Genomic DNA, 123,002 nt, shown 5'->3' with positions numbered 1-123,002 from the left:
TGTGTTTAACTGCTCACTACCTATAATATGTCTGTGTGTTTAACTGCTCACTACCTATAATATGTCTATGTGTTTAACTGCTCACTACCTATAATATGTCTGTGTGTTTAACTGCTCACTACCTATAATATGTCTATGTGTTTAACTGCTCACTACCTATAATATGTCTGTGTGTTTAACTGCTCACTACCTATAATATGTCTATGTGTTTAACTGCTCAGCTTTCACCTGCCTCCAGGTTAATGTCGGAGGTTAAAAACTTTATTTAAACACGTCACATTGACAGAACAATGACTCAAAAGTAAACAGTTTGTGTTTTCTTAAACTTCACATATTCACACCTCCTCATATAGTACAAATTAAAGAAAATAAATGATTGTAGTGTGGGCTATCTGTTATAGAAAAATAAACATTGAAAGATCTTAGATGAAAAAAAGGGATAGTAAATACTAAATAATAAAAAAACAAGGAGAAAAGGTCCATTCTAAAGGGTTAGCACAGGTTAACTATGAGTGTGTATAATTTATCTGCCTGGGGATTATTTATATGTTTCATTATTATTTTATATTTTATATGACATATATATTTTTTTTATATGACATTTTTGTACGAGGATTTATTATTTTTTAATGCGAGCCATGAAGGTGGGATTTGGCATATGGACACTTGTGAATATAATATTTAGTGATGATGATGAGGTTATTTACCAAGAACTCTGTTTTTTTTTATCTTTGAGGGTTAAACCTACTCGGATGTTTTGAAAAGACCAGAAATCAGTGTTTATGAAGCCGGACAAATTTTGGACAGTCTCACATTCATAAAATAGCTGTTCTGTTGTTTCCAAATTTATTTAGCAATTATAACAGTTTTCTACAACAAATTTAAACTAAAAAATTCATTTGAGGGATAAATGTTGTTTATATTTTTTAAATTAACTTCTTTGCAAACTTAGATCTTTTATTTATTTATTTTTATTTAAACATGTCACATTGACAGAACAGTGACTCAAAAGTAAACATTTTGAACCAAACTTAGACCTTCAGATCAGCCAACACTGCTTCCTCGAGGTCTTTGAACCTGGAAAACAAACTTTGAGCTGAAGCTCGTAAATCAGTTCAGAACATTTCTGAAAGATTCACTTCATCAAAATATTACGACACAAAAACATCAAATTGGACCCAATTCTATAAAACATTTTTTAAGCTCAGCTGGAGAAAAGATGTTCCCGAGTTTCTTTCTCTGCTGTCCAATTTAAACTTTAATCTCAAATACTGAATATTGTTCAGTTATTTTATTTTAGGGAACAAAGAAAATTACAAATATCAAGTTCAAACTTTAATGAAATCCAGCTTTGAACAAACAGGAAGAGGAAAATATTATATTAAAAAGTGGTTGTTCCATTTATAGTTTATAAAGAAACAGAGTTATAATAGAATGCTATAATAATAATAATAATAACAATAATAATAAATAGAATACTGTCGTGTTCAGGAAAAGCTTCGATTACATTCATTTTTAGAGTAACTTTGTATGTTTAAAGTTAAAAGCTTAAAGTTTAAAGACTGAGAAACTCTCTAAATACTTTATAATCCAAAAGAAGTTGCTGCTCTTAAATGATTAAAATGATCCGTCTCTTTGATCCTGTTTCTGATGCAGACGCCTGTATGTCAGACAGGAAGTGATGTCATCTTTGTGGTCCCTGTCACCACTTCTCTCTCATCTGATTGGAGACTCTAGTCATGTGACCTCGTGTGATTTTAGGCAAAGAGCACCTGAACAAGAGAAGTTCACTCTGCTGACTTATTATTGATCACCGTTATTACTGATCACTTATTATTGATCCCTGTTTTTACTGATCACTGTTATTAAATCTCATGAATCCCGACATTTACATCAGCACCAAAGTAAAAACAAGAACTTTTAAGTGAGTGCTTCAGAGCAGCTGCACGGTGGTGTGGTGGTTAGCACCGTCGCCTCACAGTTTCCACACTTTCTGTGTGGAGTCTGCATGTTCTCCCCGTGTATGTGTGGGTTCTCTCCAGGTACTCCGGCTTCCTCCCACCACCCAAAATCATGCATGTTAGGTTCATTTGGTGTCTCTAAATTGTCCTTAGAGTGGTTGTATGTCTCGTTTGTCTCTATGTGGCCCTGTGATGAACTGGCGGCCTGTCCAGGGTGTACCCCGCCTCTCGCACTTTGACTGCTGGGATAGGCTCCAGCCCCCCCGCGACCCGACTGACGGATTCAGCGGGATGGATGGACTGTTATTATTGATCACTGTTTTTACTGATCAATAGGTTCAGATTAATCTGAGGAAGCAGCAAAGTTTCAACATCACAGAAACACAAAATCACACCAAGAAGAATCAAAAACTTTTAATCCAAAACCATGAGTGAGCGTGTGTGTGTGTGTGCACGTGTGCACGTGTGTGAGTGAGTGTGCACGTGTCACAGCAGTGCGGTCTTGGTGTACGACAGCAGACACAGTGATTGGTTGAACGATGCTCGTAGCTCCGCCCACCCCGCCTCCAGCCGCGATGAGAGGCGGAGTAGCGTTGCCATGGCGGCGGCGTCCTGCGACAGCGCCCTGAGGTGGAGCTGAAAGCAAACAGAGCTGATGGTAAACAGGAAGCTGACTTTCACAGTAAAAGACTGCAGCTGCCTTCTGATTGGCTGACCTTTAAGAAAAGCGCCAAGTAGGCGTGAGCAAGGTCGAAGTCCCGCCCACCGACCAGCATGCTGTCAATCATCTGAATGAAAGCAAACAGGAGGCTACTGGCTCCGCCCCCCTCCGACGTCAGGCTGGCGAGCTCCACGGAGAGCGCCGCCGGCCCACAATCCTTCAGGAGACGCAGAGGCCGATCGACTGCGGAAGGGATACACAGTTTAACAGACTCACCTGAACGCACCGTCGGAGCGTCTGAGACTGAAAACCACTTCCTGAAGTTTGAACTTAATTTATCAGCAAAGATCAAATTAAATCAGTTTAAAAGCTTTGATGATGTCATAATAACTTAAGTATATAATAATATATATATTATATATAATATATATTATAATATTAATTCTAATTAACGCAGGTTAATTATTAACTTATAACGTAATAATTAATCATGCTAACTCACATGATCCGGAACGCAGAGCCGACTCCAGAGCAGAACCAAACTCGGACCTCTGAGTCAGCCAATCACAGGCCAGAACCTTCGACTGACACACAGGAAGCACGACCATATTTAGACGCTCAACTTAAACTGACATAAAACACTGCAGGGGGTCCTGGGCTCCGATTGGCTGTACCTGAGGGTCCTGTTTTGCCGTGGGCAAGGTGAATCGAGGCGTGAGACCAGGAACTGTTGGCAGGAAGAAGGGAGCAGTGGGCGGGGCAGTGGGGGGCGCCACTGGTTTGTTCCTCCTCTGTAAACAACAACAACAACAAAACGTGTCACGCGGGGCTCCGCCTCCGCCTCCACCTCGCAGGGCACACCTGTCCGCCGGCCGCTCACCTTGATGTCGTCCAGGTGGAGCAGACTCTTCCATCGAGACTCCGGCAGCAGAGACAGCGTCACAAGCTCCGCCCCCAGCTGCTCAGCTGACTGGTACACGTCCTCAGCTTCCTCTGAGGTCACTTCCTGTTCCTCCTCCTCCACGGTGACGCCGGGCAGCATCTCCTCAGCTGGTTGGTAATCAGCCGGGAGGGGGCGGAGCCCCACAGGCCCACACAGGCTCTTATTGGTCCTGAGGGAGGAGAGCCGCACTGTTATTGGCCGATGGGACTCAAACACTCAAACACACATCGGTGATGTCATCGCTAACTACGGGCCGTCCTGACCAGAGGTAAACGCCCAGACTGTCCACGTGGGCCGTCGCCAGGAAGTCTCCCGTCGGTGACATGGACACGCACACCGGCGCCGTGGCAACCAGGAAGCAATCAACCAGGCTGAGGAGAGAAGAAGAAAACGATCTCAGATTAGCTGCTAGCTTTAGCTGCCGGCTTTAGCTGCCGGCTTTAGCTGCTAGCTTTAGCTGCCGGCTTCAGCTGCTAGCTTTAGCTGCTAGCTTTAGCTGCCAGCTTCAGCTGCCGGCTTTAGCTGCAGGCTTCAGCTGCTAGCTTTAGCTGCCAGCTTCAGCTGCCGGCTTTAGCTGCTAGCTTTAGCTGCTGGTTTTAGCTACTAGCTTTATGGCTTTAGCTGCTAGCTTTATAGCTTTAGCTACTAGCTTTATGGCTTTAGCTGCTAGCTTTATGGCTTTAGCTGCCGGCTTCAGCTGCCGGCTTTAGCTGCTGGCTTTAGCTGCAGGCTTCAGCTGCTAGCTTTAGCTGCTAGCTTCAGCTGCCAGCTTCAGCTGCCGGCTTCAGCTGCCGGCTTTAGCTGCTGGCTTTAGCTGCTAGCTTTAGCTGCTGGTTTTAGCTGCTGGCTTTAGCTGCTAGCTTTAGCTGCTGGCTTTAGCTACTAGCTTTATGGCTTTAGCTACTAGCTTTATGGCTTTAGCTGCTAGCTTTATGGCTTTAGCTGCCGGCTTCAGCTGCTGGCTTTAGCTGCTGGCTTTAGCCGTTTTATTCCCTGTTCATCGAACACAGTGATGTCATCAGGTTATTCTGGAGCGGACGCCATGTTGCCGGTGTTTTCTAACTTTATTCATTTTAATTTTCCTGTTGGCTCTCACCTTCCGGCGGGGAGGTCCCAGGTACGCACAGTGCAGTCCATCGCCACGGTAACCAGCCAGCGGCCGTCAGGGCTGAAAGTCTGAGTCAGAAACAGACAATAATTTCTCTCTGATCAGGAACCCCAAACCAACGTGCACATTACCAACGTGCACAAAGTATGGTGCAATGTGGAGCGTGTAACAGAGTTCTTAATGTTTTGACCTCAGGTTTCTTTTTCCAAATCAGATTCTTTGTGTCTGATGATGATGATGATCAATCCTTCATCAGTTAAATGTTCCCCTTTTCGATAAATATAATTAACTGTTTAAGATTTAAACATCTGGCTTGAAAATAAACAAACATGTCCTTCACGTCCAGATTATCGACGGCACCGATTGATCGTCTATAAATCTGCAGAACAACAAATCGGCACCATTAGCAGCTTCTTGTCAACTCACCATATTATTGATGTTGCCATGGTGACCCGCAAACTTCCTGACGACTCTCCTCGTTTCTATGTCAACTATCACCAACGTGAAGTCGTCCAGCGCTAAAGCTAGCATTCCACTAACAAGGCAAAAACAAAAGAACATGATAGCATCGTGCTGACTGCTAGCCACCTGTCTGTAGCTTCATACTAATAGTTAGCCACCTGTCTGTAGCTTCATACTAATAGTTAGCCACCTGTCTGTAGCTTCATGCTAACAGTTAGCTACCTGTCTCTGTGTAGCTTCATGCTAACAGTTAGCTAGCTGTCTCTGTGTAGCTTCATGCTAACAGTTAGCTACCTGTCTCTGTGTAGCTTCATGCTAATAGTTAGCTACCTGTCTCTATGGAGCTTCATGCTAACAGTTAGCTACCTGTCTCTGTGGAGCTTCATGCTAACAGTTAGCTACCTGTCTCTGTGTAGCTTCATGCTAGCTGGTGCAGCATTCAGCTTCAGCTCTGCTTCCTGTTTCCTCGTCTTGAAACGCCAGAATTTCAGCAGCATACTACGTAGTATGCAGTATGCAGTATGCAGTATGTAGTCTGTAGTATGCAGTATGCAGTATGTAGTATGCAGTATACAGTATGTAGTATGCAGTATGTAGTATGCAGTATGCAGTATGTAGTCTGTAGTATGCAGTATGCAGTATGCAGTATTTAGTATGCAGTATGCAGTATGCAGTATGTAGTATGCAGTATGTAGTATGCAGTCTGTAGTATGCAGTATGTAGTATGCAGTATTTAGTATGTAGTATTTAGTATGTAGTATGCAGTATGTAGTATGCAGTATGCAGTATGCAGTATTTAGTATGTAGTATGCAGTATGCAGTATGCAGTATTTAGTATGTAGTATGCAGTATGCAGTATGCAGTATTTAGTATGTAGTATGCAGTATGTAGTATGTAGTATGTAGTGTGTAGTATGCAGTATGTAGTATGCAGTCTGTAGTATGCAGTATGCAGTATGCAGTATTTAGTATGTAGTATTTAGTATGTAGTATGCAGTATGTAGTATGCAGTATGCAGTATGTAGTCTGTAGTATGCAGTATGCAGTATGCAGTATTTAGTATGCAGTATGCAGTATGCAGTATGTAGTATGCAGTATGTAGTATGCAGTCTGTAGTATGCAGTATGCAGTATGCAGTATTTAGTATGTAGTATTTAGTATGTAGTATGCAGTATGTAGTATGCAGTATGCAGTATGCAGTATTTAGTATGCAGTATGCAGTATGCAGTATGCAGTATTTAGTATGCAGTATGCAGTATGCAGTATGCAGTATGTAGTATGCAGTATGTAGTATGTAGTATGCAGTATGTAGTGTGCCATGGTGACCCGCAAACTTCCTGACGACTCTCCTCGTTTCTATGTCAGCTATCACCAACGTGAAGTCGTCCAGCGCTAAAGCTAGCATTCCGCTAACAAGGCAAAAACAAAAGAACATGATAGCATCGTGCTGACTGCTAGCCACCTGTCTGTAGCTTCATACTAATAGTTAGCCACCTGTCTGTAGCTTCATGCTAACAGTTAGCTACCTGTCTCTGTGTAGCTTCATGCTAACAGTTAGCTAGCTGTCTCTGTGTAGCTTCATGCTAATAGTTAGCTACCTGTCTCTGTGTAGCTTCATGCTAATAGTTAGCTACCTGTCTCTATGGAGCTTCATGCTAACAGTTAGCTACCTGTCTCTGTGTAGCTTCATGCTAGCTGGTGCAGCATTCAGCTTCAGCTCTGCTTCCTGTTTCCTCGTCTTGAAACGCCAGAATTTCAGCAGCATATCAGAGCCAGCGGTGAGTGTCAGCTGGTTCAGTGCGTCCGTGGCAACGCCTCGCACCACGCCACCGTGAGCTGGAGCAGAGGAGGCGGGATTTATGAGGATGATGAACCAATCACTGACAACGGGTGACAGGTGTGTACTAAAACAAACAAACAGGTGAACACACCTTTCTCATTGTCACCATAGCAACCGCGGTGCAGGCCAGACTGCAGGTTGTAGACGTCCACGTGGCCACAGGATAAGCCAATCACAGCGAAGTTACCACAGGAAGTGATGTCAACGGCCTGCGAACAGAGACAGGACGTCATGTGACCGAGCAACAAGGGGGCGGGGCTTAGGGAGCCAACAGTGTAAAGAAACCGTTACCGTAGCGATGGCATCTCTTTTGGCACCTGGCGGCTGCAGGTGATGAGCTCCCATGGTGCACCTCTGGTAGTTCCATGTGGTTGTTGCTAGGCGACCGCGATGACAAGCAACGATGCCGTCCCAGTCTGACTGACGAGTGACAGCTGTCAATCAAAAAGGAGGTGCGGTTTAGACGTGGCCATGGACCTGGCGGCGCTCTGTGGGACGGCGTGTCGGACGCTCACCTGAGCAGAACGCCGTGATGGCCGGCAGACGCAGCTCCTCGTACGACAGCCCTTTCTTCTTCTTCTTCTCCTTCTTCTTATTTACAGAACCTGACAAAAACAAACGTCCCATTCCCACCAGACTCCATTCAAATAATCCAGGTTTTAAGGCCCGATGGAACACGGCGTGATGCCGAGCCGGATACTTACCACGGCCCAGGTTCTTGTTGAACCGCTCGTGCACGGTGGAGAAGGACTGGAGGGTCCCGTCCTGACCTGCAGACACAGCTGTGAGTCACGGGGAAACACCTGAGACCACCTATGTGACGGGTACATATGCAGTGGACTTTACCAGCGCTGAGGATGTTCTTTCCATCGTTGCCGTGGTGATGGATGGTGGTGGGAGGGGCGCTGTGGCCTTGACGACTCCGCAGTAGCCTGGCTCCGCCCCCTTCTTGGTCAAATATCCACACCTGAGGTTAAGGAGACGTTTAGAGAAATCTGGAGATCTGTTTCAGGGGTCCGAACGATCGTTTGTTGCTCTCACCTTGATGGCGTTATCGGCGCCGTTGGTGACCAATAACGGCTCTCTGTGGAGGAATGTTGCTGCGGCAACAGCTGTTCTGTGGGCGTGTCTGTGTTGGGCAACAAGCTGACGGCGTTCCAAATCCCAGAATGCAATGTGGCCCTGAGAGCTGCCAGACGCCAAAATGGGAGGACCATCTAATATAAGAACAGGTGAGGAACATGTGAGGAACATGAACAGGAACTTATTGGCTGTGTTCGAAACCGCCTAGTACTCATACTAACTTTAACTTTTTTAAGTTCCCGGATGCATTCTAGATTCTCCTAAATGTTGAGTATGCATCATGAGGTTACTACTCATACTCAAACTACCCAAGATGCAACGTAACGTGACGTCGCCGATCGCCATTTCCTGTCAAAACAGCAGTTTCAAGCTAGCTACAACGAGGGTAGGTTCACTTCCTATTTTCAAAACAAAAGCACCAATTGTATCGTAATGGCTTTCCCTATGATAAAAGGCAACGGGTATTTTATTTTGTGAAAATAACAGGAAGTGCGTTGCTCACTGCGGCTAGCTTTAGTAGCGCCGAATTCGTGGGAACAAAACTGTAAACAGCCGGTATTTTGTCAGGTTTTCAACACGTTGGGGATCTAAACGACTACTTTCTCTCCTGAAAATGTTTCAAATGTTGCTAAAGTTTACAGAGTTTAGAGCTTAAGGGAAATCAGCTTCAGGCCGGCTGATTTCGGCTCAGGCAGGAGCGCAATGCATTGTGGGTAAACGCTCTGCACACTCTGCAGATCGATGAGTATGCAGTATGCAGTATGCAGTATGTTGTATGTAGTATGCAGTATGCAGTATGTAGTACGCAGTACGTAGTATGCAGTATGCAGTACGTAGTATGCAGTATGTAGTACGCAGTACGTAGTATGCAGTATGCAGTATGTAGTATGTAGTACGTAATATGCAGTAGGTAGTACGCAGTATGTAGTACGTAGTACGCAGTATGTAGTACGCAGTATGTAGTCTGTAGTATGCAGTACGTAATATCCAGTATATAGTATGCAGTATGCAATATGTAGTATGCAGTATGAAGTATTTAGTATGCAGTATGTAGTATGCAGTATGCAGTATGCAGTATGTAGTATGAAGTATGTAGTATGCAGTATGTAGTATGCAGTATGCAGTATGCAGTATGTAGTATGAAGTATGTAGTATGCAGTATGGAGTATGCAGTATGCAGTATGTAGTATGGAGTATGCAGTATGCAGTATGAAGTATTTAGTATGTAGTATGCAGTACGCAGTATGTAGTATGAAGTATTTAGTATGCAGTATGCAGTATGCAGTATGCAGTATGTAGTATGAAGTATTTAGTATGCAGTATGGAGTATGCAGTATGTAGTATGCAGTACGTAGTAAGCAGTATGGAGTATGCAGTATGCAGTACGCAGTATGTAGTATGCAGTATGCAGTATGTAGTATGCAGTATGTAGTATGCAGTATGAAGTATGCAGTATGTAGTATGCAGTACGTAATATGCAGTATGTAGTATGCAGTATGTAGTACATAGTAAGTAGTACGCAGTATGTAGTATGTAGTACGCAGTACGTAGTATGCAGTATGTAGTACGCAGTACGTAGTATGCAGTATGCAGTACGTAGTATTCAGTATGCAGTACGTAGTATGCAGTATGTAGTATGCAGTATGCAGTACGTAGTATGCAGTATGCAGTATGTAGTATGTAGTATGCAGTATGCAGTATGTAGTATGTAGTATGCAGTATGCAGTACGTAGTATGTAGTATGCAGTATGTAGTATGTAGCATGCAGTATGTAGTGTGTAGTGTGCAGTATGTATTATGCAGTATGTAGTGTGTAGCATGCAGTATGTAGTGTGTAGTGTGCAGTATGTATTATGCAGTTTGCAGTATGTAGTAGGCAGTATGTAGTATGTAGTATGTAGTATGCAGTATGTAGTATGCAGTATGTAGTATGCAGTATGCAGTATGTAGTATGTAGTATGCAGTATGTAGTATGTAGTATGCAGTATGCAGTATGTAGTATGCAGTATGCAGTATGCAGTATGTAGTATGTAGTATGCAGTATGTAGTATGTAGTAGGCAGTTTCGAACACAGCCATTTTTCTGACACACAGTGGCACCACATGATGAGTATCGCACCTGTCCTGAAAGCGAGTGTGCTGATTGGTCCCCAGTCCTGCATGAAGGTCATCAGCGTCTCATCCAAACGGATGTTGTGAATGATGATGCGGCCTGTTGCCGTGCCAACACCAACCACGTCCACAGCAGGACTCTGGGAGATGAAGTCTTTATCAGCAGGTTTCATTAGCAGGACTGATCACCTATACACCTGTTCTAGATCAATGATTCTGAAAGCATCTTCAGTCATGGAAGGTCCAACCCTGATCACTGATTGGTCCAACCCTGATCACTGATTGGTCCAACCCTGATCACTGATTGGTCCTGATCACTGATTGGTCCAACCCTGATCACTGATTGGTCCAACCCTGATCACTGATTGGTCCTGATCACTGATTGGTCCAACCCTGATCACTGATTGGTCCAACCCTGATCACTGATTGGTCCTGATCACTGATTGGTCCAACCCTGATCACTGATTGGTCCTGATCACTGATTGGTCCAACCCTGATCACTGATTGGTCCAACCCTGATCACTGATTGGTCCTGATCACTGATTGGTCCAACCCTGATCACTGATTGGTCCAACCCTGATCACTGATTGGTCCTGATCACTGATTGGTCCAACCCTGATCACTGATTGGTCCAACCCTGATCACTGATTGGTCCAACCCTGATCACTGATTGGTCCAACCCTGATCACTGATTGGTCCAAACCTGATCACTGATTGGTCCAAACCTGATCACTGATTGGTCCAACCCTGATCACTGATTGGTCCAAACCTGATCACTGATTGGTCCAACCCTGATCACTGATTGGTCCTGATCACTGATTGGTCCTGATCACTGATTGGTCCAAACCTGATCACTGATTGGTCCAACCCTGATCACTGATTGGTCCTGATCACTGATTGGTCCTGATCACTGATTGGTCCAACCCTGATCACTGATTGGTCCAAACCTGATCACTGATTGGTCCAACCCTGATCACTGATTGGTCCAAACCTGATCACTGATTGGTCCAACCCTGATCACTGATTGGTCCTGATCACTGATTGGTCCTGATCACTGATTGGTCCAACCCTGATCACTGATTGGTCCAAACCTGATCACTGATTGGTCCAACCCTGATCACTGATTGGTCCAAACCTGATCACTGATTGGTCCAAAGCTGATGACTGACCTGCTGCAGGACGGTGACTCCTGCCGACCAGCCGGGGAAGGTGAAGAGCAGCTTACTGAGGATCAAACACACATTTATTATCTCCAGATGTCATCACCAACCTCATGACATCACCAGCCTCATGACATCACCAACCCCATGACATCACCACAGGCTCACCTGGTCTTGATGTTCCACAGCTGCAGTGCACCCTGGGAGCTGCCCAGCAGCACCTTGTTCAGGTAGGTGCTCGGGTGCATCATGGCGGACACGTGGAAGACACTCGGGTCAAACTGCAGCCGCAGGTAGACGTCTGAGATACACAGAGAGCAAAGCATGATGGGTAACCGCTCGGTTAGTCAGCCTGAAGCCCCGCCCCTTCTTCCTGCTCACCTCCCCCCTGCACGTCCCACACGATGACATCACCGCCGCTGTCAGCAGAGATCAGCTGATCGCCCAGAGGAAGCAGCAGGCGCACTTCCTGTTGGTGTCCATGGTAACGCATCACCACCTGTACGGCGAGCCAACAGGATCAACATTCCAAACAGGATGGAACATTCCAAACAGGATCAACATTCCAAACAGGTTGGAACATTCCAAACAGGATCGAACATTCCAAACAGGATCAACATTCCAAAAAGGATGGAACATTCCAAACAGGTTGGAACATTCCAAACAGGATGGAACATTCCAAACAGGTTGGAACATTCCAAACAGGTTGGAACATTCCAAACAGGTTGGAACATTCCAAACAGGATGGAACATTCCAAAGAGGATCGAACATTCCAAACAGGATGGAACATTCCAAAGAGGATCGAACATTCCAAACAGGTTGGAACATTCCAAACAGGTTGGAACATTCCAAACAGGATGGAACATTCCAAACAGGTTGGAACATTCCAAACAGGTTGGAACATTCCAAACAGGTTGGAACATTCCAAACAGGATGGAACATTCCAAACAGGTTGGAACATTCCAAACAGGTTGGAACATTCCAAACAGGTTGGAACATTCCAAACAGGATGGAACATTCCAAAGAGGATCGAACATTCCAAACAGGATCAACATTCCAAACAGGTTGGAACATTCCAAACAGGTTGGAACATTCCAAACAGGATGGAACATTCCAAACAGGTTGGAACATTCCAAACAGGTTGGAACATTCCAAACAGGTTGGAACATTCCAAACAGGATGGAACATTCCAAACAGGTTGGAACATTCCAAACAGGTTGGAACATTCCAAACAGGATGGAACATTCCAAAGAGGATCGAACATTCCAAAGAGGATCAACATTCCAAACAGGTTGGAACATTCCAAACATTCCAAACAGGATGGAACATTCCAAACAGGATGGAACATTCCAAACAGGTTGGAACATTCCAAACAGGTTGGAACATTCCAAACAGGATGGAACATTCCAAACAGGATCGAACATTCCAAACAGGAACAACATTCCAAACAGGTTGGAACATTCCAAACAGGATCGAACATTCCAAACAGGATGGAACATTCCAAACAGGTTGGAACATTCCAAACAGGATCAACATTCCAAACAGGTTGGAACATTCCAAACAGGGTGGAACATTCCAAACCGGATCAACATTCCAAACAGGATCGAACATTCCAAACAGGATGGAACATTCCAAACAGGAACAACATTCCAAACAGGATGGAACATTCCAAACAGGTTGGAACATTCCAAACAGGTTGGAACATTCCAAACAGGATGGAACATTCCAAACAGGATCGAACATTCCAAACAGGAACAACATTCCAAACAGGTTGGAACATTCCAAACAGGATCGAACATTCCAAACAGGATCGAACATTCCAAACAGGTTGGAACATTCCAAACAGGTTGGAACATTCCAAACAGGATCAACATTCCAAACAGGATGGAACATTCCAAAGAGGATCGAACATTCCAAACAGGTTGGAACATTCCCAACAGGATGGAACATTCCCAACAGGTTGGAACATTCCCAACAGGTTGGAACATTCCAAACAGGATGGAACATTCCAAACAGGATCAACATTCCAAACAGGATCGAACATTCCAAACAGGAACAACATTCCAAACAGGATGGAACATTCCAAACAGGTTGGAACATTCCAAACAGGATCAACATTCCAAACAGGATCGAACATTCCAAACAGGAACAACATTCCAAACAGGATCAACATTCCAAACAGGATCGAACATTCCAAACAGGAACAACATTCCAAACAGGATGGAACATTCCAAACAGGATGGAACATTCCAAACAGGTTGGAACATTCCAAACAGGATCGAACATTCCAAACAGGATCAACATTCCAAACAGGTTGGAACATTCCAAACAGGGTGGAACATTCCAAACCGGATCAACATTCCAAACAGGATGGAACATTCCAAACAGGATGGAACATTCCAAACAGGATCAACATTCCAAACAGGAACAACATTCCAAACAGGCTGGAACATTCCAAACAGGATGGAACATTCCAAACAGGATCAACATTCCAAACAGGATGGAACATTCCAAACAGGAACAACATTCCAAACAGGATGGAACATTCCAAACAGGTTGGAACATTCCAAACAGGATCGAACATTCCAAACAGGATCAACATTCCAAACAGGTTGGAACATTCCAAACAGGATCAACATTCCAAACAGGTTGGAACATTCCAAACAGGATCAACATTCCAAACAGGATGGAACATTCCAAACAGGATGGAACATTCCAAACAGGATGGAACATTCCAAACAGGATCGAACATTCAATTCAATTCAATTCAATTCAATTCATTTTTATTTATATAGCGCCAAATACAACAAATGTCATCTCAAGGCACTTAGATAGTAAGTCCAATTCAAGCCAATTGGAATTCAATTAATTAATAATAATCATAATTCATAAAATAATCCAATTCGTTCATATAGAGCCAATTCAAAAACAATTTCCTAGCTAAGAAAACCAACAGATTGCACTGAAAACTTTTTGTTTTTCGGTCCAATCTCCCGGCCTGAGCGGCGTGCCTGAGGCGACTGTGGAGAGAAACGACTCCCTTTTAACAGGAAGAAACCTCTGGCAGAACCAGACTCAGGAAGGGTGGCCATCCGCCTCCACCAGCTGGGGTTTGAGAAGACAGAAAGGGGGGGGGGGGGGGGGGCACCGCGACGGCGGCACTGTAACAACATTCCAAACAGGTTGGAACATTCCAAACAGGATCAACATTCCAAACAGGATCAAACATTCCAAACAGGATGGAACATTCCAAACCGGATCAACATTCCAAACAGGATGGAACATTCCAAACAGGTTGGAGAAATCTGAAAAGCTTCATTTAAAGTTTTACCTCTTTATTCCGGGCGAAGGCGCAGATGAGCCGACCCGTGGCGGCAAACACCAACATCCTGTCGGCCGCCAAGCAGGTGATGTCATCCGAGAGGCTGTTACCTAGGCAACCGCAGCAAGTTACATCACAGCACAGCATGGGCATGAAGAAAGTTAAAAAGTAAAATAAGGAATCAGACTACTTACTGATAGCAACGATGCCCAACCGGTTAACCTGCAGGTAACCAATACAGTCAATCAATAGTTAGTTTCACACATTACATCCACCCCAAAGACAGGAACAGAGACAACAAACATTCAGGTGTAGAATGGTGAAAGGCTGACAAAATCATGATGAGTCAAAGAGGAGACGTCTAGGATGCAGAGCAGCAACAAAATGGAGGAAAAGGAGGAAGTTTGATAATCAATGTGAGATCTCTGTTGGATAAAATGGATGAGCTTAGAGTCCTGATGAGGACACAGCAGGAACATCAGGCAGAGACCTGGCTGCAGGAACAGCTGTAACAGCTCTCTGCTCAGCTTTAAGACTATCCGGGCAGACAGAGACTGCAGACAGAGACTGCAGACAGAGCGCTAACAGGAAAGGAGAAGGATCACAGAGCTGGTTAACAACAGATGCTGTAATCCTGGACCTGGCTGCAGGAACAGCTCTAACAGCTCTCTGCTCAGCTTTAAGACTATCCGGGCAGACAGAGACTGCAGACAGAGCGGTAACAGGAAAGGAGGAGGATCACAGAGCTGGTTAACAACAGATGCTGTAATCCTGGAGTAGCATCAGCGGATCATGGATCACAGGAAAGCTGGTCTTACGTTGAACGTGTGGAAGCTTCTCCCCACCGCCGTCACCACGTAGAACTCGCGGTGCTTCAGGTGGTACCGGAGCGCGTGCGGCACGTGGTTGGAGTAGAGGCCCAGAACCCGGAACCCGGAGAACAAAGAGCTGCCGCCACCCGGCATGTTTACCGGCACAGCCCGATCAACAAACAAACAAACAAACACACAAATGGAGCCGAGAGTCGGAGCCGATCAGGGGAGGTGAAACACATGGAGGAGCAGCGGGGAAATGAGTCCGGCCGGGAACAGGGGCCGCACAAAGGTTCCGCTCAGAGGAAACTTTCATTCCGGCTTCCGTTCTTCTGCTTCTTCTTCTTCTTCTTCTAAAAGCAAACATCAGGAGGGGTGTGATGAAGCGGGTTCATTTAATTCAATTCATTTTTATTTATATAGCGCCAAATACAACAAATGTCATCTCAAGGCACTTAGATAATAAAGTCCAATTCAAGCCAATTGAAATTCAATTAATTGTAATCATATTAGTCCGCTTCGTCTGTTTTTACCGGAGTTAAACAGTTTGACCCTAAAAACATGTTTAAAGATAAAAACGATCCAATCAAACGGACGGAACCACCAGAGATCCACCAGAACCAAAACAGGTTTCTGATCAAAGAACCAAACAACTAAAGAAAAACAGCAGCTGAAGCTTTTTATTTGACTTCATCAGAATCAAAACAAACTGAATAAAGTTTTCTGATAAATGATCACATGACACCTCTGATGAGTCAGCAGTTTATTTCAGAAACTTTATGTTAATGAGTCAGAAATAATTTAAGATTTTCTCATTTTTACACATTTATACAGAAATCTGACGGATTCATGCCGAGACACAGGAAGTGATGCGGTTTCCATGGTGACAGACGACAGGGTGTGTGGTTGCTATAGAGATCAAAGAGTCACTTGATCACTTCCAGCCCGTCATCAGCCAATCAGACGGCATCTGGCCGGGTCTCATTATAAGAAACGTCCCAAAGGAAGCGAGGCGGCGTCTCCGTGGCAACGCCCTAGCTGGCCTTGGAGTCCAGCAGCAGCACCCTCAGCAGCGTCCTGGCGGCGGCGAGCAGCGCCCCGTGCAGCGCGTACTGAGTCACCAGCGCCCCGAAGCCGCGGTAGAACCCGGCGCTGCCCTCCTTGCGGCGGATGGCGTGCAGGCAGTCGGAGAAGCCGTCGTACTGCGTGTTGACGGGCAGCACCAGCGGGCTGCCGCCGCTCCCCGCGGCCAGCACGCCGTCGGTGGCATCGATGATGGTGCGCGTGCCCTGCAGGCTGAGGCGGTGCAGCGCAGTCTCCAGGGGGAACAACGCCACGTCCGCCACCAGAGACCCCACCCACGCCGCCGCCAGCTCAGGGAAGTAGGCGTCCAGAGGGTTGGAGGGGTCCGGCCGCTGCTTCCTGCCCCGCTGGTGCAGCCACAGCGCCACCCGCTGCACGGAGGCGCTGATGGCGTAGCGCAGGACGGCGTGCAGGGCGACGGGAAGCAGCAGGCAGCTCAGAGGAAGCAGGCGGCGGCTGTGAGGGGCGCCGACGCCCAGAAGGCGAGTCACGCCCTCACGCACGCAGTCCAGCAGGCCGGAGGCCGACTCGTCCCGCACGATCTCGCTCTGAGAACAAAGAAGACGGGCGATCAGATCGGCGCCTCCGGCAGGGCGGGAGCAATCAATAATCAATAATCAATAATCAGTCACCTGGACCGTCTCTATGAGGCTGGCACAGTAGAACGGGAGCGCCACCACCGCCGTCAACCTGCGGAGAGACGGGCCGTCAGAGGGGGCGGGGCTTCAAAAAAGGCACACACAGGGGAGGGGGCGGGGCTTCAGAAACACACACAGGGGAGGGGGCGGGACTTCAGAAACACACACAGGGGAGGGGGCGGGACTTCAGAAACACACACACAGGGGAGGAGGCGGGGCTTCAGAAACACACACACAGGGGAGGAGGCGGGGCTTCAGAAACACACACAGGGGAGGGGGCGGGACTTCAGAAACACACACACAGGGGAGGAGGCGGGGCTTCAGAAACACACACACAGGGGAGGGGGCGGGACTTCAGAAACACACACAGAGGAGGGGGCGGGACTTCAGAAACACACACACAGGGGAGGAGGCGGGGCTTCAGAAACACACACAGGGGAGGGGGCGGGACTTCAGAAACACACACAGGGGAGGGGGCGGGACTTCAGAAACACACACACAGGGGAGGGGGCGGGACTTCAGAAACACACACACAGGGGAGGAGGCGGGGCTTCAGAAACACACACACAGGGGAGGGGGCGGGACTTCAGAAACACACACAGGGGAGGGGGCGGGACTTCAGAAACACACACAAGGGGGGGGCGGGACTTCAGAAACACACACACAGGGGAGGAGGCGGGGCTTCAGAAACACACACACAGGGGAGGGGGCGGGACTTCAGAAACACACACAGAGGAGGGGGCGGGACTTCAGAAACACACACACAGGAGGGGGCGGGACTTCAGAAACACACACAGGGGAGGGGGCGGGGCTTCAGAAACACACACAGGGGAGGGGGCGGGGCTTCAGAAACACACACAGGGGAGGGGGCGGGGCTTCAGAAACACACACAGGGGAGGGGCGGGGCTTCAGAAAGGCACGCACAGGAGAGGGGGCGGGGCTTCAGAAAGGCACGCACAGGGGAGGGGGCGGGGCTTCAGAAAGGCATGCAAAGGGGAGGGGGCGGGCTTCAGGGCAGGAGAAACACCTGTACAGGTGAAACAGCTGACCTGGCCACGCCCCCTCAGGTGTAACAGTAAAGAAGAAGAAGGTAACTGACCCTTTGAGCAGTAAATGTCCTGCCAGCTGTTTCCAGCTCCACCTGTGAGGAAGCTCCCTGCACGCACGCACGCACGCACACGCACACACACAGTTATAGAACACGTATCAGACTGGACGACTCAGACTGGGTTCCACTGCTGCTCCTGAACCGGTTTAACTGAATCGGTTTAATTGAACCGGTTTAACTGAACTGGTTTAACTGAACCGGTTTAACTGAACCGGTTTAACTGAATCAGTTTAAATGGACGGTTTAAATGGCCGGTTTAACTGAACCGGTTTAACTGACCCGGTTTAACTGACCCTGTTTAACTGAACCGGTTTAAAGCTATGGTAGGTAATCCTAGAGAGCTAGCAAGAGAGCTAGCAAGATTCGAAAGTGTCCACTCCTCTAAGCTCCACCCCCCCCTCCCCGTTCCGTCAGTGCTTCATCCAAAGCCGGTGGAACCGCATGCGCACATGGAGCAGGGAGCCGGCAGAGGGGGGCGTAGGCAGAAAGCAGAGGCATCTGATTGGTTTTTTGTAGGCGACCAATCCGAGATCAGCGGGACGCTGATCTCGGATTGGTCAGCTTTTTCTCAGTCCTGCAGCTGCCACAGAGGTCTGATTATTTTCGTCCCTTTTTCTAAATACATCTTGTATAGATTTCTCTCAGGATAGACGGACCATTTCACCCAGTATTACAAAATGTGTTTCTGAACAGGATTACCTACCATGTCTTTAACTGAATCGGTTTAACTGGACGGTTTAACTGAACCGGTTTAACTGACCCGGTTTAACTGAACCGGTTGGTTTAACTGGTCGGTTTAACTGAACCGGTTTAACGGACCCTGTTTAACTGAATCGGTTAAACTGAACCGCTTTAACTGAATCGGTTTAAATGGCCGGTTTAACTGAATCGGTTTAAATGGCCGGTTTAACTGAACCGGTTTAAATGGTCGGTTTAACTGAATCAGTTATACCGGTTCAGTTAAACCGGCTCTGACCACGGTGTTCTTCTTCTGCAGATTAAAGGCGTTCGGGGCAGCGGTGGAACCGTTTCTGGTTGCTGTGGTTACCGTGGCAGCGGCGTCAGCTCGCTGATGATGCCCTCTGCTCCCAGCGTGACGCCGTGGACGATGAAGGTGCCGCCCATCCCCTTCCACAGAGCCTTCACCCCCTGTGGGCCAATCACAGCACCCGTTAGCCACCTGTTAGCCACCCGTTAGCCCCCTGTTAGCCCCCTGTAAGCCACCTGTTAGCCACCTGTTAGCCACCCGTTAGCCACCCGTTAGCCACCCGTTAGCCACCCGTTAGCCACCCGTTAGCCACCTGTGGGCCAATCACAGCACCCGTTAGCCACCCGTTAGCCACCCGTTAGCCACCTGTGGGCCAATCACAGCACCCGTTAGCCACCCGTTAGCCCCCTGTGGGCCAATCACAGCACCCGTTAGCCACCCGTTAGCCACCCGTTAGCCACCCGTTAGCCACCCGTTAGCCCCCTGTGGGCCAATCACAGCACCCGTTAGCCACCCGTTAGCCACCCGTTAGCCACCCGTTAGCCACCCGTTAGCCCCCTGTGGGCCAATCACAGCACCCGTTAGCCACCCGTTAGCCACCCGTTAGCCACCCGTTAGCCACCCGTTAGCCACCCGTTAGCCACCCGTTAGCCACCCGTTAGGGTCAGATCCAGTTATTGATCTCTGAGCAGCCATTACCTGAGCCTTGGTGATGGAGGACATGACGCTGACGGCGCTGAACGGGGTCAGGTGGTAGCAGCGGGCGTGGTAGTTCACCTGAGAGCCAATCAGAGAGCAGCAGAGCGTCACTTCATCAGGAACAGACAGGAGGGGTTATTGATCAGTTATTGATTGGCTATTGATCAGTTATTGATCAGTTATTGATCGGCTATTTATCAGAAGGCTGCTGGTACCTGACACTGTCTGCGGAAGACGATGCACGGGTGAGCGAGGACGTTCTCTGTGAACAGACTGCAAACACACACACACACACACACACACACACACAGAGACACACACACAGGTTAATTCCCTCTGTATCGTCTCACAGAAACAGAACCCATATTGATCATCAACATTATTGATTCTGCTCAGGTTCTGCTCTACTCAGACCCAAACATAAACGCTGTTCCTTATGGAACCTTGTAGGTGTTTGACATAATCAACCAATCAGGATCAATAATGCTGATCAGGAAGGTTTCCAACCTGACGAGTCCGATCCCAAAGCCGGCGAATCTGTTCAGCTGCTCTGCAACAGGAACAAAGAGAAGGAGGTTAGTGAGGAGCAGCCTGTGACATCATCAGTGTGTGACATCATCAGCCTGTGACATCATCAGTGTGTGACATCATCAGCCTGTGACATCATCAGTGTGTGACATCAGCCTGTGACATCATCAGTGTGTGACATCAGTGTGTGACATCATCAGTGTGTGACATCAGTGTGTGACATCATCAGCCTGTGACTTCATCAGTGTGTGACATCAGCCTGTGACATCATCAGTGTGTGACATCATCAGCCTGTGACATCATCAGTGTGTGACATCATCAGCCTGTGACATCAGTGTGTGACATCAGCCTGTGACATCAGTGTGTGACATCATCAGTGTGTGACATCATCAGCCTGTGACATCATCAGTGTGTGACATCAGCCTGTGACTTCATCAGCGTGTGACATCAGCGTGTGACATCAGCCTGTGACATCAGTGTGTGACATCATCAGCGTGACATCATCAGTGTGTGACTTCATCAGCCTGCGACATCATCAGCCTGTGACATCATCAGCGTGTGACATCAGCCTGTGACATCATCAGTGTGTGACTTCATCAGCCTGCGACATCATCAGCCTGTGACATCATCAGTGTGTGACATCAGCCTGTGACTTCATCAGCGTGTGACATCAGCGTGTGACATCAGTGTGTGACATCAGTGTGTGACATCATCAGCCTGTGACATCATCAGCGTGTGACATCATCAGCGTGACATCATCAGTGTGTGACTTCATCAGCCTGCGACATCATCAGCCTGTGACATCATCAGCGTGTGACATCATCAGCCTGTGACATCAGTGTGTGACATCATCAGCCTGTGACATCATCAGCCTGTGACATCATCAGTCTGTGACATCATCAGTCTGTGACATCATCAGCGTGCGACAGATCAGCTGCACACCATGGCAGCTCAGTTAAATCGTGAGCCAAACACAGAGTTCTGTGGAGGAACCCATCAGATCCATCAGAGCAGCCAATCAGATTAACTACAGTTAGAGAACACGATGCTGAAACCCTTTCTGAAGGCTGGAACATTTAAAAGGGACAGAAACATAACTAACTAACTAATAACATAACTAAATGCAGTTTCTGTGATGGCCTTCCAGAAACTGTGACGCATCTATTTTGGCTCCGCCCCTTTAACACGAAGGTTTGGGATGGAGTTTAGCCTGTTTATTAATGACAATATTTTAAGGAATTTTTCCTCATGCTGGGAAAATGTTTTATTTTGTTTCTATAGATTCCCCATAGAGGATGCTAAATGTTTTTTTTATAATAAACTTGCTTATTCTTTTTGCTAATTTTTCAATTCATAATGGAAATTTGCTGATAAAACGCCATTTTATTAAAGATGTAGAACTATATTTTAAATCAATAACAGACTCTACTAATGAAAAGGCTCTAAGGACTATTTCTATATGTACATATTTGCATGTTTCCATCTGACACCCCTGGTTGTTTGTTTGTTTACATCACTGTAGCACAGCGTTAGCTCCTCTGACAGCCAACAAACGTGGTCCCAAACCTCACCGAGGGGTCCTTCACCCACACCGAAGTGTTCAGTTAAACTCTGAGAACGGGATTCAGACCGACGCCTTTAATGCCTCAGCCTCCAGATGCTGATTTATCCTCCAGACTTTCACATCTGGATTCCTACAATAACTCAGAATCCCACCCAGCTGCCTGAGGGTTGCTATGGAAACATCAGGGGAAACGTTCTGCATATCTCATGTTAAACTATCTTTGTTTAAACTATCTCTGCTTACAGACATCTTTAAGCATAAATAAATACGTGTAATACCAGAGAAATATTTCCTTCAGTTTCTACACTGACATGGAAAATAAAAATAATAATCAGTTTGACTTTATTCACTTTACCTACGGAACAACTCAACTAACAAAGATAGTTTCCTGTAGCTGTGTTAGTGTTAATTTAATGTGACAGAAGGAGCTTCTACACCTTTTTACGGTTAAAGTCAACCTGCTGACGTCACATAAACTGAAGCTGGAAAAAGGTCAAAGGTCACAACGTAGTTATAACGATGTTTTATTGTTCATTAGCCAGCAGGCTAACCATTAGCCCGGTGAGCTAACACCAAAACAAACACACTTAGAATTAGCCCCGTTAGCCCGGTGAGCTAACCGTTAGCCTGCGAGCTAACACCGTTTTACATTCAGAAGGACACATTTCTCAGACCACTGGCTCTGATGGCTAACACCCGCTAACACCGACCTACCGGCAGGCGGGACTCCGGGCTGCGGAGCGTCCCAGCCGGCTGCGGCTCCTCCGTGTTCCCCCAGCGGGTCCTCGTAGAGCGGAGTCCGCTCCCCGGGGTACAGGTTGCGGCTGCCCGGGATGTCCGGCGGGGTGGTGACCCAGTGGTGGTGCTGCAGCTCGGCAGGGGCTCCGGCGCTGCGGACCGGGTATCCAGCCCCGTACAGCGGGTCGTCACGGCCCCGATAGCCGAGCCCGTCGAAGCTGTCCGGCCGTCTGGAGGCCATCACGGGGTCGGTGCGAGGACGGAGGGCGGCGGGGCCGACAGTGAGATCCGGTTAGCGGGCAGCAGAGCAGGGCATGAAACTGGGCCGATGGGACCCGGAGACACCGCGCAGAACTTCTTCAGAAGCAGGAATCTGTCCGAAAGTATCTGACCTGCAGCAAAAACACCTGCTACCCGGAAACGCTGCTCTTCTTCTGCACTTCCGGCAGCTGTGGAGGCTCCGTGCTGCCGCCTGGCGGCGAGAGGGGAACAACAGGGAGGAGCCACCAAACAGCGGGCTGAGGGAGCCACTGCTGGAGGCCCCAAGAGGGCCCCCAGAGGACCCCCAGAGGACCCCCAGAGGGTCCCAGAGGAACCCAGAGGGCCCCCAGAGGATCCCAGAGGGCCCCCGGAGAGCCCCAGAGGGTCCCAGAGGGCCCCCAGAGGGTCCCAGAGGAACCCAGAGGGCCCCCGGAGAGTCCCAGAGGGCCCCCAGAGGACCCCCAGAGGACCCCCAGAGGGTCCCAGAGGGCCCCCAGAGAGTCCCAGAGGATCCTAGAGGGCCCCCGGAGAGCCCCAGAGGGTCCCCAGAGGGCCCCCAGAGGGCCCCCGGAGAGCACTAGAGAGTCCCAGAGGAACCCAGAGTGCCCCCAGGGAGTCCCAGAGGGTCCCCAGAGAGCCCCAGAGGGCCCCTCTTACAAATTTTATCACAGTTATGTGATAAAACCTGTAGTAATAATAATAATAATAATAATACATTTTATTTATAACGCACTTATTTATAACACTGTAAACCAAATCATTCGTCAGTCTTACCCCTCTTTACCACACAAACGATGTAAATGAGCCCTCTGAGTTTTCACTAAACCTGCTTTGTGAAACGGACTTCAGGTAATCTGCAGCTGCTGTTGTTCTTCCTTTTATTCTAATCAAGAGACGAGCAGACACTCATCTTCTACATATACTTTATTTTTCTTTACGATTCCAGCATTTGTGACATTTCAAACATCCAGATAAAACAGTTTCCTTCACAACATGAAACATCAACAGTTCACACCAAGACCAAACCTGAAACCAGACACCGACCTGCTGTGGCCCAGCGCAGCCTAAAGTCTTGACACCCGGCTGCAGTTCGCTGTGTTCTCAAAGCTTTGTTTCACTTTAATCTGAGATTATCGTTTATTCATCTGATGAACATTAAACGTGATTTATTCCAAGATCAGTTTACAATGTTCTTTTAAATGAGTTAACCGGAGTTGTGCTGTCTGCTACTGATTCCGATATATAGAAGGTTCTCGTGGGTCAAATACAACTAATCAGTGACACCGAGGTCGTCCAAATCCGGTGGTTTTAGAAACCTAATCGGATTTCTTTGAGAGCAAAGAGAAGAAACTCTGATTGTCTGAAATATTCATAGAAATGCAGCAGCTTGTTTTTTAGTGTTAAGTTTATCAAGTTTTTCATCAGGTTGTTGGGGGCTCGTCCGGGATCCAAATGGGTGCAAAGCAGACGACCCCTGAGCAGAGGTGATGCCTGGTTTCGGTAAGTGTATGATCAAAAGTCTGTGGACACGCCTGGTCAGTAAAAAGTTACAAACGTTACATACGTGTGATCGTACTACATAAACACGTGTGAACAAGGCTGTCCTCATACTTTTGGCCACACAGGACAGCTGTACATTGAATGTAGAGAAATCCAGTAACTGGTCTGTCCCCTCAAATCTCATTGGTCCACCATCCAAACTCCGCCCACCTCAGTGTGAATCAATTAAATGAATAAAAAAAAAAAATCACAACACCAACTTCCTAATAAATTATCTATCACTGGCTGAAGCTTCAACACAAAAAGACAAACACCGAAGCACCAAAGAGACCTCGGTTTCCATGACGACAGCAGCCGTCTCCAGTCAGAGGGATGTTTGGCAGTCGGTCACAGTAAGGCAGCAGGCGGCGTTAAGGCCGGTGGTGGTGACCCACGAACAAACAAAATGGCTGATCAAATTCTGTTGAATGAAAACTGCTCAGACCTGAACGTGTTTGTTTACATCATGGTCAGCTGATGTGTTTGTTTACATCATGGTCAGCTGATGTGTTTGTTTACGTAGTGATCAGCTGACTTGTTTGTTTACATGATGGTCAGCTGACGTGTTTGTTTACATGATGGTCAGCTGACGTGTTTGTTTACATCATGGTCAGCTGACATGTTTGTTTACATCATGGTCAGCTGACTTGTTTGTTTACATAACAGAACAATCAGAATAATGTTTTTTATGCGTTTTATATTTTTGTTAAAATTTCGATTTTTCTTTTCCTTCAAAGTATAAACGAGTTCATCAACAAAAGAAAAGAAAGAAAGAAGCAAACAGGAGAAACAAATTTACTGTAAAAGATGCAGAGTCATTTTTCTGTTACGAGTCAGCTGATAAAACCTGTAAACCAAATCATTCGTCTAATCACTTTATGATGAAAAAATGATTAAATGCTGTTCTCTGAAGGCTCTACAGAGCCGCTAACAATGCTAACTAACAAAGCTACGTATGCTAATGTTGCCTTGGCACTAAAAAGAAGATGAATGAAATTAGGGGATTCAGCCAGGAACTTTTCGGGGGAATCTGAGCTGTGATTGGCCAGAAGGAAGTTCAAGTTTACGGTAGAAAACACGCCGATAAGAGCTCGCCGTTTTTCAGGGTCGCTAACCTACAGTGTTTCGTGCCATTACCATGGTAGCATTTGTGATTAAGTGTCTTTTACAAACTAATTTGGCTTTAGTTTCATTAGCACGCCAATAACAGAGTGCAGGTGTGTGTTACAGTTAATTATGATGCTAACTAAAGTGCTAGCTAGTGGCAGTGCTCTGTGATGTCAACGACCACCGCCCTGCGCCAGCTGAACAGGAAGTAGCCCATGCCGGCACCGGCTGCCACGGCGATGCACAGGTAGCCGTTGTAGGTCATGAAGACGAGCATCAGGAAGTAGCTGACCACCACCTGGACGATGTGCAGCAGCGTCTGTAGAAAGTGGCTCGGGCTCAGCATCCGCTGCCTGAGGACGAGAGAGGATGGTGAACATGTGTTGTAGCATTAGCATTTTAGCTTCTCACAGGATGTCAGCACAGTCACTACCATTTCTGTTAGCCAAACATAAACAGCTAAAAACAGATAATGCTAACAGTAAACATGTGGATTATACAAATAATGAAGCTTTAGTTTAGCTGACAAGCTTTTAGCTTTGTTAGCGCTACACGAACATGTTTGTTAATATCAATGTCACTGTTAGCATTAGCCTTAGCATTCAGAATAGGGCGCCATGTGCAGGCTCAAACAGGAAGTCCTCCAGCGCCACCAGAGTTCTGACTTTAACTACCACTGCAGAAGAAGAAGAAGAAGAAGAAGAAGAAAGGAACTCTGTGATGAGATTCTCTAATCAGAAGCTTCTGATCAATAATTTACCGATCAGAGCATCTCAGGACAGAACCAGAACCAGAACAAGAACCAGGATCAGAACCAGGATCAGAACCAGGATCAGAACCAGGTTCAGAACCAAAACCAGGATCAGAACCAGAACCAGGCTCAGAACCAGAACCAGAACCAGGCTCAGAACCAGGCTCAGAACCAGGATCAGAACCAGAACCAGAACCAGAACCAGGATCAGAACCAGGATCAGAACCAGGCTCAGAACCAGAACCACTTGGGTTACCTGAGAGATACTCCTAATGGGCGGGGCTTTTCTCCAGTGAGAGGCTCCGCCCCCTCCAAACAGTGTCTGTCAATCACTGAGCTGACAGTAAACAGCGAGTCAGTTTCATTGGTTATTAACATGCCGCCGACGCCTCTGATGTGTGTGTGTGTGTGTGTGTGTGTGTGTGTGTGTGTGTGTGTGTGCACGTGCCACGTACCCGACCGTCTTGTGCGTCTCCGTCAGCACCGTCCCGTCGCTGCCCGGCAGCGGCATGGAGTTGTAGCGCACATTGACCTGACTGCGGCGCAGAAGCACCTCGCGGCCGATCTTCAGGCCCTCGTACAGGACAGCCAATAGGAAGACTCCTATACAGGCCCCGACCATCTCTGATTGGACGATAAATATAAACGTTTAAAACGTGAACGAATCACAAATATATATAAAAACTTGAATTTGATGTAAAACTGGATAAAGAAAACATTAAATAAAGAAAGAAATAAAACATTATTTAAATAAATAAAGCATTATTTAAATAAAGAAAGAAAACATTAAATAAATAAAGAGATAAATAAAGAAAGAAAGAAAACATTATTTAAATAAATAAAGAAAACATTAAATAAATAAAACATTAAATAAATAAATAAAACATTAAATAAAACATTAAATAAATAAATAAAGTGAAACGTGAAAGAGGAGCCCTAATGGTGGCGGGTCATGTGACACTGACCTCCAGGGGAGTTGATGAGCAGCCCCGTGAACAGCAGCTCCACATTGTTGCACCCAAAGTAGAAGGTCATCACCTAGGCAACCACAGCACGAGTTTATGACATCCCACAAATATGTGGTCATATTAGCATGTAGCATGTAGCTGTGCTGCTCACCATTCCCCCGTGGCCCCCGCCGTCCCCGCCTCCGTGGCCCCCGCCGTCACCGCCTCCGTGGTCGTGTCCAGCTGTGGTGTGATGATGGCTGTGGTCCATCTCCGTGGAGCTGTGGTTCATGTGCTCCATGTGCTCCATGTGGTTCATGGCTGCGGAAACAACAAATGTTGTTATGAGCGATGAGCTGCTCCGACTGTTGGAACTACAACTCCCATAATGCACTGGGGCTGTCCCCGAGCTGCTCAGAGCTGCAGCACCTCAGTGGACGAGCAGTCTGGAGCCAGAATCTAATGCTGCTGTACAACCTGGTTATTACAGACTTTGGAGTTCCTCAGGGTTTAATGCTGGGCCCTCATTCCTTTCCTGGAACCTTTAAAGAGTCCTGATCAGGATGAGCTTTGGAGTTCCTCAGGGTTTAATGCTGGGCCCTCATTCCTTTCCTGGAACCTTTAAAGTGTCCTGATCAGGATGAGCTTTGGAGTTCCTTAGGGCAGTGGCGACTCCTGACATTTGTTTTAGGTAGTGCAACTTCCCCCCCTTTATGTCCATAAGTACCATAAAAGTCCACAGGACTGAGGTATATTTGTCTTGGTAGCGAGACCATTTCCCTAACTTGTTTGTGCCTATAAATTCAGATATCAGATATCAATTTTAGGCAATATCTCTTTTGTCCACCAGATGGCAACACTGAACCAGTTAAAAGTGTCAAACTTGGGAAGTTACATTGTAAAACCTTCAAAGCAAAACATTAGCCAGTTAATAATTTGCCAATCAGTTAATATTACACCTTAACCATTATTTATTTATTTTCCTCATATTGTTCCAGGATTCTATGAAATAAGTAAACACATAAGCTCTTAATGATAAGATTCATTAAATTTTCATTCTAAAGAATGTCATTAAAATGACAGCATATAAATTCAAGTCAAGTGTTTATTGAAGTTTTGGAAAATATGACTTAGAAAAGCATAACCAGTTGTCAAACATGGTTAAGTGCAGCTTACTTATGTGAGATTTCTCTCTTTTTTAAATATAATACTGCACCATTAACAATGAATGTGTCATTATACATTCTGCTATTATTGTCAACATTATATAAAAGATTTCAATCATTACAAGTCAATGACTGAGCACAAAAGGGTAAGTTATTTAGCTACATCAAATACGACCTGGAAAAATAGCAGGGTTGGTGGAGCCCTGGGTTTCATCTTTGCCTCGCAAGGCGAGCTCGAAAATCCCGCAAAATCCTTCCAAACTTCCTTCTCCGCATTAGTACGACGCCTAAAGGGAACTTCTGTCAGAAACACTACCGTATTGTTGCACTCCACACTCGCCATCTTCTTCGTAGAATGTTCATGGTCCCGCACAACAGACGTATGAGGAAAGCACGTCGTTTGTGCGAGCACATAAACCCGAATAGAAAATGTGTTGGGAGCAGGATTTTTGAAAAAAAACTGACGTACCATTCATGTCAACGGGAGCTTCCTGGTGCAAATTCGACCCTGACAGAAATCGCCCCAAATGGGTGTGGCAACACCAGGCGCGACCTTAATCTGATTGGACAATGACATATACAACCAGTTTGCCTACAGTAGATCAGTCCCGCCTTAGCAACTTCAGAGGAATGTGAATTTTAAACCGGATCTTTAGGCACTTTGTTCCCAGCAGCCTGTCACAGAGACACATCATTTGTTCCCATTTCTTTAGCTGCATCTGTGAAAAACAGCTTCAAAGCTCAACTTTTTTGTACATTTACGTTAAAACTGCTTTCAGTTACCAAAAGAGTCAAATTAATATATGAAATTCAGTTTAAAAAAAAATCCTAATCCCAAAATAATGAATGTTATCACGTCTAAAAGTAGAAAAGTAGGAAAAAAACAGACAATAATAAGAATTATATGTTATTCAACATCAAGAAAAAGTAAATAAGATTCAATTTCATGACAGAAAAGCTTAAAAAAGGAATAAAAGATATAATCTAATGACTAATTATGGAACAATTAATATAAATGAAATGATTAAACTGTTTTAAGCCACCAGAAATGAATAATCTAGAAGCTCTTTGTGGGTTTTAGACTGGAATTAAGATTTGTTCCCATTTCTTTAGCTGCATGTGTGAAAAACAGCAAAGATAACACAGTGTGACAGACAGAAAACAGGATTTCTGCAGCAACAAGGTGATTCCCAAAGAGCGGTTAGCTGAAAACTCTGCATATCTCAGCATGGTGTGCAGTGTGTCCTTAAAACATCTGAGGAAACCGGACAAAAGAAGAAGTGTCAGGCCTAAAGAAGTGTCTCCAGCAGATAAACAGCCGATAGCCTCATCATCGACAACATCATTTATGTTCATGTTGGAACATGTTTCAGTGAGTCTCTGCAGCTGTTACCATGGAAACATCTGCAGATATTCACTTTAAAGCTGCTCAGAACTGAGCTAACTCTGGTTCTGCCTCAGATTCTGGGTTTATGTTCATGTTGGAACACGTTTCAGTGAATCTCTGCAGCTGTTACCATGGAAACATCTGCAGATATTCACTTTAAAGCTGCTCAGAACTGAACTAACTCTGGTTCTGCCTCAGATTCTGGGTTTATGTTCATGTTGGAACATGTTTCAGTGAATCTCTGCAGCTGTTACCATGGAAACATCTGCAGATATTCACTTTAAAGCTGCTCAGAACTGAACTAACTCTGGTTCTGCCTCAGATTCTGGGTTTATGTTCATGTTGGAACATGTTTCAGTGCATCTCTGCAGCTGTTACCATGGAAACATCTGCAGATATTCACTTTAAAGCTGCTCAGAACTGAACTAACTCTGGTTCTGTCTCAGATTCTGGGTTTATGTTCATGTTGGAACATGTTTCAGTGAATCTCTGCAGCTGTTACCATGGAAACATCTGCAGATATTCACTTTAAAGCTGCTCAGAGCTGAACTAACTCTGGTTCTGCCTCAGATTCTGGGTTTATGTTCATGTTGGAACATGTTTCAGTGCATCTCTGCAGCTGTTACCATGGAAACATCTGCAGATATTCACTTTAAAGCTGCTCAGAACTGAACTAACTCTGGTTCTGCCTCAGATTCTGGGTTTATGTTCATGTTGGAACATGTTTCAGTGCATCTCTGCAGCTGTTACCATGGAAACATCTGCAGATATTCACTTTAAAGCTGCTCAGAACTGAACTAACTCTGGTTCTGCCTCAGATTCTGGGTTTATGTTCATGTTGGAACCACAGAACCAGAACACACCGGCTGTGTTCCACACCGCATACTTCTCCTACTACTCCTACTAACTTTCTGAGTTAGTATGCGAGTTTGAGTAAGCAGAAGTTCCCGGATGCATACTAGATTCTCCTAAATGTTGGGTATGCATCATGAGGTTACTACTCATACTCAAACTACCCAAGATGCAACGTAACGTGACGTCGCCGATCGTCATTTCCTGTCAAAACGGCAGTTTCAAGCTAGCTACAACGAGGGTAGGTTCACTTCCTGTTTTCAAAACAAAAGCACCAATTGTATGGTAATGGCTTTCCCTCTGATAAAAGGCAACGGGTATTTTATTTTGTGAAAATAACCGGAAGTGCGTTGCTCACTGCGGCTAGCTTTAGCAGCGCCGAATTCGTGGGAACAAAATTGTAAACAGCCGGTATTTTGTCAGGTTTTCAACACGTTGGGGATCTAAACGACTACTTTCTCACCTGAAAATGTTTCAAATGTTGCTAAAGTTTACAGAGTTTAGAGCTTAACAAAGCCATTCTCTCTTACCTGCCTCGCTCAGAGACGCCGACTCTCCCACAGACAGAAGAAGACTGACCGCTGGTGACATCACAGCAGCTAATAACACCCTCCATGAGTCGAAACCATGGCAACGGGCTGACATCAGCGAGCAGATCCTTGGCGGTAATCCGATTGGCCGCCAGCCCCCGAGGCTACACGAGGCAGAACTGACCAATCGGAGCTCCACCAGGTCCCTCTGCCATCAGCCAATTAGATCACAGAACCATTACCACCAGGCTGAATGTCAGCCATCGCCGTCGGCAACAACAACTGCATTTCCTGTCAGAACAATATGTCTCCAGAACCATCAGCTGGAACCACTTTCTGCCCAAAAGAGGCGGAGCCTAACGGGGCGGAGTCTAAAGAGGCGGAGCTTACAGTCAGCTCACACAGAGACCAGAACCAGAACCAGCGGGTCCAGTTGGTTCTGGCAGATAAAGCCCAGTCAGCTGAGCTCTGTGCCAGAAATCAATCAGATACTGATTAAAGGTTCTGATCAAAGGTTCTGATCAAAGGTTCAGATCAAAGGTTCAGATCACAGGTTCTGATCAAAGGTTCAGATCAAAGGTTCAGATCAAAGGTTCTGATCAAAGCTTCTGATCACTCACACTGACAGGGTCCACTGTTCAACGGCTGATGTGATCAATCATAGAGCTAATCAGAGATAACAGCACCCTGTCAGGTGGACCTGCTCACCTGTCAGACTTTACACCATCTGTCGGCTTCTCTGAGAAGCAGGACCAGGACCAGGACCAGAACCAGGACCAGAACCACCCACTAATTCTGTCCTGAGAGGCAGCAGGAGGCGGAGCTTCACCACAAATTGAGTCAGCTCGCCACAGCGATGGCCATCAAATATTTAATGATGATTACATCGTTTAATATTCTGATGATGACCAAACCTCAGCCCGCTTCCTCAGTGGGTCGGATCAGATCAAACAGGTTCCTTCCTTCCTCAGAAGCTTCAGGAACTCTGCAGCTGATCTGTGAGTTCCAGTTCTGAACATTCAGATAGCTACATGCTGTAAATGTTCAGTACATCCAAATGTTTTCGTCTCCTTTTATCTGGGCCCGTCTCCTTTTATCTGGGCCCGTTTCCCATCAGACACACGGTGTTCAGATGTTCCGGACTGAAACCCTCAGATTGTGTTCCAGGCTCTGCTTCCTGCAGGCCGACCCTCCCACAGGAACGTAAACAGCTCACGGTTTGATCCATTGTCTGAGCTTTCCTGTGGGACGCAGCTCACCTGGAGACACCTTTACAGTCCCTGTGGTTCTGACCCCTGAAGGTGAGCTTATCAGGACCCCTCAGCTTTGGACCGACCCGCCCAAAGACTCAGAATCCCTGCTCAGAACCTCACAACCCGTTTTTATAGGCCGGCATCCATCTGACTTCAGCTTCATTTATCCAGATTATTTATTAAGATTTCAACCTTTGATCCCCAACCTGCTCTGTCTTATAACGGCTTTATCAATAAAGTTATGCTAAAACAGCACTTTATAAATAAAGTTGTTCTGAAACAGCACTTTATAAATAAAGTTGTTCTGAAACAGCACTTTATAAATAAAGTTGTTCTGAAACAGCACTTTATAAATAAAGTTGTTCTGAAACAGCACTTTATAAATAAAGTTGTTCTGAAACAGCACTTTATAAATAAAGTTGTTCTAAAACAGCACTTTGTAAATAAAGTTATTATTTGTATATACCAAATGTTTATTCATTATTTTTATTTTATTTTATTTGCTTGTTTCTACTTTAATTGTTTACATATATTTTACTGTATGCTGCTGCAACAACAATTTCCCAAATTGGGATGAATAAAGTATTTATCTATCCATCTATCTATCTAAAACGGCACTTTATAAATAAAGTTATTCTAAAACAGCACTTTGTAAATAAAGTTATTTTAAGACAGCACTTTATAAATAAAGTTATTTTAAAACAGCACTTTATAAATAAAGTTATTGTAAAACATTCTCAATAATCTCAGACTTGTATCAGCAGAGAGGACAGAAAGTGATGAAAGTGTCTGTGAGCTCAGAGTGAACCTCGGTCCTCCTCCTGTGTACGTGTCCTGCTCTGAATAAAGCCTGACCTCAGGTCACACTCAGCTGGATCTCCCAACAAACACACCGGCCCCCACAGAACCACACCGGCCCTCAGGCTGCCGGCTCAGGTCACACGTCACAACATGACGCTCTGCTCGCGTGCACGGCGCACTTTAAATTTTACACCTTTTTCTGAGAGCGCACGAGCTGAGCTACAATTCGGCGGCGTGCGCCGCACCAACCGCCATGTGTGAATGTCCCTTTCAGGCCAACCTTCCGTTAAATTGCGTCAGTTTCTTGGAGCAAGACAGACTGACACGGCGGCAGTGATGGCCACACTCCGGGCCATTTAAAGTCGGGATTTACAGGTATATTAAGTCCGCAGGTGAATTCTATCACACGGATGTTACAGCGGGAACTAACTGCTTCAGAAACGGTCACAATGTGCCGCCTCAGCCGCGTCCATCCGAAGAAAATAAGATAACATCTTAAATAGCGATTTTCTTCAATGGGGTTTGGCGTGGCGGCGGAGAGTGTGTTAGCGTGTAGCAGCAGAGGTCACTGACACCGTTAAAGAGACACGGAACAGGTGACGCGCTCACCTGGAACTGACGCGGAAATTCTTCTTCAGGAAGTCTGTCCTCCGCTCTGACTCCGGGGAGCGAAAACAGAACCGAACCGAGATAATTCAAAAGGAAAAACAGCAGAAAGTCCTTCTTCTTCTTCTCCTCAACTCTCCTCCGTACGCGCCGCTTCCGTCCACTGCGTCATGACGTCTATACCAGGGAGGAGGGGCTATGGGGAGACGGAGAAATGGAGAGGCATGGTTTGGACCAATGAAATGGCGAGTTGAGGTGCCGGGGCGGAGCTTAAATGGAGCCACGTAGGTGGTGTTTTCAAAAGGGAGTCACGTAATCCGAATGGCTGCACGAGACGAGCGCGTGTAAACAAGAGATTAAAGTTCAAAATGGCCATAAATGAACTGATTTAATTAAAGTGGACGTAATTAGTTACTATTTAGAAAAAAAACATTACATTTTAAATGTTTTGAACAACTTTATATTTTTTCTGAATAAAATACAAAAAAAATGAAAAAATTCATATTCTGAAATCTAAGTTAAATTAAACAAAAATAAGAAAAAACAGTGAGTAAAAAAATCTTTTAAATGTTACTATTTTGTAAAGTGATGAAAATTAAATTATTTATAGAATGACATTAAATTAATTTGAATAAACTTTATTCTGATTTGATTAAACTTCAGTATGTTAATATTAAATAAATGACTAATTAAAGTGGCTGTGATGACCCCGAACACCTGCTGATGTATGGAGGTTTTAACAAGGCCGTCCGGGCTCACGTGGCGCCGCTCCAGAACATTTCCAGGACTCCAATCTGAAGGGATCTCAGTGTTCTCCTGATAAACTGCACTTATCTATCACAGATCTTATCGGAGGTTTTACTGCCGACCACCCTCGTGCAGGTCCACATGTGGCGCGCAGCAGCAGAGATATTAACTAATTTATTCTGCATCCAGGTGGAAAATATTAATTTAATGAAGTCAGAACCAACACTGGTTCATCCCTTGAGTTAGGAGCCTTTTTCCTGCCTGAATGGTTCAGAGCTCAGAGTTAAGTTAACAAAGAGAAAACACATTCCTCTGAAGATGCTCAGGTACAAGGACTGTGGAGTATGTAGTATGGAAGTATGCAGTATGTAGTATGTAGAATGTAGTATGTAGAATGCAGTATGCAGTTTGCAGTATGTAGTATGTAGTATGTAATATGCAGTATTCAAGGATTCAAAGGTTTATTGTCATATGTGCAGTTAGAAACGTGTTTCCCTGAACAATGAAATTCTTTTCTTTGTTGCCCGCACTGGATGTCCAAATATATAATAATAAAAGATAAGATAAAGATATGTAGTATGCAATATGTAGAATGTAGTATGCAGTATGTAGTATGTAGTATGCAGCATGTAGTATGTAGTATGTAGAATGCAGTATGAAGTATGTAGTATCTAGTATGTAGTATGAAGTATGCAGTATGTAGTATGAAGTATGCAGTATGTAGTATGCAGTATGTAGTATGTAGTATGTAGTATGAAGTATGCAGTATGCAGTATGTAGTATGTAGAATGCAGTATGAAGTATGTAGTATCTAGTATGTAGTATGAAGTATGCAGTATGTAGTATGAAGTATGCAGTATGTAGTATGCAGTATGTAGTATGTAGTATGTAGTATGAAGTATGTAGTATGCAGTATGTAGTATGTAGTATGCAGTATGTAGTATGTAGTATGTAATATGTAGTATGCAGTATGTAATATGCAATATGTAGAATGTAGTATGCAGTATGAAGTATGCAGTTTGTAGTATGTAGTATGCAGCATGTAGTATGTAGAATGCAGTATGAAGTATGTAGTATATAGTATGTAGTATGAAGTATGCAGTATGTAGTATGTAATATGCAGTATGAAGTATGTAATATGCAGTATGTAGTATGCAGTATGTAATATGCAGTATGCAGTATGTAGTATGCAGTATGCAGTATGAAGTATGTAGTATGTAGTATGTAGTATGTAATATGCAGTATGCAGTATGCAGTATGCAGTATGTAGTATGCAGTATGTAATATGCAGTATGCAGTATGTAGTATGTAATATGCAGTATGTAATATGTAGTATGCAGTATGTAATATGCAGTATGCAGTATGTAGTATGCAGCATGTAGTATGCAGTATGTAATATGCAGTATGTAGTATGCAGTATGTAGTATGCAGCATGCAGTATGTAGTATGCAGTATGTAGTATGAAGTATACAGTATGCAGTATGAAGTATGTAGTATACAGTATGCAGTATGTAGTATGCAGTATGTAATATGCAGTATGTAGTATGCAGTATGAACTATGTAGTATGCAGTATGAAGTATGCAGTATGCAGTATGCAGTATGAAATATACAGTATGTAGTATGTAGTATGTAATATGCAGTATGCAGTATGTAGTATGCAGTATGTAATATGCAGTATGTAGTATGCAGTATGAACTATGTAGTATGCAGTATGAAGTATGCAGTATGCAGTATGAAATATACAGTATGTAGTATGTAGTATGAACTATGTAGTATGCAGTATGAAGTATGCAGTATGCAGTATGCAGTATGAAATATGCAGCATGTAGTATGCAGTATGTAATATGCAGTATGTAGTATGCAGTATGAACTATGTAGTATGCAGTATGAAGTATGCAGTATATAGTATGCAGTATGAAGTATCCAGTATGCAGTATGCAGTATGAAATATACAGTATGTAGTATGTAGTATGAAGTATGAAGTATGCAGTATGCAGTATGTAGTATGCAGTATGTAATATGCAGTATGCAGTATGCAGTATTCGGTTTCGAACACAGCTCTGGACTCCTTCTCTCAGGTGGAAGGAGACGAGGTGAGGAAAGGAATCAGGAAGGCATTTCAGCCAATCAACGTTTAATATTTCATCTTCACAAACAACAGAAAGTCACATGATCACAAACAACACAGCTCCCTACAGCCAATCAGCAGCTGACCGTCAGGTTCCAGGTGAAACACCGGCTGCTGATCTGCCTTCTGATTGGCTGACAGAGGAAGACTTTTATTCTGAAGGACTCAGAAGGAAATGAAAGATTTACTGTGAAATATAAATACTCTGTAAACAACAACAATAACAACGACTCAGCAGAGCAGGAACACATCGGCTGCTGAACAAGCTAACCAAGCTAACCCTGCTAACGACTACGCCGCCCATGTTGGCCCCGCCCCTCTGGTCCAGACGATGGCCCCGCCCCTCTGGTTGGCCCCGCCCCTCAGCCGGCCACGCGATAGTTGGCGTGAAACTCCGGCTGAATGTCGCAGACACGCCGCAGCAGCTCGCCCAGCACCGCCTCCCGGTTACCGCGGTAACTGTCCTGGATCTTACCCATCCGCTCAACTGTGTCGCGATCCACCTCCACGGCGCTGTTACCATGGGAACCAAGAGCCTGGGGGAGGGGGGGGGCACAGAGAGCAGGAAGTGAGCAGGTTAAGAGGAAGATGATAAACATTGTAAATACAAATAAGATTTAAAAAAAATACAATCATTGTAAATATTTTTAAAAATTTTGATCTACTAGAGCTATTTCCCCCATTGGGGAATGAATAAAGTATTTTTCTATTTCTATTCTAAACAGCAGGAGGAAGATAAACAGGAAGAAGAAGAAGAAGAGGAGGACTCACGGCTGCCTCTTTGGTCTTAAACTCCTTCTCCCTCTGCAGCCGGTACTGCTCGATCTCAGCCTGGGCCTCCTCCTTCGCCTGCTTCAGGCGCCGGTTCTTCCCTGGAAGGAGACACACGGTGTGACATCATCACCTCTGACCTCTGACCTCAGCAAACAGTAAACACACTTTAGGTTTTTTTGTTTGTTTATTTTGTTAAACGGTGTCATACACCAAAAAGGTGCCCGGCCCGCATGGGCCTACAAGGACACGCCATCAGTAATAAAAAGCAACAGTCAAAAGAACATCTCCATCATGGCTAATCCAACATGTACGGTCCTCAGGAAACAACAACCCCACTCAGACATAAAGTTGGTGAGCTTCCAACACATATTGGGCTAAATAAAACACTTTTTCGGGAAACAAATATGTTAGTCTGCACTCATCGGACATAAACAAATCGTGACATTCCAAGGTCAATTTAAGGAAGAGCTTAAGTCTAACTTCATGGTGAAAAGGACAGTAAAAACCCAAAATGCATCTTATTTTCCACCTCATTTAAGTCACACAGGTGACACTTTCTGTTCTCCTCTGGGATTAACAATAATAATAATACCATTTTAATTTATTTTAATTATTAAAATATTTTTAATTTAGAAAAAAGGTTTTCAGGCCTGTTTTAAAGTGTTTAAAACATGAAAACGTCCAGTTTCAACTTCTCAACTGGGCCCAAACAGACAATCATTGTAAATATGTAAAAATGTTGAGCTACTTGACTAATTTGAATTTCCCCCATTGGGGGATGAAAAAAGTATTTTTCTATTTCTATTTCCTCTGAATCAGGTGTGTTGAAGCAGGGCCCTCCAGGACCGGGGCCCTCCAGGACCGGGGCCCTCCAGGACCGGGGCCCTCCAGGACCGGGGCCCTCCAGGACCGGGGCCCTCCAGGACCGGGGCCCTCCAGGACCGGGGCCCTCCAGGACCGGGACCCTCCAGGACCCTCCAGGACCGGGGCCCTCCGGTAGGACCGGATGTGGACCTCCCTGGTCCAGACTTCCGGGTGCTGATCTCACTCAAAGACCCAGACATCGGCGCCTGTTTGTTTCGGTGGTTTTTCCCACCTGATTCCCGGTGTTATCGGGGCGGATGGTCTGAGGAGCAGCGGACACTGCTGCCCCTCCCTCCCCCCGTTAGAGTCGCAGTGCTGCGGTTAAAGCAGCGGACTGTGAGCCGATGAGCAGACAGAACCGTGTCGCCCCCCCGGCCCCAGTTGGTTCCGTCCCCCCGGTCAGCGAACACCCAGCAGCGGCTCACAATCTCTGAATCCACCGATTTCTGGGCGGAGTTCGGTGTCTGCCAGACAGCCGACCCCCGCCGCCCTGCCTGCTCATTTACCCCGGACTCTACCACCTCCAGCGGCTCCCCGTCCCGGTCTCAGCCGCTCTATCGGGTCCCGGACGGCCCAGGACCGGGAGTCACGGAGGTTTCTACCGTTTAACGGGCCGCGGCGGCTCGAAGGCCGCCCATCATACTCACGTTTGCGGGCCTCGGCCACCTTCTCGGCGGCTCTCTTCTCGGCCTGCAGCAGCTGCTGGATGCCCTGAGACTGACTGGCCATGCCGGGCAGAGGAGATGCGGACACACGGGACCTGGGACCGGAGCGAGAACCGGAGAATCACGGCGAAATAAACGAAGGTCGGCGGAGGATTGACGGAGTTCCTCTGCGGGCAGCTGACGTCGCGTCACGATGCAGAATATCACGTGACTGTGTCACATGAACTCTTTTTTTCCCTCTCATCTTTATTGACAAAGAACGCGTTAACAATGTTGTTAATAAGCAAAACAAAACAGAAAAACATGCAGATGTATTTCTTTAACAGACAATCAGGGATTTATCTCGTGTTTTTATTTGTTTTATATAAACATGTTTATCAGCTGAGCCTCAGAAACACGTCACAACCACCTGACCTTTTTTTTAATTTTTTTAATACAACTTTATTTTGCTTTACAAGCTACAAAAACAGTGCAAAAACATGACAAGTATCATTATTAATAAATTATGTACAAATAAGCATACCAAAATAAATACATACATAAGTAGTTTAAATAATAAATAAAGAGAGAGAGAGAGAGAGAGAGAGAGAGAGAGAGAGAGAGAGAGAATACCAGGGGACATGAACAATGAGGATTACACTGAGTTGAAGATTTCAAAGTGGGAGACTAGATTTATAGTTTTGATAGCTTTCTTGTTACTAGAGGAGGAAATTGACTTGAAATACATCTGGAGTTCTATCATGAAAGCACAAAAATTGGGTTTCACTTTGGCAAATTTACATTTGTGGATGTAATACTTAGCAAGAATTAAAATGAGATTAATTAAAAAATATTATTTTTCAGTGGGAGCATCACTCTTTATAAAACATTTTGCAGAAGGAGCTTAAAATCACAGCATATATGATCTAAAATATTCACATTTCCAGAACAGATGAATAATGGTCTCAGTGTGACTGTCACAAAAGGCCCACTTCAGATCAAGATCAACAAAATTGAATTTGATAAAGAATGATTTAACCGGGTAACATCTATGAATAATTTTGAATGACACTTCTTTAACATTATTTCACGAGCCGCTTTCTGCCTCAGACATTTCCTCCTTTATAGATATGGTTCTCGCTACCTTCTCTGGTTTTTAACAAAGTTGGAGGTATTGATTTTCTATTAGTATGTAATTTTGAAATTTCAAAACTGCCCATAAAACAATCCAAATTTCATCAACAGCTTTTGTTAAATTGGAAGCTGATGTTCAGGCATAATTTCAGCCCTCAGAATGTACCATTGTGGAATAATCGGGTAATATTGAGGGGAAGGAAGTCTGTGTTTATGGAAGACTGGATGACTCAACAATGTCTGTTAGACTCATGATGGATGATAAAGGAAACATGAATTATTTAAATGCTAAATTTAGCATGAGTTGTTCCAGTGAGACTTATAAGAAAGTCCAACAGATTATCCCACAAGTCCTTATCCGATCAATAAAGAACAATATCTTAAACATTCCAACTCCAAATTTACATAAAATAAAGTTAGATGATTTGGACCTAGTAAGTGAAAAATGTAACAATAAATGTTTAAGACAGTATTCAGCAAACACCTTATATCCAGGGGTTCATTCTTAGAGATTATAACAAATCTGAAAAATCAACTATTCGGACAAAATTCTTAAAATTCCCCCAAAATGTAAAGAAGTTAATTTAAAAAATATAAACAACATTTATCCCTCAAATGAATTTTTAAAAAGAAGATTTAAATTTGTTGTAGAAAACTGTTATAATTGCTAAATAAATCTGGAAATAACAGAACACCTATTTTATGAATGTGAGACTGTCATAATTTGTGGAAATCTCTCCATGACTTTTATTATTGTCCGGCTCCATAAACACTGATTTCTGCTCTTTTCAAAACATCCAAGTATGTTTAATCCTCAAAGATAAAAAAAAAAAAAACAGAGTTCTTGGTAAATAACCTCATCATCATAACTAAATATTATATTCACAAGTGTCGATATGCCAAATCCCACCTTCATGGCTCGCATTAAAAAATGATAAATCCTCGTTACAAAAATGTCATGTAAAAAAAATTTATGTCATATAAAATATAAAATAATAATGAAACATATAAATAATCCCCATGCAGATAAATTATACACACTCATAGTTAACCTGGCCTAACCCCTGTAACTGTTTAGAATGGACTTACCTTTTATTTTCTCCTTGTTTTTATTATTATTTATTTTTTATTATTTATTATCCCCTTTTTTATCTTGTGTATTTAAGATCCTTCAATTTTTTTTTCTATATGTGGTGGTGTGAATATGTAAAGTTAAAAAAACACAAACTGTTTACTTCATTTCCTTCCTTATGTTTCGGTCTCTCCCAGCCAATCAAACACCTGCCTGTGGGGTCTGCTATCTGATTGGTGGAGGTGAGACTCTACCTGTTGCCACTGAGGCGTTGGGAGAGTTTTTAATGAGCTGCTGTTAGAGCTCCCCTAGTGTCCGACAGCGGCATCACACTTTATATTTTCTGTTCTTCTTCTTCATGGACTTTGGCTTCCACCTTTTTTTTCCCCATAACTTTATTGCACCATTCAACATTTACATAAACATGGCAGTTTCAACTGTCAGTGCACACAAATAACAGCTTCAGAAGGAAGATTTCAAATAAAATACGAGTAATAACAATAAAATAGCACAAAATAAATCCATAGATTAAGGCAGTCGTTTCTATGGTTACTCATAACATCATTTCTGGGCTTTGGATCCATTGACAAATTTGAAAGATTTTAAGTCCAAATTAAATGAATTTTTAAAGGAAACAAACATTTCTGTTTTCTGTTTGTGTTTTAATATTAAGCCAAATATTAAATATTGTATCATCTTCTGAGAAAGGAGCTGAGGGAGGCGGGAATAGTACTGGTCAGAGTGGTGTAAAAAGAGAGTGGCGACACTCCCATAGACTTCTATTGAAAGAAAGGAATGCGGAAGTCACGTGGGTCACGGAGACGCCACAGTTCCAAACAACGGACGCAGCTCCGTTAACCTCAATTGCTCGTCAAGAACAATTACTGGTAAGTTAATAAAATAACAGCATTTTAAACGTTTTTTTACATTTTTAAGCATTATCTATCAGAAGTATACTCTTAGACATCGTTATTTTTACATTTGGTTAGCATGAAATGTCGATGTTGATGTTAAAAATGGAATGGATTTAGGGACCTAGCTTAAAGCTTGGTAACGGAGGCTAACGTGAGGTAATTAACGTGATCATTTCACTAAAGTCCGTTAACTTTTTATTGTCAGGTGACATTGTGTAAAGTTGTTTTGATTGTTAGGTTTTAAAACATTACCAAAATACTATATATTTAATACATTTTTGGTATTTCTGACGTATTTTCTCCGGTAAATTGATTAAATTACTACATTTTTGGCATAGTGAGGCATTAGCTGACTGTTCTTTAATTAAGTAAGTTTTTTTCAGCATGACTTTGCAGCTGTGATAATAAATTTATTAATTTCTCTGTTGTTGTCAGGGAGGTCAGCAGATGTGGTGCTCGCTGCTGCCATGGATCAACCCTCATTAGGACTTCAGAACTTTTCTACAATGTCCAAACCCTTGAATTTGATCAAATACAGTTCATTGTTGCAGATTAATCTACCCAACAGTAGAGATAGCAGTAAAATAACTTCTTTATTAAGGCTTGTTTTACATGTTCTATGATGACATTTTATAATAAAATGTTTGGTTTAAATCTGTTTTGTTTATTTTTTTCACAACTGACACATTTATTTTGTCATTAATATGGTTTTAACCAGAAAAAAAGTTAAATTCATATTTTAATCCATCCATTCATTATACCCGCTGAATCCGTCGATCGGGTCGCGGGAGGGGGGGGCTCATTGTCCATCTGACACCAGAGAGAACAGACAGACTGAATGACATCTTCTACAGATGGAGTGTTTGGGACAACAGGAGTAGATCCTGGGAACAGACAGTAACATCAGGCTCTGTTGAAGGATGTAGATCTGAAGGTAAGCTGGACCACTGGCATGATTCAGTATAAAGGAGGACGAGGTAGCTGCCCCCTGCTAGCATGCAGGTGTACCCTCTACGATTTAAAATGGTGATAAATGTGTCTCTGTGCTCCAAAAAAGAAAAACGTTGATTAAAATACATAGTCGGTGAAGTGATCAATGCACATTATGGGTCAATATTTACCGAAAATTGCGTCGTAAATGTTAAAGTTATCGTTTTTGTGCTCCGTCCCGCTAAAACCCGTTCAAACTGACTGACAGCGCTGTGATGTTTGGAACTCCGGAGGCTCACATGAACCACGTGACAGCCCTAGCGGCGACTTCAAAGCGTGTCGCAACTCTGTATTACTCTATAGCTCTGGTACTGGTCAGCTGCCTCAGGGAATTGTGGGTAATGGGCCAGAGATGTCAGCTGCCTCAGGGAATTGTGGGTAATGGGCCCAGAGATGTCAGCTGCCATGGTAACAGGAAGAGGCGGAACCATCTCCATCGTCCAACTGAAACACGAACATAAATATAAAAATAAAAGTGTTTATTTATGCTCCTGATCAGGTGGTACGTTCCTGATGACATCACTGACTAACACCTACTGCGGGTGAGAAGCCGACGCCCACCGCTGGCATCGCCTTGGAGACCGACGCGTTCTGATTGGCTCCTTCGAAACTCTGCCGCACAAAAGAAGAGTCCTTTTTCCCTTCCTTCCTTCCTTCCTTCCTTCCTTCCTTCCTTATTCCTTTCCTTCCTTCCTTCCTTCCTTCCTTCCTTCCTTCCTTATTCCTTCCTTCCTTCCTTCCTTCCTTCCTTCCTTCCTTCCTTCCTTCCTTCCTTCCCTTCCTTATTCCTTTCCTTCCTTCCTTCCTTCCTTCCTTCTTTCCTTCCTTCCTTCCTTCCTTCCTTCCTTCCTTCCTTATTCCCTTCCTTCCTTCCTTCCCTTCCTTATTCCCTTCCTTCCTTCCTTCCTTCCTTCCTTCCTTCCTTCCTTCCTTCCTTATTCCCTTATTCCCTTCCTTCCTTCCTTCCTTCCTTCCTTCCTTCCTTCCTCCCTTATTCCCTTCCTTCCTTCCTTCCTTCCCTTCCTTATTCCCTTCCTTCCTTCCTTCTTTCCTTCCTTCCTTCCTTATTCCCTTATTCCCTTATTCCCTTCCTTCCTTCCTTCCTTCCCTTCCTTATTCCCTTCCTTCCTTCCTTATTCCCTTATTCCCTTCCTTCCTTCCTTCCTTCCCTTCCTTATTCCCTTCCTCCCTCCCTCCCTTCCTTCCTCCCTCCCTTCCTTCCTTCCTTATTCCCTTATTCCCTTCCTTCCTTCCTTCCTTTCCTTCCTTATTCCCTCCCTTCCTTCCTTCCTTATTCCCTTATTCCCTTCCTTCCTTCCTTATTCCCTTATTCCCTTCCTTCCTCCCTTCCTTCCTTCCTTCCTTATTCCCTTATTCCCTTCCTTCCTTCCCTTCCTTATTCCCTTCCTTCCTTCCTTCCTTCCTTCCTTATTCCCTTATTCCCTTCCTTCCTTCCTTCCCTTCCTTATTCCCTTCCTTCCTTCCTTCCTTCCCTTACTTATTCCCTTCCTCCCTCCCTCCCTTCCTTCCTTCTTCCCTCCCTTCCTTATTCCCTTCCTTCCTCCCTTCCTTCCTTCCTTCCTTATTCCCTTCCTTCCTCCTTCCTTCCTTCCTTCCTTCCTTCCTTCCTTCCTTCCTTCCTTCCTCCCTCCCTTCCTTCCTTAATTCCCTTCCTTCTTTCCTTCCTTATTCCCTTCCTTCCTTCCTTCTTTCCTTCCTTCCTTCCTTATTCCCTTCCTTCCTTCCTTCCTTCCTTCCTTATTCCCTTATTCCCTTCCTTCCTTCCTTCCTTCCTTCCCTTCCTTATTCCCTTCCTTCCTTCCTTACTTATTCCCTTATTCCCTTCCTTCCTTCCTTCCCTTCCTTATTCCCTTCCTTCCTTCCTTACTTATTCCCTTCCTCCCTCCCTTCCTTCCTTCCTCCCTCCCTTCCTTATGCCCTTCCTTTCTTCCTTCCTCTCTTCCTTCCTTTTTCCCTTCCTTTCTTCCTTCCTCCCTCCCTCCCTTCCTTCCTTCCTTCCTTCCTTCCTTCCTTCCTTATTCCCTTCCTTCCTCCCTCCCTTCCTTCCTTCCTTCCTTCCTTCCTTCCTTCCTTCCTTCCTCCCTCCCTTCCTTCCTTCCTTCCTTCCTTCCTTCCTTCCTTATTCCCTTCCTTCCTCCCTTCCTTCCTTCCTTCCTTCCTTCCTCCCTTCCTTTCTTCCTTCCTTCCTCCCTCCCTCCCTTCCTTCCTTCCTTCCTTCCTTCCTTATTCCCTTCCTTCCTCCCTTCCTTCCTTCCTTCCTTCCTTCCTTCCTTCCTCCCTCCTTCCTTCCTTCCTCCCTCCCTTCCTTCCTTATTCCCTTCCTTATTCCCTTCCTTCTTTCCTTCCTTATTCCCTTCCTTCCTTCCTTCTTTCCTTCCTTCCTTCCTTATTCCCTTCCTTCCTTCCTTCCTCCCTTCCTTCCTTCCTTCCTTATTCCCTTATTCCCTTCCTTCCTTCCTTCCTTCCTTCCCTTCCTTATTCCCTTCCTTCCTTCCTTACTTATTCCCTTATTCCCTTCCTTCCTTCCTTCCTTCCCTTCCTTATTCCCTTCCTTCCTTCCTTACTTATTCCCTTCCTCCCTCCCTTCCTTCCTTCCTCCCTCCCTTCCTTATGCCCTTCCTTTCTTCCTTCCTCTCTTCCTTCCTTTTTCCCTTCCTTTCTTCCTTCCTCCCTCCCTCCCTCCCTCCCTCCCTCCCTCCCTTCCTTCCTTCCTTCCTTCCTTATTCCCTTCCTTCCTCCCTCCCTCCCTTCCTTCCTTCCTTTCTTCCTTCCTTGTTCCCTTCCTTTCTTCCTTCCTTCCTTCTTCCCTCCCTTCCTTATTCCCTTCCTTCCTCCCTTCCTTCCTTCCTTATTCCCTTCCTTCCTCCCTCCCTCCCTTCCTTATGCCCTTCCTTTCTTCCTTCCTCTCTTCCTTCCTTTTTCCCTTCCTTTCTTCCTTCCTCCCTCCCTCCCTTATGCCCTTCCTTTCTTCCTTCCTCTCTTCCTTCCTTTTTCCCTTCCTTCCTTCCTCCCTCCCTTCCTTATGCCCTTCCTTTCTTCCTTCCTCTCTTCCTTCCTTTTTCCCTTCCTTTCTTCCTTCCTCCCTCCCTCCCTCCCTCCCTCCCTCCCTTCCTTCCTTCCTTCCTTCCTTCCTTCCTTCCTTCCTCCTTCTCTTCCTTCCTTCCTCCCTCCCTCCCTCCCTCCCTCCCTTCCTTCCTCCCTTCCTTCCTTATTCCCTTCCTTCCTCCCTCCCTCCCTCCCTTCCTTCCTTCCTTTCTTCCTTCCTTGTTCCCTTCCTTTTCTTCCTCCTTCCTTCCTCCCTCCCTTCCTTATGCCCTTCCTTTCTTCTTCCTCTCTTCCTTCCTTTTTCCCTTCCTTTCTTCCTTCCTCCCTCCCTCCCTTCCTTCCTTCCTTCCTTCCTTCCTTCCTTCCTTCCTCCCTCCCTCCCTCCCTCCCTCCCTCCCTCCCTCCCTCCCTTCCTTCCTTCCTTCCTTATTCCCTTCCTTCCTTCCTCCCTCCCTTCCTTCCTTCCTTTCTTCCTTCCTTGTTCCCTTCCTTTCTTCCTTCCTTCCTTCTTCCCTCCCTTCCTTATTCCCTTCCTTCCTTCCTCCCTTCCTTCCTTCCTTATTCCCTTCCTTCCTCCCTCCCTCCCTCCCTTCCTTCCTTTCTTCCTTCCTTGTTCCCTTCCTTTCTTCCTTCCTTCCTTCCTTCTTCCCTCCCTCCCTCCCTCCCTTCCTTATTCCCTTCCTTCCTTCCTTCCTTCCTCCCTCCCTTCCTTATTCCCTCCCTCCCTCCCTCCCTCCCTCCCTCCCTTATTCCCTTCCTTCCTTCCTTCCTTCCTCCCTCCCTTCCTTATTCCCTCCCTCCCTCCCTCCCTCCCTCCCTCCCTCCCTCCCTCCCTTCCTGTCCACATTCCTTACCTCACTTCCTTATAAGGTATTTCCTCTGTCTGCCTGTTAATCAGGCCCTCGGGCTCCACCAGCTGCTTCCTGTAAACATTGAACCCGTTTTAGTTCCCAGTTCTGTGCACCGTAACTCTGCACTCTGAGTGTGACACGTACTCCATGTGTTTCCATATTTGGTCGTCGGGGCTGCGTCTACAAAGAAACACAGTTAGCATTAGCATTAGCCGCGGCGGAGCTAACACATTAGCAGGGTTAGCTTTGACTTACGACCAATTTCGGTGGCGGGAGCTGCAGTCAGGATGCTGGTTACCATGGCGACCTCTGATTGTAAACAAGTGGATTAGATCTCAGACTGGAATGTGTTGTTACTTATATTAATATTTATATTAATATTACCGGCTCCCTCTCGGGCTGTGGCGCCTCGCCGCCCTCTCCGAGTCGCTGCCGCTAGAGGCGTTGCCATGGGAACGGGGCCTGTGGACCACAGTTCAGAGGGGACTTAAAAACATTGGTTCCTGCTGGAACCAAAGTGAACTGGTTAATGTTTCAGATAAAGTTGAATCATCACCTCCTCCTCTGCCGTCTGATTGGTCGATCTCCATCCAGACTTCTGCTCCGCCTGAAACACCAACAGAAGACCCATCACTCTGCTTCTACTAATTGTTTGTTTGTTTGTTTGTTTGTTGTGCTCTAACCTCTGTGGGCCTCGTTCTTCTTTGATGTGCTGAGGAAACTTTGGGTTGAACAAGCCGCTGGAATCAGACCGGAGCAGTAATCAGATTACACTGTGGCAGTAATCAGATTACACTGGAGCAGTAATCAGATTACAATGTGGGAGTAATCAGATTACACTGGGGGCAGTAATCAGATTACACTGTGGCAGTAATAAGATTACAATGTGGGAGTAATCAGATTACACTGTCGCAGTAATCGGATTACACTGGAGCAGTAATCAGATTACACTGTGCCAGCAATCAGATTACACTGGAGCAGTAATCAGATTACACTGGGGCAGTAATCAGATTACACCGGGGCAGTATTCAGATTACACTGGGGCAGTATTCAGATTACACCGGGGCAGTAATCAGATTACACTGTGGGAGTAATCAGATTACACTGGGGGGCAGTAATCAGATTACACCGGGGCAGTATTCAGATTACACTGGGGCAGTATTCAGATTACACCGGGGCAGTAATCAGATTACACTCGGGCAGTAATCAGATTACACTGTGGCAGTATTCAGATTACACCGGGGCAGTAATCAGATTACACTGGAGCAGTAATCAGATTACACTGGGGGCAGTAATCAGATTACACTGTGGCAGTAATCAGATTACACTGGAGCAGTAATCAGATTACAATGTGGGAGTAATCAGATTACACTGGGGGCAGTAATCAGATTACACTGTGGGAGTATTCAGATTACACTGGGGGGCAGTAATCAGATTACAATGTGGGAGTAATCAGATTACACTGTGGCAGTAATCAGATTACACTGTGGGAGTAATCAGATTACACTGGGGGGCAGTAATCAGATTACACTGTGGCAGTATTCAGATTACACCGGGGCAGTATTCAGATTACACCGGGGCAGTATTCAGATTACACCGGGGCAGTATTCAGATTACACTCGGGCAGTAATCAGATTACACTGTGGCAGTATTCAGATTACACCGGGGCAGTATTCAGATTACACCGGGGCAGTATTCAGATTACACCGGGGCAGTATTCAGATTACACCGGGGCAGTATTCAGATTACACTCGGGCAGTAATCAGATTACACTGTGGCAGTATTCAGATTACACCGGGGCAGTAATCAGATTACACCGAGGCAGTATTCAGATTACACCGGGGCAGTAATCAGATTACACCGGGGCAGTAATCAGATTACAAAATGCATTCAGCATCTCTATAAAAGCAGAAATGTTTCTGCTCCTTTACCTCACAGAGCCGCCGGTTTCCCATGGTGCACTGGGCTTAACCAGGTCCACATGAGCTGCACCCTCTGACCTGCAGGTACAAGAAAAGCTCACATGACCTCATCACATGACCTCATCACATGACCTCATCACGTGACCTCATCACGTGACCTCATCCCGTGACCTCATCCCGTGACCTCATCCCGTGACCTCATCACATGACCTCATCACATGACCTCATCCCGTGACCTCATCTCACTGACCTCTGAGCAGCAGGAGGCACCGTCTGCTTCCTGATTGGTTCACTGAGGATGCTCGTTGTGTGATTGGCTGGTGAGACAGAGCGGAGTCGGTAATATGTTTACAAACAACGAGTCAGAGACATGATGAAATGAATTAATAATAAAGTTAAAATAAACTTTCACTTTTAACTGAGACCTTTAACCAAATGCTTGAGAAATGTTTGTGTGATTATTATTATTTACTAAAATCCCCACGCTGCCGAGGTTTCACATCTGTTGTTGTTCTGTTGTTGACGGGTTTGGTTCTCAGCATACCGGCATTCAGCCGAGGAAAAGCCAGAGAGGAACCAGGAGCGCTGCTAACAGAGACGGAACAGATTCACGGACTGATTAAAACCGTAAATATATCATGTTACAGCGAAGAATTAAACAAACTCAATGATGGAACCAAAGAAGCTAACTGTGCTAACCTGCTCCGTCTGTGTGAGTTCCACTCTGACATCCTGAAAACAGAAGACGTGTTTTATGTTTTTCCACTGCTGTCTCAGCTGTGGTGCTCATGAGCACCTACGTCACCTGAAGAAGTTGTGGTGCTCAACACAGCAGCTCCACAGACGTTTACAGTCACATGGATCCGACGTCTGAAAGAAGAACGACGTCTCTGAGCCCTGAAACACACGAAGCTATGGTTAGCTTTAGCTTCAGCTTTAGCTCAGCTTCAGCTTCAGCTTCAGCTTAGCTTAGCTTAGCTTAGCTTAGCTTCGGCTTCAGCTTTAGCTTTAGCTCAGCTTCAGCTTAGCTTCGGCTTCAGCTTCAGCTTCAGCTTCAGCTTTAGCTTTAGCTTCAGCTTTAGCTCAGCTTCAGCTTCAGCTTAGCTTAGCTTAGCTTCGGCTTCGGCTTCGGCTTCAGCTTCAGCTTTAGCTTTAGCTTTAGCTTCAGCTTTAGCTCAGCTTCAGCTTCAGCTTAGCTTAGCTTCGGCTTCGGCTTCGGCTTCAGCTTCAGCTTTAGCTTTAGCTTCAGCTTTAGCTCAGCTTCAGCTTCAGTTTAGCTTAGCTTAGCTTCGGCTTCGGCTTCAGCTTCAGCTTCAGCTTCAGCTTTAGCTTTAGCTTTAGCTTCAGCTTTAGCTCAGCTTCAGCTTCAGCTTCAGCTTAGCTTAGCTTAGCTTAGCTTCGGCTTCAGCTTTAGCTTTAGCTCAGCTTCAGCTTAGCTTCGGCTTCAGCTTCAGCTTCAGCTTTAGCTTTAGCTTCAGCTTTAGCTCAGCTTCAGCTTCAGCTTAGCTTAGCTTAGCTTCGGCTTCGGCTTCAGCTTCAGCTTTAGCTTTAGCTTCAGCTTTAGCTCAGCTTCAGCTTCAGCTTAGCTTAGCTTCGGCTTCGGCTTCGGCTTCGGCTTCAGCTTCAGCTTTAGCTTTAGCTTCAGCTTTAGCTCAGCTTCAGCTTCAGCTTAGCTTAGCTTAGCTTCGGCTTCGGCTTCAGCTTCAGCTTTAGCTCCGGCTTCGGCTTCAGCTTCAGCTTTAGCTTCAGCTTCAGCTTCAGCTTTAGCTTTAGCTTCAGCTTTAGCTCAGCTTCAGCTTCAGCTTAGCTTAGCTTAGCTTCGGCTTCGGCTTCAGCTTCAGCTTTAGCTTTAGCTCAGCTTCAGCTTCAGCTTCAGCTTAGCTTAGCTTAGCTTCGGCTTCGGCTTCGGCTTCGGCTTCAGCTTCAGCTTTAGCTTTAGCTTCAGCTTCAGCGTTAGCTTCAGCTGGAGTCAGCCAGGAACAGCTTACGTTTCTGCTGCAGACTCCGATTTCAAACATCTTGTCTTTGAAGTGGAGCTTTGAGATTCTCTGCCTGGTGAACAGAGTTAAGGATTAGTACATGATGTGAAACACCGGCTGACAGTTGATTAACAGGTCAAGCCAAATCTTAACTGTTTTCGTTTCATCAGAAGGAACCTGTCTCACCAAGCTGCAAAACTGTACGTGCATGCTATGATTCTTTCTCATTTATCATACTGCGTCACATCATGGTCACAGGCTTCCACAACCACTATGAAACCTATAGTCTCCATATACAAGCAAGCAATAAAAATCATGGACCAAAAACCAATGAAATGGCATCACTGCCGGATCTTAAGGAAACACAACCTTTTAACTTTTGAAATTGTTATCAATTTCAGTACTCTAAGATTCTTTTTTAAATGTTTAAATAATCATATGTCTACACTGTTTTCTGAAGTGGCCATCAGATGTCAGAGCTCTCACAGAGCGGCCACACGAGCATCCACTGGTGGTAATTGTCTCATCCCACAATGCAAGACCTCTTTCTGCCAGTCTGCTCTCTCTGTAAAAGGGGCCAAACTTTGGAACTCTCTACCCACTGAATTGAAATTAGAGACCAATAGTAAAATTTTTAACAAAGGTCTCAAACAGTGGCTAAAATCTAATCAACAGTGCACACATGAATAGCTCTTAACTGGTTACTGTTTGCTCATACTGCCTTTGCTCTGTTGCCTTTTTATATGCCTTATTGTGAATTGCTTGTATTTCTTTGACTTATTTCCTTATTGTCTTGTTGCTATTTTTTGTTGTTGTTGTTGTTGTTGTTGTTGTTGTTGTGGTTGTTGTTGTTGTTGTTGCTGTTTTTTTGTTGTTTTTTCTTCATATTTCTGTCTGTTTTTTCCTTTTTTATTTTTATTGTCCTATATCTTAACTGTCCTATCCTCTAAAAGCTGCCTATGGACAAGTGTTGAGAATTAGCACTTGTGCTAAAACATTTAAACAATGCATCTGGTACGTCCAATGTAATTGCTGTCCATATCAAATAAATAGAGAAAAAAAAAAATCTGATGGCTCCACAGTGTGATGCTTAAAGTTTGTGATTGTGTGAATTGAAAGGTTTAGGCCTTCAGTTTGTGGAGTGATTTTAACGTGATGATGGAACTGATAAATGGTAAAAGTCGAGACCTGCAAGAGGCCTGAACCTCACATTTTCAGGTTCTATGCTCACAGAGACATGAACATTTATGTATGATTCAAAAAGCACAAAGTATTCTGTTGAAGAAAGGACATTCTGTTAGAGATACATCCTGAAGTCGCATGACCAAAGAGAAACAGCATGACACCAAACATACCTCGTTTCCTGAACGTTTCCTGAAAGTTCCCAGGGATGTTCTAGGAATGTTGAGGGGGATGTTCAACGTTCCCAGAACATTCCCAGAACGTTCCCAGAACATCCCCCTAAACGTTCCCAGAACATCCCCCTGAACGTTCCCAGAACATCCCCCTGAACGTTCCCAGAACATCCCCCTAAACGTTGCCAGAACATCCCCCTAAACGTTCCCAGAACATCCCCCTAAACGTTCCCAGAACATCCCCCTGAACGTTCCCAGAACATCCCCCTGAACGTTCCCAGAACATCCCCCTGAACGTTCCCAGAACATCCCCCTGAACGTTCCCAGAACATCCCTCTGAGCATTCCCAGAACATCCCCCTGAGCGTTCCCAGAACATCCCCCTGAACACGTTCCCAGAACATCCCTCTGAGCGTTCCCAGAACATTGCCCTGAGCGTTCCCAGAACATCCCCCTAAACGTTCCCAGAACATCCCTCTGAACGTTCCCAGAACATCCCCCTGAATGTTCCCAGAACATCCCTCTGAACGTTCCCAGAACATTGCCCTGAGCATTCCCAGAACATCCCTCTGAGTGTTCCCAGAACATCCCCCTGAGCGTTCCCAGAACATCCCCCTGAACGTTCCCAGAACATCCCTCTGAGTGTTCCCAGAACATCCCCCTGAGCGTTCCCAGAACATCCCTCTGAACGTTCCCAGAACATCCACCTGAACGTTCCCAGAACATCCCCCTGAACACGTTCCCAGAACATCCCCCTGAACGTTCCCAGAACATCCCCCTGAACGTTCCCAGAACATCCCTCTGAGCGTTCCCAGAACATCCCCTGAACGTTCCCAGAACATCCCTCTGAGCGTTCCCAGAACATCCCCCTGAGCGTTCCCAGAACATCCCTCTGAGCGTTCCCAGAAGATCCCTCTGAACGTTCCCAGAACATCCCCCTGAACGTTCCCAGAACATCCCTCTGAGCGTTCCCAGAACATCCCTCTGAACGTTCCCAGAACATCCCTCTGAGCGTTCCCAGAAGATCCCTCTGAACGTTCCCAGAACATCCCTCTGAACGTTCCCAGAACATCCCTCTGAGCATTCCCAGAACATCCCCCTGAGCGTTCCCAGAACATCCCCCTGAACACGTTCCCAGAACATCCCTCTGAGCGTTCCCAGAACATTGCCCTGAGCGTTCCCAGAACATCCCCCTAAACGTTCCCAGAACATCCCTCTGAACGTTCCCAGAACATCCCCCTGAACGTTCCCAGAACATCCCTCTGAACGTTCCCAGAACATCCCCCTAAACGTTCCCAGAACATCCCTCTGAACGTTCCCAGAACATCCCCCTGAACGTTCCCAGAACATCCCCCTGAACGTTCCCAGAACATCCCTCTGAGCGTTCCCAGAACATCCCCCTGAACGTTCCCAGAACATCCCTCTGAGCGTTCCCAGAACATCCCCCTAAACGTTCCCAGAACATCCCTCTGAACGTTCCCAGAACATCCCCCTGAACGTTCCCAGAACATTGCCCTGAGCGTTCCCAGAACATCCCTCTGAGTGTTCCCAGAACATCCCCCTGAACACGTTCCCAGAACATCCCCCTGAACGTTCCCAGAACATCCCTCTGAGCGTTCCCAGAACATCCTCTGAACGTTCCCAGAACATCCCCCTAAACGTATCCAGAACATCCCCCTAAACGTTCCCAGAACATCCCCCTGAACGTTCCCAGAACATCCCCCTGAACGTTCCCAGAACATCCCTCTGAGCGTTCCCAGAACATCCCCCTGAACGTTCCCAGAACATCCCTCTGAGCGTTCCCAGAACATCCCCCTGAACGTTCCCAGAACATCCCTCTGAGCGTTCCCAGAACATCCCCCTGAGCGTTCCCAGAACATCCCTCTGAACGTTCCCAGAACATCCCCCTGAACGTTCCCAGAACATCCCTCTGAGCGTTCCCAGAACATCCCCCCTCAACGTTCCAAGAACATCCCTCTGAACGTTCCCAGAACATCCCCCTAAACGTTCCCAGAACATCCCCCTGAACGTTCCCAGAACATCCCCCTGAACGTTCCCAGAACATCCCCCTGAACGTTCCCAGAACATCCCCCTGAGCGTTCCCAGAACATCCCTCTGAGCGTTCCCAGAACATCCCCCTAAACGTTCCCAGAACATCCCCCTGAACGTTCCCAGAACATTGCCCTGAGCGTTCCCAGAACATCCCCCTAAACGTTCCCAGAACATCCCTCTGAACGTTCCCAGAACATCCCCCTGAACGTTCCCAGAACATCCCTCTGAACGTTCCCAGAACATTGCCCTGAGCGTTCCCAGAACATCCCTCTGAGTGTTCCCAGAACATCCCCCTGAACACGTTCCCAGAACATCCCCCTGAACGTTCCCAGAACATCCCTCTGAGCGTTCCCAGAACATCCCCTGAACGTTCCCAGAACATCCCTCTGAGCGTTCCCAGAACATCCCCCTGAGCGTTCCTAGAACATCCCTCTGAGCGTTCTCAGAACATCCCTCTGAGCATTCCCAGAACATCCCCCTGAACGTTCCCAGAACATCCCCCTGAACGTTCCCAGAACATCCCCCTGAGCGTTCCCAGAACATCCCCCTGAGCGTTCCCAGAACATCCCCCTGAACACGTTCCCAGAACATCCCTCTGAGCGTTCCCAGAACATTGCCCTGAGCGTTCCCAGAACATCCCCCTAAACGTTCCCAGAACATCCCTCTGAACGTTCCCAGAACATCCCCCTGAACGTTCCCAGAACATCCCTCTGAACGTTCCCAGAACATCCCCCTAAACGTTCCCAGAACATCCCTCTGAACGTTCCCAGAACATCCCCCTGAACGTTCCCAGAACATCCCCCTGAACGTTCCCAGAACATCCCTCTGAGCGTTCCCAGAACATCCCCCTGAACGTTCCCAGAACATCCCTCTGAGCGTTCCCAGAACATCCCCCTAAACGTTCCCAGAACATCCCTCTGAACGTTCCCAGAACATCCCCCTGAACGTTCCCAGAACATTGCCCTGAGCGTTCCCAGAACATCCCTCTGAGTGTTCCCAGAACATCCCCCTGAACACGTTCCCAGAACATCCCCCTGAACGTTCCCAGAACATCCCTCTGAGCGTTCCCAGAACATCCTCTGAACGTTCCCAGAACATCCCCCTAAACGTATCCAGAACATCCCCCTAAACGTTCCCAGAACATCCCCCTGAACGTTCCCAGAACATCCCCCTGAACGTTCCCAGAACATCCCTCTGAGCGTTCCCAGAACATCCCCCTGAACGTTCCCAGAACATCCCTCTGAGCGTTCCCAGAACATCCCCCTGAACGTTCCCAGAACATCCCCCTAAACGTTCCCAGAACATCCCCCTGAACGTTCCCAGAACATCCCTCTGAGCATTCCCAGAACATCCCCCTGAGCGTTCCCAGAACATCCCCCTAAACGTTCCCAGAACATCCCTCTGAACGTTCCCAGAACATCCCCCTGAACGTTCCCAGAACATCCCTCTGAACGTTCCCAGAACATCCCCCTAAACGTTCCCAGAACATCCCTCTGAACGTTCCCAGAACATCCCCCTGAACGTTCCCAGAACATTGCCCTGAGCGTTCCCAGAACATCCCTCTGAGTGTTCCCAGAACATCCCCCTGAACACGTTCCCAGAACATCCCCCTGAACGTTCCCAGAACATCCCTCTGAGCGTTCCCAGAACATCCCCTGAACGTTCCCAGAACATCCCCCTAAACGTATCCAGAACATCCCCCTAAACGTTCCCAGAACATCCCCCTGAACGTTCCCAGAACATCCCCCTGAACGTTCCCAGAACATCCCTCTGAGCGTTCCCAGAACATCCCCCTGAACGTTCCCAGAACATCCCTCTGAGCGTTCCCAGAACATCCCCCTGAACGTTCCCAGAACATCCCCCTAAACGTTCCCAGAACATCCCCCTGAACGTTCCCAGAACATCCCTCTGAGCATTCCCAGAACATCCCCCTGAGCGTTCCCAGAACATCCCCCCTCAACGTTCCAAGAACATCCCTCTGAACGTTCCCAGAACATCCCCCTAAACGTTCCCAGAACATCCCCCTGAACGTTCCCAGAACATCCCCCTGAACGTTCCCAGAACATCCCCCTGAACGTTCCCAGAACATCCCCCTGAGCGTTCCCAGAACATCCCTCTGAGCGTTCCCAGAACATCCCCCTAAACGTTCCCAGAACATCCCCCTGAACGTTCCCAGAACATTGCCCTGAGCGTTCCCAGAACATCCCCCTAAACGTTCCCAGAACATCCCTCTGAACGTTCCCAGAACATCCCCCTGAACGTTCCCAGAACATCCCTCTGAACGTTCCCAGAACATTGCCCTGAGCGTTCCCAGAACATCCCTCTGAGTGTTCCCAGAACATCCCCCTGAACACGTTCCCAGAACATCCCCCTGAACGTTCCCAGAACATCCCTCTGAGCGTTCCCAGAACATCCCCTGAACGTTCCCAGAACATCCCTCTGAGCGTTCCCAGAACATCCCCCTGAGCGTTCCTAGAACATCCCTCTGAGCGTTCTCAGAACATCCCTCTGAGCATTCCCAGAACATCCCCCTGAACGTTCCCAGAACATCCCCCTGAACGTTCCCAGAACATCCCCCTGAGCGTTCCCAGAACATCCCCCTGAACGTTCCCAGAACATCCCTCTGAGCATTCCCAGAACATCCCCCTGAGCGTTCCCAGAACATCCCCCTGAACACGTTCCCAGAACATCCCTCTGAGCATTCCCAGAACATCCCCCTGAGCGTTCCCAGAACATCCCCCTGAACACGTTCCCAGAACATCCCTCTGAGCGTTCCCAGAACATTGCCCTGAGCGTTCCCAGAACATCCCCCTAAACGTTCCCAGAACATCCCTCTGAACGTTCCCAGAACATCCCCCTGAACGTTCCCAGAACATCCCTCTGAACGTTCCCAGAACATCCCCCTAAACGTTCCCAGAACATCCCTCTGAACGTTCCCAGAACATCCCCCTGAACGTTCCCAGAACATCCCCCTGAACGTTCCCAGAACATCCCTCTGAGCGTTCCCAGAACATCCCCCTGAACGTTCCCAGAACATCCCTCTGAGCGTTCCCAGAACATCCCCCTAAACGTTCCCAGAACATCCCTCTGAACGTTCCCAGAACATCCCCCTGAACGTTCCCAGAACATTGCCCTGAGCGTTCCCAGAACATCCCTCTGAGTGTTCCCAGAACATCCCCCTGAACACGTTCCCAGAACATCCCCCTGAACGTTCCCAGAACATCCCTCTGAGCGTTCCCAGAACATCCTCTGAACGTTCCCAGAACATCCCCCTAAACGTATCCAGAACATCCCCCTAAACGTTCCCAGAACATCCCCCTGAACGTTCCCAGAACATCCCCCTGAACGTTCCCAGAACATCCCTCTGAGCGTTCCCAGAACATCCCCCTGAACGTTCCCAGAACATCCCTCTGAGCGTTCCCAGAACATCCCCCTGAACGTTCCCAGAACATCCCCCTAAACGTTCCCAGAACATCCCCCTGAACGTTCCCAGAACATCCCTCTGAGCATTCCCAGAACATCCCCCTGAGCGTTCCCAGAACATCCCCCTAAACGTTCCCAGAACATCCCTCTGAACGTTCCCAGAACATCCCCCTGAACGTTCCCAGAACATCCCTCTGAACGTTCCCAGAACATCCCCCTAAACGTTCCCAGAACATCCCTCTGAACGTTCCCAGAACATCCCCCTGAACGTTCCCAGAACATTGCCCTGAGCGTTCCCAGAACATCCCTCTGAGTGTTCCCAGAACATCCCCCTGAACACGTTCCCAGAACATCCCCCTGAACGTTCCCAGAACATCCCTCTGAGCGTTCCCAGAACATCCCCTGAACGTTCCCAGAACATCCCCCTAAACGTATCCAGAACATCCCCCTAAACGTTCCCAGAACATCCCCCTGAACGTTCCCAGAACATCCCTCTGAGCGTTCCCAGAACATCCCCCTGAACGTTCCCAGAACATCCCCCTAAACGTTCCCAGAACATCCCCCTGAACGTTCCCAGAACATCCCTCTGAGCATTCCCAGAACATCCCCCTGAGCGTTCCCAGAACATCCCCCCTCAACGTTCCAAGAACATCCCTCTGAACGTTCCCAGAACATCCCCCTAAACGTTCCCAGAACATCCCCCTGAACGTTCCCAGAACATCCCCCTGAACGTTCCCAGAACATCCCCCTGAACGTTCCCAGAACATTGCCCTGAGCGTTCCCAGAACATCCCCCTAAACGTTCCCAGAACATCCCTCTGAACGTTCCCAGAACATCCCCCTGAACGTTCCCAGAACATCCCTCTGAACGTTCCCAGAACATTGCCCTGAGCGTTCCCAGAACATCCCTCTGAGTGTTCCCAGAACATCCCCCTGAACACGTTCCCAGAACATCCCCCTGAACGTTCCCAGAACATCCCTCTGAGCGTTCCCAGAACATCCCCTGAACGTTCCCAGAACATCCCTCTGAGCGTTCCCAGAACATCCCCCTGAGCGTTCCTAGAACATCCCTCTGAGCGTTCTCAGAACATCCCTCTGAGCATTCCCAGAACATCCCCCTGAACGTTCCCAGAACATCCCCCTGAACGTTCCCAGAACATCCCCCTGAGCGTTCCCAGAACATCCCCCTGAACGTTCCCAGAACATCCCCCTGAGCGTTCCCAGAACATCCCCCTGAACGTTCCCAGAACATCCCTCTGAGCGTTCCCAGAACATCCCCCTGAGCGTTCCCAGAACATCCCTCTGAGCGTTCCCAGAACATCCCCCTAAACGTTCCCAGAACATCCCCCTGAACGTTCCCAGAACATCCCCCTGAACGTTCCCAGAACATCCCTCTGAGCGTTCCCAGAACATCCCCCTGAGCGTTCCCAGAACATCCCTCTGAGCGTTCCCAGAACATCCCTCTGAGCGTTCCCAGAACATCCCTCTGAGCGTTCCCAGAACATCCCTCTGAGCGTTCCCAGAACATCCCTCTGAGCGTTCACAGAACATCCCTCTGAGCGTTCCCAGAACATCCCTCTGAGCGTTCCCAGAACATCCCCCTGAGCGTTCCCAGAACATCCCCCTGAGCGTTCCCAGAACATCCCTCTGAGCATTCCCAGAACATCCCCCTGAACGTTCCCAGAACATCCCCCTGAACACGTTCCCAGAACATCCCCCTGAACGTTCCCAGAACATCCCCCTGAACACGTTCCCAGAACATCCCCCTGAGCGTTCCCAGAACATCCCCCTGAACACGTTCCCAGAACATCCCCCTGAGCTTTCCCAGAACATCCCTCTGAGCGTTCCCAGAACATCCCTCTGAGCGTTCCCAGAACATCCCCCTGAGCGTTCCCAGAACATCCCCCTGAGCGTTCCCAGAACATCCCTCTGAGCGTTCCCAGAACATCCCCCTGAGCGTTCCCAGAACATCCCTCTGAGCGTTCCCAGAACATCCCCCTGAACACGTTCCCAGAACATCCCCCTGAGCGTTCCCAGAACATCCCCCTGAACACGTTCCCAGAACATCCCCCTGAGCTTTCCCAGAACATCCCTCTGAGCGTTCCCAGAACATCCCCCTGAGCTTTCCCAGAACATCCCCCTGAGCGTTCCCAGAACATCCCTCTGAGCGTTCCCAGAACATCCCCCTGAACGTTCCCAGAACATCCCTCTGAGCGTTCCCAGAACATCCCCCTGAACGTTCCCAGAACATCCCCCTGAACACGTTCCCAGAACATCCCCCTGAGCGTTCCCAGAACATCCCCCTGAACACGTTCCCAGAACATCCCTCTGAGCGTTCCCAGAACATCCCCCTGAACGTTCCCAGAACATCCCCCTGAACACGTTCCCAGAACATCCCCCTGAGCGTTCCCAGAACATCCCTCTGAGCTTTCCCAGAACATCCCCCTGAGCGTTCCCAGAACATTGCCCTGAGCGTTCCCAGAACATCCCCCTGAGCTTTCCCAGAACATCCCCCTGAGCTTTCCCAGAACATCCCCCTGAGCGTTCCCAGAACATTGCCCTGAGCGTTCCCAGAACATCCCCCTGAGCGTTCCCAGAACATCCCCCTGAGCGTTCCCAGAACATCCCTCTGAGCGTTCCCAGAACATCCCCCTGAGCTTTCCCAGAACATCCCTCTGAGCTTTCCCAGAACATCCCTCTGAGCGTTCCCAGAACATCCCTCTGAACACGTTCCCAGAACATCCCTCTGAGCGTTCCCAGAACATCCCCCTGAGCTTTCCCAGAACATCCCTCTGAGCTTTCCCAGAACATCCCCCTGAGCTTTCCCAGAACATCCCTCTGAGCTTTCCCAGAACATCCCTCTGAGCGTTCCCAGAACATCCCCCTGAACACGTTCCCAGAACATCCCCCTGAGATCTCCCAGAACATCCCCCTGAACACGTTCCCAGAACATCCCCCTGAGCTTTCCCATAACATCCCTCTGAGCGTTCCCAGAACATCCCCCTGAGCGTTCCCAGAACATTGCCCTGAGCGTTCCCAGAACATCCCCCTGAGCGTTCCCAGAACATCCCCCTGAGCGTTCCCAGAACATCCCTCTGAGCGTTCCCAGAACATCCCCCTGAGCTTTCCCAGAACATCCCTCTGAGCTTTCCCAGAACATCCCTCTGAGCGTTCCCAGAACATCCCTCTGAACACGTTCCCAGAACATCCCTCTGAGCGTTCCCAGAACATCCCCCTGAGCTTTCCCAGAACATCCCTCTGAGCTTTCCCAGAACATCCCCCTGAGCTTTCCCAGAACATCCCTCTGAGCTTTCCCAGAACATCCCTCTGAGCGTTCCCAGAACATCCCCCTGAACACGTTCCCAGAACATCCCCCTGAGATCTCCCAGAACATCCCCCTGAACACGTTCCCAGAACATCCCCCTGAGCTTTCCCATAACATCCCTCTGAGCGTTCCCAGAACGTCCCCCTGAGCGTTCCCAGAACAGGACTCGCTCCTACCAGGAATACTTTCCCACCAGCACTTTGTTCTTGAAGATGACCACGCCCACTGGAGTTGGACCCAGGAAGTACTCCGTTTGGCTCTCCCCCTGCAGGGAATCAATACTGGATCAATACTGGATCAGTACTGGATCAATACTGATGATGAGCCCTGTCTGACACGTGAGGAGGTGTGTTTTCATTGGTTGGTGAACCTACGTAGGCAGCGAACAAAGAGACTCCGTACATCTGCAGAGAGCTGCAGAGAGACAGGAAGAGGCTCTGGGCCTCAGGGCGAGAGACCCCACTGGATAATGGAACAGAGAGAGAGAGAGTGACCGATCAATTAGCTGAACATTAGCTACCATGTTTGTTTACGTTCTGCCAATTTAATCCTGCTTAGTTTCACGATGGAACTTCTCCATGAGGAATGACTGTTTACCTGTAACTTCCTGTTTATCTGTAGCTTCCTGTTTACCTGTAGCTTCCTGTTTATCTGTAGCTTCCTGTTTACCTGTAGCTTCCTGTTTACCTGTAGCTTCCTGTTTACCTGTAACTTCCTGTTTACCTGTAGCTTCCTGTTTACCTGTAGCTTCCTGTTTACCTGTAACTTCCTGTTTATCTGTAGCTTCCTGTTTACGTATAACTTCCTGTTTACCTGTAGCTTCCTGTTTACGTATAACTTCCTGTCTACTTGTAGCTTCCTGTTTACCTGTAACTTCCTGTTTACGTATAACTTCCTGTTTACCTGTAACTTCCTGTTTATCTGTAGCTTCTTGTTTACGTATAACTTCCTGTTTACGTATAACTTTCTGTTTACGTATAACTTCCTGTTTACTTGTAGCTTCCTGTTTACCTGTAGCTTCCTGTTTACCTGTAGCTTCCTGTTTACCTGTAACTTCCTGTTTACCTGTAGCTTCCTGTTTACCTGTAGCTTCCTGTTTATCTGTAACTTCCTGTTTACCTGTAGCTTCCTGTTTACCTGTAACTTCCTGTTTACCTGTAGCTTCCTGTTTACCTGTAACTTCCTGTTTACCTGTAACTTCCTGTTTACCTTTTTTTCCTGTTTACCTGTAACTTCCTGTTTACCTGTAGCTTCCTGTTTACCTGTAGCTTGCTGTTTACCTGTAGCTTCATGTTTACCTATAGCTTCCTGTTTACCTGTAACTTCCTGTTTACCTGTAGCTTCCTGTTTACCTGTAGCTTCCTGTTTACGTGTAGCTTCCTGTTTACCTGTAACTTCCTATTTACCTGTAGCTTCCTGTTTACCTGTAGCTTCCTGTTTATCTGTAACTTCCTGTTTACCTGTAGCTTCCTGTTTACCTGTAGCTTCCTGTTTACCTGTAACTTCCTCTTTACCTGTAACTTCCTGTTTACCTGTAACTTCCTGTTTACCGGTAGCTTCCTGTTTACCTGTAACTTCCTGTTTACCTGTAACTTCCTGTTTATCTGTAACTTCCTGTTTATCTGTAACTTCCTGTTTACCTGTAACTTCCTGTTTATCTGTAACTTCCTGTTTATCTGTAACTTCCTGTTTACCTGTAACTTCCTGTTTATCTGTAACTTCCTGTTTACCTGTAACTTCCTGTTTACCTGTAACTTCCTGTTTATCTGTAACTTCCTGTTTATCTGTAACTTCCTGTTTACCTCAGTGTTTTGTGGATGAGTGAAGCTTCCTGTTTGTTCCCAGAGTCTGACGTCTCGTCTTCGCTGTGATCGCCTTGCTCCGCTGAAACAAACCAACATAAACAGCTCCGTTTGTCTCTGTTCAGATGTTATTGATCAGATGTTATTGATCAGATGTTATTGATCAGTGTTTGTTTACAGTAGCGTAATGTTTCTGTTTCTCACCCTGCAGCATCAGGGCAGACAGGCGAGCCCAAAGGTGGGCGGGGCACGGCAGGACACCACGACAGATGTCCTGACGGACCTGCTGGTACAACTGACACCTGATGCAACACAATTACACACCGTATAAGTTACAGATGGTACTACTGAGTAGTACTCTGTAGTACTCACAAGTTTGTTTCTGTAAATAAATGTTTCACATGACGGTACCGTGTTGTTTCTTCCTGCAGTTTCGACGGATCTTCGGCATAAAATTTGACTCCAAAGTAGAAAATATACGGCGGCCCAACTGGGACAAAAAGAAATGACAAATTACAGAAAGTTTTCTTCCGAAGACTGAAGGTCGTAAAGGAATAAAGAGGAAAGGAGTCAGAATTACCAAGTTCTCTGTGCTGCGACAGGGTTCTGGACGGATCCAACCAGTGCTGAAACAAACAGATACACCTGAGCTCATGGCACACCTGAACCTTTTGTTGTCTTTGTTTTTCTCACCGTCCGCTGTTCCCGGTCACAGAATCTCAAGCCGAAGAACTCGACCTCCGTCACATTCAGGTGAGAAAACACCAGCTGCAAGATGGCTGCCGCCTTTGATGACCTCTGAGGACCAGAAGGAGTTCTGATTTAGTCGACACAAAAGAGGAAGTGACCCAAAGAACAGGAAGTCGTCTCTCACTTTGATGCCCTGCTCGGAGGTTAGTGCTACTTTCCTCCCGTCCAACAGGAGAACTTCCCCATAAAACTCCTCCCGGTTTCCACGGAAACACGTCATCATCGTTGCGGACAGAAACTGTTGAAAGAAACACCTGAAATATCAACCAATGAGGAGCTGAGCGCTGAGGACGATCAATTCATCGAGACCACATGACGTCACAGTATTTTCCCGCCAAAATTCTGCTGAGGGCAATAAATATGGGTCGCAAACAATAATGTTAATTTTTAACAAATATCGTCGTCTCTCCGTCTCGTTCAAGTGTGAGGTGTGTACCGCCGTGGCAAAACTGAGGAGAACTGTCAAACTGGACACAAATATGGCGGCGGTTTCGTCGACGTGACGTCACTGGTACCCACGAATGAGCAAAAAATCTGTCCAGATGTGAAGGATGTTGGGTCACAGTTCAGAAACTGAGAGAGAGAAGGGCTACAGGAAAAGTTTCCCATCAATTATTCCCTCGACTGCTCAAGTAATTGGACATGTTTGCTAGCTTCCTTCTGCTCTCAGCTAGCTTCCTTCTGTTCTCTGCTAGCTTCCTTCTGCTCTCAGCTAGCTTCCTTCTGTTCTCTGCTAGCTTCCTTCTGCTCTCAGCTAGCTTCCTTCTGCTCTCTGCTAGCTTCCTTCTGTTCTCTGCTAGCTTCCTTCTGCTCTCTGCTAGCTTCCTTCTGCTCTCCGCTAGCTTCCTTCTGCTCTCTGCTAGCTTCCTTCTGCTCTCCGCTAGCTTCCTTCTGCTCTCCGCTAGCTTCCTTCTGCTCTCCGCTAGCTTCCTTTTGCTTTCTGCTAGCTTCCTTCTGTTCTCTGCTAGCTTCCTTCTGCTCTCTGCTGGCTTCCTTCTGCTCTCTGCTAGCTTCCTTCTGCTCTCTGCTGGCTTCCTTCTGCTCTCTGCTAGCTTCCTTCTGTTCTCTGCTAGCTTCCTTCTGCTCTCAGCTAGCTTCCTTCTGTTCTCTGCTAGCTTCCTTCTGCTCTCAGCTAGCTTCCTTCTGTTCTCTGCTAGCTTCCTTCTGTTCTCTGCTAGCTTCCTTCTGCTCTCTGCTAGCTTCCTTCTGCTCTCCGCTAGCTTCCTTCTGCTCTCTGCTAGCTTCCTTCTGCTCTCCGCTAGCTTCCTTCTGCTCTCCGCTAGCTTCCTTCTGCTCTCCGCTAGCTTACTTCTGCTCTCCGCTAGCTTCCTTCTGCTCTCCGCTAGCTTCCTTTTGCTTTCTGCTAGCTTCCTTCTGTTCTCTGCTGGCTTCCTTCTGCTCTCTGCTAGCTTCCTTCTGCTCTCTGCTGGCTTCCTTCTGCTCTCTGCTAGCTTCCTTCTGCTCTCTGCTAGCTTCCTTCTGTTCTCTGCTAGCTTCCTTCTGCTCTCTGCTAGCTTCCTTCTGCTCTCTGCTGGCTTCCTTCTGCTCTCTGCTAGCTTCCTTCTGCTCTCTGCTAGCTTCCTTCTGTTCTCTGCTAGCTTCCTTCTGCTCTCTGCTATCTTCCTTCTGCTCTCCGCTAGCTTCCTTCTGCTCTCAACTAGCTTCCTTCTGCTCTCTGCGAGGATATAAAAGCGCAGCATTTCTACAGCAGCTGTTGCATCATGGGAAATTAAGTCATATTGAGCCTCACCTGCTTCTGCAGAGCCTCGATATCTTCATCAGCCTCCTCCTCCTCCCTCTGCCTCTCTTCTCTGACTGAGCTGTTAGTTGTCATGTTGCCATGGAGACAGCTTCCTCTCCTCCTCTTACACCCGTTTCCCTTCGAGTCTTTGACTCAAACTCTTCGGTTGTTCTTGGAAAAGTTTAAATCTGACAAATAATCTGTGGAAAAGTTTTATCATCATTCATCAGATCCTGATGTCCTCATCTGAGGCCCGGTTCTGAGGCCGATCCATGTTCCATGGGTCCATGATGGAGGCCAATAAACGTTTAATCTTGACCTCCGAACCCGACTCCTTCTGGTTCTGTTTTTATGTTCTGAGAGTTCTGGTTCTGTAACTCAATAATCTGATCCGATCCAATTCTTAATCAGATTAAGGTGTCTACATGAACTTAATAACTCAGTCTGATTGTAAATTAGCCAATAATCCGATCCTTTCAGTGCCATGTGACCCCACTGAGTGATGAAAGAACTTTCCTCCAACATCAAGAGCCGCATTCAGGCAGAGAAGTTCTAGGAACTCAGTTCTCGGTCCACCTGGCGTTCCGCCCTTCTCCAGGGGAACCGTTTCATCTGCATTCTCATGTCGGTCCTTCAGGGACTGATGCGACGCGTTACTTTAGCGCCACATTCACTCCTCGGGACAGTTTAGAGTCACCAGTTAACCCAACATTAAAGTATTTTTGGACCCGGAGAGAACCGGGCATACAGGGGGAACATTATAACCAGGAACCCTCTGCTGTGAGGGGGCGGGGCCGACCACCGTACAGATCAATTATTACATATCCATGTTTACTCTGTTTGGCTACAAATATAAACACAAAAACAACAACAAACATCTGGTGTCACATGGTCCTCAGCGACGGTAAATATTTATTCAGAACATTTTTATTTACATTTTCAGAATCTGGATTATAAACACATTTGATCCCTGTTTGTTCTATTCTTTCCTCCTTTAACCTGATTGGCTGCTGTCATTCCTCCAGGTGTTCCCTCCTTTAACCTGATTGGCTGCTGTTTCTCCAGGTGTTCCCTCCTTTAACCTGATTGGCTGCTGTTTCTCCAGGTGTTCCCTCCTTTAACCTGATTGGCTGCTGCCAGACTTCCTGAAACTAACCCTTCTGCCTGCTACCTGTGCACCAGGTGTAACTCACCTGGCACTTCCTGTGAGTCAGAGCAGAGATGGAGACGTTTTATTGGTCGATATGAAACACAATGTCAGCTGATCGCAGATGGATCGATACATTCCAGCTGACTGATCAGTTCAGAGATCAATCAGGTGAAGTCAGTCATGTGGTCAGAGTGACGGGAAGTTCCAAAATAAATGTTTCCTGTTGTATCTATCAAAATAAAAGCCTTAGACAACAGAAGCTACTGATCGAGACCATCAAAATAAAAGTAAACTGATCAATAACCGTTAATAAATATTTTCTAATCAATATAAAATAGACTCAGTCAGAGGTATTGATCAGAATAAACCTGATCATTGATCTACTGCGACAGGCTGCTGAGGCTCCGATTGGTCGAGAGAAAGTTGCCCATGAAGGTCGGCACCTGAAGCCCCGTTACCATGGTGATACCACCGCACCACACCTGCAACAAGGGAAACACGTTACTGTAGTATGATTTACTGTGACTGTAGTATGATTTACTGTGACTGTAGTAGTATTTTACTGTGACTGTAGTATGATTTACTGTGACTGTAGTATGATTTACTGTGACTGTAGTATGATTTACTGTGACTGTAGTATGATTTACTGTGACTGTAGTAGTATTTTACTGTGACTGTAGTATGATTTACTGTGACTGTAGTATGATTTACTGTGACTGTAGTATGATTTACTGTGACTGTAGTATGATTTACTGTGACTGTAGAATGATTTACTGTGACTGTAGTATGATTTACTGTGACTGTAGTATGATTTACTGTGACTGTAGTATGATTTACTGTGACTGTAGAATGATTTACTGTGACTGTAGTATGATTTACTGTGACTGTAGTATGATTTACTGTGACTGTAGTATGATTTACTGTGACTGTAGTATGATTTACTGTGACTGTAGTAGTATTTACTGTGACTAGTAGTATTTACTATGACTGTAGTATGATTTACTATGACTGTAGTAGTATTTTACTATGACTGTAGTAGTATTTACTATGACTGTAGTATGATTTACTATGACTGTAGTATGATTTACTATGACTGTAGAATTATTTACTATGACTGTAGTAGTATTTTACTATGACTGTAGTATTATTTACAATGACTGTAGTATTATTTACTATGACTGTAGTAGTATTTTACTATGACTGTAGTATTATTTACTATGACTGTAGAATTATTTACTATGAATGTAGTATTATTTACTATGACTGTAGTATTATTTACTATGACTGTAGTATTACTTACATTACTGTAGTATTATTTACATTACTGTATTATTTACTATGACTGTAGTATTATTTACTATGACTGTAGTATTATTTACTATGACTGTAGTATTATTTACTATGACTGTAGTATTATTTACTATGAATGTAGAATTATTTACTATGACTGTAGTATTATTTTACAATGACTGTAGTATTATTTACTATGACTGTAGTATTACTTACATTACTGTAGTATTATTTACATTACTGTATTATTTACTATGACTGTAGTATTATTTACTATGACTGTAGTATTATTTACTATGACTGTAGTATTATTTACTATGAATGTAGAATTATTTACTATGACTGTAGTATTATTTACTATGACTGTAGTATTATTTACTATGACTGTAGTATTATTTTACTATGACTGTAGTATTATTTACTATGACTGTAGAATTATTTACTATGACTGTAGTATTATTTACTATGACTGTAGTATTATTTACTATGACTGTAGTATTATTTACTATGACTGTAGTAGTATTTTACTATGACTGTAGTATTATTTACTATGACTGTAGTATTATTTACTATGACTGTAGTATTATTTACTATGACTGTAGTAGTATTTTACTATGACTGTAGTATTATTTACTATGACTGTAGAATTATTTACTATGACTGTAGTATTATTTACTATGACTGTAGTATTATTTACTATGACTGTAGAATTATTTACTATGACTGTAGTAGTATTTTACTATGACTGTAGTATTATTTACTATGACTGTAGTAGTATTTTACTATGACTGTAGTATTATTTACTATGACTGTAGAATTATTTACTATGACTGTAGTATTATTTACTATGACTGTAGTAGTATTTTACTATGACTGTAGTATTATTTACTATGACTGTAGTAGTATTTTACTATGACTGTAGTATTATTTACTATGACTGTAGTATTATTTACTATGACTGTAGTAGTATTTTACTATGACTGTAGTATTATTTACTATGACTGTAGTAGTATTTTACTATGACTGTAGTATTATTTACTATGACTGTAGAATTATTTACTATGACTGTAGTATTATTTACTATGACTGTAGTATTATTTACTATGACTGTAGTATTATTTACTATTACTGTAGTAGTATTTTACTATTACTGTAATAGTATTTTACTATGACTGTAGTATTATTTACTATGACTGTAGTAGTATTTTACTATTACTGTAGTATTATTTACTATGACTGTAGTATTATTTACTATGACTGTAGAATTATTTACTATGACTGTAGTATTATTTACTATAACTGTAGTATTATTTACTATGACTGTAGTATTATTTACTATGACTGTAGTAGTATTTTACTATGACTGTAGTATTATTTTACTATGACTGTAGTATTATTTACTATGACTGTAGTAGTATTTTACTATGACTGTAGTATTATTTACTATGACTGTAGTAGTATTTTACTATGACTGTAGTATTATTTACTATGACTGTAGAATTATTTACTATGACTGTAGTAGTATTTTACTATGACTGTAGTAGTATTTTACTATGACTGTAGTATTAATTACTATGACTGTAGTATTATTTACTATGACTGTAGAATTATTTACTATGACTGTAGAATTATTTACTATGACTGTAGTAGTATTTTACTATGACTGTAGTAGTATTTTACTATGACTGTAGTATTATTTACTATGACTGTAGAATTATTTACTATGACTGTAGTAGTATTTTACTATGACTGTAGTAGTATTTTACTATGACTGTAGTATTATTTACTATGACTGTAGAATTATTTACTATGACTGTAGTAGTATTTTACTATGACTGTAGTATTATTTACTATTACTGTAGTAGTATTTTACTATGACTGTAGTATTATTTACTATGACTGTAGTATGATTTACTATGACTGTAGAATTATTTACTATGACTGTAGTAGTATTTTACTATGACTGTAGTATCATTTACTGTGACTGTAGTAGTATTTTACTATGACTGTAGTATGATTTACTATGACTGTAGAATTATTTACTATTACTGTAGTATTATTTACTATTACTGTAGTAGTATTTTACTATGACTGTAGTATTATTTACTATTACTGTAGTATTATTTACTATGACTGTAGTATTATTTACTATTACTGTAGTAGTATTTTACTATTACTGTAGTATTATTTACTATTACTGTAATAGTATTTTACTATTACTGTAGTATTATTTACTATTACTGTAGAATTATTTACTATGACTGTAGTATTATTTACTATTACTGTAGAATTATTTACTATGACTGTAGTATTATTTACTATGACTGTAGTAGTATTTTACTATGACTGTAGTATTATTTACTATGACTGTAGTATTATTTACTATGACTGTAGTAGTATTTTACTATGACTGTAGTATTATTTACTATGACTGTAGTATTATTTACTATGACTGTAGTATTATTTACTATTACTGTAGTATTATTTACTATGACTGTAGTATTATTTACTATTACTGTAGTAGTATTTTACTATTACTGTAGTATTATTTACTATTACTGTAATAGTATTTTACTATTACTGTAGTATTATTTACTATTACTGTAGAATTATTTACTATGACTGTAGTATTATTTACTAATACTGTAGTATTTTACTATGACTGTAGTATTATTTACTATGACTGTAGTATTATTTACTATTACTGTAGTAGTATTTTACTATGACTGTAGTATTATTTACTATGACTGTAGTATTATTTACTATGACTGTAGTATTATTTACTATGACTGTAGTATTATTTACTATGACTGTAGTATTATTTACTATGACTGTAGTAGTATTTTACTATGACTGTAGTATTATTTACTATGACTGTAGTATTACTTACATTACTGTAGTATTATTTACTATGACTGTAGTAGTATTTTACTATGACTGTAGTATTATTTACTATGACTGTAGTATTATTTACTATGACTGTAGTAGTATTTTACTATGACTGTAGTATTATTTACTATGACTGTAGTATTATTTACTATGACTGTAGTATTATTTACATTACGGTAGTATTATTTACTATGACTGTAGTATTATTTTACAATGACTGTAGTATTATTTACTATGACTGTAGTAGTATTTTACTATGACTGTAGTATTATTTACTATGACTGTAGTATTACTTACATTACTGTAGTATTATTTACATTACTGTATTATTTACTATGACTGTAGTAGTATTTTACTATGACTGTAGTATTATTTACTATGACTGTAGTATTATTTACTATGAATGTAGAATTATTTACTATGACTGTAGTATTATTTACTATGACTGTAGAATTATTTACTATGACTGTAGTATTATTTACTATGACTGTAGTATTATTTACTATGACTGTAGAATTATTTACTATGACTGTAGTATTATTTACTATGACTGTAGTATTATTTACTATGACTGTAGTATTATTTTACTATGACTGTAGTATTATTTACTATGACTGTAGAATTATTTACTATGACTGTAGTATTATTTACTATGACTGTAGAATTATTTACTATGACTGTAGTATTATTTACTATGACTGTAGAATTATTTACTATGACTGTAGTATTATTTACTATGACTGTAGTATTATTTACTATGACTGTAGTATTATTTACTATGACTGTAGTAGTATTTTACTATGACTGTAGTATTATTTACTATGACTGTAGTAGTATTTTACTATGACTGTAGTATTATTTACTATGACTGTAGTATGATTTACTATGACTGTAGTATGATTTACTATGACTGTAGTATTATTTACTATGACTGTAGTATGATTTACTATGACTGTAGTATTATTTTACTATGACTGTAGTATTATTTACTATGACTGTAGTATTATTTACTATGACTGTAGTATTATTTTACTATGACTGTAGTATTATTTACTATTACTGTAGTAGTATTTTACTATGACTGTAGTATTATTTACTATTACTGTAGTATTATTTACTATGACTGTAGTAGTATTTTACTATTACTGTAGTATTATTTACTATTACTGTAGAATTATTTACTATGACTGTAGAATTATTTACTATTACTGTAGTATTATTTACTATGACTGTAGTATGATTTACTATTACTGTATTATTATTTACAATGACTGTAGTATGATTTACTATTACTGTAGTAGTATTTTACTATTACTGTAGTATGATTTACTATTACTGTAATAGTATTTTACTATTACTGTAGTATTATTTACTATTATTGTAGTATTATTTACTAATACTGTAGTATTATTTACTATTACTGTAGTAGTATTTTACTATGACTGTAGTATTATTTACTATGACTGTAGTATTATTTACTATGACTGTAGTATTATTTACTATGACTGTAGTATTATTTACTATTACTGTAATAGTATTTTACTATGACTGTAGTATTATTTACTATTACTGTAGTATTATTTACTATGACTGTAGTATTATTTTACTATGACTGTAGTATTATTTTACTATGACTGTAGTATTATTTTACTATGACTGTAGTATTATTTACTATGACTGTAGTATTATTTTACTATGACTGTAGTATTATTTTACTATTACTGTAGTAGTATTTTACTATGACTGTAGTATTATTTACTATGACTGTAGTATTATTTACTATGACTGTAGAATTATTTACTATGACTGTAGTATTATTTACTATGACTGTAGTAGTATTTTACTATGACTTTAGTATTATTTACTATGACTGTAGTAGTATTTTACTATGACTGTAGTATTATTTACTATGACTGTAGAATTATTTACTATGACTGTAGTATTATTTACTATGACTGTAGTATTATTTACTATGACTGTAGTATTATTTACTATGACTGTAGTATTATTTACTATGACTGTAGTAGTATTTTACTATGACTGTAGTATTATTTACTATGACTGTAGTAGTATTTTACTATGACTGTAGTATTATTTACTATGACTGTAGTATTATTTACTATGACTGTAGAATTATTTACTATGACTGTAGTATTATTTACTATGACTGTAGTATTATTTACTATGACTGTAGAATTATTTACTATGACTGTAGTAGTATTTTACTATGACTGTAGTATTATTTACTATTACTGTAGTATTATTTACTATGACTGTAGAATTATTTACTATGACTGTAGTAGTATTTTACTATGACTGTAGTATTATTTACTATTACTGTAGTAGTATTTTACTATGACTGTAGTATTATTTACTATGACTGTAGTATGATTTACTATGACTGTAGAATTATTTACTATGACTGTAGTAGTATTTTACTATGACTGTAGTATTATTTACTATGACTGTAGTAGTATTTTACTATGACTGTAGTATGATTTACTATGACTGTAGTATGATTTACTATGACTGTAGTATTATTTACTATTACTGTAGTATTATTTACTATGACTGTAGTATTATTTTACTATGACTGTAGTATTATTTACTATGACTGTAGTATTATTTACTAATACTGTAGTATTATTTTACTATTACTGTAGTATTATTTTACTATTACTGTAGTAGTATTTTACTATTACTGTAGTATTATTTACTATTACTGTAGTATTATTTTACTATTACTGTAGTATTATTTACTATTACTGTAGTATTATTTTACTATTACTGTAGTATTATTTACTATTACTGTAGTATTATTTTACTATGACTGTAGAATTATTTACTATTACTGTAGTATTATTTACTATGACTGTAGTATTATTTTACTATTACTGTAGTATTATTTACTAATACTGTAGTAATATTTTACTATTACTGTAGTATTATTTACTAATACTGTAGTATTATTTACTATTACTGTAGTATTATTTACTATTACTGTAGTATTATTTACTAATACTGTAGTATTATTTACTATTACTGTAGTATTATTTACATTACTGTAGTATTATTTACTATTACTGTAGTATTATTTACTAATACTGTAGTATTATTTTACTATTACTGTAGTATTATTTTACTATTACTGTAGTAGTATTTTACTATTACTGTAGTATTATTTACTACTACTGTAGTATTATTTTACTATTACTGTAGTATTATTTACTATTACTGTAGTATTATTTACTAATACTGTAGTATTATTTTACTATTACTGTAGTATTATTTTACTATTACTGTAGTATTAGTTACTATTACTGTAGTATTATTTTACTATTACTGTAGTATTATTTACTATGACTGTAGTATTATTTTACTATGACTGTAGTATTATTTACTATTACTGTAGTATTATTTTACTATTACTGTAGTATTATTTACTATTACTGTAGTATTATTTTACTATGACTGTAGAATTATTTACTATTACTGTAGTATTATTTACTAATACTGTAGTAATATTTTACTATTACTGTAGTATTATTTACTAATACTGTAGTATTATTTACTATTACTGTAGTATTATTTACTAATACTGTAGTATTATTTACTAATACTGTAGTATTATTTACTATTACTGTAGTAGTATTTACTATTACTGTAAAATTATTTTATTATTACTGTAGTAATATTTTACTATTACTGTAGTATTATTTTATTATTATTGTAGTAATATTTTACTATTACTGTAGTATTATTTTATTATTACTGTAGTAATATTTTACTATTACTGTAGTATTATTTACTATTACTGTAAAATTATTTTATTATTACTGTAGTAATATTTTACTATTACTGTAGTATTATTTTATTATTATTGTAGTAATATTTTACTATTACTGTAGTATTATTTTATTATTACTGTAGTAATATTTTACTATTACTGTAGTATTATTTTATTATTATTGTAGTAATATTTTACTATTACTGTAGTATTATTTTATTATTATTGTAATAATATTTTACTATTACTGTAGTATTATTTTATTATTACTGTAGTAATATTTACTATTACTGTAGTATTATTTACTAATACTGTAGTATTATTTTACTATGATTGTAGTATTACTGTAGTATTGTATTATTTTATTATTACTGTTCTTATTGTAATACTACTTCAGTATTACAGCATAACTGTAGTATTACCGCAGTATTTCAGCAGTATTATTATTGTAGTAATACTATAGTATTACTGCATTATAACTGTAGTATTACTGCAGTATTTCAGCAGTATTATTATTGTAGTAATACTATAGTATTACTGCATTATAACTGTAGTATTACCGCAGTATTTCAGCAGTATCAGTATTGTAGTATTACTATAGTATTACTGCATTATAACTGTAGTATTACTGCAGTATTTCAGCAGTATTATTATTGTAGTAATACTATAGTATTACTGCAGTATTATTAGTACTTACGGTGAACGCGGGGATCAGCGGCTGGCTGAATTTTGTTTTGAAGCAGTGAAGAAGACGAAGTTTGTCAACATCAACAAACAACAAATCACCTGAAAAACAAAGATTCCATAAATCAACACTTCCATTTTGGATCTGAATCTGTCTTTGCTGACAGGATCTGTACCTCAGCCTTTAAGGTTGCTGTAATTAAACCTTTACTTTAAAACAGACCTATGTACTCTATGGAGGAGGAATGGTTTGGATGCATGCGAACGTTTCTATTTAGATGGTATTTCACTGACCTCTCTGCCAAATTCCACTTACAAAAATCTGACCAATTTAGATATTTTCAGGTCCGTCAGTTTATTCACAGCCAGAGTCCAACGTTTCTGCCTTTCCAGCAGACTCAGGACTTTGCGTAACCCTAGGCATTTAAGGAGGCATATCGCAAACATCTCAAATATAATTATCTCTCTTCAGGAAACGTCATTAGAACGGCATGGTCTGAAGAACTTGGCTCTGAAATTCCAGGATACTTCTGGGAACGTGCTCAGGAAAGAATTAATGGAACATCATCCTGTGCCCGGCTTAGCCTGATACAGTTCAAAGTCTTTCATAGAATTTACTGCACTAAATCTAAACTCAAGAATTTACGACGACGTTGATGACAGGTGTGAGCGTTGCAATTCTGCTCCAGCAAATATGACCCATATGTTCTGGAATTGCCCTAAGTTAACTGCATTTTGGCCATCTATCTGTAAAATATTAAATGATGCATTTAACACCAAAGTCAAACCGTCTGCACATACGGCCATCTTTGGAGTGTTGGTTGATGAGCTCATGCTACCCATTGATAAGATGAACGCGTTGGCCTTTGCATCTTTGACAGCCCGTAGAAATATAGTTTTACTTTGGAAATCCCCTGAACCACCCAAAGTGTCTCTCTGGCTCACTGAATTAATGTTTTTTTTTAAATTAGAGAAAATGAAATACTTTTCTAGAGGCTCAACAAAACAATTTTACAAGATGTGGGAACCTCTAATTGAGTACTTTAAAAATCTTCCTAAGCCTATGAAGCCCTGAGATATATATTTGACCTTGCATAATTATTGACATGTACATGGATATATAATGCCCCCATTGTCTGTCATTATTTTTATTTTCATTATTATTATTGTTTGTTTATTTATTTTCTTCTTAATTTTGTCATTACATTATGGACACTTTAATTCTTACTAGCATAACTACTATCATTATTACTGTTATTTTCTTTTTTCTATTTATTTAATTTATGGCATTGTTCATTTATTTAACTTTGCTATTTATGCTTATGAATTTATGTTTATTTATTTATTTTTCCTTTTCCTTTTTCCTTTACAGCAGTATATGGGTGTTGTGGGTGGGTTCTGTTTAGTTAAAAACAAAACAAAACAATTCAAGATATTGTATTTAAAGTATCTTACTTTGTGCTTTCTTGAATAAAAAAAAACAAACAAAAAAAAAATAGACCTATATCCAATCTCCCTTTTATGTCTAAAGTTCTTTATAAACAGTTTCAGCTCAGCTTTGTGATCATTTCCACAGAAATAATCTGAAGCTTTCAGTCAGGATTCATCCCAGCACAGAAACTGGTGGAACTTTTCTTTTCTTCTCACCGTTGTCGAAGTCGCAGTAGATTCCGATTCGCTGCGGCAGCGGCCAATCCAGCAGCTTGGCTCGGTTGTTGTGCTTGGCAGAGAGGGAACTCTGCAGCCATTGGCTGGCATAAAGGCACCACGAAGCGACACTCTTCCCTAATTGGTCGAACCGTCCCAGGCTGCCCCGGTAGGCCACGCCCACACTGAAGGACTTCCAATCGGCCAGGGGGCGGAGCTCCCAGTAGTGGGAACCACCGCTCATTTCCCGGTCACCTAGGAGACGGAAGTCAGTGTTTTCAAACTAAAAGCACTAAAACTGCCACAGGAAGTAACTTTCAGAATAAAAGACTCCTAAAGGTGCAGTACCAGAGAGTCTCTATTATGAGGAGAGGGAAAGCTGGCGGCTATTTCCGGGTGGTACTGCACTCTAGGGGCGCCAACGAAGCAGTGCAGAGCAGGCCGAACTCTATGGTGGTACTATGAGATCCACCTTAGATGCAGCCATTGCTTTGGATAGAATTTTTTATATTTTTTCATTTTAATTTTCCTAAAGGCAGGATAAATTATCCTTTCAAACGGCACTTGGTTTGATTTTTTAGACTCACTAGATTTGTTTAAAATACACATTTATTGTCAGTATTGCATCCCGAGTGACGTCACGCATGTGGCATCACTTTACGGCATGGTCAGTCCTAGCGCTGAGCTAGCAGAGAGGTGTTAGCTCAAATAGTTACAGATTTCAGCACAGCCCTTTTACATACTCTCTGACTAGCCTCTGGTTTAGCTTTGGTTGTTGTTAGCAGCACCAGGTTAGCACTCTGGCACAGTGGACGAGTGCCGTAAAGCAGCCGGTCGTAATCAGCCGTGCGTTCTTCAGATTCCGTTAGCTAGATGCTAGCGGATACTGACTCGCAAATGCCAGACCTGTAAGAAAACAGAAAGCTATAACTCCCAGGTTATTGTACTTTCGATATAAATCCACATCCCTCTGTCAGAAATCACAGTATTATTTTCAGGTTTCAGCCGCTAGCGGGGACATTTTTTGAGTTATTAGCGCCAGCCCTATGGCCAATGGTCATTCTGCACTCGCTCGCCAGCGCCCCCAGAGAAAATCAACTGAACTGCAGCCACATTTTTTATAATGGGGCGAATAGGAAGTGGAACGGCTGTCTGTAAAAGGGCTGTGGCAGTACCCAGCACTGTGTACGACTCTCCGGCGAAGCGGTCGCGTCCGACTCGACTTCCTGCCGTCTTGTTGGGCGACGGCGTGGCGCTCCTGCTGCCAAACAAACACAAACAAACAATTTACCAACAGTCTGACGCCCGAGAGGAGAAACAGCCAGATGAAACAGCCAATCAGGTCGTGCCAAAGCGATGACGCGGCGGAGATGAAGAGCGGGAACAAAAGTGAATGAAAAACAGGTAATCAATAAATCTATCAGCAGAAAGAGGATGGACATCTGATGTCAGAGTGATGTCACTGTTTGTTTACAGATGTTTGTTTACAGATGTTTGTTTACAGATGTTTATTTACAGATGTTTGTTTACAGATGTTTGTTTATGTCAGCGTGATGTCAGAGTGATGTCAGCGTGATGTCACTAGCTGCATGAGGTGAGATGAAGGATGGTGATTGGCGGTTGCTAAGCAACCAGCTGGCGATAACAGTTTCTACCTGAAGAAATCGAAGAGGACGCAGAAGGAGACTGAGGAGGGACAAAAAGGTCAAAGCAGACACAGTCAGAGCGCACGTGTGTGTGCACGTACATGCACTGTGACCCCCCCTCTGTGGTGACATCATCGGGGTTTCCTCACCTGCTCTTCGTGTCTTTGCCTCTGAGGCGCGTGTCGTGACCTCTGACCCCCTGCGGCTCCCAGGTCACCGTGTCGCCGTCCACCTTCAGCTCGGCGTGAGCCGTCAGAGCGTCGAAGCCGAAGTTAAACGCTGCCGTTAAACACGCAGAAGAAGAGTTACGTCACAGCGTGGGACCTCGCTGCTGTTCACCATCTTTCCTCTCACCTCTGGTTTCCAGGGCAACGGGCTCGGAGAACTCCCCCGCAGCCGCTTTGTTTCTCGCTCGAACTCGAACGATGACGAACGACGAATCAAACTTCAGACCTGCGAGATGAAAACACACCTGAGTGACATCACAGGCGGCGGTCGGGCTGATGCGTCGGAAGGCCGTACCGCCGCCTCTCACCTGAGACGGTGACCAGCGGCTCTGTGATGTCACAGACTCTCTCCCAGCAGGCCTCTCCCGCCGCCCTCAGCGAGCCGTCCTGATTCGTTTTCCGGTATTCCAGCTCGTAGCGCTCGATCGGCCCGCCGCCGCCATCACCGTTACAGTCGGGGTCAGAGAGCGGTTGCCAGGCGACGGTGATGGTGTTGTCACGGACGACACAGTTGGAGACATCGATCTCCGGAGGTTTGGGAACTGAAAACAGGACAGTTGTGAACGGATGTGAACAAACAACAACAAGACTGACAACAAGTAAACAAACAAAGGAACAGATGGGCGTGGCCTCTGACCTGGCAGGAAGTGAAGCCTCTGAAGCCCCGCCCTTTCAGCGCTGAAGTCAACGGTAAACTGCGACATGTTTTCTGACACCATCGGGCGAGTCGTGAGACGGAACGCCGGGGCCATCGTTACCCTGGTAACAACAGGAGGTAGGGCCCGAGGAGTGGGTGGGGTCAGGTGTTAGTTTTGGGGGCGTGGTTAAATGTTAGGGGGCGGGGTTTGCATGCAGACAAACACAGAGCTTCATTAAAAGTGTGATCTGTTAGTTTGATTCGTGTTAATGAGAAACCAATGACGGATCTTATTGATTATAAAGATGAAAGTAAAAGAGAAAGATTCAACAAAGAAGAAAGAACAGAAGCAGGATAGTAAATAAACATCTGTAAACAAACATCTGTAAACTAACATCTGTAAACAAACATCTGTAAATAAACATCTGTAAACAAACATCTGTAAACAAACATCTGTAAATAAACATCTGTAAACAAACATCTGTAAATAAACATCTGTAAACAAACATCTGTAAATAAACATCTGTAAACTAACATTGTAAACAATAATCTGTAAACAGGGTGCGACACAAACAAATGAACAATAAAGTCGTACCGTTCTTTGATTTGTTTTGCAGCCTGAAACAAACAAAACAAACAACAGTTAGAATCTCTGTTTGTTGTTGTTGTTGTTTACATAAGAATGTTTTCTGGGGCCCGTTGCACAAAAGCAGGACCCCCGGGAGGTGGGGCACCAACAGCTGTGGGGGTCAGGGGTCGGCTGGTCAGTTATTTTAGTGAATATTCATGCTGTGAATGAGGAGTTTGTGTTTTTATTATTTAATTTAAATGAATGTGTCCTCTGATGTTTGTGCTGTAAACTGTGCGTATAAAGGCTCCTGCATCCTTTATTTCTGCATTTATGTCAGTGTGCAGACATGCAGGCGTAATATAAACAGAATATTTATCCTGTTGTATGATATGTGACGATGGTTTACCTGATTTATCCTTATTCAGTAAAGGAGCAGAATGTTACACTTTGATGTGTATTTATATTTATATGGACGTGTATTTAACCAGGATGTCCCGGCTTCATACCGTGAGGAACTCTTCTTCGTTGGTGACGGTGAGCGTCTCGTTGGCGAACTCGAGCAGCTCTTCACACGACAGCAGAGCGAAGCGTCCCTCCGACAGCTGCCGCTGGGGGGACCAAACAGGAAGTGACAAAGTTAGCAAGCAGCTCGCTGGAGACGTTCAGAAACTTTGTAAACAGAAAACAACAACAAATATATAAACGAGACGCAGAAACCTGAATTTAAAATGAGTCACATGACATAAAAACAACTCCACCTGAAGCTCCGCCTCCTTCCGCTGCTTCTCTGCTTTGATGATGTCACGCAGCTGCGCTCCTTTCTCCTCCAGGGCGGAGCTTAGCTGCTCAAGCTCCGCCTCCAGTTCAGACATCACCTTACACGACTCGTCCTGATTGGACAAAGTTTACTTCAGTTAAACTGCCTACTTATACGAGCACCCCCCCCAGCCAATGAGCTGCTGACCTGCAGGCCTGACAAAGTGCTGTCCACTGATTCCAGGAAGTGTTGCAACTCCTCATTCTTATTGGCCAAAGTGCTGATTATGCGGCGCAGAGCTTCCTGTTAAGCACAGAATTTACCTGATTATTTAACCGATTACAGATGTTTTACTGCAGTTTCACAGCTTATTTACCCGATTACAGATGTTTTACTGCAGTTTCACAGCTTATTTACCCGATTACAGATGTTTTACTGCAGTTTCACAGCTTATTTACCCGATTACAGATGTTTTACTGCAGTTTCACAGCTTATTTACCTGATCCCGTCTGACCTCTGACCCTTTAAAAAGCTTCCTGTTGAACAGACATCGGCCTTTAACCAGAGAGTCTCTATTATGAGGAGAGGGAAAACTGGCGGCTATTTCCGGGTGGTACTGCACTCTAGGGGGCGCCAACGAAGCAGTGCAGAGCACGCCAAACTCTATGGTGATACTATGAGATCCACCTTAGATGCAGCCATTGCTTTGGATAGAATTTTTTATATTTTTTCATTTTAATTTTCCTAAAGGCAGGATAAATTATCCTTTCAAACGGCACTTGGTTTGATTTTTTAGACTCACTAGATTTGTTTAAAATACACATTTATTGTCAGTATTGCATCCCGAGTGACGTCACGCATGTTAAGTCACTTTACGGCATGGTCAGTCCTAGCGCTGAGCTAGCAGAGAGGTGTTAGCTCAAATAGTTACAGATTTCAGCACAGCCCTTTAACATACTCTCTGACTAGCCTCTGGTTTAGCTTTGGTTGTTGTTAGCGGCACCAGGTTAGCACTCTGGCACAGTGGACGAGTGCCGTAAAGCAGCCGGTCGTAATCAGCCGTGCGTTCTTCAGATTCCGTTAGCTAGATGCTAGCGGATACTGACTCGCAAATGCCAGACCTGTAAGAAAACAGAAAGCTGTAACTCCCAGGTTATTGTACTTTCGATATAAATCCACATCACTCTGTCAGAAATCACAGTATTATTTTCAGGTTTCAGCCGCTAGCGGGGACATTTTTTGAGTTATTAGCGCCAGCCCTATGGCCAATGGTCATTCTGCACTCGCTCGCCAGCGCCCCCAGAGAAAATCAACTGAACTGCAGCCACATTTTTTATAATGGGGCGAATAGGAAGTGGAACGGCTGTCTGTAAAAGGGCTGTGCTTTAACAGGCACGTTGCCCCAGGTGACAGTCAGAGGAACTGCTCTCTGATTGGTTCATCTGTTTTACTCAAATCAGCTGTTTTGTGACGTCACAGCTGGAGCGCGCTCACGTGAAAAAGCTTAATTTTTTTTTCACCTAATCAAAGTTACACGCACGTCATTGATCTCTGTGGGATCAATACCGCATCTATCAGCTGCCAGGTTACCATGGTTACCACCAGCCGTATCTGCCGGCTCCCTGAGGTTACGTCAATGCCATGAACAGCTGATCCATCCTGATCAGCTGATCCATCAGCAGCGGTTACTATGGAGACTGCTGAGGTTCCTGCGGGGTGATCGTGTGATCAATAACCGATCAGCTGCTAATCGATCTGTTCAAAGTCCGACCGGAGAGCTAGCTGCCGCTGCTAGCTGCTAACGCTACTCCGACTGTCCGTACACTTCCGGTCACGGGCTGTTCCCGCCTCACAGATCAAATCAGGAGTTATTGATTATGGATCGATCCCGTTCTTACCTTCTGGGTGTCCATCAGCTGAGAGAGACACAGAAACACCGAGAGGAGAGAGGGGGCGCCGAGGTAGCGGAAGTGACGTCAAACAGCGGCTCAGTCTCCCTTCCGGAACAGAGTTTCAGAATAAGAGAATCTACGGAGCGACGGAAGGATCAAACATGTCCCTGATAAAGTGCTTAAGCTCCAGTTTTCCTCTCTGAGTGTTTCAGAAAGTCTGTTCCTCATGTTCAGAGGGCTGTTTGAGCCGCAGAAAAACGGGATTACTGGTTGTTTTTAAGCACAAACAGGAAGTAACCGTTACACAATTTTTTTTTTTATTAAAAAATTTTTTGGGGTATAAAGTGTTCATTTCCAGTTTCCTTTATTTCTTTCTTTATTTTTTACAGAAACAGGAAGGGTGGCCATCCATCCCGGATGCATACTAGATTCTCTGAAATGTTGAGTATGCATCATGAGGTTACTACAACGAAGGAAAATTCACTTCCTGTTTTCAAAATAAAAGCACCAATTGTATGGTAATGGCTTTCCCTATGATAAAAGGCAACGGGTATTTTATTTTGTGAAAATAACAGGAAGTGCGTTGCTCACTGCGGCTAGCTTTAGTAGCGCTGAATTCGTGGGAACAAAATTGTAAACAGCCGGTATTTTGTCAGGTTTTCAACACGTTGGGGATCTAAACGACTACTTTCTCACCTGAAAATGTTTCAAATGTTGCTAAAGTTTACAGAGTTTAGAGCTTAAGGGAAATCAGCTTCAAGCCGGCTGATTTCAGCTCGGGCAGGAGCGCAATGTATTGTGGGTAAACGCTCTGCATACTGTCTGATCGATCAGTATGTAGTACGCAGTATGAAGTATGTAGTATAAAGTATGTAGTAGGCGGTATGCAGTATGCAGTATGAAGCATGCAGTATGTAGTATGCAGTATGCAGTATGTAGTATGCAGTATGCAGTATGTAGTAGGCGGTATGCAGTATGCAGTATGTAGTATGCAGTATGAAGCATGAAGTATGCAGTATGCAGTATGTAGTATGCAGTATGCAGTATGTAGTAGGCGGTATGAAGTATGCAGTATGTAGCATGCAGTATGCAGTATGTAGTATGTAGCATGCAGTATGTAGTATGAAGCATGTAGTTTGCAGTATGTAACATGTAGTATGTAGTATGCAGTATGTAGCATGCAGGATGTAGTATGTAGCATGTAGTTTGCAGTATGAAGCATGCAGGATGCAGTATGTAGTATGTAGCATGTAGCATGCAGTATGTAGTATGTAGCATGCAGGATGTAGTATGTAGCATGCAGGATGCAGTATGTAGCATGTAGCATGCAGTATGTAGTATGTAGCATGTAGCATGCAGTATGTAGCATGTAGCATGCAGTATGTAGTATGCAGTATGTAGTATGTAGCATGCAGTATGCAGTATGTAGTATGTAGTATGCAGGATGTAGTATGTAGCATGCAGGATGCAGTATGTAGCATGTAGCATGCAGTATGTAGCATGCAGTATGTAGTATAAAGTATTTAGTAGGCAGTATGCAGTATGTAGCATGTAGCATGCAGTATGTAGCATGCAGTATGCAGTATGTAGTATAAAGTATTTAGTAGGCAGTATGCAGTATGAAGCATGCAGTATGTAGTAGGCGCTTTCGAACAAAGCCCTGGTTACCGTTGTCCTGGTTCCTAACTGGTTTTGGTTCCTAACTGGTTCTGGTTCCTAACTGGTTCTGGTTCCGGTTCCTAACTGGTTCTGGTTCCTAACTGGTTCTGGTTCCTAACTGGTTCTGGTTCTGTCCCTTTGGGGCCTCCGTACAATAATAAAAACACAGGAAGCAGCTCGAGTTCAACTTTATTGATCATCTGACATTTGGCAAAAATCATGTTTAAATTATGTGCTTCAGGTTTTACAGCAATAACTTACGCTTTACAGTGTTATCAGTTTCCATGGCAACAGAGCAGGAAAGTCACAGGAGGAGGGAGGTTCTGAACAAACCCGCTGGTTCTGGTTAAAGGTTCTGGTTAAAGGAACCAGACGGCGGGTCGGTTTGTTCAGAACCAAACTCCATTAAAAAAGAGCTCAGAGGCTACAGCTAACAGCATCATCAGGTTACCATGGTGACGTGGTTATGAGGGCGGGGCCATGCAGGGGGCGGAGCTAAGCGCTACAGATCATTTTAGTGGTATAAAAACATAAAAAGTTTGTTTTAGAGTTTTCTCAGGTGGGGGCGGAGCTTAAATACACACTTCCTGTCTCCGTGAGTCCCAACTTCACACCGAGGTCACGATGTACGAGCCGCGCTCGCCGCCGCCGCCCTCGCCGGCCTTGGGCTCCCTCTTCTTGGTGACCGGCGTGGGGATGAGCGAAGGTCGGGTCGGGGTGGTGGACGTGCTGGTGGCGGGTGGCGTGGGGGCGGAGCTGACGTCGGCGCCGCCCTTCCTCGGGCTCGGCGTGTAGTTGAAGGGGCTGACGCGGGCCGCCACGGCGCCGCTGCGCTGCTGACCGCGCTGCTGCGGCGGCGGCTTGTCGTCCAGGCTCTCGCAGCTCCGCCGCAGGTTGAGGTTGGAGGAGGACGAGGACGAGGAGGAGGAGGACGGGATCCTGGAGGCGGAGCCGTCGATGACGGGCGGGGCGTTGGCGGCGGTGGGCGAGCGCGAGGAGCACGAGGACGGCGAGCGCGGGTTGTTAACGGGACAGTCCTCCAGGCGGACCCACACGTCCTCCGACCGGCCGGCAGACGAGTCGCCGCCGCCGCTCTTGGCCTTGCGCCACGTCCCCTTGGACCTGGCGGCGCCCTCCTCCTCGGCCCGCCCCTTCTCGCTGGACTCCGATGACGCCGACAGCACCGACGACGAACTTCCCGACCGCTTCCAGGTGCCGACGCGCGGCAGAGACGTGGAGTGTTTCCCGCCGCCCGCCGCGGCGGCGCCGCTGTTCTCCCGCTTCCAGGTGCCGGTGCGGCTGAGGCGGGACGACGCCACTTCCTGCGGGCGCGACGGGCTCTCGGAGTGCGAGCGGCTGACCTCGTGCCGCCTGCTCGCCGCGGGCAGCGGCGTGTCGGGGCTGGATGGCAACTCAGCGGCCGCCGCCGACTCCTCCAGTTTCCTCTTCAGCGTGGGACTTGGCGCCTCCTTGATGAAGGTCGACTGGCGAACGAGCGCCGGCTTCTCAGGCTCCGCCTTCGGCTTCTTGGCGGCAGAGCCGCCGACCCTGGAGGCCGACTCGCTCCTCGGGATGCCGCCGCCGCTCTTCGGCACGCCGCTGGGCTTGGCGGGCCTGGAGGAGGAGGAGGATGATGATGATGGAGACGCAGTGCGCGGCAGCTGAGAAACCTTCCCTCCCTTCTGACTGGCTGAGGCGGAGCGGGAGGGGGTGGAGTCTCGAGAGGACCCGCCCCCTCGGTCAGCGCCGTCCCCGCCTCCTGGGGCTTTGGCCATGCCGGCGCCGCGGGGCTTGCTCCGCCCCCTGGCGGCCGGCTCCGCCCGCGGCTTACCCGTGATCAGACTCCTGTACACCTTCTTCCCGCCCCGCAGCGCCTTGTCCTCCTCCTCGTCCTCGTCCTCCTTCTTCTTCTTGGCCTCCAGCGTGCTGCGCTCGCCGGGCTTCAGGATCCTCGCTCCACGCCGCGCTTCGTCCCCCTCCTCCTCTGCGTTGCGATTGGCTGCCGGCAGGTGGAAGGGCGAGCCCACGGACTTCAGAGACAGGACGGAGTCGGAGTCGGAGGACGGCTGGCGGGACAGCGAGGAGGCGGCGGCGGCGTTAAGGCTGCTGACGATGGAGTTGGCGCCCTCCTGGATGGCCTTCCAATCAAAGGACTCCGAGTCGGGGGAGGCGGGGCTTTTGGGCGCCTCTGAGGGTTCCTCCTCATCCAGGATACAGTCGTCGGCGTTGGGCGCGGAGTTCGGCGCGGAGTTGGGCGCGGCGATGGCGGCGGCGGCCTTCTTCTTCTTCTTGGGCATGGCGGAGCTGATGCACTCCTGCAGAAGGTCGTCCTCAGAGTCGATGCTCAGCGAGCTCAGAGACGAGTTCCGGGAGAAACAGACGGGCGTGTCCTCCACGTGGAACGCTTTGGGGGCGTAGCCACTGGGGCCCGGGGGGCGGGGCTTAGACTCCACCTGGGACAGAGAGCAGGTGTTATTCCCTGAGATTCACCTGTAACCCAATCACAGGACAGCAAACTATGATGTCATCATGACGTGATCAGACTGAAGGACCCGTTTGTTCTGACTTGTCCTGACTTGTCCTGACTGACCCGTTTGTCCTGACTTGTCCTGACTGACCCGTTTGTTCTGACTTGTCCTGACTTGTTCTGACTGACCCGTTTGTCCTGACTTGTCCTGACTGACCCGTTTGTTCTGACTTGTTCTGACTTGTTCTGACTTGTCCTGACTTGTTCTGACTAACCCGTTTGTTCTGACTTGTCCTGACTTGTTCTGACTAACCCGTTTGTTCTGACTTGTCCTGACTTGTTCTGACTGACCCGTTTGTTCTGACTTGTCCTGACTTGTTCTGACTGACCCATTTGTTCTGACTTGTTCTAACTTGTTCTGACTTGTTCTAACTTGTTCTGACTTGTCCTGACTAACCCGTTTGTACTGACTTGTTCTAACTTGTCCTGACTTGTTCTGACTTGTCCTGACTAACCCGTTTGTACTGACTTGTTCTAACTTGTTCTAACTTGTCCTGACTTGTCCTGACTAACCCGTTTGTACTGACTTGTTCTAACTTGTCCTGACTTGTCCTGACTAACCCGTTTGTACTGACTTGTTCTAACTTGTCCTGACTTGTTCTGACTAACCCGTTTGTTCTGACTTGTCCTGACTTGTTCTGACTGACCCGTTTGTACTGACTTGTTCTAACTTGTCCTGACTTGTTCTGACTAACCCGTTTGTTCTGACTTGTCCTGACTTGTTCTGACTGACCCGTTTGTACTGACTTGTTCTAACTTGTCCTGACTTGTTCAGACTTGTCCTGACTAACCCGTTTGTACTGACTTGTTCTAACTTGTCCTGACTTGTTCTGACTAACCCGTTTGTTCTGACTTGTCCTGACTTGTTCTGACTTGTTCTGACTAACCCGTTTGTTCTGACTTGTCCTGACTTGTTCTGACTGACCCGTTTGTTCTGACTTGTTCTGACTTGTCCTGACTTGTTCTGACTAACCCGTTTGTTCTGACTTGTCCTGACTTGTTCTGACTAACCTGTTTGTCCTGACTTGTTCTGACTGACCCGTTTGTCCTGACTTGTTCTGACTTGTTCTGACTAACCTGTTTGTCCTGACTTGTCCTGACTTGTTCTGACTTGTTCTGACTAACCCGTTTGTCCTGACTTGTTCTGACTTGTCCTGACTGACCCGTTTGTTCTGACTTGTTCTGACTTGTTCTGACTAACCCGTTTGTTCTGACTTGTCCTGACTTGTTCTGACTAACCCGTTTGTTCTGACTTGTTCTAACTTGTCCTGACTTGTTCTGACTTGTCCTGACTAACCCGTTTGTTCTGACTTGTTCTAACTTGTCCTGACTTGTTCTGACTAACCCGTTTGTTCTGACTTGTCCTGACTTGTTCTGACTTGTTCTGACTTGTCCTGACTAACCCGTTTGTACTGACTTGTTCTAACTTGTCCTGACTTGTTCTGACTTGTCCTGACTAACCCGTTTGTACTGACTTGTTCTAACTTGTCCTGACTTGTTCTGACTGACCCGTTTGTTCTGACTTGTTCTAACTTGTTCTGATTTGTCCTGACTAACCCGTTTCTTCTGACTTGTCCTGACTTGTTCTGACTTGTTCTGACTAACCTGTTTGTTCTGACTTGTCCTGACTTGTTCTGACTTGTTCTGACTGACCCGTTTGTCCTGACTTGTCCTGACTTGTTCTGACTGACCCGTTTGTCCTGACTTGTTCTGACTTGTCCTGACTGACCCGTTTGTTCTGACTTGTTCTGACTTGTCCTGACTGACCCGTTTGTTCTGACTTGTCCTGACTTGTCCTGACTTGTTCTGACTGACCCGTTTGTCCTGACTTGTTCTGACTTGTCCTGACTGACCCGTTTGTTCTGACTTGTCCTGACTTGTTCTGACTAACCCGTTTGTTCTGACTTGTCCTGACTTGTTCTGACTGACCCGTTTGTTCTGACTTGTTCTGACTTGTCCTGACTTGTTCTGACTAACCCGTTTGTTCTGACTTGTCCTGACTTGTTCTGACTTGTTCTGACTTGTTCTGACTAACCTGTTTGTTCTGACTTGTCCTGACTTGTTCTGACTTGTTCTGACTAACCCGTTTGTCCTGACTTGTTCTGACTTGTTCTGACTAACCCGTTTGTTCTGACTTGTCCTGACTTGTTCTGACTAACCTGTTTGTTCTGACTTGTCCTGACTGACCCGTTTGTTCTGACTTGTCCTGACTGACTGACTTGTTCTGACTAACCCGTTTGTTCTGACTTGTCCTGACTTGTTCTGACTGACCCGTTTGTTCTGACTTGTTCTGACTTGTTCTGACTAACCCGTTTGTTCTGACTTGTCCTGACTTGTTCTGACTGACCCGTTTGTTCTGACTTGTTCTAACTTGTTCTGATTTGTCCTGACTAACCCGTTTGTTCTGACTTGTCCTGACTTGTTCTGACTTGTTCTGACTGACCCGTTTGTCCTGACTTGTTCTGACTTGTTCTGACTAACCCGTTTGTTCTGACTTGTCCTGACTTGTTCTGACTGACCCGTTTGTTCTGACTTGTCCTGACTTGTTCTGACTAACCCGTTTGTTCTGACTTGTCCTGACTTGTTCTGACTGACCCGTTTGTTCTGACTTGTTCTGACTTGTTCTGACTAACCCGTTTGTTCTGACTTGTCCTGACTTGTTCTGACTGACCCGTTTGTTCTGACTTGTTCTAACTTGTTCTGATTTGTCCTGACTAACCCGTTTGTTCTGACTTGTCCTGACTTGTTCTGACTTGTTCTGACTGACCCGTTTGTCCTGACTTGTTCTGACTTGTTCTGACTAACCCGTTTGTTCTGACTTGTCCTGACTTGTTCTGACTGACCCGTTTGTTCTGACTTGTCCTGACTTGTTCTGACTAACCCGTTTGTTCTGACTTGTCCTGACTTGTTCTGACTAACCCGTTTGTCCTGACTTGTTCTGACTTGTTCTGACTGACCCGTTTGTCCTGACTTGTTCTGACTTGTTCTGACTAACCCGTTTGTTCTGACTTGTCCTGACTTGTTCTGACTAACCCGTTTGTTCTGACTTGTTCTGACTTGTCCTGACTTATTCTGACTAACCCGTTTGTTCTGACTTGTCCTGACTTGTTCTGACTGACCCGTTTGTTCTGACTTGTTCTAACTTGTTCTGACTAACCCGTTTGTCCTGACTTGTTCTGACTTGTTCTGACTAACCCGTTTGTTCTGACTTGTTCTAACTTGTCCTGACTAACCCGTTTGTCCTGACTTGTTCTGACTTATTCTGACTAACCCGTTTGTTCTGACTTGTCCTGACTTGTTCTGACTAACCCGTTTGTCCTGACTTGTTCTGACTTGTTCTGACTAACCCGTTTGTCCTGACTTGTTCTGACTTGTTCTGACTAACCCGTTTGTTCTGACTTGTTCTAACTTGTCCTGACTTATTCTGACTAACCCGTTTGTTCTGACTTGTCCTGACTTGTTCTGACTGACCCGTTTGTTCTGACTTGTTCTAACTTGTTCTGATTTGTCCTGACTAACCCGTTTGTTCTGACTTGTCCTGACTTGTTCTGACTAACCCGTTTGTTCTGACTTGTCCTGACTTGTTCTGACTAACCCGTTTGTTCTGACTTGTCCTGACTTGTTCTGACTAACCCGTTTGTTCTGACTTGTCCTGACTTGTTCTGACTTGTTCTGACTAACCTGTTTGTTCTGACTTGTCCTGACTTGTTCTGACTTGTCCTGACTGACCCGTTTGTCCTGACTTGTTCTGACTTGTCCTGACTCACCCGTTTGTACTGACTTGTCCTGACTTGTTCTGACTTGTTCTGACTAACCTGTTTGTTCTGACTTGTCCTGACTTGTTCTGACTTGTCCTGACTGACCCGTTTGTCCTGACTTGTTCTAACTTGTCCTGACTTGTTCTGACTAATCCGTTTGTTCTGACTTGTCCTGACTTGTTCTGACTGACCCGTTTGTTCTGACTTGTTCTGACTTGTCCTGACTTGTTCTGACTAACCCGTTTGTTCTGACTTGTCCTGACTTGTTCTGACTTGTCCTGACTTGTTCTGACTAACCTGTTTGTTCTGACTTGTCCTGACTTGTTCTGACTGACCCGTTTGTCCTGACTTGTCCTGACTTGTTCTGACTTGTTCTGACTAACCTGTTTGTCCTGACTTGTCCTGACTTGTTCTGACTTGTTCTGACTAACCCGTTTGTCCTGACTTGTTCTGACTTGTCCTGACTGACCCGTTTGTTCTGACTTGTTCTGACTTGTTCTGACTAACCCGTTTGTTCTGACTTGTCCTGACTTGTTCTGACTAACCCGTTTGTTCTGACTTGTCCTGACTTGTTCTGACTTGTCCTGACTTGTTCTGACTTGTTCTGACTAACCTGTTTGTTCTGACTTGTCCTGACTTGTCCTGACTGACCCGTTTGTTCTGACTTGTCCTGACTGACTGACTTGTTCTGACTAACCCGTTTGTCCTGACTTGTCCTGACTTGTTCTGACTGACCCGTTTGTTCTGACTTGTTCTGACTTGTTCTGACTAACCCGTTTGTTCTGACTTGTCCTGACTTGTTCTGACTGACCCGTTTGTTCTGACTTGTTCTAACTTGTTCTGATTTGTCCTGACTAACCCGTTTGTTCTGACTTGTCCTGACTTGTTCTGACTTGTTCTGACTAACCCGTTTGTTCTGACTTGTCCTGACTTGTTCTGACTTGTTCTGACTAACCCGTTTGTTCTGACTTGTCCTGACTTGTCCTGACTTGTTCTGACTAACCCGTTTGTTCTGACTTGTCCTGACTTGTTCTGACTTGTCCTGACTTGTTCTGACTAACCTGTTTGTTCTGACTTGTCCTGACTTGTTCTGACTGACCCGTTTGTCCTGACTTGTCCTGACTTGTTCTGACTGACCCGTTTGTCCTGACTTGTTCTGACTGACCCGTTTGTTCTGACTTGTTCTAACTTGTTCTGATTTGTCCTGACTAACCCGTTTGTTCTGACTTGTCCTGACTTGTTCTGACTAACCCGTTTGTTCTGACTTGTCCTGACTTGTTCTGACTAACCCGTTTGTTCTGACTTGTCCTGACTTGTTCTGACTTGTTCTGACTAACCTGTTTGTTCTGACTTGTCCTGACTTGTTCTGACTTGTCCTGACTGACCTGTTTGTCCTGACTTGTTCTGACTTGTCCTGACTTGTTCTGACTTGTCCTGACTGACCCGTTTGTTCTGACTTGTTCTGACTTGTTCTGACTGACCCGTTTGTTCTGACTTGTCCTGACTGACTTGTCCTTTGACCCTGTCCTCACCTCAGCAGCAGGAGCCTTTTCTGCCGCCTGGCCTCCATCTTGCTGCTCCGGCGCCGGCGGCGGGGCGAACTCCTTGTTGTTGTTCTCCTGGTCGATGTCGCTCAGCGAGCTCAGCGACGGGTTCCGGGAGAAGCAGACGGGCGTGTCCTCCATGGCGAACTTCTGCCTCTCGTCCTCCATGGCGAACTTCTGCCTCTCGTCCTCCATGGCGAACTTCTGCCTCTCGTCCTCCATGGCGAACTTCTGCCTCTCGTCCTCCATGGCGAACTTCTGCCTCTCGTCCTCCATGGCGAACTTCTGCTTCTCGTCGCTCGCCGTCTGATTGGTCGCGGTTTTGGTTCGTGGGAGCACGGCGGCCGTCTGCTGCTTCCTCTTCCTGCCTTCTTCCTCTTTAGTCTTCTTCTCTTCGTCCTTCTCGCCGACGACGTCATCCTCGTCGAAGTCGAGCGAGCTGAGCGAGTCGTTGCGTGAGAAGCAGCACGGCGTGCCCTCAATGGGCGTGTAGTGGCGTGGAGAATCGAAGGCGAATCCCGGCTTGGCTTTGGCGGCCGTGATGCTGCCGTACGCCGCCCGCTGAGGCATTGGTTTCACCGGAGACGTCGGCTTCTTCTTCTGCTGCTGCGGGCCCAGAGGAGGCGGGACTGAGGGCGGGCCGGGAGCGGAAAGGGGTGGAGCCGGGAGCTGCTCGCCGTGGGCCGCCGCTCTGACTGGTTTCCTGGGTTTGGCTTTGGGCATAGCGGCGTTGATGCACTCGGCCAGGATGTCGTCCCCGTTCTCGCCCTCGGGGAATCCGGCTCGCCTTCTTGGGGCAGATGGGGGCGGGGCCACAGGCGCTGCCTCCTCGTTGGGCGGCGAGTCGATGGTGAGGTCACTGAGCGAGGTGGCGGTGGAGAAGTTGAGCGGCGTTCCCTCCACGCAGTAAACTCTGGGCATGTCTTCCTGCGGCGGCGGCGCGTCCTTCCTCTGCGGCGGCGGCGGGCGGCTCTGAGGGGGGAGGAGCTTGTAGACAGGAAGCTGGCTGGGCTTCCGTGGCGCCGCCGGCGGCGGCTTCTTTGGTTTCTGGGAAGACTTGGGCATCGCCATGTTGATGCATGCCTCCAAGATCTCGTTGTCATCGTCGTCCGACTCGTCGAGGCCCGGCTTGGACTCCTCCTTCCTCGCCGCGCCGCCGTCCTCCTCGTCCTTCTTCGTCATCTCGGCTGCGATGTACGGCTCGTCCACACTGAGCGCGCTCAGGCTGGAGGCACGGGAGAAGCCGTGCGGCGTGCTCTCCGTGGCGAAGTGCAGCAGCACGTCCACGCCGCTCTCCTCCTCCTTCCCCTTCTCCTTCTCCTGGGACTTGGGGGCCGGCGGCGGCGGCGGCGTCTTGGCGCGGCTCGGCGGCATCGTCTGACCCGGGCTGTCGGGGAGGTCGCTGGGGCTGACCACGCCGCTGGGCTCGCCGCTGCACGGCTCGCTGGAGCGCACGGAGCTGGCGATGGAGGAGGTGGAGAAGCTGTCCAGCGAGCTGACGGAGGTGCAGCGGCTGAACATCAGCGGCGTCTCCTGGGCGTACGGCTGCTCCGGCGGGCTCTTCGGCGTCCTGGCGCCCGATGAGGTCACGTGGTGGTGATGGTGGTGCGAGTGGCCGTGGTGGTGATGGTGTCCTCGCCGTCCTCGGGTGGAGGGAGCGGCGGCCGTCTGACTCTCGGCCTCCTTCTGCCGCCGCCGCCGCTGCTGCTCGTCCTTCTCGCTGACGGGAAGGGTCGGGTATTCGCCGGCGCCGCCGCCTTTCCTCTTCTTCCCGATGACATCACCGTCCTCCTCATCTTCCGACGACAGCGAGGACAGCGAGCTGCCTCTGGAGAAGCAGATGGGCGTGTCCTCCACGCAGTACGTCTGCGTGGACTCCTGGTTGCTCTTCGCCGCGGTGCGTCCGGTGGGAGGAGCTAGGGGGCGGAGCTTGTTGGCCGAGGACGGCGCAGGAGTCTCCTCCGACTTGAACGGTTTGTGGACGGCGTCGCCGCCGTATTTCAGGCTGTAGTCGATGGGCTGCTCGGGGGCGGAGTCGCTGCCGTAGCTCGATGTTCCCGTGACAGCGCCATAGTGCGGCGGCGGCCCCGACGCCATGCGGCCGCTCTTCGGCCCAGATTCAGCGGCGTCGCTCCGCCGCAGCCGGCCGTCCTGCTCGGAGTCCTCGTCGCTGTCGATGGCGCCGCGGTGGCTCGGGCTCTGCCGCCCGGAGTTCAGCTGCTCGTCCGAGTACTTCAGGCTGTAGTTGATGGGCGTGTCCAGCTCGGCGCCGTCGTCGTCCGCCATGTGGTTGGCGCTGCGGATCTTGTGAGCCAGGTCGGCCGGGTACTTCCTGTACACGCAGCACTTGTTGGCGCCGCTCTCGTCGGAGGAGTAGAACGGCTCAGCCGACGGCTTGGTTTTGCCACGGTTGCCGTAGCCGTCGGCGCTCGTCACGCTGTTCAGGCTGTCGCTGGACGCCCGCACGCTGGGCGGGAACACCGAGCGGGCGTACGGCGCCTCCTCGCCCGTCCTCTTCGACCCGTCTCCGTTCTTCGGGCTGGACAGCACCGGCGTGTTGGTGTACGAGCGCGCTGCGCCGCCTCCTCCGGCGCCGGCGCCGTTGCAGCCCCGCCCCTTCCTGTGCGCCGCTTTGGGGCTCAAGTTGTCGATGTTGTCGAAGGTTTCCGACAGGTGTTGTGCGTCCAGCTCCTCAAACAAAGCCTTCTGTTTTCGGGCGTGCAGCGAGGGGGCGCCGGCGCCGGGTGACACCACGCTGGCGTCTTTGTAGCGCGCCGGCCGGTTGGCCATCAGGTTGCGCAGGGCGGCGGCGCTGCCCATGGCGATCATCTTGTGGCGGGAGTGGATCAGATTGCGCAGCATGCCCACGGCGCCCAGCTCCCACAGCGCCTCCTGGTCTCTGGCGTCGCGGGCCGACAGGTTCCAGAGCGTCCCGCAGGCGTTGGACACGATGGTCAGACTGTGAGACTTCAGGTGCTGCAGCAGCGTCGGCAGGCAGCCGTGTTCCCGCAGCATCTGCCTGCAAGACAACACACAGGGCGTCCAGACAACGCACAGGGCGTCAAGACAACAGGTACAGGTAGGGTGGCAGAGAGAGCGTTACACTCTTCTATAGGTACACACACACCCAAACACACTTCTATAGGTACACACACACACCCAAACACACATCTATAGTTACACACACACACCCAAACACACATCTATAGTTACACACACACATCTATAGGTACACACACACACCCAAACACACTTCTATAGGTACACACACACCCAAACACACTTCTATAGGTACACACACACACCCAAACACACATCTATAGTTACACACACACATCTATAGGTACACACACACCCAAACACACATCTATAGGTACACACACACACCCAAACACACTTCTATAGGTACACACACACCCAAACACACATCTATAGGTACACACACACACCCAAACACACTTCTATAGGTACACACACACACCCAAACACACATCTATAGGTACACACACACCCAAACACACATCTATAGGTACACACACACACCCAAACACACTTCTATAGGTACACACACACACCCAAACACACATCTATAGTTACACACACACATCTATAGGTACACACACACACCCAAACACACTTCTATAGTTACACACACACATCTATAGGTACACACACACACCCAAACACACATCTATAGTTACACACACACCTCTATAGGTACACACACACCCAAACACACATCTATAGGTACACACACACACCCAAACACACTTCTATAGGTACACACACACACCCAAACACACATCTATAGTTACACACACACATCTATAGGTACACACACACACCCAAACACACTTCTATAGTTACACACACACATCTATAGGTACACACACACCCAAACACACTTCTATAGGTACACACACACACCCAAACACACATCTATAGTTACACACACACATCTATAGGTACACACACACACCCAAACACACTTCTATAGGTACACACACACACACCCAAACACACATCTATAGTTACACACACACATCTATAGGTACACACACACACCCAAACACACATCTATAGTTACACACACACATCTATAGGTACACACACACACCCAAACACACATCTATAGGTACACACACACACACTTCTATAGGTACACACACACACACACACACCTATAGGTACACACACACACACACTTCTATAGGTACACACACACACCCAAACACACATCTATAGTTACACACACACACTTCTATAGGTACACACACACACACTTCTATAGGTACACACACACACCCAAACACACATCTATAGTTACACACACACATCTATAGTTACACACACACATCTATAGGTACACACACACACACACACCCAAACACACTTCTATAGGTACACACACACACCCAAACACACATCTATAGTTACACACACACACATCTATAGGTACACACACACACACACACCCAAACACACTTCTATAGGTACACACACACACCCAAACACACTTCTATAGTTACACACACACATCTATAGGTACACACACACACACACACTTCTATAGGTACACATACACCCAAACACACATCTATAGGTACACACACACACACACACACACTTCTATATGTACACACACACACACACCCAAACACACTTCTATAGTTACACACACACATCTATAGGTACACACACACACACACACACCCAAACACACTTCTATAGGCACACACACACATACACACACACTTCTATAGTTACACACACATCTATAGGTACACACACACCCCCAAACACACTTCTATAGTTACACACACACATCTATAGGTACACACACACACACACACCCAAACACACTTCTATAGGTACACACACACCCAAACACACTTCTATAGGTACACACACACACACACACACCCAAACACACATCTATAGGTACACACACACACACACACCCAAACACACTTCTATAGGTACACACACACACACACGCTTGTGTGCCGACTGTCTGCTGACGGCGCTCACCTGTGCGCCTCGTTGGTGGCGATGAGGCTCGACACGTTTCGGAGGATCCCACCGCCACTCTCGATGATGGCGAGCGTGTTGGTGTGGCTGCGATGCGTCAGCGTTCCGACCAGAAACGCCAGCGCCCCGTCCACGGCGCAGATGTCCGCCTTGTTCTCCGTGCAGTGCGCCGACAGGTTCCAGAGAGCGCTCAGCACCGACTTCAGGGTGGACTCCTGCAACAGGGGAGGAGCGTGATCAGTGCAGACCTGAGATCATGTGACGAACACGTGATGAACATGATGTACACGTGACAAACATGATGTACAGGTGACGAACATGCGATGAACATGATGAACACGTGACGAACACGTGATGAACACGTGATGAACACGTGACGAACACGTGATGAACACCTGCTTGAACACGTGACGAACATGTGACGAACACGTGACGAACACGTGACGAACACGTGATGAACACGTGATGAACACGTGACGAACACCTGCTTGAACACGTGATGAACACGTGATGAACACGTGACGAACACGTGACGAACACGTGACGAACACGTGACGAACACGTGACGAACACGTGACGAACACGTGACGAACACGTGATGAACACGTGACGAACACGTGATGAACACGTGACGAACACCTGCTTGAACACGTGACAAACACCTGCTTGAACACGTGACGAACACGTGACGAACACGTGACGAACACGTGATGAACACGTGACGAACACGTGATGAACACGTGATGAACACGTGATGAACACGTGACGAACACCTGCTTGAACACGTGACGAACACGTGACGAACATGAACACGTGACAAACACTTGCTTGAACACGTGACGAACACCTGCTTGAACACGTGACGAACACCTGCTTGAACACGTGACGAACACGTGATGAACATGTGACGAACACCTGCTTGAACACGTGACGAACACCTGCTTGAACACGTGACGAACACCTGCTTGAACACGTGACGAACACCTGCTTGAACACGTGACGAACACGTGACGAACATGTGATGAACACGTGACGAACACCTGCTTGAACACGTGACGAACACGTGACGAACACCTGCTTGAACACGTGATGAACACGTGACGAACACCTGCTTGAACACGTGATGAACACGTGACGAACACCTGCTTGAACACGTGACGAACACCTGCTTGAACACGTGATGAACACGTGACGAACACCTGCTTGAACACGTGACGAACACCTGCTTGAACACGTGATGAACACGTGACGAACACCTGCTTGAACACGTGATGAACACGTGACGAACACCTGCTTGAACACGTGACGAACACGTGATGAACATGTGACGAACATGTGATGAATACGTGACGAACACGTGACGAACAGCTGCTTGAACACGTGACGAACACCTGCTTGAACACGTGACGAACACCTGCTTGAACACGTGATGAACACGTGACGAACACCTGCTTGAACACGTGATGAATACGTGACGATCACCTGCTTGAACACGTGACGAACACCTGCTTGAACACGTGATGAACACGTGATGAACATGTGACGAACATGTGATGAACACGTGACGAACACGTGACGAACAGCTGCTTGAACACGTGACGAACACCTGCTTGAACACGTGACGAACACCTGCTTGAACACGTGATGAACACGTGACGAACACCTGCTTGAACACGTGACGAACACCTGCTTGAACACGTGATGAACACGTGACGAACACCTGCTTGAACACGTGACGAACACCTGCTTGAACACGTGATGAACACGTGACGAACACCTGCTTGAACACGTGACGAACACGTGACCATCTGGTTACCTTCTGCACCTCCAGCGCGCAGCCCATCAGCGCCCGCACGCTGCCCACCTCTCGCAGTGTCTTCTTGCTGTTGACGTCAGCACGCCACGACAGGTTTCTGAGGACGCTGGCGATCACCTGAGAGACACGAGAGACGGCGTGTCACACCTAGAGTGCCGCAGACACCTGGAGCGGTTGCTACGGTTACGGCCGGACTCACCTGCTGCAGGTCCTCGCTCTCAGACTTCAGCTGGGCCACCATGGCCCTCATGCAGCCCTTCATGGAGCACAGCGTGGCCTTATGGGAAACAGGAAGCAGGAAGTGAGAAACAGGAAGCGGGAAACAGGAAGTGGGAAACAGGAAACAGGAAGCGGGAAACAGGAAGTGAGAAACAGGAAGCGGGAAACAGGAAGTGGGAAACAGGAAACAGAAAGCGGGAAACAGGAAGCGGGAAAGAGGAAGCGGGCAACAGGAAGCGGGAAACAGGAAACGGGAAACAGGAAACGGGAAACGGGAAGCAGGAAGCGGGAAACAGGAAACGGGAAACAGGAAGCGGGAAACAGGAAGTGGGAAACAGGAAACAGGAAGCGGGAAACCGGAAACAGGAAGCGGGCAACAGGAAGCGGGAAACAGGAAACGGGAAACGGGAAGCGGGAAACAGGAAGCGGGAAACAGGAAGCAGGAAACAGAAAGCGGGAAACAGGAAGCGGGAAACAGGAAGCAGGAAACAGAAAGCGGGACACAGGAAGCGGGACACAGGAAGCGGGAAACAGGAAGCAGGAAACAGAAAGCGGGACACAGGAAGCGGGACACAGGAAGCAGGAAACAGAAAGCGGGACACAGGAAGTGGGACACAGGAAGCGGGACACAGGAAGCGGGAAACAGGAAGCAGGAAACAGGAAGCGGGAAACAGGAAGCGGGAAACAGGAAGCAGGAAACAGGAAGCAGGAAACAGAAAGCGGGACACAGGAAGCAGGAAACAGGAAGCAGGAAACAGAAAGCGGGAAACAGGAAGCGGGACACAGGAAGCGGGACACAGGAAGCAGGAAACAGGAAGCGGGTCAGCTGATTGGTCACCAACTCACACCTGACTGAGCTGCTGGAACCTGCTCTCACCTTATTGGCCACGTCTCCGAAGGTGAGGTTGGTGAGCGCCATGCCGGCGTAGCGCCTCAGGGTGACGCTGTAGTGGTCGCTGCTCAGGCCGAACATCTCACAGTCCACCTGCAGCAGCTCCGCCACCGCCTGCAGACCGCCTGTAGGGAGAAGAGAACCCGTCAGAACCAGAGAACCAGAGAACAGGTCAGAACCAGAGAACAGGTCAGAACCAGAGACGGGTCAGAACCAGAGACGGGTCAGAACCAGAGAACAGGTCAGAACCAGAGAACAGGTCAGAACCAGAGACGGGTCAGAACCAGAGAACAGGTCAGAACCAGAGAACGGGTCAGAACCAGAGAACGGGTCAGAACCAGAGAACGGGTCAGAACCAGAGAACAGGTCAGAACCAGAGAACGGGTCAGAACCAGAGACGGGTCAGAACCAGAGACGGGTCAGAACCAGAGAACAGGTCAGAACCAGAGACGGGTCAGAACCAGAGACGGGTCAGAACCAGAGAACAGGTCAGAACCAGAGACGGGTCAGAACCAGAGACGGGTCAGAACCAGAGAACAGGTCAGAACCAGAGAACAGGTCAGAACCAGAGACGGGTCAGAACCAGAGAACAGGTCAGAACCAGAGAACGGGTCAGAACCAGAGAACAGGTCAGAACCAGAGACGGGTCAGAACCAGAGAACAGGTCAGAACCAGAGAACAGGTCAGAACCAGAGACGGGTCAGAACCAGAGAACAGGTCAGAACCAGAGACGGGTCAGAACCAGAGAACAGGTCAGAACCAGAGAACAGGTCAGAACCAGAGACGGGTCAGAACCAGAGACGGGTCAGAACCAGAGAACAGGTCAGAACCAGAGACGGGTCAGAACCAGAGAACAGGTCAGAACCAGAGACGGGTCAGAACCAGAGAACAGGTCAGAACCAGAGACGGGTCAGAACCAGAGAACAGGTCAGAACCAGGGACGGGTCAGAACCAGAGACGGGTCAGAACCAGGGACGGGTCAGAACCAGAGACGGGTCAGAACCAGAGACGGGTCAGAACCAGAGAACAGGTCAGAACCAGAGACGGGTCAGAACCAGAGACGGGTCAGAACCAGAGAACAGGTCAGAACCAGAGACGGGTCAGAACCAGAGAACAGGTCAGAACCAGAGACGGGTCAGAACCAGAGAACAGGTCAGAACCAGAGACGGGTCAGAACCAGGGACGGGTCAGAACCAGGGACGGGTCAGAACCAGAGACGGGTCAGAACCAGAGACGGGTCAGAACCAGAGAACAGGTCAGAACCAGAGACGGGTCAGAACCAGAGACGGGTCAGAACCAGAGAACCAGAGACGGGTCAGAACCAGAGACGGGTCAGAACCAGAGACGGGTCAGAACCAGACAACAGGTCAGAACCAGAGAACAGGTCAGAACCAGAGAACAGGTCAGAACCAGAGAACGGGTCAGAACCAGAGAACGGGTCAGAACCAGAGACGGGTCAGAACCAGAGACGGGTCAGAACCAGAGAACAGGTCAGAACCAGAGACGGGTCAGAACCAGAGAACAGGTCAGAACCAGAGACGGGTCAGAACCAGAGACGGGTCAGAACCAGACGGCGGTGGAGGGAACTCACCGAGTTCGTTCATGGCGTGCCGATGCTCTTCGTCGAAGGAGAGTTTCATGAGGACGCAGACGGCGGGGGGGATCTGATGTTCCACCGGAGACGGCACTGCAACGAAACACGCCGTTACACACCGCACACAGACTGAAGAACGCTAAGTGTACGTGGTCACGTGGTCGTGTGACTCACTGGGGTTGTCCTCCTGGTCGACGCCCCTCTCGTGGTTCTCCTGCCAGCTCCAGCACGCCTCGCAGTAATGGCGCACCTGCTCCAACAGGTGCAGCACGCGGATCTCGCGCCGCCCCCTCTTGTCGTCCGGCTGGCTGTGCACGATGTTGTGCAGCGCCGCGGACGCCCGTGCGCGCGCCTCCTTGCTGCCGCGGGAGTTGCCTAGCAACAGGGAGTCCTTGTCGTTGCCGTGCAGCAGCTGGATGAGCAGCGGCAGGCAGCCCGACTGACGCATGGCGATGCACGAGTCCTGCGAGCTCGACATGGCGAGCAGCGTGCGCGACATGTCGTCTTTGTCGTGCGTTCCCAGCATGGACAGCAGGCTGTACACCATCTCCACCTGCAGGGGGCGACAGACGGGCGTGAAGACTCCTCCCCTCTCCCACAGACTCCTCCCCTCTCCCACAGACTCCTCCCCTCCCCCACAGACTCCACCCCTCCCCCACAGACTCCACCCCCCTCCAGTGGCGGTCCTACAATGAATTGCGCCCCCGGGCGACGCCCCCTCCAACGCCCCACCCCTTTCGCGGTGGCCCCGCCCCCTGTAAGGAGAAAAAATGCTTATAATAACTGACAAAAACCACTTATAGTAATGTTATTATTACAACAATGTGGTAATAGTGTTGAAATAACACGTTTTAAACTATTTTGAATATGTTTATAACTATTTTAACATTTTCGCGATGTCATTTGGGGGCGGGGTTTCGCGATGGTGCCGCCCCGGGCGATTGCCCGGTCGGCCCGCCCTTAGGACTGCCCCTGTCCCCCACAGACTCCTCCCCTCCCACAGACTCCTCCCCTCTCCCACAGACTCCTCCCCTCTCCCACAGACTCCTCCCTACCTTTGTTCCCAAGTGGCTGGTGATTCGTCGAGGCACGGCGTAGCTCGTCTCATTGGCCGGCTCGTGGTCCAACCGGCTGCCGGATGTCTGGAGGAAGGAAACAGAATCTGTACTCCACAGAAAAGGAAACTGTAAAACCGACCAATGAGAATGAAGGACAGAAGGCTCACCTGAGTGCCCATCAATCCACCGCTGTCACCTGTGCCCTGAGCTCCCTCCACCTGTGAAGACAGAGAGCAGGTTACCTGCTGCTCAGGTAGTCAGAGTTCTGACCGGTTCTGACCGGTTCTGACCGGTTCTGACCCGAGCTCACCTGCAGACGGGCTCCCAGCCTCAGGATGTCTTTCTCTATCTGCTGGATACGAGACACACGTGCCTGCAACACAAACACACACAGTGTAAAGGTGGGAGGTCCACGCCCCCCTCTGACCTCTGACCTCCTCCTCAGGTGTGCTCATCTTACCTGAGCTCTCCTCTCCATCTCCTGGCAGGAGCCCAGCTGCTCCTCCATGGCCGACCGGATCTGACGGGCCTCAAACTCCAGCTGACGGCGACTCATGTCGGTCTGCAGAGTGAACTGACAGACACCACCATCAACCACAGCTCCCAGGATGCATTTCACCATCAACCACAGCTCCCAGGATGCATTTCACCATCAACCACAGCTCCCAGGATGCATTTCACCATCAACCACACTAGGGCTGGGCGATATGGACCAAAAGTCATATCTCGATATATTTAGGTTGAATATCGATATACGATATATATCCCGATATTTTTTTCCGCAAAGTGAGAGCTGTGATATGAAATGCTCAGTCAAAGTCAAAGCCAAATACGAGTAGTTTTATTGAAAACTCACTATAAAATGTAAACACTGTATAACAAAGCTCCGTAAGGTGCACATTTAAATAAAAAAATATCTTAAATAAAATTAGCCTATAAAATAAAATAGGTAAATCTTTTTCTGAGGGCAGCATTTATATATAAAGAGATAACAAAATAAAGTGCTCAGTTTAAGAAAAACGTTTTTAAACATCAGCTTGAGATTACCTGTTTATTTTTGTTAATTTAATAGCTTCTCTGAACAGTCTCAACCAGTTGCCAAGCTGTTTTCATCTCCCAGTCTTGCATGAAGTGAACTGTCACGCTCATATAAGGTTCGCACAGGTTCTGCTTGACCACATATCGCTGGTCAACGCAAAATGGGTGACGTTAGCGAGCCGGCCCGCAACGTTCTGTCTGACTTCACTATACATTTGCGGCAGTGCTTCTCGTGCAAAATAGTTCCGACTGGAAAGCTCGTATCTCGAGCCCAGCTTTTTAATTAGCTCTTTGAACCCGACCTGTTCCACTGTTGCAACAGGGACCATGTCTTTGGCAATGTGAAAGGACACTTATCGCTTTTCTTCTCATACGGCACACAGCGGGAAAATGAAGCTTGCAGTGAGCTTTGTTTTGGGGCTGGAGCTTTGTCAGGTTGGGGACGGCTTGTGCCTGTGGCTGCTGCAGCGCGCAGTTTCACACACTCTTCATATTGCGCTTTGTGCTACGTTTTTAAGTGATAAAAAAAGATTCGTAGTGCTTCCAGCACTGGCTGCAATGTGCTTATGGCACTCCCTACATATAGCTTGGTTTTGTTGCTCGTCTGACAATTTGTATCCGAACCATCTCCAAATGATTGAGCCACTGCTTTTTCTTTTACCAACCAAGGGGCTCTCCTCCGTATGCTCCGCAGGTGTTGTTGCCTTCTCCATGTTTGTTTAAGAGTGCCGGAGTGTTCCTCCCCCTCCCCCTCTGTGCATGAGAGAGGAGGGGCGGAGCCGGAGCGAGGGAAGCAGTGCAGAGAGCTCTGATCAACGGCTTGCCTGAAGCAAGTATTACAGCGCAAATTTGAAATATATCGATATATGCGATATGGTCTAATTCCATATCTTATTTAAAAATCTATCGATATATCTTAAATATCGATATATCGCCCAGCCCTAAACCACACCTCCCAGGATGCATCTAACCATCAACCACAGCTCCCAGGATGCATCTAACCATCAACCACAGCTCCCAGGATGCATCTAACCATCAACTACAGCTCCCAGGATGCATCTAACCATCAACCACAGCTCCCAGGATGCATCTAACCATCAACTACAGCTCCCAGGATGCATCTAACCATCAACTACAGCTCCCAGGATGCATCTAACCATCAACTACAGCTCCCAGGAGGCATTTCACCATCAACCACAGCTCCCAGGATGCATTTCACCATCAACTACAGCTCCCAGGATGCATTTCAACATCAACCACAGCTCCCAGGATGCATCTAACCATCAACTACAGCTCCCAGGATGCATCTAACCATCAACCACAGCTCCCAGGATGCATCTAACCATCAACTACAGCTCCCAGGATGCATCTAACCATCAACCACAGCTCCCAGGATGCATCTAACCATCAACTACAGCTCCCAGGATGCATCTAACCATCAACTACAGCTCCCAGGATGCATCTAACCATCAACTACAGCTCCCAGGAGGCATTTCACCATCAACCACAGCTCCCAGGATGCATTTCACCATCAACTACAGCTCCCAGGATGCATTTCAACATCAACCAGTGCTCCCAGGATGCATCTAACCATCAACTACAGCTCCCAGGATGCATCTAACCATCAACCACAGCTCCCAGGATGCATCTAACCATCAACTACAGCTCCCAGGATGCATCTAACCATCAACCACAGCTCCCAGGATGCATCTAACCATCAACTACAGCTCCCAGGATGCATCTAACCATCAACTACAGCTCCCAGGATGCATCTAACCATCAACTACAGCTCCCAGGAGGCATTTCACCATCAACCACAGCTCCCAGGATGCATTTCACCATCAACTACAGCTCCCAGGATGCATTTCAACATCAACCACAGCTCCCAGGATGCATCTAACCATCAACTACAGCTCCCAGAATGCATTTCACCATCAACAACGACCTTTAGTTCCAGGCTTTTCCAGGTTTCCTTTAAAGTTCTTACGTTTTCGGTGAGTGGCAGACTGTCGATCCTCTTGGTGAGGTTTTGCAGCTGAGCGTAGTACCAGTCTTTCTCCTTCTCCTCCTTCTCCAGCTCAGCCAATAGCAGAGACCTGTCAGAAAGCAGTGGCCAATCACAGAGCAGGACAAAGAGGACGTCAAAACAACAAACTGTCAGGTAAACAGTTCCGTTAGCTGCAATGATAAAACATATCCACACTACTGTCTGCCATCAGCAGTCTCTGATGTACCTTTCTTTCTCGAGCTCCTCCAGGCAGCGGTCGTGGCTGTCTCTGCCCGCAGATGGCAGCCCTCTCCTGGGGAAGGCGGCAGCCGTGGAGGGCCCCGGGGCTCCAGAGCCTCCAGCTGTGGGAGCTCCAGAGGAAGAGGAGGCCGAGCTGGAGGAGGAGGAAGGGGGCAAAGGAGGCCTCGTTCTGGGCTTGTAGCCGGCCGAGTCCAGGCTCATCTCTGCAGGAGAACCAGAGTACACAGAGAGTACACAGAGAGTACACAGTGAGTACACAGAGAGTACACAGAGAGTACACAGAGAGTACACAGTGAGTACACAGTGAGTACACACAAAGTACACAGAGAGTACACAGTGAGTACACACAGAGTACACACAGACTACACAGTGAGTACACAGTAAGTACACACAGAGTACACAGAGTACACACAGAGTACACAGAGTACACACAGAGTACACAGAGAGTACACAGAGTACACACAGAGTACACACAGAGTACACACAGAGTACACACAGAATAAACACAGAGTACACACAGAGTACCTTTCAGTCTTTCTATCAGCTCCAGCTGAGAACCTGAAGTTTCCCCAGACTCTTCTTCTATGGTGCCCTGCAGCTGCTTCAGGACTTCCTGTTTGGACACAAAGAGAAAGATCAGCGTGACATCACAGCGTGAAATCACAGCGTGACATCACAGCGTGACATCACAGCGTGACATCACAGCGTGACATCACAGCGGAGCCGTTTAATGAGAGCACTTTGAGATGGAAACCAGCGAAGTAAAAACCACATTCTGAATAAATCTCACCACGATCAACCTGCAGCGCTCCAACAGCGCCATGATGACAGTGAGCACCACCCACAGTGAGCACCACCCACCGCCACAACAGGAAACAGGAAACAGGAAGTGAGTGTTTGGGGGGCGGGCTGCAACCTGAACAATGACACACGTCGGGGTCATCGCTATTTAAGGACCGACTTAAAGGGGACGGAGACAGCGGCATAAACATGAGATTTAACCAGAAGAAACAACATAAACAACAACAACTAATAGCGTGAACAACTAACAGCATGAACAACAACAACTAACAGTGTGAACAACAACAACTAACAGTGTAAACAACAACTAACAGTGTAAACAACAACAACTAACAGCATGAACAACAGTGTAAACAACAACAACTAACAGTGTAAACAACTAACAGCATGAACAACAGTGTAAACAACAACAACTAACAGTGTAAACAACTAACAGCATGAACAACAGTGTAAACAACAACAACTAACAGTGTAAACAACTAACAGCATGAACAACAGTGTGAACAACAACAACTAACAGCGTGAACAACAACTAACAGTGTAAACAACAACAACTAACAGTGTAAACAACAGCATGAACAACAGTGTAAACAACAACAACTAACAGTGTAAACAACTAACAGCATGAACAACAGTGTAAACAACAACAACTAACAGTGTGAACAACTAACAGCATGAACAACAGTGTAAACAACAACAACTAACAGCGTGAACAACAACTAACAGTGTAAACAACTAACACCATGAACAACAGTGTAAACAACAACAACTAACAGTGTAAACAACTAACAGCATGAACAACAGTGTGAACAACAACAACTAACAGCGTGAACAACAACAACAACTAACAGTGTAAACAACTAACAGCATGAACAACAGTGTAAACAACAACAACTAACAGCGTGAACAACAACTAACAGTGTAAACAACAACTAACAGTGTAAACAACTAACAGCATGAACAACAGTGTAAACAACAACAACTAACAGCGTGAACAACAACTAACAGTGTAAACAACTAACAGTGTAAACAACTAACACCATGAACAACAGTGTAAACAACAACAACTAACAGTGTAAACAACTAACAGCATGAACAACAGTGTGAACAACAACAACTAACAGCGTGAACAACAACAACAACTAACAGTGTAAACAACTAACAGCATGAACAACAGTGTAAACAACAACAACTAACAGCGTGAACAACAACAACTAACAGTGTAAACAACAACAACTAACAGTGTAAACAACTAACAGCATGAACAACAGTGTAAACAACAACAACTAACAGTGTGAACAACAACTAACAGTGTAAACAACTAACAGCATGAAGAACAGTGTAAACAACAACAACAGCGTGAACAACAGTGTGAACAACAACAACTAACAGTGTAAACAACTAACAGCATGAACAACAGTGTAAACAACAACAACTAACAGCATGAACAACAGTGTAAACAACAACAACTAACAGCGTGAACAACAGCATGAACAACAGTCTTAAAAACAACAGCATAAACAACAACAACTAACAGCATGAACAAGTCTAAAAAACGACTAACAGTGTAAACAACTAACAGCATGAACAACAGCGTGAACAACAACAACTAACAGCATGAACAACAGTCTAAAAAAACAAGCGTAAACAACTGCATAAACAACAGCAACTGCATTAAAAAACAACAGCGTAAACAACTACTAACAACATAAATAACAACAGCGTAAACACAGCAACTAACAGTGTAAACAATAACAGTGTAAACAACCGCAACCAACTGCATAAACAATAGCAACTAACTGCATTAAAAAAAATAACAGTGTGAACAACCACAACTAACTGCATACACAACAACCAAGTGAATAAACAACAAGTAATAGTATAAAACAAAGATGACGGAAACAGAGACCAGGAGAACACCTCGGCGGGGCAGACAGAGCGCTCACTCCGACAGCTTTCTGAGGCACAAAGAGACGTCTCACTACGGGCAACAACAAGGAGCTCATTCTGAGGCAGAGCAGCACGTGATTGGTCCAAAATACCTCGAACAGCAGCCACAGAAGCTTCCTGCTTCCTGTCCAGTTCCTCATGAAGCTCAACTTTAAGCTTTAAACAACCAGTTTACTTTTTACTCCCCAGATCTGACTATGACTGTTTATCAGTGACATCATCAACATCAATGTGAGAGCTTCTTCTTCTGCTGCTTTTTATGTCTCTGAGTTCATCGTCTCACCTCCAGGCTGAACTGGTTCTGAAACCAGCTGGTCCCGTTTGAACTATGAAACCATGAACCTGAGCCTGCTGTGTGGTGCTCACCTTCATGTTCGATGCCTCGGACTCCAGCTTGTTCAGGTGGTCCGAGTTGTCCTGCAGCTCCTGCCTTAAGTTGGAGTTCTCCATCTTCAACACCTCCACCTGCCTCAGCAGCTGGTCGTATGACACTGCTGCCATGTTGGAGGACCGACGTCTGACCTGCACAACACAAAGCAGGAGCATCAGCAACGTGTATACCACCACAGTCCACCGCAAAACCACCGTCAATAGTCCACCATGAACCACCATAAACCATCGTCAATAGTCCACCGTGAACCACCATAAACCATCGTCAATAGTCCACCGCGAACCACCATAAACCATCGTCAATAGTCCACCACGAATCACCATAAACCATCGTCAATAGTCCACCGTGAACCACCATAAACCATCGTCAATAGTCCACCACGAATCACCATAAACCATCGTCAATAGTCCACCGTGAACCACCATAAACCATCGTCAATAGTCCACCGCGAACCACCATAAACCATCGTCAATAGTCCACCGTGAACCACCATAAACCATCGTCAATAGTCCATCGTGAACCACCATAAACCATCGTCAATAGTCCACCGCGAACCACCATAAACCATCGTCAATAGTCCACCGCGAACCACCATAAACCATCGTCAATAGTCCACCGCGAACCACCATAAACCATCGTCAATAGTCCATCGTGAACCACCATAAACCATCGTCAATAGTCCATCGTGAACCACCATAAACCATCGTCAATAGTCCATCGTGAACCACCATAAACCATCGTCAATAGTCCACTGTGAACCACCATAAACCATCGTCAATAGTCCACCGTGAACCACCATAAACCATCGTCAATAGTCCACCGTGAACCACCATAAACCACCATCCAGGGTTCATACACTTTTTCACCAACTTTTTTCCATGACTTTTCCAAAACCTTTTACTGAATTTCCATGACCAAAAGACTAATGACCAATCGCGCGCAGGCATATTATATACATAGCCTATATTTTTTATATATATATATATATATATATATTTACGCATACTATAGGCTATACGCTGCCGTTATACTATGTTATACTACACTGACAGGCCCGCTGAAAGGCCCGCTGACAGGCCCATTAACAGGCCCACTGACAGGCCCACTGACAGGCCCACTGACAGGCCCGCTGACAGGCCCATTAACAGGCCCACTGACAGGCCCACTGACAGGCCCGCTGACAGGCCCATTAACAGGCCCGCTGACAGGCCCATTGACAGGCCCATTAACAGGCCCACTGACAGGCCCACTGACAGGCCCACTGACAGGCCCACTGACAGGCCCACTGACAGGCCCATTAACAGGCCCACTGACAGGCCCATTAACAGGCCCACTGACAGGCCCGCTGAAAGGCCCACTGACAGGCCCATTAACAGGCCCACTGACAGGCCCATTAACAGGCCCACTGACAGGCCCATTAACAGGCCCACTGACAGGCCCGCTGAAAGGCCCGCTGACAGGCCCATTAACAGGCCCACTGACAGGCCCACTGACAGGCCCACTGACAGGCCCACTGACAGGCCCGCTGACAGGCCCATTAACAGGCCCGCTGACAGGCCCATTGACAGGCCCATTAACAGGCCCACTGACAGGCCCACTGACAGGCCCACTGACAGGCCCATTAACAGGCCCACTGACAGGCCCATTTTCAGGCCCATTGACAGGCCCGCTGACAGGACCACTGACAGGCCCACTGACAGGCCCACTGACAGGCCCACTGACAGGCCCACTGACAGGCCCACTGACAGGCCCACTGACAGGCCCATTGACAGGACCACTGACAGGCCCACTGACAGGCCCATTAACAGGCACTGACAGGCCCGCTGACAGGACCACTGACAGGCCCACTGACAGGCCCACTGACAGGACCATTGACAGGACCATTGACAGGACCATTGACAGGCCCACTGACAGGACTACTGACAGGACCATTAACAGGCCCACTGACAGGCCCACTGACAGGACCACTGACAGGACCACTGACAGGACCATTAACAGGCCCATTAACAGGACCATTAACAGGCCCACTGACAGGACCACTGACAGGCCCACTGACAGGACCACTGAAGGGCCCACTGACAGGCCCACTGACAGGCCCGCTGACAGGCCCACTGACAGGACCACTGACAGGACCACTGACAGGACCACTGACAGGCCCACTGACAGGCCCATTAACAGGCCCGCTGACAGGCCCACTGACAGGCCCGCTGACAGGCCCACTGACAGGCCCGCTGACAGGCCCACTGACAGGACCATTAACAGGACCATTAACAGGCCCGCTGACAGGCCCGCTGACAGGCCCACTGACAGGACCATTAACAGGCCCACTGACAGGCCCGCTGACAGGACCATTAACAGGCCCACTGACAGGCCCACTGACAGGCCCGCTGACAGGCCCGCTGACAGGCCCACTGACAGGACCATTAACAGGACCATTAACAGGCCCGCTGACAGGCCCGCTGACAGGCCCACTGACAGGACCATTAACAGGCCCACTGACAGGCCCGCTGACAGGACCATTAACAGGCCCACTGACAGGCCCGCTGACAGGACCATTAACAGGCCCGCTGACAGGCCCGCTGACAGGCCCATTAACAGGCCCACTGACAGGCCCGCTGACAGGACCATTAACAGGCCCACTGACAGGCCCGCTGACAGGACCATTAACAGGCCCGCTGACAGGCCCACTAACAGGCCCACTGACAGGACCACTGACAGGACCATTAACAGGCCCACTGACAGGCCCGCTGACAGGCCCGCTGACAGGCCCACTGACAGGCCCGCTGACAGGCCCGCTGACAGGCCCACTGACAGGCCCACTGACAGGCCCACTGACAGGACCATTAACAGGCCCACTGACAGGCCCGCTGACAGGCCCGCTGACAGGCCCACTGACAGGCCCGCTGACAGGCCCACTGACAGGACCATTAACAGGCCCACTGACAGGCCCGCTGACAGGCCCGCTGACAGGCCCACTGACAGGCCCACTGACAGGCCCTCTAACAGGCCCGCTGACAGGCCCACTGACAGGCCCACTGACAGGCCCTCTAACAGGCCCGCTGACAGGACCATTAACAGGCCCACTGACAGGACCACTGACAGGCCCACTGACAGGACCACTGACAGGACCACTGACAGGCCCACTGACAGGCCCGCTGACAGGCCCATTAACAGGCCCACTGACAGGCCCACTGACAGGCCCACTGACAGGCCCACTGACAGGCCCATTAACAGGCCCATTAACAGGCCCACTGATAGGCCCACTGACAGGCCCACTAACAGGCCCATTGACAGGCCCACTGACAGGCCCACTGACAGGCCCGCTGACAGGCCCACTGACAGGACCACTGACAGGACCACTGACAGGCCCACTGACAGGACCACTGACAGGCCCACTGACAGGCCCACTGACAGGCCCACTAACAGGCCCACTGACAGGCCCACTGACAGGCCCACTGACAGGCCCATTGACAGGCCCACTGACAGGCCCACTGACAGGCCCGCTGACAGGCCCACTGACAGGACCACTGACAGGCCCACTGACAGGCCCATTGACAGGCCCACTGACAGGCCCACTGACAGGCCCGCTGACAGGCCCACTGACAGGACCACTGACAGGCCCACTGACAGGCCCACTGACAGGCCCACTAACAGGCCCACTGACAGGCCCACTGACAGGCCCATTGACAGGCCCACTGACAGGACCACTGACAGGCCCACTGACAGGCCCATTGACAGGCCCACTGACAGGCCCATTGACAGGCCCACTGACAGGACCACTGACAGGCCCACTGACAGGCCCACTGACAGGACCACTGACAGGCCCACTGACAGGCCCACTGACAGGCCCACTAACAGGCCCACTGACAGGCCCACTGACAGGCCCACTGACAGGCCCACTGACAGGCCCGCTGACAGGCCCGCTGACAGGCCCACTGACAGGACCACTGACAGGCCCACTGACAGGACCACTGACAGGACCACTGACAGGCCCACTGACAGGCCCACTGACAGGCCCACTAACAGGCCCACTGACAGGCCCACTCATCTCTGGAACGTTTCCCGCCTCAGGCAGCTTTATCAGAGTTAGAAACGGTTCTCTTGTGACTCGCTGTTTGTCAAACTCAGCCACCTCCTGCCTCCATGTTTAGGCTGTGACCAATCACAGCTGACTTCTTTCAGGAGGTGGGCTGTGATTGGTGGATCTTCAGCTTTAAAATTTGTATTTTCATTTATTGACGGTTGTTAAAAAGGTGATTTATAAATAAATAAATAAACAAATAAATAAATACACACACACACACACACACACCTCCACATACAGCAGCATTACCACGCTGCCCCCCCCAACCGGGGGTCAGCCAGCCGTCCCCTCACCTCTGATGGATGATGATGATGCTGATTGTGGCTCACAGCTGATCAATAACAGCTGAAGTCACAGGACAGAAAAACAGCCTCCACCTTCAGCAGCAGCAGCCGCCATTTTCTCTCCCTCCATCAGCAAGCCCCCCTCCTCCCTCCATCAGCGAGCCCCCCCTGCTCCCTAACCTCCATCCCTCCCTTCCTAACCCCCCTCCTCCTCCTCATCCCTCCATCTGCAACAGAAATCCTGAATGAATTTAATTCAACGAAGAAGAAAACCAGCCGGGAACAGACAATAAAAGAAGACCTCGCCCCCCCCCACCCTCTCCACTGAGTAACCCCCCCCACAATAAGATGGACAGAGACAACAGATGGATGCATAAAGGGTGGAGGGATGGTGGATAAAGAAAGAGAAAATGGCAGCTCACCCCATCGCTGTTGCCTCCATCAGCTCCTCTGTGTCTGACTGAGGACAGTCAGCTGGGCCGGCCGGCAGCCAATCAGGAGCCAGCACACACACACAGGGAGGGGGGGAGGGAGAGGCAACCCCCCTGCTCCCAACATGCTTTGCAGCAGGCACTGCAGGGAGGCTGCCTGGGTTACTGAGCAGCACCAGGCTGCAGCTCAGAGCTTTAAATAAAGGCCGATTTATCCGGTCTTTAAAAGGCTGAGCAGGAAAATCAGCCTTTTTATTTTCTGAGAGAAACTAAAACATGTTCAAAAACTAACAACAATAATAATAAAACAAATGAACCAAACCTCAGCTCACAGATAAAACATTAATATTATTATTATTATTTTCTTCATGTTGATAATAAAAACTAATGAAACTAACTTCAGCTCCCAGATAAAACATTATTATTATTTTCATTTTCATAAAAGAAACTAATGAACATCAACCAGAACCAATAGTTAGTTGTTAAGGTGAACGGTCCAACATCAACAGGAACCAATAGTTGTTAAGGTGAACGTTCCAACATCAACAGGAACCAATAGTTGTTAAGGTGAACGTTCCAACATCAACAGGAACCAATAGTTGTTAAGGTGAACGGTCCAACATCAACAGGAACCAATAGTTGTTAAGGTGAACGGTCCAACATCAACAGGAACCAATAGTTGTTAAGGTGAACGGTCCAACATCAACAGGAACCAATAGTTGTTAAGGTGAACGGCCCAACATCAACAGGAACCAATAGTTGTTAAGGTGAACGGTCCAACATCAACAGGAACCAATAGTTGTTAAGGTGAACGTTCCAACATCAACAGGAACCAATAGTTGTTAAGGTGAACGTTCCAACATCAACAGGAACCAATAGTTGTTAAGGTGAACGGCCCAACATCAACAGGAACCAATAGTTGTTAAGGTGAACGGTCCAACATCAACCAGAACCAATAGTTGTTAAGGTGAACGGTCCAACATCAACCAGAACCAATAGTTGTTAAGGTGAACGGTCCAACATCAACAGGAACCAATAGTTGTTAAGGTGAACGGTCCAACATCAACAGGAACCAATAGTTGTTAAGGTGAACGTTCCAACATCAACAGGAACCAATAGTTGTTAAGGTGAACGGCCCAACATCAACCAGAACCAATAGTTGTTAAGGTGAACGGTCCAACATCAACAGGAACCAATAGTTGTTAAGGTGAACGGCCCAACATCAACAGGAACCAATAGTTGTTAAGGTGAACGGCCCAACATCAACAGGAACCAATAGTTGTTAAGGTGAACAGTCCAACATCAACCAGAACCAATAGTTGTTAAGGTGAACGGCCCAACATCAACAGGAACCAATAGTTGTTAAGGTGAACGGTCCAACATCAACAGGAACCAATAGTTGTTAAGGTGAACGGTCCAACATCAACCAGAACCAATAGTTGTTAAGGTGAACGGTCCAACATCAACAGGAACCAATAGTTGTTAAGGTGAACGGTCCAACATCAACAGGAACCAATAGTTGTTAAGGTGAACGGCCCAACATCAACAGGAACCAATAGTTGTTAAGGTGAACGGTCCAACATCAACAGGAACCAATAGTTGTTAAGGTGAACGTTCCAACATCAACAGGAACCAATAGTTGTTAAGGTGAACGTTCCAACATCAACAGGAACCAATAGTTGTTAAGGTGAACGGCCCAACATCAACAGGAACCAATAGTTGTTAAGGTGAACGGTCCAACATCAACCAGAACCAATAGTTGTTAAGGTGAACGGTCCAACATCAACCAGAACCAATAGTTGTTAAGGTGAACGGTCCAACATCAACAGGAACCAATAGTTGTTAAGGTGAACGGTCCAACATCAACAGGAACCAATAGTTGTTAAGGTGAACGTTCCAACATCAACAGGAACCAATAGTTGTTAAGGTGAACGGCCCAACATCAACCAGAACCAATAGTTGTTAAGGTGAACGGTCCAACATCAACAGGAACCAATAGTTGTTAAGGTGAACGGCCCAACATCAACAGGAACCAATAGTTGTTAAGGTGAACGGCCCAACATCAACAGGAACCAATAGTTGTTAAGGTGAACAGTCCAACATCAACCAGAACCAATAGTTGTTAAGGTGAACGGCCCAACATCAACAGGAACCAATAGTTGTTAAGGTGAACGGTCCAACATCAACAGGAACCAATAGTTGTTAAGGTGAACGGTCCAACATCAACCAGAACCAATAGTTGTTAAGGTGAACGGTCCAACATCAACAGGAACCAATAGTTGTTAAGGTGAACGGTCCAACATCAACAGGAACCAATAGTTGTTAAGGTGAACGGTCCAACATCAACAGGAACCAATAGTTGTTAAGGTGAACGGTCCAACATCAACAGGAACCAATAGTTGTTAAGGTGAACGGTCCAACATCAACCAGAACCAATAGTTGTTAAGGTGAACGGTCCAACATCAACAGGAACCAATAGTTGTTAAGGTGAACGGTCCAACATCAACCAGAACCAATAGTTGTTAAGGTGAACGTTCCAACATCAACCAGAACCAATAGTTGTTAAGGTGAACGGTCCAACATCAACAGGAACCAATAGTTGTTAAGGTGAACGGTCCAACATCAACAGGAACCAATAGTTGTTAAGGTGAACGTTCCAACATCAACAGGAACCAATAGTTGTTAAGGTGAACAGTCCAACATCAACAGGAACCAATAGTTGTTAAGGTGAACAGTCCAACATCAACAGGAACCAATAGTTGTTAAGGTGAACGGCCCAACATCAACCAGAACCAATAGTTGTTAAGGTGAACGGTCCAACATCAACCAGAACCAATAGTTGTTAAGGTGAACGGCCCAACATCAACCAGAACCAATAGTTGTTAAGGTGAACGGTCCAACATCAACCAGAACCAATAGTTGTTAAGGTGAACGGTCCAACATCAACCAGAACCAATAGTTGTTAAGGTGAACGGCCCAACATCAACCAGAACCAATAGTTGTTAAGGTGAACGGTCCAACATCAACCAGAACCAATAGTTGTTAAGGTGAACGGCCCAACATCAACCAGAACCAATAGTTGTTAAGGTGAACGGTCCAACATCAACAGGAACCAATAGTTGTTAAGGTGAACGATCCAACATCAACAGGAACCAATAGTTGTTAAGGTGAACGGTCCAACATCAACAGGAACCAATAGTTGTTAAGGTGAACGGTCCAACATCAACAGGAACCAATAGTTGTTAAGGTGAACGGTCCAACATCAACAGGAACCAATAGTTAGTTGTTAAGGTGAACGGCCCAACATCAACCAGAACCAATAGTTGTTAAGGTGAACGGTCCAACATCAACAGGAACCAATAGTTGTTAAGGTGAACGGTCCAACATCAACAGGAACCAATAGTTGTTAAGGTGAACGGCCCAACATCAACAGGAACCAATAGTTGTTAAGGTGAACGGTCCAACATCAACAGGAACCAATAGTTAGTTGTTAAGGTGAACGGCCCAACATCAACAGGAACCAATAGTTGTTAAGGTGAACGGCCCAACATCAACCAGAACCAATAGTTGTTAAGGTGAACGGTCCAACATCAACCAGAACCAATAGTTGTTAAGGTGAACGGTCCAACATCAACCAGAACCAATAGTTGTTAAGGTGAACGGTCCGACATCAACCAGAACCAATAGTTGTTAAGGTGAACGGCCCAACATCAACCAGAACCAATAGTTGTTAAGGTGAACGGTCCGACATCAACCAGAACCAATAGTTGTTAAGGTGAACGGCCCAACATCAACCAGAACCAATAGTTGTTAAGGTGAACGGTCCAACATCAACAGGAACCAATAGTTGTTAAGGTGAACGGCCCAACATCAACCAGAACCAATAGTTGTTAAGGTGAACGATCCAACATCAACAGGAACCAATAGTTGTTAAGGTGAACGGTCCAACATCAACAGGAACCAATAGTTGTTAAGGTGAACGGTCCAACATCAACAGGAACCAATAGTTGTTAAGGTGAACGGCCCAACATCAACAGGAACCAATAGTTGTTAAGGTGAACGGTCCAACATCAACCAGAACCAATAGTTGTTAAGGTGAACAGTCCAACATCAACCAGAACCAACAGTTGTTAAGGTGAACGGTCCAACATCAACAGGAACCAATAGTTGTTAAGGTGAACGGTCCAACATCAACCAGAACCAACAGTTGTTAAGGTGAACGGCCCAACATCAACAGGAACCAATAGTTGTTAAGGTGAACGGTCCAACATCAACAGGAACCAATAATTGTTAAGGTGAACGGTCCAACATCAACCAGAACCAATAGTTGTTAAGGTGAACGGTCCAACATCAACAGGAACCAACATCAACCAGAACCAATAGTTGTTAAGGTGAACGGCCCAACATCAACAGGAACCAATAGTTGTTAAGGTGAACGGTCCAACATCAACCAGAACCAATAGTTGTTAAGGTGAACGGTCCAACATCAACAGGAACCAACAGTTGTTAAGGTGAACGGCCCAACATCAACAGGAACCAATAGTTGTTAAGGTGAACGGTCCAACATCAACAGGAACCAATAGTTGTTAAGGTGAACGGTCCAACATCAACCAGAACCAATAGTTGTTAAGGTGAACGGTCCAACATCAACCAGAACCAATAGTTGTTAAGGTGAACGGTCCGACATCAACCAGAACCAATAGTTGTTAAGGTGAACAGTCCAACATCAACAGGAACCAATAGTTGTTAAGGTGAACGGTCCAACATCAACAGGAACCAATAGTTGTTAAGGTGAACGGTCCAACATCAACCAGAACCAATAGTTGTTAAGGTGAACGGTCCAACATCAACCAGAACCAATAGTTGTTAAGGTGAACGGTCCAACATCAACCAGAACCAATAGTTGTTAAGGTGAACGGTCCAACATCAACCAGAACCAATAGTTGTTAAGGTGAACGGTCCAACATCAACAGGAACCAATAGTTGTTAAGGTGAACGGTCCAACATCAACAGGAACCAATAGTTAGTTGTTAAGGTGAACGGCCCAACATCAACAGGAACCAATAGTTGTTAAGGTGAACGGTCCAACATCAACAGGAACCAATAGTTGTTAAGGTGAACGGTCCAACATCAACCAGAACCAATAGTTGTTAAGGTGAACAGTCCAACATCAACCAGAACCAATAGTTGTTAAGGTGAACGGTCCAACATCAACCAGAACCAATAGTTGTTAAGGTGAACGGCCCAACATCAACAGGAACCAATAGTTGTTAAGGTGAACGGCCCAACATCAACCAGAACCAATAGTTGTTAAGGTGAACGGTCCAACATCAACAGGAACCAATAGTTGTTAAGGTGAACGGTCCAACATCAACCAGAACCAATAGTTGTTAAGGTGAACGGCCCAACATCAACAGGAACCAATAGTTGTTAAGGTGAACGGCCCAACATCAACAGGAACCAATAGTTGTTAAGGTGAACGGTCCAACATCAGCAGGAACCAATAGTTGTTAAGGTGAACGGTCCAACATCAACCAGAACCAATAGTTGTTAAGGTGAACGGTCCAACATCAACCAGAACCAATAGTTGTTAAGGTGAACAGTCCAACATCAACAGGAACCAATAGTTGTTAAGGTGAACGGCCCAACATCAACAGGAACCAATAGTTGTTAAGGTGAACGGTCCAACATCAACAGGAACCAATAGTTGTTAAGGTGAACGGTCCAACATCAACAGGAACCAATAGTTGTTAAGGTGAACGGTCCAACATCAACAGGAACCAATAGTTGTTAAGGTGAACGGTCCAACATCAACAGGAACCAATAGTTGTTAAGGTGAACGGTCCAACATCAACAGGAACCAATAGTTGTTAAGGTGAACAGTCCAACATCAACAGGAACCAATAGTTGTTAAGGTGAACGGCCCAACATCAACAGGAACCAATAGTTGTTAAGGTGAACGGTCCAACATCAACAGGAACCAATAGTTGTTAAGGTGAACGGTCCAACATCAACAGGAACCAATAGTTGTTAAGGTGAACGGTCCAACATCAACCAGAACCAATAGTTGTTAAGGTGAACGGTCCAACATCAACCAGAACCAATAGTTGTTAAGGTGAACAGTCCAACATCAACAGGAACCAATAGTTGTTAAGGTGAACGGTCCAACATCAACCAGAACCAATAGTTGTTAAGGTGAACAGTCCAACATCAACAGGAACCAATAGTTGTTAAGGTGAACGGTCCAACATCAACAGGAACCAATAGTTGTTAAGGTGAACGGCCCAACATCAACAGGAACCAATAGTTGTTAAGGTGAACGGTCCAACATCAACAGGAACCAATAGTTGTTAAGGTGAACGGTCCGACATCAACCAGAACCAATAGTTGTTAAGGTGAACGGTCCAACATCAACAGGAACCAATAGTTGTTAAGGTGAACAGTCCAACATCAACAGGAACCAATAGTTGTTAAGGTGAACGGTCCAACATCAACAGGAACCAATAGTTGTTAAGGTGAACGGTCCAACATCAACCAGAACCAATAGTTGTTAAGGTGAACGGTCCAACATCAACAGGAACCAATTGTTGTCAAAGGGACAGTTCGCCTTTTTTGACATGAAACTATAACATCCCATATCAGCAACATCATTTCTGAACATCTTCTTACCCCCTGCTGCGTCCTGTGAGCAGAGTTCCAGCCTCGTTTTGGTGTTGACACTCCAGGCTGCAGCCTGCCGACAGCCGCGCCTGTTACGGTGTTTGCTGCTGGGAAAGCAGGGGACTGCTCGGTCTGCACTTCGGTCTGCACAGCAGGCAGTGATACGAAGGGAGAGAAAATAGGGCCAAGCGATTGTGAGGTCTGACTTTTTCCTGGAGAACCATTTTATGATGCAAATGTATTACACTGTTGAACGCATATTGTTCTGAGAAGCAAGACGCTTTATTTTTTAAACCCCAGCCAACTAGCCGGACTACCTTCATCAACACCAAAACAAGGCTGGAACTCGGCTCACAGGACGCAGCAGGGGGTAAGAAGATGTTCAGAAATGATGTTGCTGATATGGGATGTTATAGTTTCATGTCAAAAAAGGCGAACTGTCCCTTTAAAGGTGAACGGTCCAACATCAACCAGCACCAACTCTGTTTTCTACAGCTTTGAACCATTTAAACAGGAAGCAGGGTCCCGCTGGTTTATTCTGTCAGAAGCATTTTATCCTCAGAGATGCTCTGAGTTTATCTGGATCAGCAGCTCGGTTCTGATCAGAAGAAGCAGGAATGCAGCTCGGAGAGGAGGAAGGAACCCTGTTTTCACTAAAATTAGAACAATCTGGATGAATAGCTGTGCAGATCTCTGACGGCTCAGAAAACAGAACTCTGTAACAGGCCTCGGGTCAGGTTTATGGTACGGTACTGGTTTACTCGTCTCCAATTTGTTGTGTCTTTACTCCAACATAGTTCATGAAAATAAAGGATTCAACTCGGAGGTAGAATGAACATGACTTTACTGTAGTCTCAATGTTACATATCAATGCGCTGGCAGATAACCTATAGGTAACACAGTAGCCAGGGGGATGGTTCCGCTGAATTAAGTATATCCACTTTATATACTACAGGTACCACCGCAGTGTTGGTGCTGCGGTACCACAGTCAGAACCAGTTAAACAACAGCTCATTTAGCCCATTTAGCTGCTAACACTGAGCCGCTTCTTCCCAGAACAAATTGAGTCCTGTTCATTGTCTGTCAGCACATTACACACCGGGCTCTATCCCCGGGTTCTGGTGGCTGTTTAACGGTCACCGGTGAGTCCTCAGGCCCCGTCCAAACACCGGATTCCCACCAAAACAACTGTCCGGATGAAGCTAAGCTAACAGCAAAACAACTGTCCGGATGAAGCTAAGCTAGCAGCTAGTCGCCTTACCGTCCCGGTTAAAGTGCGTTCAGCCGGGGTCCTTTCAGGGAGACATCCCCGGGGAAACGCTGCCGGTCGGGACACCAACCGTCGGAGGCCGCAGGGATGCCTGGCGGGTCCGGTCCGGGCGGGAAAAGTGGAGTTGAACAAAGTTTCAGCTCAAAGTTTCAGCTGGACCTTTTTGTTGTGGGGACGCTGCAGCCGCTGAGCTCCGCCATCTTGTTTCTGTGTGTGTGAATGTGTGTGTTACCGGCGCTGCGAGGACCGGCCGCCTCCTTCCGGTCCCCACAGGTCGGACAGCAGGGGCGAGGCTAGGGTATCTTTAGTGGTGCCAAGGCCCCACCGTGCGATAGCTCGGCACCCCCTGGCTCAGCACATTTTTAAATTATTATATTATGCAAAAACACTTTTTTTTTGCTCAAGGATGCATTATTTTAGTGACCATTTTATTTATTTTCTAGCATTTGTTTTTGTTTTAACTCTTTACTCCCAAAATAAATGTTGAGTTATCTTCAATATCCGTGTCAGGCTCTCTGTTATCCCTTTCAAGCCACAGTCTTTTCAAATGAAGAGGTCAAAATTAAATGTTGTAGGGGAAACCACGACTCAAAGCAAAACTAATACGGCTCCAAAATTTATAAATGTATTAGTTCGCCTCAATTAGTGAGAAATAATGTGCCTCTGTGAGCACTGGGGGCTGGGCCCCCCTAAAGACCAGATCCTAAAATCGCCACGGAAGAACCAGTTCTGAGGGACCAACCCGCCTCTGCAGACCAGGGCCCTCATTTATCAAGCGTTCTTAGGAACAGATCTGTGCGTAAAGCGTGCGTGCGATCGTTCCTGAGCAAAGTGTGGGATTTATGAACATGTACTTGAACTTAGAAATGTGCCTAAATCTACGCACAGCTTTGACCATGCTTACGCACATTGCCTAGTGGTAGAATTACGAAACTGCAAATGGTGTTGATCGCTGCACAGGGGAATATTACAATGTTCATTCAATTGTTGCATTACAGTATGTCTGACGGCATTTGGGTCCGCGTAGCC

General features: G+C 46.1%; 7 protein-coding genes and 1 long non-coding RNA gene across 17 annotated transcripts; 1 reads left to right on the top strand and 7 right to left on the bottom strand.

Moving 5' to 3' along the window:
• Positions 1–2,360: 2,360 nt before the first annotated feature.
• wdr36 (WD repeat domain 36) lies at positions 2,361–15,721 on the bottom strand. The gene is made up of 22 exons (XM_075455362.1): positions 15,470–15,721; positions 14,846–14,873; positions 14,661–14,761; positions 11,710–11,827; positions 11,497–11,629; positions 11,338–11,392; positions 10,176–10,308; positions 8,016–8,191; positions 7,821–7,941; positions 7,679–7,744; positions 7,490–7,579; positions 7,266–7,408; positions 7,066–7,183; positions 6,805–6,970; positions 5,100–5,208; positions 4,662–4,741; positions 3,829–3,936; positions 3,503–3,734; positions 3,297–3,413; positions 3,125–3,206; positions 2,678–2,865; positions 2,361–2,597 (listed from the first exon to the last, which is right to left on the bottom strand). The coding sequence occupies exons 1-22, from the start codon at positions 15,614–15,616 to the stop codon at positions 2,448–2,450; spliced, it is 2,661 nt and encodes an 886-aa protein (XP_075311477.1). The 5' UTR covers positions 15,617–15,721; the 3' UTR covers positions 2,361–2,447.
• Positions 15,722–16,211: 490 nt separating this feature from the next.
• On the bottom strand, positions 16,212–23,262 carry slc25a46 (solute carrier family 25 member 46). The gene is made up of 8 exons (XM_075455361.1): positions 22,786–23,262; positions 20,487–20,529; positions 20,195–20,252; positions 19,980–20,057; positions 19,341–19,441; positions 18,284–18,340; positions 17,179–17,236; positions 16,212–17,094 (listed from the first exon to the last, which is right to left on the bottom strand). Exons 1-8 carry the CDS (start codon positions 23,048–23,050, stop codon positions 16,498–16,500), a joined length of 1,257 nt encoding a protein of 418 aa, XP_075311476.1. The 5' UTR covers positions 23,051–23,262; the 3' UTR covers positions 16,212–16,497.
• Positions 23,263–23,976: 714 nt separating this feature from the next.
• slc31a1 (solute carrier family 31 member 1) lies at positions 23,977–34,193 on the bottom strand. 3 transcript variants are annotated; one of them, XM_075455784.1, is made up of 6 exons: positions 34,013–34,193; positions 27,587–27,735; positions 27,433–27,505; positions 26,923–27,091; positions 26,724–26,804; positions 23,977–26,069 (listed from the first exon to the last, which is right to left on the bottom strand). In XM_075455784.1, exons 2-6 carry the CDS (start codon positions 27,731–27,733, stop codon positions 25,868–25,870), a joined length of 672 nt encoding a protein of 223 aa, XP_075311899.1. In that variant the 5' UTR covers positions 27,734–27,735; positions 34,013–34,193; the 3' UTR covers positions 23,977–25,867. The 3 variants fall into 3 exon arrangements, with proteins under 3 accessions (XP_075311899.1, XP_075311900.1, XP_075311901.1); XM_075455785.1 differs by lacking the exon at positions 34,013–34,193 and adding an exon at positions 28,756–29,035; XM_075455786.1 differs by lacking the exon at positions 26,724–26,804 and having other exon boundaries at positions 34,013–34,192.
• Positions 34,194–36,633: 2,440 nt separating this feature from the next.
• On the top strand, positions 36,634–40,095 carry LOC142372551 (uncharacterized). The gene is made up of 3 exons (XR_012768269.1): positions 36,634–37,485; positions 37,611–37,814; positions 38,479–40,095. It is a non-coding gene; the product is annotated as an uncharacterized LOC142372551 (long non-coding RNA).
• On the bottom strand, positions 36,875–39,399 carry atp6v1g1 (ATPase H+ transporting V1 subunit G1). The gene is made up of 3 exons (XM_075455480.1): positions 39,171–39,399; positions 37,657–37,757; positions 36,875–37,421 (listed from the first exon to the last, which is right to left on the bottom strand). Exons 1-3 carry the CDS (start codon positions 39,250–39,252, stop codon positions 37,248–37,250), a joined length of 357 nt encoding a protein of 118 aa, XP_075311595.1. The 5' UTR covers positions 39,253–39,399; the 3' UTR covers positions 36,875–37,247.
• A 2,766-nt stretch (positions 40,096–42,861) lies between the features above and the next one.
• Positions 42,862–65,604, bottom strand: epb41l4a (erythrocyte membrane protein band 4.1 like 4A). 5 transcript variants are annotated; one of them, XM_075455475.1, is made up of 23 exons: positions 65,551–65,604; positions 63,925–64,038; positions 63,744–63,848; positions 63,631–63,676; positions 63,462–63,540; positions 63,255–63,352; positions 63,051–63,132; positions 61,623–61,710; positions 61,425–61,513; positions 51,105–51,168; positions 49,922–50,013; positions 49,816–49,848; positions 49,589–49,704; positions 49,367–49,433; positions 49,126–49,194; positions 47,878–47,934; positions 47,751–47,801; positions 47,579–47,656; positions 47,450–47,503; positions 47,339–47,374; positions 47,198–47,266; positions 43,815–43,889; positions 42,862–43,721 (listed from the first exon to the last, which is right to left on the bottom strand). In XM_075455475.1, exons 2-23 carry the CDS (start codon positions 64,021–64,023, stop codon positions 43,547–43,549), a joined length of 1,722 nt encoding a protein of 573 aa, XP_075311590.1. In that variant the 5' UTR covers positions 64,024–64,038; positions 65,551–65,604; the 3' UTR covers positions 42,862–43,546. The 5 variants fall into 5 exon arrangements, with proteins under 5 accessions (XP_075311590.1, XP_075311592.1, XP_075311591.1 ...); XM_075455477.1 differs by having other exon boundaries at positions 49,601–49,704; XM_075455476.1 differs by having other exon boundaries at positions 49,589–49,701.
• Positions 65,605–66,424: 820 nt separating this feature from the next.
• On the bottom strand, positions 66,425–82,809 carry fsd1l (fibronectin type III and SPRY domain containing 1-like). 2 transcript variants are annotated; one of them, XM_075455992.1, is made up of 13 exons: positions 82,725–82,809; positions 81,034–81,129; positions 80,828–80,959; positions 80,576–80,677; positions 80,094–80,116; positions 79,499–79,620; positions 79,170–79,403; positions 78,989–79,087; positions 78,784–78,913; positions 78,164–78,249; positions 76,989–77,243; positions 75,355–75,443; positions 66,425–67,173 (listed from the first exon to the last, which is right to left on the bottom strand). In XM_075455992.1, the coding sequence occupies exons 1-13, from the start codon at positions 82,737–82,739 to the stop codon at positions 67,072–67,074; spliced, it is 1,485 nt and encodes a 494-aa protein (XP_075312107.1). In that variant the 5' UTR covers positions 82,740–82,809; the 3' UTR covers positions 66,425–67,071. The 2 variants fall into 2 exon arrangements, with proteins under 2 accessions (XP_075312107.1, XP_075312108.1); XM_075455993.1 differs by having other exon boundaries at positions 78,164–78,246.
• A 1,740-nt stretch (positions 82,810–84,549) lies between these two features.
• On the bottom strand, positions 84,550–122,180 carry apc (APC regulator of WNT signaling pathway). Of its 3 annotated transcripts, none has more exons than XM_075456389.1 (17): positions 121,965–122,180; positions 109,220–109,375; positions 106,628–106,715; positions 106,089–106,305; positions 105,842–105,950; positions 103,277–103,390; positions 103,127–103,189; positions 102,984–103,034; positions 102,814–102,900; positions 101,933–102,311; positions 101,756–101,851; positions 100,150–100,289; positions 99,253–99,330; positions 99,054–99,170; positions 97,238–97,452; positions 92,195–95,225; positions 84,550–86,830 (listed from the first exon to the last, which is right to left on the bottom strand). In XM_075456389.1, exons 2-17 carry the CDS (start codon positions 109,352–109,354, stop codon positions 84,986–84,988), a joined length of 6,765 nt encoding a protein of 2,254 aa, XP_075312504.1. In that variant the 5' UTR covers positions 109,355–109,375; positions 121,965–122,180; the 3' UTR covers positions 84,550–84,985. The 3 variants fall into 3 exon arrangements, with proteins under 3 accessions (XP_075312504.1, XP_075312506.1, XP_075312505.1); XM_075456391.1 differs by having other exon boundaries at positions 103,277–103,378; XM_075456390.1 differs by lacking the exon at positions 121,965–122,180 and adding an exon at positions 114,035–114,093.
• Positions 122,181–123,002: the final 822 nt, after the last annotated feature.

The sequence above is a fragment of the Odontesthes bonariensis genome, chromosome 22, assembly GCF_027942865.1.
Source record: "Odontesthes bonariensis isolate fOdoBon6 chromosome 22, fOdoBon6.hap1, whole genome shotgun sequence".
NCBI classification, from domain to species: Eukaryota; Metazoa; Chordata; class Actinopteri; order Atheriniformes; family Atherinopsidae; genus Odontesthes; species Odontesthes bonariensis.
This window is presented reverse-complemented; position numbering and strand designations above follow the sequence as displayed.

Bases quoted from the DNA above. Each gene is read 5' to 3' on its own strand.
- apc (XM_075456389.1), bottom strand. From the start codon at position 109,354: ATGGCAGCAGTGTCATACGACCAGCTGCTGAGGCAGGTGGAGGTGTTG. The intron at 103,035-103,126 runs GTGAGCTCGGGT...CTGTCTTCACAG, and splicing joins GGCTGGGAGCCCGTCTGCAG to GTGGAGGGAGCTCAGGGCAC. The intron at 86,831-92,194 runs GTGAGGACAGGG...TCTCTGTCCCAG, and splicing joins AAAAGGCTCCTGCTGCTGAG to GTGGAGTCTAAGCCCCGCCC.
- epb41l4a (XM_075455475.1), bottom strand. From the start codon at position 64,023: ATGATGACGTGTTTCCGTGGAAACCGGGAGGAGTTTTATGGGGAAGTT. The intron at 63,353-63,461 runs GTACCGTCATGT...GTGTTGCATCAG, and splicing joins CTGCAGGAAGAAACAACACG to GTGTCAGTTGTACCAGCAGG. The intron at 47,504-47,578 runs GTAATATTAATA...GTTTACAATCAG, and splicing joins CACAGCCCGAGAGGGAGCCG to AGGTCGCCATGGTAACCAGC.
- fsd1l (XM_075455992.1), bottom strand. The intron at 80,117-80,575 runs GTATGAAGCCGG...TGTTTGTTTCAG, and splicing joins ACGAAGAAGAGTTCCTCACG to GCTGCAAAACAAATCAAAGA. The intron at 67,174-75,354 runs GTAAGTACTAAT...CCCTTGTTGCAG, and splicing joins CGCTGATCCCCGCGTTCACC to GTGTGGTGCGGTGGTATCAC.
- atp6v1g1 (XM_075455480.1), bottom strand. From the start codon at position 39,252: ATGGCCAGTCAGTCTCAGGGCATCCAGCAGCTGCTGCAGGCCGAGAAG. The intron at 37,758-39,170 runs GTGAGTATGATG...GTCTCCTTCCAG, and splicing joins GGTGGCCGAGGCCCGCAAAC to GGAAGAACCGGCGCCTGAAG. The intron at 37,422-37,656 runs GTGAGTCCTCCT...CCCCTCCCCCAG, and splicing joins TTAAGACCAAAGAGGCAGCC to GCTCTTGGTTCCCATGGTAA.
- slc31a1 (XM_075455784.1), bottom strand. From the start codon at position 27,733: ATGAACCACATGGAGCACATGGAGCACATGAACCACAGCTCCACGGAG. The intron at 27,506-27,586 runs GTGAGCAGCACA...GTGGTTGCCTAG, and splicing joins GCGGGGGCCACGGGGGAATG to GTGATGACCTTCTACTTTGG. The intron at 26,070-26,723 runs GTAACCCAAGTG...TCTCGTCCTCAG, and splicing joins CCATTAGGAGTATCTCTCAG to GCAGCGGATGCTGAGCCCGA.
- slc25a46 (XM_075455361.1), bottom strand. From the start codon at position 23,050: ATGGCCTCCAGACGGCCGGACAGCTTCGACGGGCTCGGCTATCGGGGC. The intron at 20,058-20,194 runs GTACCAGCAGCC...ATTGGCTCTCAG, and splicing joins TCTTCCGCAGACAGTGTCAG to GTGAACTACCACGCCCGCTG. The intron at 19,442-19,979 runs GTAATGGCTGCT...ATTGGCCCACAG, and splicing joins CCTCCATCACCAAGGCTCAG to GGGGTGAAGGCTCTGTGGAA.
- wdr36 (XM_075455362.1), bottom strand. From the start codon at position 15,616: ATGCCGGGTGGCGGCAGCTCTTTGTTCTCCGGGTTCCGGGTTCTGGGC. The intron at 11,393-11,496 runs GTGAGCCTGTGG...TTTGATCCTCAG, and splicing joins CTGTGGAACATCAAGACCAG to TAAGCTGCTCTTCACCTTCC. The intron at 2,866-3,124 runs GTGAGTTAGCAT...TCCCTTCCGCAG, and splicing joins GGCTCTGCGTTCCGGATCAT to TCGATCGGCCTCTGCGTCTC.